General features: G+C 38.6%; 5 protein-coding genes, 1 long non-coding RNA gene and 1 pseudogene across 9 annotated transcripts; 4 read left to right on the top strand and 3 right to left on the bottom strand.

Moving 5' to 3' along the window:
- Nucleotides 1-20,154: 20,154 nt before the first annotated feature.
- Nucleotides 20,155-22,075, bottom strand: nkx2.2b (NK2 homeobox 2b). Its single transcript, XM_087852347.1, has 2 exons — nt 21,635-22,075; nt 20,155-21,124 (listed from the first exon to the last, which is right to left on the bottom strand). The coding sequence occupies exons 1-2, from the start codon at nt 21,849-21,851 to the stop codon at nt 20,577-20,579; spliced, it is 765 nt and encodes a 254-aa protein (XP_087708473.1). The 5' UTR covers nt 21,852-22,075; the 3' UTR covers nt 20,155-20,576.
- Nucleotides 22,076-31,752: 9,677 nt separating this feature from the next.
- pax1b (paired box 1b) lies at nt 31,753-42,344 on the top strand. Of its 2 annotated transcripts, none has more exons than XM_087852047.1 (5): nt 31,753-31,821; nt 33,450-34,029; nt 37,364-37,512; nt 38,654-38,921; nt 41,985-42,344. In XM_087852047.1, exons 2-5 carry the CDS (start codon nt 33,549-33,551, stop codon nt 42,047-42,049), a joined length of 963 nt encoding a protein of 320 aa, XP_087708173.1. In that variant the 5' UTR covers nt 31,753-31,821; nt 33,450-33,548; the 3' UTR covers nt 42,050-42,344. The 2 variants fall into 2 exon arrangements, with proteins under 2 accessions (XP_087708173.1, XP_087708172.1); XM_087852046.1 differs by lacking the exon at nt 31,753-31,821 and adding an exon at nt 32,337-32,454 and having other exon boundaries at nt 33,445-34,029.
- Nucleotides 42,345-70,011: 27,667 nt separating this feature from the next.
- Nucleotides 70,012-71,414, bottom strand: LOC102781376 (low affinity immunoglobulin gamma Fc region receptor II-b-like; annotated as a pseudogene).
- Nucleotides 71,415-73,905: 2,491 nt separating this feature from the next.
- On the top strand, nt 73,906-77,160 carry LOC102781663 (butyrophilin subfamily 1 member A1-like). The gene is made up of 5 exons (XM_006793494.3): nt 73,906-74,010; nt 74,939-75,063; nt 75,241-75,302; nt 75,725-76,063; nt 76,161-77,160. Exons 2-5 carry the CDS (start codon nt 75,005-75,007, stop codon nt 76,328-76,330), a joined length of 630 nt encoding a protein of 209 aa, XP_006793557.2. The 5' UTR covers nt 73,906-74,010; nt 74,939-75,004; the 3' UTR covers nt 76,331-77,160.
- Nucleotides 77,161-80,954: 3,794 nt separating this feature from the next.
- Nucleotides 80,955-88,746, bottom strand: LOC102781957 (low affinity immunoglobulin gamma Fc region receptor II-a-like). 2 transcript variants are annotated; one of them, XM_006793495.3, is made up of 6 exons: nt 87,558-88,746; nt 87,452-87,487; nt 83,803-84,066; nt 83,478-83,723; nt 81,750-82,034; nt 80,955-81,429 (listed from the first exon to the last, which is right to left on the bottom strand). In XM_006793495.3, exons 1-6 carry the CDS (start codon nt 87,586-87,588, stop codon nt 81,347-81,349), a joined length of 945 nt encoding a protein of 314 aa, XP_006793558.2. In that variant the 5' UTR covers nt 87,589-88,746; the 3' UTR covers nt 80,955-81,346. The 2 variants fall into 2 exon arrangements, with proteins under 2 accessions (XP_006793558.2, XP_006793559.2); XM_006793496.3 differs by having other exon boundaries at nt 81,750-81,890.
- A 17,075-nt stretch (nt 88,747-105,821) lies between these two features.
- Nucleotides 105,822-112,609, top strand: LOC102782443 (uncharacterized). Its single transcript, XM_087852427.1, has 4 exons — nt 105,822-105,980; nt 106,649-106,724; nt 110,158-110,580; nt 110,689-112,609. Exons 1-4 carry the CDS (start codon nt 105,870-105,872, stop codon nt 110,853-110,855), a joined length of 777 nt encoding a protein of 258 aa, XP_087708553.1. The 5' UTR covers nt 105,822-105,869; the 3' UTR covers nt 110,856-112,609.
- A 42-nt stretch (nt 112,610-112,651) lies between these two features.
- On the top strand, nt 112,652-115,658 carry LOC148098501 (uncharacterized). 2 transcript variants are annotated; one of them, XR_015720707.1, is made up of 3 exons: nt 112,652-113,086; nt 113,703-113,779; nt 114,916-115,658. It is a non-coding gene; the product is annotated as an uncharacterized LOC148098501 (long non-coding RNA). The 2 variants fall into 2 exon arrangements; XR_015720708.1 differs by lacking the exon at nt 114,916-115,658 and adding an exon at nt 114,385-114,904.
- The last annotated feature ends 20,555 nt before the right edge of the window (nt 115,659-136,213 follow it).

Here is a 136,213-nt window from a genome sequence, read left to right as displayed (position 1 = left end):
TATCAATGAGAGAAATGAGACTACAGAGAAGCTTTTGGCGCTTTTTGTAATTTATTTAGGAAAAACGCTAACATGAAATGGAGCTACATGCGTGTGAGCCGAAGAAGAAGAAATGACCCAAATAAAAAATATATATATTTTTACATCCAGATTAATGCTTTGGATGATTTTCAATTCTTTTTCCAGTAGAAGTAAGACTGAAGCTGAAGCTCTGACCTTCATTTTAATTCTACTTTTTCTCGTCAGAGCTGCGAGGATATCCAGACTTTTCTCCTGATCTTAAACCTCTTTAATGTTCTCACTGACCGAAAACAATCCACCTTTAAACGTGCACCTTCAGCCATCCTGTAAACAGTCCGAGGAGCCAATCACCTGCTGACCTGCAGCACCACGTCACGCCACGTCCTCTTTGGAGTTTTCACAGATCGAGTCTTCCCTGTTGCAGGAGGGATCGGGAAACAGCCGGGCCAGGACCGAGGCCGGGACCCGGAGCTTCCTCCGGGCTCAGAACTACTGCTGACGGTAAGTGAGGTAGCCCGGCGGGTGCAGAAGCACCGGAACCACCTGAAACAAGGTTCTACTTTGAGGAGTTGGGGCTCTGCAGTGGGCTGATGGTGTCTACAGATGTTTCCAGCCCCTGTAACGTTTTATAACGAGAGACGTTATCGCTATAACTATTATTAATGAGCGATAGTCCTCTAATATGACATCACTACAGTAAAGTTATGTGTTAATGTATTTATGCATTGATAGTGATCTAATGCTCCTTTAATGACTTTAGGGGAAAAAACTATCACACCATCTTAATAATAGTTAAAACTTGTCACATACAGACCTTGAGTGCTTTGGCTGGTCATATATAATTAATCTGTTTTAGGTTTTACTCACTTTATTATTTCCTAAAGCAGTTTTTTTTGTTTTTTATTTTTAATCTTTGGTTGTTTTTTTCATCGCTGAAACTCTGAATAAGTCTGAGACCTTTTATGATGCGTTTAAGGTCAACTTGGTACTATCAGATTCTTATGGTCAAGGCTCCTTTCCTGTCCGTTATAATCACTGCAGTACTGTAGTTTTAGTGACTCTGAGCCACTTTAATGATCTTCAAGTGAAAAAAGAGAAAAAATAAAAGGCTTTAAAATATTACACGCTGATATTTTAAAATGTTTATATCATTGCAAGTGTCTGACTCCTTTTGTCTCGCTATTTATTTAATTTTACATGACCTAACATGTATTTCCTGGGATTTCACCAAAGCATTCAGGCCTCTGAGCTCTACTTATTCCACTCATCCCGCCTGATTTTGTGGGCATTGACTTTATGGTCTCTTCAGAGACACTTTCATTACTCCCGCATGGACTTTAATTGTGTCTGTGGCTCTTTATGATGTGTTTAAGCACGTGATACATGTATGTCTGTTAGATATTTTAAAATCCTCCAATTACTTGTTGTTAGATATATAATCATTGCAGTATGTGCAGACTCTTGGTGAGTCTACTTTAATTACTTTATATGAAAACCTTTTCTTTTAAATACAAAATTAAATTAATAGTAATAGTTTACGCCCTATGAGTCTACATAGACCGTGATGTTGTAGTAAAGTTACAAGCCTCTGGTACTCAGGTTTCTCATGTGTCCAATTTGGTGTTTCTTGACTTTAATATTTCCTAAGAGGCTTTGTAAAAGTATATTCCCACAGGGACATTTAATGTGTCCAAGGATATTTGTGATATGTTTAAATTCCCAGAAAGGTCAGCCTCTAACATCGCCATACTTATGTTCTCTAATGTAGGATTTGCAATGAGTTTATTTTGTAATTCATTATGGCTCAAAAGTGTTTTTAGTCTTTAAACTGAATTCCTTTTATAGTGAGTTTTACAAGTAATTATACTGATGGGGTCAGTTACAAATAATTATTTACTTGTTTAGTGATTCTATGCTATCTCAATGACATAGCAAATTTTAAAAGCAGCGTTTCTTTAACTCTTTAGTATAAGACGGGAATTGTGATATAATTATTATACAACAGGCCTCTGGTGCTCTTTGTATGTACAGTGGATCTATTTTATTGTTTACTGATGTAATCTTCACCCAAAGAGGCCTTTTGAAAATGTTATATGATAATATTCCCACGGGGACTTTGAATGCATCAATATAAAGCATTTAAATGCACTGAGAGGTCATCTAGTGTCACAATACTCATGTTCTCTGCTCTATTATTTAGATTCCAGCTAATGTAGGTTTATTCCTTTAAATTTAATTCCTACAGGGACTTAAATGATGTATATATTACCAGTGATGCAGATCAGTTTATTACCAATAAATGGGTCTGCGTGTTGTACTCTAACATTGAAATCCCTGCAGTGCTGTGCAGAGATTTAGTGTATCTTTGCTGCTGTTAAGTGATTTTTATGGTGAGTTAATTAAGCTGAAAGGTGTTTGTTACACGTAACTAATTAATTGGGTGTTCACTTCTTCATTCTGCTAAATAATGTTTTAAACAACGATCCTATAATATTTCCTTTGGCTTTTAAAATAGCAGTTTATCCGTAATAATCCACATGATTTATTATCTGTGTAGTTAAAACTAAATGTTCATTATTTTCTCACATTTATGCTTGGAATAAAAAAAAAACAGACTTTGAAAACAGATGAAATCCTGCATTAAATAAATGTAAGTCTGTGAAGGTAAAATATAAAACGTAAGAAATAAGTTTGATTTATTATGCACAGCGTTTTGAAAGGTCACAGATGAATCTGAGTGGTCGTCAGATGGTTAATGCTGTAAAAAAAAGTGCTTCACAAATTTTGCTTCATTTTGTTGTGAAATGTGGGATAATTACAGTCATTTAATTAAAACCACAGTCGAGGTTTTCAGGGGGAAATCTCTCATCGGCGACGACAGGCCCCAGTCAGATGCCTTTTTCAGAACAATGTGTTGGGTTTTACTGTGTAAAAAATGTCACCTATTACCATAAAGTAATGTTTGAAATGTGAGATCCTGCTGAATATTAATGAACATTTTTTAATGTAAAGTAAAAATATCTTTGACAAAAAAAAGTAAAAAATGTAAAATGCAACAATTTCTTCCACACTGTGAATAAAATATTGATTATTTCATGTTTTCTTTTGTTTTGTTTTTAGAGAGGATTTCCATGAGGTTTGTGTTCTTTTAGAAGAAGTTTCCCTTTTCTTTCTTTAAACTCCTGCGATGTCGTCACAGAGAACCAAGCTCCTGGTTTATAATCACTCCACAGTTATGTCACGAATGTGGTTTAATCCTTTATTTTCTGTTGTTTTTAGAGTACAGGGAGGTTTGTGGTTCTCTGAAGGACGTTAACGAGCTTTTTTAAATAAGAGTTTGTTCAAGGTCAGAAAATGTTGAAAAGTAATGAAATTCCATTTTTAGCACGCTGAAAGTCAAATACAAAGATTTTGGTTTAGTGAATGAATTCCACAAAAGCGATTGCTTTTTTAGTGTCAGTCTACTAAGTGATTAATCCAGTAATCATTAATGCTTTAGCATCCTGCTTGTTTTATGGATGCATAATTAGATTATGAAGCTGGCAGGTGCAGTGTGTGTGTGGGGGGGGGGGGGGGGGGGGGGGGCGGGGGGGGCAGCTCCATTTAAAAAAAGTAACTGTCAGCTACTCGATGGTGTTTTTTCTCCTGTTTTGATTGATCTGCTCTTTTAATTACCATAATCTTCATAAAGAATTTCAGAACTATGCGACTATTTAAAGCATATATTCTCTTATCTCCTGTTTTTACTTTAGTTCAGGATTTTTAAAGCACAAAATGTTTCAAAGTCCTATAATATTTGAAATTAAAATGACTACAAATGTACATTATTTTTTAACATTCCTGTTTTTGTAAAATGTTAATCTTTTGCTGTGTACCAGGAGTTAAATCATTTTTTAACTGCTTAGCACAGAGATTGTCCTCAGACACTGCATTTAACTTTCTTTTTGTTTCTCAGGTAACTGTAGAATGTCTTTACTTACTTTATTTTAAACGAGTAAATAAGGTTTACCTACCTTAGCCATGCTTTTTGTCTGCATACTGAGGAGCTGCGTGTAGTAGTGCATACTTGTTTCATTTACTAATCTGTACTTTCCTCAAACATACACCACCTGCTATGGAAAATGCAAAGACTGGTGTGAATGTTTATTTTCCAACTTTGTGAAATGGATGAACTCAATAACACAATTATAGTTAACGAAATAAATTCATATTTCTCTTTTGCCATTTTGGAAAAACATAATTTAGTAACAGTTGACTTTCTTTTCAAATGTGTTTGCTAATCCAGTTTAATTAGATATAAATATCTAGGAAACACAGTGGGTTTAAACATACAAAGATATGTTAACAAACTTTTAATAAACTTTAATAAACTATGAGCAACTACTTTTATTTTTATAAAAATGTAAAATAACTGATGACCCTTTTATTGTTTTTTTCTTTGATGTTTTTAAGTGAACTGTATTCATACCGCGGTGGAAAGTGCTTTTAAGCCCAAATAAAACCATCATGACCTGAAATAAAGCATAATTACTGGTCCCACATTGTAACGCTTATAATTTTGCCCCTGCTGCGGGTGGTCAAATTTTGCTGTTAAATGAAAGTAACTATGCACTTTATCAGCCATCACTCTGATTGGCTGAATTCAGATTAATGCACAAAGCAGCCCGAGACACCGTCTGGTGAGCATGGCTGCAGGATTGTCTGTGTTTGAGGGTAACAGATCACTAATCACTTAAATATTTTTAATTTATTACATCTTCTATTAGATCTTCTAAATGTTTTCAAAACATCACAAATGATAACCAATGTTATGTCACTCTGGTTGCAAAAAGTAAGCAGTAAAAGTGAGAACCTGACCTCTGGTTGCAATACTTTTAAGAGGTGTGTTTATTCATATTTCTTTATATTTGTTGCACAAAAGAACAAGAATGCAAAAATAAAGTGCAAAGATGTGTTGGGCTTTTTTTTTTTTTTTTACCAGGAAAAGGTTGATATTCAAGCATCGCAACCTATCAGTCGCAAAAACTGCAGCTTCTCTAATCTCCACTTGAGGCAGACTCAAAAAGTGAGTCAATCCACATAGACTCCTATTTTAAAATGATATAATTTAATCCTAATTAAATTTTTCATGACATCAAAACAAAACAAAACCCCACCACATCCATTTGGATTTTGTTAAGGCTAAAAAGTTGTAGCTGCTTTAGTCTATTTGTGTGCAAATTTTTTATTGTAGGGTCTTTACCTTACAATTTAAAACACCTTGAGACAACTGTTGTTGTGATTTGGTTCTATATAAATAAAACTGAATACATTTGAATTGAACTGTAGTTGCTGGCACTTTCAGAGTCCTAATATCCAGTAACCGGAGCCTCTGAACTCAACTGCAACTCTGTTTGTGCTGCTGGAGAATTTTACTGGAACTGGGTGACAAAGAATATGCTTATGTGTGAAGTACAGACCTCTAGTATGCTTTTGTTAATGAATCCTAAATGTATTAGTCTGTTATTTAGCACTTATTAGCAGGTATCTGTCTGTGGATGCAGCTTGCCAACCTTAGCCTGCTAATACTAGCGGACTACTTATCACTCCACCCCTTTCGTCCAAATATGCACCTTCCAGATTCCAAAAAGCAAAACAAACAAACACACAACTGAAAAAATGTTTACAGACCCCACAAATGAATGATCTGTATGGCCACGTTTGGCCATCTTTAATATACAGTCTGATGTTGTTGAAAAATGTGAATGGTTACTTTTTAAAAAACTTTTAACTGTTTGATAAATTTGAACTTGTCCTACAGACACCGACCTCCTCTACAGCCACTTGTACAACAGTAATGAAGCAACAGATAAACAATTAAATAGCAGAAAAAAAGTTAGATAAATAAATACATTTAAAAAGGACATTTTATATGAATTAATCGAGACTTATAACTCACAGTATAATTACAGGAAGTCTGAGCAATTAAGTACCACAATCTTTCTGTAATTTTACACATTTATTTTAATAAATTATGATAAATAATGACAATAAAATATTTGATTCTTCTATTCTATAATTGTCCAAAGGGACTTGCTGACAGACTTCTTTCATTTACCACAGCAGTAACCGTCACCTTGGTAGAAGAGGTGGTGAGGGGGTCGGGAAATTCAAATCTTTTTACTCAAGGACTCTTAGTTATCCACCTTCAATATAGAATTAAAGAAAAATTATACTGGTTTGTAAAGCTGGGAGACTGTATATGTGTGTGTGTTTGTTTGAGAGAGGAAAATGGGGCTAAACAGATTAAATTTATTTGATTTTAAAACCACAATCTGGAACATTTAAATAAACCAAACACAAACTTGTGAAGACCTTTTTGTGTCACGGGGAAGTTTTTCTGAGGTTGGAGGTTATGCTGGGTTTCACAGACAGCTTTTGGTTTGCAGTTTAGATTTTATTCCTGCTGTGTTTAATCTGTGCTTCTCATTAGCCTTGATGGCACAGTGAATAGAATAAACAACTACAGGTCCATGTGGAACCAGTTCTGCCTGCAGTCTGATTTGATGTATGAAATAAAAAGGCAGAAAAACGATAAACAGACTGCACACAAAGAAGTCAGATCTGCTGGCAGAAACACATTTACTTCTTTCTTTCCTTTCAAAGACTCCATCTTCTGATTTACATCAGTCTGAAGCTGCTTAACTCGACTCTATAGAGATTAATAGCATCGGTCTCTGGGGGTCAGTGAACTCATGTCTGATCATTAAAAATAGATCTTCCTTCAAATCATGAATCTGTTTCTCTGTGAAGAAGTGCCCCTGACCTCAGTGAGATCTCTAAATAAGACGCAATAAATAAGAAAATGAGTTAATTTGCACCTAATTCAACAAGCTAATAAACAACCATCAATTTAATCAGTGCTAGATGTGAACTGCAAGCCTAAAACTTAACTGCAAAAGAAATTTCATGATTTTACTTGATTATTGCATCAAATTAAGCAACTTTTCATAACCAAAATATGACAAGCGTTTTAAAAATATGACACTGTTTTAAATTCAGGCACAAAAGACACCCCGGTGAGGTTTTTAGGTGGAGATCAGAGCCTTTATCGTCACAGCAGCAGTTATAGACACGTAGTTAAGACCGTTAAATGATAAAGATGTCCACTATGACTTCAAAATGACCAATCGATCCACCCCGACCTCCTCATTAGGTTGAATTTGCTCTTCCATCAGTACTTTAACCCTGACTTCTTTCTGTTCTTCATGGGCCAATGTGGGCACAAGCTGAGGAGGATCACACTTATCAGCAAACATCTGCAGAAACAACTTTCTCCAAACATTTCAGTGATGTTGTGCCGAAAAACGGGTTGTTCGTATTTGTATTAGAATCTTAGAATATTTGTACGTACGTATTTGTACGTATTCGTACGTATTCGTATTTGCAACTGTTAAAAATAGAACAAAACTGAAATCACATCACATGACCATTGTTGTAGACCGCGGCTCCTGAGCGAGTAGGCAGTAGTAGCATGCTAAACAGCAAAACAGCTGGAAAGAGCAACAATGTGGTTTCTTTTAACTGATTTGCTCCTCATCCTTCTGTCTCTTAAACTGATAAGTCTGGCTTTGTTAAAGGCAACCCTGACAGTGAAAAGGATAAAAACTGTAGTACCTCTAATGGCTACTTGGGAGCAGTTCTAAAAATGAGTCAGACCCATAAACTCTCATATTAAAATGCCCAACTTTACACGTTTACAGCCTGATGCAAAAACATTTTGGCTTCTATAGAACGTTTTCCCCCTTCATGACCCCTCTGAACAGGGTTATTACTTTTATTTTATTTTATTTTTTGGAACTGATCCACTTGGATACTTGAGTTAGGGTTGTGGACACACTGATTAAAATGTGTCCCAGCACAGGTTGGAGTCTGCTAGGCCTAATCCGCCTTTCATTTTGAGCACTTGCTGTGTGGTGCATACTATCCCAGAAGTTTGTGTCTCAGGTTTTGTATCTAGTGTGTTATTACTCTAGTATTTAGCTGGTATTTGTGTCTGTGCATTACAAATGAAGTTTGTTTCGGTCAATCTCTTATTCACATGGATCATCCCAGCCAACAGAGCTATGTGTTTGATTTGGCACATTTTACACCAGGTGCCCTTTTGTACCCAATATCCAACCCACTGTGGGATTTGTGTCTGCTTGAGGGATCTTTGTTGTGTTGGGTGACTGTGTTACCCACTACACCAGAGCCACTGGCTCTGAAGAAAGCAACATGGAGGCAGCCAAAATGCTAATGATGTACAGCAAGTTCTAGGTGCTGTTAGGCTTCATGCCAGTGCCTTTTGGTGTCTTTTTGTAATGATAGTATATGAAATAATTATCTAATTTCCTTTGGTTTGTAAGTTGGCTCACTTAAACAAAAATGATCAGTCTCTAATTTTTATCATAGTCTAATTCATATGCAGAGAAACAGAACATCAACTAAAAATCCAGAAACACGTTACATAAAAGTTATAAATGGATATGCATGTCATGGAAATAAATGTTTGATCCTCAAGAAAAAATATGACTTAGTACTTGGTAGAGAAACTCTTGTTGGCAAGCACAGTGATGGGACATTTCTGGTAGTTGGTCACCAGGTTTGCTCACATCTGAGGAGGGACTTTGGCCCACTCCTTACAGAAACTCTCTAAATCCTTCTGCTCGGCATATCAAAGCTTCAGCTCCCCCCAGAGATTTTCTGTAGGACTGAGGTCAGGTGGGGTGGCTGTAGCTCAGGTGGTAGAGCAGGTCATCTACTGATCGGAAGGTTGGTAGTTCGATTCCTGGTTTCCCCTAGTCTGCATGCTAAATACCCTAACCCCAAATTGCTCTCCGATGCATCCATCCATCCAGTGTGAATGATAGTTAGAAGGCACTAAGAAAAAAAATGAGTGAAAGCACAAGTTGTGTAAAGTGCTTTGAGTGCTCAGAGTAGAAAAGCGCTATAAAAGAACTGGTCCACTTACCATAGGTCTGGAGACTGGCCAGACCACTTCATGACCTTAATGTGATTTTTCTTTAGGCACTACTTTGTTGCCTTGGTGGTATGTTTTGGGTCATTGTAACACTGGAAGACCCATCCAAAACCCATCTTCACTGTTCTGGCTGAGGAAAGGAGGTGCTCACCAAAATTTTACTCTATATGGCCCCACAATGTGGTGAAGTCGTCCTGTACCCTTATCAGCAAAACATCCCCAAAGCATAATGTTTCCACCTTCATCCTTGACTATGGGGATGGTGTTCTTCGAGTCATACTCAGCATTTATCTTCCTGCAAACACAGCAGGTTGAATCGCACCCCAATGGTGTTCTTGGTAAGTGTGGTTCCAACTGCATTCAGATCATTTCATTTTGGGCTGATCCACTACCTTTCTCATTGGTCTTTTATATTTCTTCCATTTCCGAATAATCGCACCAACAGCTGTCACCTTCTCACAAAGCTTTTTGCTGATGGTCTTGAAGCCCAATCACAGCCTTGTGCAGGTCTACAATCTTGTCCCTGACACATCTTTGGTCTTGGACATGGTGGTGGAGAGGTTGGAATAGAAGAAAGTGAGCCTATGGACACATGTGATTCATATAATTGTTTGATTGATGGTAATCTGTGTGCCTGATTTGTACACTACTGTGGGAGCCAGAATTCTGGAGAGGTTGTTGGGTGTCAAATACTTATTTTCTTCTGTGAAATGCAAATCATAATTTATCTAATATGTTTTTGCTATATTCTTTCTTTCTACATGAAATTACTATAAAAGTTAGATACTATTCATTCTGTTCACAGTGAGCTGTATTATTACATTGATGATATGTCTTGCTGTGGGTGGTACAGATCTTAAAAGGGGTTTTTAGTTTTGTTCGGAGAATTCTCAAATGTAATTTGAGAATGTCTCAAATTTTATTTGAGGGATGCACAGACATCTTTTGGCTCCTGCCATGTTGGTTTATTGGTCTATATTTGAATGAGATGATGGAGTTATCAGCTGCATGATAAACCGTGTAGGTGCAGTCACAGAAGAAGAAAGCTACAAAGAAACAAAATACTAGAATTTTATTCATACAACCCACTGGTTCACATTTCTTTCCTCCTTGTTAAGCAAATATCATTTCTCCTTTATTTCTCTGTTTTTCTCCAGACCTGGTCCCCCAGAGCGGCTCTGAGCCAAACCACCTCATGTCTCTGACCGAGGCTAGAGGTGGGGGGAGGAGGTGGAGGAGACACTTAACTACAACCTCTATTTGTATGAATCCTTTTCCCCCTTCCCTCTTTACATTTCCTGCCTCATCGTGTCCTTTTATTTCCCCTCTGCAGACTCCAGGTTCTCTACCTTCCTCTCTGTCCCTCTCCCCACAGTTTAATCCTCGGCTCTCCGGAGGAGCATTAGGGCAAGCAGCTGGGGCCCCCTGAACGCCTCTTGAAAAGGCAGCCCACTCTAACCAGGAGGGCGAGGAGGGAGGTGGAGGTGGGGTGGAGGGGCTGTTTCAGACCACCTGGCTCCTGAGACAGAAAAATCCACCGGCCGATAACTCCACACTGAGAGGAGAAGGAGGAGGACTTGACGGCACAATGTCTGGACTCACGCTCTTTCTTTCTTTTCTGGAATTAAAGTTCAAAGCTGATGTTGCTCTGCGGTCGTGTTTGTTTGCAAACTTTATGAAAATATTAAACAAAAAAATGTGTTAGTTAGTCTCAGTGTTCAGTGTTCACTCCTTTATTTTGTGGGGGATATTATTTAAATAAAAATACTTTTTGATCCATATTTTGTTGCTTTATTGTGTCATGAAAACCTTACATATAATAAGCACTGAGAAAACACATAAAAACAGAGATGTAAACCTTCCCAACTCATGGATAGAAACGACTGGCGAACAGATATTAAACGTGTTTTTACGTCACGCATGTCGAGATGTTTCTTCTTTTATCACACTCACACATTTCAGGCTGTTACCGTGAGAGGAAAAAAAAACGCTTCATCTTGACCTGTGGTTACAGTGCACAGAGAAAGGTCAGAGGTCACGTGTTCAGAAGTGGTCTTCAGAAATCATGCAGTGTGCCTGTGTGCAGGGTGATGCAGGTCAAGGCGCCATCTCTGCACCACTTGGCAGTTAAAGACGCATTAAGAAACATGAGAAACATGGAAAACTCACATCTGTGTGTGTGTGTGCGTGTGTGTGTGTGTGTGTGTGTGTGTGTGTGTGTGTGTGTGTGTGTGTGTGTGTGTGTGTGTGTGTGTGTGTGTGTGTGTGTGTGTATGCGTCATCTTTGTAAGGACCTGAGTGAATTTTTGCATTTGGTTGTCACTGCGGTACAGAAGGGCTGATTGAGGCTTCAGGTCTAATCAGGTTTTGTTTTTTCTCCTTTTTTAATATTTATATATTCATATCACACATATCATTAATACTTATTAGCACTTATTACTCCCCTTATTGCTCCCTATTTCCCAAGAAGCCAACGGTACTTTTCTTTCACTTTGCACTTATTTTTAGTTATCGTGGTCACATCGACTGATAACCAAACTCTGGATCCTTACTTTGTGTTTGCTCCTTATTGCGCTTTATGATGCAGATCTCCCAATCCTGCAGGTCTGGTTTGATGTTACCCACACATGTTTCCAGTGTCGTAGGCTATATTCATTTGCTTTTATTTAAACCGGAGCGTTTCTGTGTGCAGTTTGCACTCCATGTGCCTTCGTAGTTTTCCTGCAGGCCCGCCAGCTTCCTCCAACCACCAGGTATGTTAGGTTAAGTGTGTGTAAAGTAAAGGCTGTATACATTTTTGGTTAAATATGGCTTGGAATTAGGGTTTAAGCCTTTATAGTTAAATACAGTAGAATTATCTGTCTTATTTCAGCAAGAGGAATCTACAGGAAAGGAGTTCACATGTTAAACTGGCCTGCCTCCAGTCCAGACCTGCCAACATTTGGAGCTTTATGACAAGATAAAGAAGACAGCTCTATCAAACAAGAATAAAGAAAGAATCAGCTTCCAAAAGTACAACAAAAGGCTGATTTAGAGAGGAGAGTCTGTTGATAAAGAAGGTGATATAAGACAGTAGTACGCATGCACACGTTCCTGCTTTGATTGTCCTTGTGCTTTTTTTAAATGTTTATTTATACGATTTTAAGTTCGAAGTTACATAAAATCACACCAGACAAAGGACATAAGATTCAAAAACAATAACATTCAAGCACAGAAAAAAAAAAGAAAACCAAAAACAAACAAACAACAAAACAACAACAACAAACGAACAGGAAAGAAAAGAAAAAATACACTGGTTAGCCAGTACAAATCAAAAGTTCAAATGAAACACCAGTGTCCAAAGAAGATGATCTTTTGTGTGAGGTTAGACAGGGCAACAGAGAGTTCACCAAGTCCAGAAGATGTGGGGAACGAGTCCAGGAAGGAATCAGGGTCCGGCAGAAGTGCAGTTTCACACAAACACAAAGTGCAGTCAAATGGGTTAAAGTTTATGTTGAATCCCCATTAATATGATTGAGAAAAGGGCCCCAGATTTTGACAAACTTAAAATGAGTGTCAGCCAGACCATAACGAACCTCTTCAACATACAAACATGCAATCATCTCACGTAGCCAAACCCTAAACCAAGGAGGAGATGGTGATTTCCAGGCTCCAAGAATAAGTCTTTTAGCTACAATCATGCCAAACATTAAGGCTTTCTGAAGAGGACGTCTGAGTGCCAGTGAGGTTAGGGAGCAGCCTAGCACTGCAAGTACACCATTTTGTGCTATTTGTTTTAATTAAATATTTGGTCTAAAGGATTTAATATGAGAATTTCTATTTCCAGTTTTCAGTTTGTTTTAAAAAGTTTTGAAATTTCCAAAGATCAGCATTTTCAGTGGCAGATGTTTGTTTATTTTTTGCTGGATTTGTGAAAAAATAAAACTTTGTTTTAATAATTTCTCAAATGCTACATATAAAAAACTGCAGAGGAAGTAAATCATTGAAAATTATCTTTCAAAAACAGTTAAAAATGTCCAGCTTCAACGTTTTGAAGGTTTCGAGAGTTTTCACATCACTGAATTCTGCTTTTATTTGCATTTTAAGTTTGTGCTTTGTACTGTATTTTTTTTTTAATGTCTGTAACTCAGGGCAGGACCCAAGGATGTGTCTGAGGTACTGCACCGTCCTGCTGGTAGTATGTTCATGGGAAAGTGGCTCAGGAATGGATTATGTCAGTGAGCGTCCTCACAAAGATAGAAGTACAAAAAGTGTGTGAGAGTGTGGAAGAGAGAAGAGGGCTCTGCTGAGACTCCAGAGCGCCATCAGGAGGTCTTTTAATGCAAATAAATCTGAACGTCTACTGAACAGATGACTTTAAACGGTCTCTGATGTACTTTAAACTTCACAATTATGTTTGGAAATCCAGGCAGATAGAATATCTTAAAAATGTATTTAATAGAAAAGTTCAGATTGCATCACCAGGAAGATGCCTCAGCGTGGACAAACTGTCACAGACCATCCTTCACTCCTGGCTTTGTTGAAAGTCAAGTTTTGAGCAAGTACTGCAGACCAGAAATAACTTCAGTGTGTCAGTGTGTAATACAGTCAGTGAGACGAAAGAATGTGCAGAGTCAGATGTCATTCATCTCAACACTTTGAATTTATGTCTCCTTGCATCTCCTTTTATATGCACGTGCATCTAATTATTTATTTTTTTATGTTTGGACTTTAACATGTTTTATGTGCTGTTAGAGTATAAAAATATTAATTAGTATGACAATGTCATTATTTTGGTGAATAAACAACCAGCACCACTTATTACTGGTATCCTGACTTTGACTCCCATCCGTGTGGACCTGACTTCACATAGCCAGCACACATGGACACAGCAGGCTGCTGGTAGGCACATCAACTCAAATTAAATATCAAAGTAAACAAAAGGAATAATGTGATGCTGTTGGGAGTTATAATTCAGGCTGGCAGCATTAGACTTCATTATTATCTGCTCGACTCACCGCTGTCTTGCTTTTTCTTTTCTTCTGTTTTCAATGACAGAAGCATAACTCCTCACTGTTTGTCATCAGGTTTGTTTAAAGAGGATCAAAAACGTCACTTTCAGTGAGAGTGGGTGGAGTCAGGTGAAGCTCCCCTGGTCTCAACTGTCCTTGCAAACCTTACACGCAGCTACTGCTGCAGTTTAACGTTTGTCAGCCCTCTGGCGCCCCCTACTGGTCTGTGACCCCCAGCAGTCACCTGCCTCGCCTGGTGGTTGCTCTGCGGAGAAAAGATTTGTTGGGTTCTGGGAATGTGCACCTCCAGGCCAGAGGGGGACGATAAACAGTTTTTATGGCATTGAAAGTTATCGTTAACCTGCTGTGCTGGCTTGGTGTGTTTAATGTGGTGAAGTCCAGAGCACTGAAAGTCCTCCAGAGTCACTCAGGTCAGTGTTTTCCCTCTAAAGTTACATGTTTGTTCTCAGATAATAGAGTCAAATCTCCCCTGTGAAGGATATTTATCCAAAAATGCACTGAAATTAGTCGCACCTGGAGATATATGCAAAGATATGTTCTCCAGATGTTTAGGAAAGGATTCTTTTATTACCTCCTTTAGGATAGGAGCCACAGTAGGAGGATCCTTTATGAAAGCAGAGGAGAAATTCATCCATCCAAGAATTAATGGAGAAGAGAACTTGTAAGAAAAAAAAATCCTGTTACAAATTACTCAAGCAGATTTAGAACCGAAGGGTTTTCTTTTCTTTCTTTTTTATTGTATTAGGTGCAAATTGCTGCTCACTCGTGTTTTTAAACCTGGTTTACCTAAAGTCTTATTAATACCTTAGAAGAAAACTTGTGCAGAGAGGGGGGGGGGGGGGGGGGGGGGGAACTTGCCCTCATGGAAAGACATATTTTGAGCAGGCTTCTGCTGCCACCTGCTGGCTGCGGGACGAGCAGCAACCCTGGTGTCTCCACCCTTAAAAAAAATCAGCTGTCAATAAAAACCGGATAAATTGACTTAAAAACTATAATGCAAAGAAAGAAGAGAAAAGAAACATTAACCAGAGATGTGAACACAAGATAAAACGGAGCAAAATTATTGCAGATCGTTTCACATAATAGTTTAAAGTAGTTTTTGTTTAACTTATCATGTAACCAGACTGGTTACAGAGGAAATTTAGTTAGAGGAGAGAACAGAAAAATAGAGAATATTACTGAAATCAGCCAAATATACAGGCGTTTGAAGTAGTTTGGTGATTCCTTCCTTATTTTTGAGTAATGCAGTGCAGCGTTTATTGCTCTGTAGTCTCATTATAACAGATCTTTACGCCAATTTTGAAAGTGACTTATAAAAATGGAAATATTTAAAGCGGAGTTTGAGGTTATTAAAAGCGTAGGTGAAAGGAAACTATTTAAAAAAATTTGGCTGGGTTATTATTATTTTCCTGTATATAATAAGGGGGGTCTTAATGGCTTTTAAATTATTATTTTTTTATTGATTGATTAATAAATATTGTGGTTGATGGGTGTCCACGTGGGTGTACACATTTCTTTCTTACTTTTCCACATATTAACCTTTCTTCATTAATCACAATTTTATTGCATTTTTATTATTGTAGCTTTTCTGAACATTTTACATGTAAAAACCTCTAATTCTTTGTCTTGTTTTTGTGATGTTTTAATAAGTTTTTTGATATTTCTCCTTTGTGCATGCGAAATACAAATGTAGTTTATCTTTGTGATAAATAGTTAAGAGGTTTTAGAAAAAAACAAAGTGTAGTTTGGACACTAATTAAAATCATGTTCAGGATGAGTTTGTCTGATCAGTTGTGCATCGCTGCTGTTTTTAAAAGTTCTGGGTGACGTTAGAGCTCAGTGCATCAGAGTGCTGATTTTGGTCTTTTTGCTGGACTTCTTGTAAGTCACACGAACGGTGCACAAACTAACAAGCACACGGTCGCTGTTTAATGGGCTAAAAAAACCTCCAGACTAGTCCTTTAAAGTCCGAGCGTGGGTTCCTCCCCCTCTTCTTCCTCTTCTTCTGCCCTTTTATAGCAGCAGGTGACACATTATAACTTTCTCAAAGCTTAACCAGCCAAACCCCCACCCCGTGACATCATCCCTGTGAGATGAGCTGACCTCTGACAGACACACACACGCACACACACACTCACAGGGGGGGTTGGGTCTTTCTCTTCTTTGTCACAACACAGTAAATAGCTGGTTTTCTTGCTCTGAATGAAGTCGTCTGTTGCAGTAATCCTGTCAAAACAAAAATTTTCTGCCTTAAGACTCTAAAACCAGGGGGAAAAAAATCTGTTTCTCCTAATATTCAAATATTTTGTGTTTAGCTCTGATTGTAAAGCAAAAACTGGAATCCAAAACCACTACAGCCCATTAAACCAGTGTTTTGATGGTCTGTGGTGTGTAGAATAAGTTATAACATCTATAAAAAAAACTGTGAATGAATAAAGAGGAGTGTATGATTGGATTAAAGTTATTAGAGAATAAACTCACCACCTTACAGCCATCCACATTAAGGCGAGAAACCAGGTGCAATAGATGTTATTCCTTCACTGGGAAACATGACAAACTCAAGCAAATGTTTATTTAAACATTTGACTTTTTGGAGATATGAAATACATTTCTTCACCACTTTACTCCAGATTCTATTTATCATTTGATCCAAACTTTGGTCAGAATCAGTAGTTCCCTCTCTTATAGGTTTTGTGGTAAACATGTTCCAAACTTTTTATGATTTGTTGTGTATGAATTAAAGATAACCTGTCGAAACAAATGTGCCTCAGCAGGTAAAGTGGGCTGTCTGCTGGCTGGAAGGTCAGCGGTTTCTCCCTGAGCTCATCCAGCCTGTAGGCTGATGTGTCTCTGTGTTTATCAGACAGAAACAAGTGCACATATGAATGTGTGAATGAAGCATGTTGTATAAAGTGCCTTGTGTACTTGGGCAGTAGAAAAGCTCTATGCAAGAACCAATCCTCTGAACAGTTTAACAGACTAGTAAAATAGAGTAAACTGAAGCACACACACACAATTATTTCTCCAGTAATCTATTTAAAATGTTCCAAAATTCACCAACTGCATAAATCAGCTTATTTCAGTGACTTTGATTAGTGGAAGTGGGTCTAGACCTTGATGAGCTGCAGCTGCCTGTGTTGCGATGCAGGTGCTCAAAGTTTGCAAAGTTTGCAAGGCCCTCATACCAATAAAATGGGTCAATTGGCAGTGAATCTTCACGAGTCAGGGGACAGGGTAGAGGGGGACTACCCAAAGATTCCCAAACTGTGGGTAGTGACAAGAAATGAGCTTCCTCCAAATGCTGGCTGGGCTCTCCCTTTGTGATAATACAAGGAGTTCAGTTATTCAGTGGGTACTCAGGGTAGAGCCACTACTCCAGGAGTAGGAACTAGCTGAGGTGCTTGATATTCATGGATGGATATCTTGAAAAAAGCAAACGTATTTGAGTCTTTCATTATTTGCAAGATTAGCAACGTCCACTTAAAGTGCACTTTCCTACTCAACCACAAGTCGGCGTCTTCATTTGAACTCCTGTAATCTGTAAGAAATATGTAGTGAGGCTTAAAATAAGCGGGGAAAAAATGCTTAAGATAAAAGAGTAAATGTTCTTACAGCTGCTCAGGATAGTGTGTTGCAAAAGCAGGGGAAAGATCTGCACAGCATTTGTTTCCAGGTAATGATTCAATTCAAAACTTAAAATGTTTATTATTACATATTCTAACTGTGGGTTCTTCTCATGAATCTGTTTAGTGATTCTAAAGATTGAAACACTGCTTTTATTAAAATGAATGTTTTAAGGAAATAAAAGAAGCCAAGATGCTGTTCAGACCTTTCCGCTTTCTTCGCATCTAAAGTTATTAAAATGGCATCTTATAAATAAACAATTAAATAAATAACGTGGCACATTTTCGCTGCTTCTGCAACCAGCTGCAGAGTCGTTGGTTTCTTTTAACGGACACAGCATTCCTTAAATGTGATGCATCTTAGCCAAAACATCACTGCCTGAGGATCGGGCTCTGACTGCTGGGCTGGGGATCAGCATACGCTCTGCTGTAGCATCACTCTGTGTTCTTGGCTAGCTCCGTGTTAGCTTGTGTGCAGATGCTCGTGTTAGCAGTAGTGCAGTTGTTTCTGTCCTGGACGCAGTTTTCACGTCAGCATGAAGCTGCTGTTCTTTCATGCAGTGAAAATAAAAGTGATGTTCATATCTGATAACTGAGGAGCCTGAGTGATGTGACTACTGACTTAAGCACAGTGTTACGTTACTGCGTTACTGAAAAATGTAATGTGATTACAGTAACATGCTACTTTGCAGTGCATTTCTTCCAGACAGCATCCATTCCATTTTAACCTCCTATTGTGTTGTAGTGCACCGGTATTTTTTCCTGGTCAGGACGAGGTGACCATAAGCAAATCACATCTGCTGGCATATGTCGCTCTTTGGTGTCATTTGAGCCGGGCGTGTGCCTCAGTTTTTATAACCTTGAGCAGGTTCTGGGTTGCAGGCACGAGTGTCAGATCGTGTTGGGGTTTTATAGTGCCATATGAATGAAGTATCAGTGCAGAAGCTCAGAGTTTCATAGGTTAGACAGGGAGTGATGTCACAACAGTTTGAAATTATGAGATTTTCTGGGAAGAATTTTGGAAAAAAAAAGAGTTTTTTTTCTTCTTCCAGTTTAGACTTCTTCTCTTCTTTTACCAGGGCTCACGTGGAGCTTTTATCAGAGTGGTGACGCCTATTGTTCAGAGAGACAGAGAGTATGCATGCCCTCATACTGAACACTTGCTTATTGAATTCTCTGCAAATCTCAGTGCCAACGCATTCCTTTAAATTGAATCAGATCACGTTGGAAAATGAGCTGCTGGGGATTTTATTAATAAAAGAATTCAGCTCCATATCAGCTAAAATTGTGATGTTATTAAGGCTGAATTGTGACCTACAGATCCCGACCTGCTTTAAAGCAGCTTTTAAGTCCCTCATATTCCCAAAGAAAGTGATTATTACTCATATTACCCGAGGCCAACCTCTGCAGGTCTTAAATGGCCCGCTGTGCAGAGATGGTCATGCAGCTTTAATTTCAAAGGACTAAACGAAGCCTCTGTGGGTCTCATGGTTTAGAGCTGAATGCTGTAATGATTGCAGCCTTTGCAGATTGTTTCACCGCGGGGATGAAAATGTTTATCTTTTTAAAAAATAAGATCATGCAAAGCTTAAGAAGAAAAAAAGGATAAGTCTTTTTCTTGCTTCCCTTTTGATCGTGTCGTGACCCATCACATTTATCTTGGGACCCCTTGGGGGGTCCTAATCCCCCAGTCTGGAAATCACTGCCTTAAATACTCCTTATGATCCTCGGGCTGCTCTGATGTTTAGGATTCACAAGTCCAAAAAATTGGGTCATTATAAAATCACCATCATCATTAAAACATGTAAAAGAGCAAAGTATATTAACCTGAATTATACCTTTTCCGATATGTACCAAGGATTTTTTTTTAGTTTTAAAATAATTGAGGATTAATTTGGATACTTCAGGGTAATTTATATTTTAGAAAATGTTCCAGAAGGGCTGAAATTAGAATTATTTTTTTAAACCCTACAACAAGATTTTTCCTGCAGATAAATCACTGAAATGATCATTTTAAAAAAGTTTAAAATAATAAAATAAAACTTTTTTTTTTTTAAATATGGGGGATTTTAGGACCAAATGGTCCAAAATGACTCATTTTGATTGATTCATTTGTTTGCAGGGACCCAGAAATTAGTCACCCAGGTTTCAGCCCATTCAGAAATAGGATTTTTTTTTAAGATAATTGAGGATTTGGATACTTCAGTGTAATTTGTATTTTAGAAAATGTTCCAGAAGGGCCGAAATAAGCATTTTTATAAAAAGAACACTTGTCCTGCAGATAAATCACAGAAATAAGAAAAAAAATGACTCATTTGTTTGCAGGGGGTCCGCAATTACTCATCTCGAATTCAGCAGCCCATGTAAAAAACAAACAAACAAAAAATCCTGTTCATCCTTTGAGATCTGAAGGATCCGCCCTGCGGGGCCAGTACAGGCTGAAATCACACGACTCACCTCTGTTCAGATTTTTATTTACCGCCATAAATAACCAGTTTATTACAAAACCAACTCACCGGGCAACATTATAAATAGATTTATGAAACACATACAAAAAACATCTCTCAGAAAAAAAGTGACTTTGTTGTTGTTGCAGCAAACACAACGTAAACGACATCAGAATAAATCGCACAAAAACTGCTAAAACATTTGCTGTGATCAGTTCTATCTTACAGGGGGCGGGGTAGTTTTAGACGGCTCGCGCGTCTGAGCGAGGTCACCAAAGACACCAAAGAAGATGAACATGTGTGAACTCGTTTCCTTGGTTACAAGAATTAAACGCTCTAAAATTTGTGCCAAACTCCTTTCAAAAAACACGGATTTCACTTCGAGGCCGAAGCGGTTTTTATGATATTCTGACAGGGCAGAAGGCCGGTTACGATCTCACGAAGAGGGCACGCACAAGTCTTGCGCCGGGCTTCACCAGCTCCAGTGGTACACGTGCGCCAGCTGCTGCACCCCCGGGTGCTGCTGCACCCCCGGGTGCTGCTCCGGGCCGTATACGGGGTGCAGCAGGGGGGAGTAGGCGCAGAGCGGCAGGCTCAGGCCGGACCTCAGGGTCGCCTCCAGCTCGCTGGCTGCAGCCCGGCCGCACGGCTTTCCGTCCCGCACCAGCACCGGGATGGCGACCCGGCGGGCCGACAGCAGCTGCAGCGCGTCCACGCTGTGCTCGGCGCGTGCGCGCTTCATCTTGTAGCGGTGGTTCTGGAACCAGATCTTCACCTGGTTCGGCGTGAGGCGGATCAGCCCGGCCAGATGTTCCCTCTCCGGGGCGGACAGGTAGCGTTGCTGTCGGAAGCGGCGCTCGAGCTCGAAGGTCTGCGCCTTGGAGAAGAGCACGCGCCGCTTCCTGCCGCGCGCCTTCTGCGCCCGAGCGCACCGCGCGTCCCGCTCTGCGTCCGGGGACTCATCCGTAGACAGCTCCGGGGATTTGGGATCGGCGCGAGGCTCCAAGGACAGCCCGTGCACTGCAGGGAGAGAGACAGTAAAGTAATCTGATTACTCTCTGAGACTCAGTGGCAAATTGATGGCGTGACTGGTTTGAGCTCAGGTGCGTTTTTACAAACAGAACCAGCAAAGCGACTTTAAGCTTTTTAAGTTCATTGGGAGAAAAAAAGTGAAGTGATTAAAAATGTCAGAAGCTGAATTACCGACACAGAAGCTGAACTCGAAGTTTAGCGGATCAGATTAGGAATAAGCTCATTATTTATAAGAAAGACGAACAAAATGAGGCAAAAAAACAAACAAACCGATCCAGTTACAAGTAACGTAAATAAATAATCAGTTAACGCAGTTTTTAGGAGGCTGTTTCGCGATTATTTGACGGAAATATCCACATTTAAGCATATTTTCACATATTTTCGAGATTTGGAGCAGCAAGTTTGTTTGTCAGTCAGAAACACCTGCAGCCAAACGCGAGGGCGGTCAGTGTGAACGCGTGAACTTTTATAGTCATTAAAATCAAAGAAGTCTCTCACGTGAAAAGTGCAGGTTACCGGATGCGCTGCTCCACGTGCCCAAACGCTCACCGGCGCGCTCACACAAGCCCCGGCCGCCTGACACCTCCGCGGAGGCCTCCTCGGTGTCGTCCTCCTCGGTCTCTTCGGTCCCGGACCCGCATCTCCCCGTCGAGTCGGGAAGGTCCAGGATGTCCCGCACGGAGAACCCCGTCTTTGCGTTGGCGCCAAACGGCATGACGCGGGAGGACGGGAGAGACGAGAAGAAGGGGAGAGTTCTCGGCTCGTATCCAGGAGGGTGAAGAGCTGCCGTTAAACAGGAGCAGGCAGCGGAGGGTTCAGGTCCATGAATGCCGTCAGAGGGGAGCCCGGAGCTGCACGCGCCGACCGGAGAGGGTTTAACAGCATGAAAAATACATGAGGGAAGACGTTCAGAGAGTGTGGCACCGTCCTTTTAACGTGTGTGTGTGACGGTAAAAAGGACGGAGGCGGGTCCCGAGAGTCAAGTGGATGAGGGTGTGTAGAAAAGAAAAACGGAGCAGTGCATTAACAGAGACGTCGGAGCGTCAGGGAGGAGATGAATGATTAATGATGGAGGATTAGAAGGAAAGAAGCGACGCATTTACACATGTTAGAGCCACTGATCCGCTTCCTGTTTACCGCAGAAAGAAAATCTCCAGTATTTCCATCAAAATGCGCTCATGGTGCCTGAACAGCGAACGGCGAGAAGAAAGACACAACAAAAATATTTGAGGATTATTTATTTATTTATTTATGCAAGACCCTAAGTATCAACTCGGTAAACTGAAAAAAATCCCCAAACCTTTGACATTAGAGCTATAAACAATCCATTATACCTAATAAAATTTCGATTTAAATTTAAATTTAGAATAAAATATAGTCAGAATGACTACATTAATAACTTCTCTGATTTACTGATATTCATAGATTTAACCCTTGGCCACAAAATTATTCTTTTTAATAAAAGATAAATCATCATTAAAAAAAAATCAAGAATCTGTAATTTAATGCAAAGTTATGGCATAAATGATATTCTGTGAATAAATGTTGAAACATTTTATTTATTTGACCTAAAAGTGTCCAAATCTGAGCAGATTGACTCAAAAACCTCAGAATGTGGTTTCTAAATTTTCTGGTCTTTAAAAGTTGAGCTGTGATCAGTCCACCACCTACCCACAATTTCTTTCAATAAATGAATAAAAATAAAATAAAAATCCACAACCACTTGTCTTCAAACTTGGTATTAATAATCCAAATAAAAAAGTAATTGCACTGAGAATAATTTTATGATGATTCCCTCACCAGTCTGCACTGATAAAGGTCGTGGAAGACGAGCATGTTTGTTGTTGGGATGAAGAGTCACAGTGTTGACTCACTCACTGATTGGCTCAGTGATTCAAACACACTTGGGCTCATTGCTCCAGCTTGTTACTGTCTTATTGTTTAATTCTTGTAATCCTTTATTTGCGCCGCTTTAATCCTCTCTGTGTTTTCTGCCTGAAGCCTGATCGATGCAATCGGTTTGAAGTTTCTATGATTTCTCTTTTTGGCAGTTATGACTTCATAACATGTCTGATATATTTTTCTGTTTATGACTTATTCTTCTGTGTTGCCCGGATCCAGACTTTAGCCTGTTTTTGTGTCTTTTGTCGGAAGCTGTCTTAATCTACATCTGTTCACTTTTAATGAGAAGTCCTATTATTTTAATTTCAAATATTGTTGACTTTTAAACATGTTCAAAACAAAACGAGTCACACATATCGGTATTCTGAGATGGAAAAAGAATGACTATCTCACTGAAATCTAGAAGATGAGACCATATTTGCTCAGGGTTAGTTCTCAAGCTTAGACCAACTCTTCTAAACGGGGACAAAGTGGCTTACAACCTACTCATTTTCAAACTTTCTGAAGAAAAAATGTGTTAATATGAAACATCCTCCTCCTTTCTTCTGGCTCCTCTGTGGTTATCACATTGTGTGCATGACGGAGGTCACAGCACTGTATGTGTGTGTGTGTGTGTGTCTGTAAAAATTAAGTTCCTAAAACACTCGAATGAGATCCAAACTTGTATTTTATATCAAATAATATTATTTTTACATTTTCTTCATTGTTGTATAGAAAAGACCCTCCTGTATCAGCAGCATTGTTACACACTGAGTTTAGCAGCTTTCTAAATAGTTTGTCATGTTGTCTAAATACAGAAATTCACGTCTCTCTTCAACTCTACACCTGCGCCTTAAGTAGGACAACTGCCAAATTGTCTCTTGTAAATGAGACGCTGAGTCTCAGTCAGATTATTTGTATCAATAAAGGCATAAAAAATAGCATCAACAGGGGGTATTTCGTTTCTTCTTTGTTGTGATGTTTCTGTGATCAGTCATAAAAAAAATGCAAAACTGGGACCAACTAAATGATTTTGAGTTTATTATGATTCATTAATGACCAGAAATGGAGTGTTACCGAAGACTCTGAATGGCTCACAGTTGAGGTCAAACCCGGTGAGGCGACAGTGTGAACATCTGCACCCACGGACTGCTGAAAATCTAAGACTAAAATTAATTTTTAACATAAGTTATCTTTATTTCTATTAGTCTCCTGATACCACATCATCTGCACTAAGAAAGCTGCTTATAATTATGATGAGGTGCAGCAATTAGACCGTTGGAGGTGCATTCTTGTGGATCATTTCTTTAGGGATAGAAATGTGCCAGTGTACGTGTTCATGTTGGATTTTGTTTGTATGAAATCATCTGTGTGCCGTCAGTGAAGTAAAGAAATTTACAGAGATCGGCTGAGAGTGAAGTCCAGTGCAGAGATGGAGAGAAGCTCCGAGCCACCTCCATCTGCACAAGCAGAAATGCATAAACTATCATATGAGGGTTTTTTCATACTGACACGTGCTTAATTTTTTATTCCATTCAAAAATACAGAATGAACTTTTTTTGGATGAGCAGAGCAAATTATTCTGAATAATTTAAAATATTTTCAGGGGTTCTTCAAGGAGATGTTTGGATTGAATTAGAAAAATAATAAACTGTTTGGTTCTATTTCTCTCAGATGAGTCAGTTTGGTGTGGTCGGGGGCGTCATGGTAACTGTCAGGGATGATAAATTATGATAATGACATTACTGCATAGATGATAAATATTTTTATAATAGTCCATTTCGTATGTTTCTGCACAGTTATAGCTGCATACTGTCATCACCATCATGGACCTTTAATTTTTAATTTGTGAAAAAAGCCAATAAATTAAGTTATACATGGATTTAAGGGACCTTTAAAAATATTCTCTTGAGTAGAATATCTTGAATGTGGCAAAAAAAAAAGGTATTTCTTGTCTTATTGAGAATATTTTTTTGACCAGACTAATCAGATATTGTGACAGCCATAGGTTCAAGCATAAGAAATAGGTGAGTGTGACATGATCTCCAGTGTTATTAACCTTTATCTTAAACAGGAAGTTAAACTCCTGTGATTAAGAATCTTCTTGTGGGCTGCATTAATTTAGCGTGCAGGCGTAACCGGAGTTCCAAGGTCAAACCTGCACAAGCACAGGAGAACGTGCAGACTCCACATAGAAGGGTTTTACTTTGAAGGGTTTGAACCTGGGAACCTCTTGTTGTGAGGTAGCAGTCGTGCTGCCATTTAAACAGCCGCGCCCACCATCTGATTCAACCCAAAAGAGCATGCTGGAGGAAGGATATGGAATTTAAAAAACTCCCTTGCTTCTTTCTTTAAAGGTTTGGTTTTCAAAAAACAAAAAAACAAACAAACAAAAAACCCTCATTGGGGTAAGTAATAAATTTGTTTTGGAAAAGGCTGTAGTTATAATTTTTTTTTTTAAATGAGCAGTTTTCACCAGGTTATTCCCAGATTACCAAATCCTATTATTATTAACTTATATTGAAATACAAGTAATTAAATAAATTAAAATAATTAAACTGTCTAAACTTGAGTTTTATTAAACAACCAAAAGATGTCTGGTAGTAGAAGTTAAATTAAAAATGGCTCTCGGCTGCTTGGATCCGTGACCTCACTAAAGACTTTCCTGAGTGTTTGAATTCTTTTTTGTTTAACCCCACCTGATGTTCACTATTTAAAATATCATTTTCATTATGGTTAAAAAGTCAATTTTAAGCCTTTTTTGGTCTTTTCATGCTTGAGTCTAGATTTTGAGGGACAAAAATCCAGATTCCTCTCCATGAAAAACAGTTTTTAGTGCCTAAACATAACAGCAAACAAACAAAAAGAAAACAGTAAAAGTTGATCATTTTCTCATTGCTGATATTCATGTGACGTGCATCACCACCACCACCTGCACAACAGACTTTGTAGCTCTGTGAATGATCATTTCTCATTTTTTTCTGAAACCCAAACCAAAAGTAAGACCAAAAATAAAAGGCCAGTGAAAAAAATAAAATTAAAGTTCAAGTGGTGTAAAAGAAAACGTTCCTGATGGTATTCTGGCTCATGAGCATGTCTAATGTGACCGCAGCCCTGCAGTGTCCCAATGTGCAGTTCATCATCTCCCAGTGAGCACCTGACCCATTCATCCACCCCAACCTCCTGCCTCTGTAGACTTTGTGGACCACGGCTCTAATAGAGGGCACTGTCACTTGAACATGAGACATCCACTATGTCATGTGATACACAACAGCCCACTAAACAAACCAATAAGGAGCCATCATCAGCTGGTGCATCAAGTGTGTAACCTCAGACTGTCTCAGTAATGGTGAGATGGGATCTCTGCGGGCACCGTGCCATCTTTAGAGGGGTCCATTGTTCTTATAGTGGCTGAAGATGTTTAATTCTGTGTTTCTCTGGCGGCTTTCCTTTAAGAATATCTGTTTGTATGAGTGAACCGAGGGAAGCCTGCGTAGCTTCTCGAAGCATCAGCTGAATCTTTGACCTGTCTGTTCGTGGTTGAGTTGCATAATGCAGCTAATTGTTAGGTTTGGTTTTAGTGGCGATTTGGATCATTTAAAGCTTCAAATAAAAAAACACTTCCTGTTAATTAGCTGAAGAGTGCTTGGAGATTTAGTTGATAATTTCAGGTCCTTTATCATTAAAGAGTTAGTGCTTCAGAGTCTGTTTGATTTATGGTTTATTAACATATCTGTGGATTCATTTCATTTAATGAGTGGGAGCAGGGCGGTGTGATCTCTTCACCACCGAGTCAGTCTATTTTTATTTGTCTATTCAGTTTTAAATTTAGTTTTTAGTTCACTTTACTTTCTGTTCCTTTTCAAAATGTGGGTGCCACGAGGTGAAGACGAGCATTTAGTCAATAAAATGTTAGAAGTAATTGATTAAAAAAATTCAGCTGAAGAGAATATTGAAAAGCAAAGTCATAGTCAGGATTTGTAACCACAGTAATGTCACAAAGCACTGTTTGCTTTTCATTTTTGAACTGATTTGTTTTTGTGTTTAAGGATGAAAATAATTTTTTTCCCCCTTTTTAATAGGCCCGGAAAACCTACAAGTGTTAGTGGGAATTAATCCAAATCCTGCAAATTCCTTATAAATCCTTGTATTTTAAAATGGCTAAAAACAAGTTGTAGCGGATAAATGAAGGATCAGATTGACGATTTAAAATGATGGAGGGTACCGTCCCAATCATTTCTGAAAGTTGTTAGTTTGATTGAGCGCTGGTCTTCAGTTTTTTTGAGTGTGAGATGTGTGACAAAGATATGAGCTGTGTGTGTGTGTGTGTGTGTGTGTGTGTGTGTGTGTAAATTCCTGCTGGGTGGTCGAATTCTGCAAACAAACACACGCCGAGCCCATGGCCACAAAGACCGCACAGCCTCCACATTTATCCCATTTATTCCCCCCGAACACTTTATAATGGACAGACAAACACACACACACACACACACACACACACACACACACACACACACACACACACACACACACACTCTTTTTCTGCTGGGAATACATGTGAGACTGCTGGGAGTTGTCATGGTATTCATCGTGCTCCCTTCAATAGACTCTCCTCTTTATTCATGACCACACACACACACCCGGCAGTTTAACCCATTCCCGTGGTCAATATCTACAATTAGCCTCTGTTTATTTAAACTAAAAAATAAAATATTTAAATAAAAAAAAGATTAAAGATAATTTGCAGTAACCAAACTCATCTTAATGTGATAATAAAAGGAATTAAAATAATAATAAATAGATTTAAAAAAAGGCAAAAAACTGGTAACAATCTGTTAAAATAAAAGAAATCAAAATGAAACATAAACAAAATCACAATAAAATACAAAACACACACATATGAATTAACATAAATAAATAAATACATAAAATACAATGAATTTGAATAAAATTACACTCACAGTAAAATTCAGTTTTAAGAAGAAAATAAATGGTAATAAAACATGAAGTGTTAAATCATAACAAAAATAGAAAATGAGAGTGTTCTCGAACAGTGAATTAAGAAGTCGATATATAACTAAATAAAAATATATTTTTTATGTTTCTCATATGTCAGCTGGTAACACAATGATTCAGGTTCGGGTTTTTCATTTTGTTTGTAAAATAATAAAACATAATTACCACATTTACAGCCTCCAAACAAACACATTGAATATTCTATTTTTTTCCTCTTTAACACCGAGAAATGTGACATAAAAGAGCAGCTGAGACACCAAACTGAAAGAATACATGGAAAGAGGGGGCTGAAAAGTTCTTTCTCAGTATGCTCACTAGATTCAGCTGCAGTGTAAAACTTTTCACACGCTGCACAGAGGAACTGGATGAACTGGTTCACTGAGGAGAAACCAGTAAAACACACATTGTGATATATTTTTTAAACTGTTATTTATTTCTTATATTTATACATAATATTTATTTATTTCTATTTTTAGATTTATCTGTTAATCAGCATCTGATTCAAAATTTTTTTTTTTAATAAATCCATAAGGGAGACGGTCACATTTAGCTTTTTTTGATACATTTTTTTTCTTCCTTTAGTTTCTTTCTTTTAAATTGTGGCCCCTGATGGGACACAGTGCACTAATAAAAGGGGTTAAAATATGGAGTGCAACACTCCTGAATGAGTGTGACTTTTTTGACTAAGGTTCACCCTGGATCCACTGTTCTTCATCCTATCATATTTTATGTCTTTGTTTTCCTTATAAAGGCAAAATTTCTTATGGATATCAGAGACTTTACACACCTGGAGAAAACATCAGATGCTCCCTAATACAAAAAGAACAAAAAGGTAAATTATAAATTGAGCTGCATTCATTTAAAAACCTGTAAAATGTAACATTTTAGAGAAGGAGAGAGTCCCAAAGTCCCTGCTGGAAGCTTTAAATGGATATCCAGTCCAATGCCGTACAATTATGAATTCAGACTGCCCCCTGCTGTCTAGGGAAGGACCTGCAGCTAGTACCACTGAGGCTGGATATTAAAAATCCAGGACAAACAACACCCTCCCAGAGACTCAGAGATTCATTTCCTTCATAATACGATTAAGTGAAGATCAGGGATCGATCTGAACCACAGAATATTTTCAATATGACAAATTCACGGTGTGGACCTCCTTACAGAGTTTAGTTTCTGTGTAACATAGGAAGTTTATATTGTGTTGATTTGTTGTGTGTTTTGCTTACAGTGAACTTACTAACACAAAAGGAACTCTTTAACTCCCCTAACTTCATTTGATACTTGATTAAATCTGGATTTGTGTAAGAGATCTGTTTGGCAGGATTATTATTATTACAGCAAACCATCAGTTTAAGAAATGTGTACAAATCCCAAATAGCAGACACACTTGGTTTGTAAAGGTTTGTAACGAGAAAAACTTGAATGCAAAATGAATGGACGAATCATTGTGAGCAGGGGCGTCTTGTAGTTTCTGATTTTTTTATTTTTTTATTTTTTTGTTAATTTTGTGGCAAAACAAAACTGGCCAGTGAAGCCCTGCTGGGTGTTTAAATGTTCAGACAGTAACAGTGGATCTCGTCTCCAGTGAGGTGGGAGCGGAGCTGTAATGCAGGCAATCTTCCAAAAGGAGGCGCCGCTACATTAGAAACCAGAGTCAGTCAGGCAGTATTTAGCGTTTCTTACTGAGTGTGGCGGTTAATAGTCACAGATATTCTTTTAAAACTGTGCAATTTAAAATCCCAAGTGAACATTCAGATGTTGCTTTTTGAGATTGTAACAGCTCAAAAGCAAGACGTATGATTTAAAACATGAATCATAAATAAAAGGGGAAAACAGATCAGTGGATGCTTTCAAATGAAGGGAATGAACTTGGTTTAGGGGCACCCTGGCTCCTAAACCAAAGAAACAAAAGTCCAGTGTGAGTGAAATGTGCGGTGTAAATGAGGAAGAAAGCGGTAATTAAATATATCTGCGTACAAGATGAAATAGAATATTTAAAATCTGCGAAACAATGATTTCAAGGCTCCTGTGCAGCCTGTGTACTGAAGCAGTGCCCGAAAAAGTTTTTTTTCATATTTTACATTTCATATGTTATCACTGTTACTTTGTAAAAGTTATAATCCTGCTTAAGTCAAAAAGCTAAAGTTTTCACATCAAACATACTTAAAGAACCCAAAGTAAAAGTACTGATCAGACAGAATATTATTGGATCAATATTACTGTATATCACTTTAATGCTAAGGCTGGAAATGATTTTAATCATTTGTATACTGCTCGGCAGTTTTAGCTATAATGAAACAGATTTGTTTATTAGTTTATTTATTCTGTAAAAAAATAAAATCTCTGGGTGCATGTGGAGTGACAGGTGCTGGTGTCATGGGTCGAATAAGATCAAGAGAAAAAATTACCAAATCACTGAAGGGGCTAAGCACATGGGGTTGGAATTCAAAGGTGCAGCACCGCGACTCAAATTATAGGACTACAGCTGCCTATGCTGGCACCATAGACTGTATATAATAGATGGACGTCGTGTCACCGGCTGGTTTTTGGCCCTGCATTTTGAAACCTCAAGATGGGTGTTTTAGCCACTGCTGTGCTGCATTCAATAAAACCAGAAGTTGGCTTGTATCAATAAGAAGGTGCTAATTTGCTTCACAAAGCTGTACAGGTGCTGCACACAGTCACAGATAGTCGCTAATTAGTGCGAAATAACAGTTTAATAAAACTCCACAGGTCATAATATTAATCAGACAGCTGCAATAAAAATGCACAGACATAGAGAGACTCCACTACAGTGGCTGCTTTGACATGCTCATTTACTGAGTGAAGGACAACCAGGCGACTGCAGCTACCTGCTGTGTCAGCTCACCTGCCAGTCAAAGCAACCACTGCAGTACCCACCAGGTTCAGATCAAATAAATAAAGAAAACTTTATACACTTTTTGTGAAGGGGGAACAATCTACAGAGGTCAGTTCTGTAAACACGTTTACTTCAGCTGTAAATTAGTGTTTTAATGAGGGAGTCTGTGAGGAATCACTCGTTTTTAGAGGCAACCTCAAGTGGGCATTAGGGGAACTGCAGGTTTTGTTAACGAGATGCTGGTTTCGTTATGCAGGAGGATGACGGTTGGTACCAAACAACCTGTTCTTTGTTTTGTATTTAATTAAATTAATGGACTGATTTTGTGGAACAGCAGTCTATAGCACTGCTGTGCACTTTGTGACTTGAGGGGAATTTGACCTGCTGTGTTCAGTCACCAGTTTGGACTGCGTACATTACAGGTGGGTTTAATTTTGCAGTTGAATCAATGATCATAAATAAAACTATAAAAACAATTACAAGTTGTAATGAGCCTGGTTTTGTTGTTGTTATTTATTTCTGGACTTTTTAAAAAATTCTTTGTGGTGCCTTATTATCTTATTATTTATTTGTCAGTTCTGTTTAACATGCACACACAGAGTGGCTTTGAACAAACTCTTTCCAGTGATGTAAGTTCGTTGTGTTGTCCTTTAAACAGATCCTTTGGCAGCTGCTGTCCTCTCTGGGGGAAAATAAACAGCTCAAGATGAGTTCAATGTCAACATGTGGACATGGGAGAAAAGAAATCCAGCTTTCAGAGCCCTTCAGGAACTCTCGTATTTCTGATGACAGCCTGCAAGCAGGAAATGAGGAGAAGGAAGAGGACGAGGAGGAGGTGGTGGTGGTTCAAATCTCTTCAGATTGCTGCAGGCTGCAGTCGGAGGGTTGGATGGTGGAGCGGTGAGACGTTGTGGACGGCAGCTGATGGGTGAGTTTGATACAGATTTAACCTGAAGGTGACTCTGAAGAAGAGAAAAGGGATTTATGTGAGATTTGGAGGAGATTTCATCTTTTCTGGAGTGTTTTATTGAAGAAAAGCTGCATTGTTGCTTGACTATCTTTTAAAATGTGACACAGTGTAGCTATACCAGCAGCAAGTAAAGTGAACACAAAATAGGACGCCGAGGTGCTTCTAAACTAAAATGAGCTGATCTGTGTGCTACAGCCTCTTTAAACTGTTGTTGTGCATTAATAACACTTTTAATAAATATTAAAAGTGTTTTCAGAGTTACAAAGTATGCATACACCTATAAAAGAATCCAGAGTAGACCGGAGATTATGCAGGGTAAAGGCAAGATTTATATTTGATTTAAAAAAAAAACAGACAGACAACATTTTTTAAAGTTTATGAATTTATCACTCAGTGTTTGCAGAAACGTGTCTGAGCTTTAGTCTGCTGCAGTCAGTCAAATTAAACTCCTTCCTTCCTCATTTATCTAACCAGGAAAGCTGCAGGTGAAATGAAGAGTGCGTGCTAATGATGGGCAACAAGAACAATAAATATAAGATTTTTAAAAATGCCTCTGACTGATGATAGATGTGCACAAACAGAGAGGACAAAGTGAGAGTCTAGACTCCAGTGAATGCATTTAAATGACTGTTACACGACTGCCAGAGGAACACACAGCTTCCCCAAAACATAAACGAAGTATTAAGAGAACAAACTGGTTCATTCAGCAGTGATTTAAATTCTCAAATAAATAATTTTTGCTACCAACTTGCGAAAAGCTTTTTTGTCCTATTAACACCCAGAAATCTCCTCAAATGGAGCCAGAAAGTTTTAAGGCTGAATTTTAAGCTATAAGAAGATTCTTTTAGTACAGCAGATGAGCAGAAATAATCAGAAAGTGCAGCGCTGCACTAACACCACAGATGAATCCTCAGCTGAGCTGCATGTAGAGTTAGCAAGAAAATCTGATCTATAATTGAAGAGTGGATTTAATCTGTGCACACAAACACACATCAGCCTCATCAGCCAGTAAGATCTCAGCCTCATTTAATGCGTTAAACATTCAGTCACTTAAATTAATTTAATCTACGTGTTTAGTATAAAAAAGCTGGAGATTGAGACAGAAAATCAGAAACAAATTACAAATTTGTCGTTTTTTCGGAGATAAACTTTAATAAAACGTGTATTGTTATGGATTTATTTTTCAAGTAGCTATCACATAAAGAAGCTTAAAAATGTTTGTTTTATTTGCATATTTTATAAGTGAATTAAACGAAAATACACTAAAAGTTTTAAATTAACGTTAATAACATGTATTAATGCCATGGATGACGTAATAAATGTAATCATTATTCTGGTTAAATAATCTTCAGTCATTTGTTTAATGTTTATCATTTAAATAACAGTTAAAATCTGATTTATGTTTAAACAGGAAAAACTAACACGGTCACACATTTAACGTCGTTTAACGGAGACGTTTATTTTGAGAACAGGGTTTATAACTTTCTTAAAATAATAATAAGATGTTTCCTGCGAAGCCTTTAAACCTGCTCCCGCTTTACACCCGAGCGGCTCGGTCACACCTCTCCCCCCGTGTTGCAGAGCAGAGCTACGGGGAGGTGAATCAGCTCGGCGGGGTGTTCGTGAACGGCCGCCCGCTGCCGAACCCGGTGCGTCTGCGGATCGTGGAGTTGGCGCAGCTCGGTATGCGGCCCTGCGACATCAGCCGCCAGCTGCGGGTCTCCCACGGCTGCGTTTCCAAGATCCTTGCTCGCTACAACGAGACCGGCTCCATTCTGCCGGGGGCCATCGGCGGCAGCAAGCCTCGGGTCACCACCCCCGCCGTGGTGAAGAGCATCCGGGACTACAAGCAGGGGGACCCGGGCATCTTCGCCTGGGAGATCCGGGACCGGCTGCTGTCCGACGGGGTGTGCGATAAGTACAACGTGCCCTCCGTCAGCTCCATCAGCCGCATCCTCAGGAATAAAATCGGGACTCTTTCTCAGCCGCGACCGTGCGACGGCATCAAGGCCCCGCTGCAGTACGGCCCTGTTTACCCGTACCCGTCCTACAGCGGGCCCGGGGCCCCCTCCGGGACCAGAACCGGCAGCGGCACCGCGGGACACATCGGCCTGCCCCGGAGCTGGCACAACTTCCTGGGCATCAGGGCCTTCATGGAGCCGGGAGGTTGGTGGAGACTCTTTATATTTCACACTTAACACTCAGAATAAACATTTTAAAAATCGGGTTTATGCATTAAAACATTTAAATTTTGTTTAAATGATCTGCTGGTTTATTCAAATAAATCAAACCAATTATTCTACTTTTATCTTTAATACAGTAAAATGAGTTATTTAAAAATTGATAAGGTTTGATTTTACATGATGAAAATTATTAACATTTACCTTTTTAAATAATCTTATAATAATAATAATACGTTTGATTAGTATAATAGTTATCCTTCTGTTAATTTAAACCTTAAAAGTTTGAATCTAAACCTTAAAGTTCTCCCGACTTTAAATGAAAACATAACTTTAGTCCACTGTAGATTAAAATGAGTTTTTCTGTAAAATTAGTTTAAATAAAAAAAACTATGGGGAAAATGAAATGAATTAACAAATAAAATGTCTTTAATGGGTGGGTGAGTGAATCAGCAGATTATTATTGTTATTACAAATAAGAAAAATGGGTTTATTTATTTCCTCACTGGATAATTCTTGTACATTTAAATTGTCAACATGAAACTGTGAAATATTCATTTCCAAAATCATCTTGTCTCTGAGAGTACATTTCAACAGATGAGAGGCACAGATTATAAGTTAGTCATACACTGTGACCTCAGTGACCTTTTGATAAACTAACAAAGTCTAAAGACCATCATTCACTGCAATCTAATCGTGCTGTCGTGTTGTTCCTGATTCACATGTTAAATATTAAACACTCGTATTTCTGGTTAAAAGTATCTGGGTTGGAATCAGCTGAATATAGATGAGGTGATATTTTTGTATTTTGTCAGCAGTTACTGTCGAAGTTTGAGATCAAATTTTCTCAGGTGACACGATGGTTCAGTGGTTGACGCTGTCGCCTCACAGCAAGCCCAGGTCTGGTGTTTGAATCCATTGGACTGGCCTTTCTGTGGCAAACTGTGATGTTTGTAGGCCGTGTGTTTGTTTTCTCTGGGCACTCGAGCTTTAGGGTTAACCGGTGATTCTACGTTGGCCGTAGGTGTGAACGTGAGCGTGAATGGTTGTTTGCCTACCTGTCCGAGGCATAATCAGCCTGAAGTGGATAAGCACTTAAGAAATTACTGAATATAAAGATTTATTAAATAAAAAATAAACTATAATAAGTCTGTGAGCAGCTCATCGTCCTCCACATCTGATCTAGATCATTAATCTTCTTCAGCTCTGCTTTATTTTTCCTGATAGATACGTCTTGATCCACAAAGCTCCTCTGTAACCCATTCTGATTTATCTGAAAGCGAATCAAAAATTACAGAATATTATTTACTGAGAGCTGTAAAAACTTTCGTTTAGCTTTCTGACAGCACTCAGCAGACACACGGACATTAAGCCAAGTAAATATTAGTTATATGAAGGCATATATGAAGATTTGAGTGCAACATATTGTGGATGAGTTTCAGGTTAACGTCACTTTTATCTGTCAGGTTAACTCCTCAGTATTACTATCTAAAGATGTGGCTTTAGATGCCAGTCTGTCAGCCCCAGGGCAGCTGTGGCTACAACTGTAGCTTGCTTCAACCAGTGTGTGTGAATGTGAGAGTGAATGAATAGTGCCTTGAAAAGCGCTTTATAAATCCGTACTGATTCAACACATGCGAGGCCCCGGAGATCATTTTGATATTTATTTATTCATTCAGTACTCACATATTATACAGACTAAAAAAAACCCCAAACAATTCATATAAGATCCATGCCTATTTTACAAATAATGACTGAACAGGCTCAGACTGAAGCCGTGCTTCTATTTATGCCTGGCCTGTATAGTTATCATTAACGGTTCCCTGCCAAACAAACTAGCAACAATATTCTCACATGTAACCCTCAAAAATACAGTTTTGATGTGTATTCAGTTACGTCTGTGGTCCTTCTGTCTTAACCTTTGGATCGTGAGGCTTCATGCTTTCACATTATTTCTCTGAATGATTTTAAATCGGTGCCATTTAAAAATAAAACCCAAACATTCGCAGTACGTTCATTCAGGGTGCGTCTAAACAATGTGATGCTCCTCAACAATCAAACTGTCGTGCTAAGTAAATCCATCCTGTCGAATTCTGCGCAGCGCAGATTTATCTTTAAAGCAACAAACTATTATACATTTAAATGTTTGCCTTACCACACCTAACACTGGACGAACAGAATGCAGTAAAAATCAAATTATTCCTTATTTTATTTTCTCCCTCCATCATGTGATTAGAGAAACACAAACTGACAATAAGCCAGCCACTCTACATCAGCAATGTCTGCATGCAAACCAGATCCAGGAGATATTATCAGAGAGCGGAGTCTGGAGTGCACGGAGGTTTCTGAGAGCGCTCGTCTGTTGGTTTAGTGTGCGTGTGATCCAGACAGTTTCCATGTTGCTGCTCAGGGCTCTGCAGGGTCAGACCATCTGCTGCAGCTCTTGTTGTTCTTCTGGAGGATGATGGTACTTCTTTATGACTCTGCCTGGATGTTTGGGCTTGTTGCTCTCCTGCAGAGTTTGAAGTTATTGTTTTTGGGTGAAAGGTGCCACAGAAAAATGTTTTTAGCTGCTGAAGTTCTGCAGCCACAGAGGAATGAACTGCCTCAAATCCATCACAGACGCTGTTAACCAAAGTGTCTGTACAGCACCTTTTTCTTTTAAATTTTATATTTTTTCCCCACAATTTCTTTTTATTTTGTTTCTGTTTCAGTAATATTTATCCTGTGCGTTCCTGATGTTGCTCCAAAATTAAACAATGTGGAAAAATATTAACTGAACCATTTTGTCGTGCATAAGAGTTTTAGTTAACAATTACAAAAAAGCCTTCGACTGCTGTCCTTCAACAAAACCTAATATGTGTTCTTATTGCTAATGTTAACCTGAAGCAGGCCAGAAGTGGCTCCACTTCTTGTCTTCTTATTCCACCTTAAACTTTTTAATTCTATTATGTTTTTATTTACTTTTTATATTTACTCTGAGTGGACTCATTTAATCTTATTTTTTGATATGAGCCAATTTGCTTTTTAAAAGTGCTTTCTCAAATATCCTTTGCTGGGCCAGTTACCTATCACGTGCCTTCAAAAACATTGACCTACATCAATATTTAATGTGTTGTTCCTCTAACAAGTTTATGAAATTTGATTTAATAGGTTTTGCACAAACGGCTTTACTCTAGTCTGACGAAACAACAGATAACTGGTAGAACATCGGTTCTCAACTTGCCCCACTGATCTCTGCTGAATCAGTTTGCAATGAAAAACATTAAGACTGTATAATTTTTTTATGAGCTATATCATTTTACATGTTTTTTTTAAAGGTGTGCCTGGATCTGATGGACATCCAGCCAAAATGGAGGAATGGACCAGCGTTCCCAGCATGACCAGTATGAGCAGCAGATCGTTTCCGTCTGGAATCAATGGAGTCGAGAAACCCAACAACGAACTGGACATCAAATATCCACAGCAGGTAAGTAACCTGAGCATTACCTGCAAACAAAGTGTTTTTGCACAAGGAACACTTTTAACTGCAGGAAGGTACAAATAAAATAGGACTTTTAGGTTTATTTTGGCAGTAAAACAGGAATAAATTCTGATTATGAAATTAAACTGGTCAACATGTCACAGGCTTTAGATGAACTGGAAAATAAAAGTGTGATTTACAGCACACAAATGAATTTATTAAAGTCAGAATCCTTCTATGTCTGAATTTTGCTTTACTTGCTGCTATTTTGCCATTTGCTTGTTCTGCTTTGATGATAGTTGTCAGTCCCGATTGTAAGGAGAGCCCTGATTGGCTACAATCCACCAGCCCCTCTCATGTTTTCCAGTTTTTCGGGGAAAGTAGAAACAGCTGTTAAACTGAGACTTAGAAATACTCCAGTGGAAGTTTTGAAGAAAGAGCCTAAACTCTTGGATTTTCTTAAAAGGTTGTTTCAAGTGTCTTTAGCTCATTAATTTCATCTTTGTGTAAACCTCTAACAGCTGCTGATGTGCACAGAGCTTATAGAACAGCTGTTGTAATGTGGACGAATCAAAAGGGAGTATTTTACTATTTACTTTGGAACAAAAAGGAAAACAAGGACATTTAGAGAAAGAGTTATTTCTCTAAAAAAATTTAAAATTGTTATTCATGTATTATTTTTTACTCTTTTTTGTAAATTAGGGAGATTTTCTGACTGTGCAATTTAAAAAAAATCAGAAACTGGAAGATCTTCAAAAGTCCTCCAGAAATCTCATTAGTTAAAAAAACTAAAGCTTTAAAGGCGTTTGTGATCAGGGAGATATGCAGGACTATTTTTTAAAAATAAACGTGCATTTCAGCCTAATGGCTTTTCAAAAAGCGAGTAGACCAGACTCACTTATGAGAAAACCTTTTAATATTTATTAAAGGGCAAAATGAATGTTAAAGCCATCATCGAGGTAATTTGAGAAAAAATGTCAGTGACAATATTTTTAAGTAAGACCAGATCCAAGCATCAATCGACAACAATAATTAGTTGATGGAAAGTGTCGGCATGTAAATCATCCTGAAAGATCATGGATTGATCGGAATGTTACTTCAAATCAAGTGGGATTAAAACCTTTCCTTTTTTCCTTGTTTTCCTCAGTCTTCATCCGGCCTGCCTGGTTACCTCTCAGCTTGTGCATATTCTCCGCCGAACCAGTACTGTGTGTATGGAGGCCCTGCAACCAACTACATGAACTCTGGACACCACTGGCAGCCCCAGTCCTCCAGTCTGACTCCCAGTTTGAATTCCAGAATGACCCCCAGTCTGAGCCCTGGAATGACTCAGAGTCTGAGTCATCCCAGCTCAGCTGCACTACAGGAAGCTGCAGATTTCCACTCCACATCTTTCAAACTTTCACAGAGAGAAGGTGAGAGTGACTCAGACGTTGCCTTCGAGCCAGTTCTGTGTAGCACCACATCTGGTCCAGATGTTTTTACTGTTACTGATAAACTAGCAGAGCCCCACTGCTGTGATGAAAAACAAGGGGATTTCTGAGACTAAATATTAATGACCTATTGGCTTTAATTTAAAGTGAAACCATTGTGCTTATTTCACTGTTTATGTTACACCGAGCCTTGTTTAAACCCCTCAGTTCATATGAAACAAGCTCTTATGTATCTTATGTATGATATCATACAGAGCTGAGAGTAGAAAAGAAAAGAGATGCATAAACAAATCATGTAGATAAGATAAAAGAAAACACATTAAAATCAAACAATATACCAATACAGTTTAAATGGGTACAGAGTCAAACAGTTTATAATCCCTAATTTAAATTGACCACCAGGTGAAAGGCAGGGTATGCTCTAGAGAGGTCACCAGTCTGCCGCAGGGCTGCCAACCTTTCACTCTCACATTCACACATACGGGCAATTTTTAAAATCAGCAGGTACCCAGGTACCCAGAGATAATCGATGCAACCATGGGAAAACCATGCAAACTTGCACTAATTCCAAAACAACAAAAACAGAAATCTTAACAAAATTGTTCAGTTGAATGGTCTCAGTGTCAGATCACTAGGCATTGGGGATATGTGGCAGTTATCCATCATTGTGTTTTGCTCTGAAAAACAGTTTATGTTCATTTAGTACAAGTTATAGATCATTAGCTAATCATTAGCTCTATTAGTAAATTGCAAAAGTAAGTGGACCTAGAACCAAACCTTGTGGGACGCCTTCCGTTATCGTTAACTGTTGCTGGTCAGACAAGTAATTCCTGAACAGTAACTGGCGCCATTTTAAAAGCTTGACACGCAAACCACAATCATCTGTGTGGCCCAAAAATCTAGCAACCTGGTGTTTTTCTTATCCAAGCCTTTATCCAGAACCTAAGTAACGGCAAAACAATGCAGTGCATACACGGCTTCATCTGGATCATCTGCCACAGAGCATGCGTTTTACGTATAAGAGACTCTATACTCTTAGACAAACCGGCTAATTTGGAAATTGGTCTTTAGTTATTTTAGGGCGATAATATGACTGGTTTCCAGAAGTGTGCTGTATTTCTTTGCCCCGCAGATTCCCGATTACTCTGCCAGCCCACTGTTGATATTCAGTAGTATTTCAGTCTTTTGTAGGATGGAAGCTAAAGAGAAAGTTGACTTTTGTGGCCTGGCTGAAAACTACAGATGTATAAAACTGTCTCTCTAAAAAGCCGCAGTGCTTCTATCCAGTGTTTTAAGCTATAAAAACACATCTGAGAGAATTTATTTTCTGCTAAAAGCTGCATTTTCCTCCTCAACAACCACTAATGTGTGTGCATTTTTAAGAAACACTACGGTTTTGTTAAGATTTAAAAAGCCCCAAATTGCACAGAAGAAATAGCTCCTGGTTTTCACAGAATAAATAACATTTCCTTTATAGTTAGTTGGCTGTCCTGTGCAAAAACTAACATAATTCACACATTTTCTGTGTAAACTGTTGTTAGCAGTACATTTCTAACAAAAACAGATTAAGTTTGATAAAAATGAATGAATTTCATAACTGTTTGCCTTTTTTCATCTTCAGGACTTGGCCTCAACAAATCTAGTGGTCAATAAAAAAAAAACCAATAAAAAAACACACAAAATATTAATGTACTGCAAAACCAAATGAAAATGAAACTCTGAAATTTTAAGGGCAGACATCTGAAATAATGAAGCCAAATCTGATTTCCCACCAGCAGCGTCAAACCTTATTAAAGCTGCTGAAAAACACGAAGCCCACAGAACCAGTTTCTGATAACCATCAACAAACAGATCATTCCTATTTATCCTTTGTTTAACCAAAAAATCCCTTTGAAGTTAGTTTTTTTTAAAAGGAGGATCAGGCTGGGCAGCAGGTTTCAGTACAACACACTCAAAATGAATTTAAAAACCCAGAGACGACCTTTAAAGGAAGGTTGAATAAAATACTGAAAAACACTGAAACAGAGAACTCAGTCTTTCTTTCTGTAGCATCTCTGACCATCAAAGGAGATATACTTTCTCCTGTCTGTACACTCGTACCTAGAGTAAAGGTGTGTTTGGATCTGAGGTCTTGATTTTATTTAAGCCATTGAGCTATCTGTGAAGTTTCTTTAAAATGGCTTTCAAAATAGCAAAGAATAGAGGCGTGCGTGCAAGTTCATGCACAAACTATAATTCATTTTTGCAGTTGGTGAAGTTCTTTGTCAATTAATGAGAGTTTTGTGGTATTTTAATGCTTTCAATGTCCTACTTATGACTTCTGATGCTGCCGAACTGATGCTAACACTTCGTCTTATCATCACCAGAGTATTTACTCTGCCCAGCTTGTACAATGAAAACTGACATTAAGAAAAAACGTGTTTTGTAGGGGGTAAATTTTAAGAAGAACTACACCAAAACAAACACAATGGCCGAATATTGAACACACAAGTGTTAGATATTTCGGTCAACTTTGCACAACTAATGGGCAATCTTATGAGTGTCCCAGTTCAGGTCAAATTATATGTGGGATAATCATTTCTATGTCTGCTACTGTGTGGACGCTAAAGGCTGTTGTGACCTGTGCTTTCAGTGGTAGAAGGAGTATATTTATCTTGCACGTGGACTTCAATGCTAGCTCTGTTGTCATGTCAGTAATACCAAGTTACCCATGTAAATTGGTACAAAACTAGATTACGTACATGAAATAGATCATCTTTATATCCATGCCAACAAATTCCTTTATGATTAGATTTCTAATTCCCTTAGGGAGAAGTCTCTGACCAACAAGTGTCTATTAAAAATCCTTCAAATAATTGGGTTTCAAAGGGCTTCCTAGACTGATGGGCCACAAATAAAGTCGGAATCCTTGTTAGGCTGATACGACTGTGTGCATAGTTGATTAGAGAAGAGCTGTTTAATCTCGATAAAATAAACTGGATGCCGGTAAAAGAGAAACATGGTCACGATGTTGCTAATGGGTTCTTTCTTGTGTTTCCTTTGCAGAGGAAGGGAAACTTCCCCTGAACAAACACCATCACTCTGCTCACAGATTATCTTCAGCCTCGTGACGACGTGGAGGAAACGCAGTGGGACTGGAGCGATGTTTAAATAGGGTCATGTTTTAGAAGATTAGTGGCAAACTGAGCTGTGACTGTGCTGGAACTACAAACCAATCTGTCCGAATCGGGACTTTTATTTAGTGATGAAAAGGTGAAGGAAGAAAACACGAAACAGACCAGAGAAAGTCCTAAAAAAAAATGTTTTTAGCTTGAATAAAACTAATTTGTCTTCCATATAATTTGATGTTGTTGCCACAAAAGAGAACGTTTAAGCTGCATTTGAATTCTTGTAAAGTATTTTGGCAAAGCTGTATATATATTTTTCTATACATTTGCTTAATAAATATTTAATAATGCAACAAATAATGCATCTGTGCTCATTTTAGCATTAGGAGGAAAATATTTTCAACATATTATATTAAAATGGATCAGATAAGAATCTTATCATTAGAAAACTGTAGTTATTAATTAGTGTTATTATCCAAATTGTTTTGTCTTTTTTTAAAATGCATTAAATGGGTTTGGCTCTCCTGTAATTGAAGTTTAATGACACTATTTATGGGTACATAACAGGTAGATTTTGTTGTTTACCTTAAGCACAGCATATATTTAAGAGCACTTGATAATAAGTCTGTTCTTTTCTTGGCTTTGTCTTAAATATGGAATGCAGCCTGAGGTTACTCCATGTCATTTAGTTCTGTATTTAACACCAATAATTTACGAAATCTTCGTCTGTCTGTTTTAACCAAACATACCTTCGTCTGACCCACCTGAGACATACCTAGCGTGTCTGAGAGCCTGAGTAAATTCCAGCCTTTTTATTTTTCAGTTAAATGTTGTCACCTGTGTAGAATTTTCTGGCTGTAGGACAATAACAATATATCTTGTCTTTTCATCTTATCCCACAGTAACTGCAGCCTGCAGCAAATGTTTAATCGCTGAACAACCGTTGGACGATCTTTTTTTCTTCCTCTTGGTTGGTTTAGAAAAATAGCTTCATGGTGAAAGTTGTCCCGATGCATTTTATAGTTAATGGAAGTCTCTACAATAATTATTTCGTATTATCCTTCTAACAAAAGTGAACATTCTCAGTTAAACTTTTCAATGACCACATTATGGATTTATATTTCTGACACTGGGAAGCAGAGAGCTGACGTCTGAGAGCTGAGACATGCAACACAATAACATAGAATCTAATAGACATGAAGATCATAAACCCTTTTGTTTATAATTTTAAAACGAGATTTTGGTAATACTAGTCTGTGCACAAGTGCAATATCCTTTTATCATTTTTAGCAGAACTGTATTTATGTGTATTTATAGTTTTATATTTGATATTTTTATTGTATTATGGCTATTAAACATGGCTGTCTCTTCACAAGTATTTACTGATCAAATGTTCTGTCATTCATATTTCATTTAAAAGATATATATTTAAATGAAATAAAAGATACAAAAACACATACATGTGATTTGACTGCAGTGTAAGGAAAGGTCTGACTGAACCACCATCGCACGTTGAAACGGCATCAGCAGTGCTGCGGTTCTTTCTACGTACTGTGACCAGTTCTGAGATAACATCAGTGTCTCGGCCATGCATGCATGCACAGGCATGTTTCTATGTCTGTGCTCAGTGACACTAACCGAGCGCCACAATAAAAGGTGCATAAACCAAATTTCAACTTTAAACATAAAAACAAATCTTAAAGTGGCCTTTGAAGAAGTGGAAATGTGTTTTTTTTAATTCTCAATTTGCAAAATTCTATCATTTATCATTGTATTTTTTTCAAAATTAGTTTTATACATTTTTGTCTTTGGTTTCTCGGGACTCACTCATATTGTTCCAATGAGCTGTTCTCCAGAAAAATGCAACAAACAAACGAGAATCAAACACGTCTCACACACGTCTCACACAGCCTCTTTTCAACTGCCGATAAGTCAGGATTCCCGAACTACAAACCAGAAGCTTAAATTTGTGTTTTCTGTCAGATGGACTCATCCTGCAGCTCACGGTGAACATTTTGGACATTTTACAGCCGTTTTCTAACAAGCTAGTAATGATTAGCCGATAACAGAGTAAAAGACAGGATGATAACCACAATCAGAATCAGAATACTTTATTAATCCCTGAGCAAATTCTGTGGTTACAGTTGCTTCAAGGCAGTAAGAACAGTAACAGACTGAACTAAATTAATTAATACAATAGTATTACAAAGTTACAAAATATAAGAAATAACTCTAATATATAAAAATTTGTATTATTTCTTATATTTTGTAACTTTGTAATATATTGTTTCATTTAACCATGAGGATTTTTTTTCAGAAACTCTCAAAAATCAAGCAGATTGAGAATCATTTACTGAAGTTTTCTATACTTTACTTTGTGAAGTGTTATTTGCTAAAATGATTAATCTGAGATTAAAAAGAGTTTTACTGTGGAAATAAACTATGGCACACACAAAGCACCATCGTCTAACTGGAAGTATTTATTGGGGAATTGAGACTTTCTCCTTTCCAATGCTTCTAAAAACCTTCTGAAAATATCTGTATTATATAAATTAAAATAAAATGATGAATCGCCGTCATGAATAGGTGCCACATGCACATTTAAAGAGGATGCCACCAAAACAAAAGAGGACAGAAATCGTGCCTCTGTGCATGTTGACTCAGCAGGGAGAACATGAAATGAGAAAAGTAAAGGAGAGTAAATATTTGAAAGCAATAAAGAATGCCTGGGAGTCTCAGTGTATTATATTTCATTCTATTTTGAATTCTCACCTGCTGCCTGAATTTTGTCGTTTTCCTCCATAAATTGATGCAAAAATGGAAATGATAGAGAAAGTTGGAATGTTTGATGCTCAGAATTAATGGAAATGTTTTTTCTTTATTCTTTTTTTAAACAGGTGTGTCAGAGGAAAGGTGCAATTGGTGGGAAGTAATGTCCTACTGTGAGATGCTGCTGTGCTTGTTGTGCGTCATGTTTAGGTGTGTGTGTGTAACTCTGACCAACATGTAAGGATCCAGCTGAACACTAAATTGTAATGAAATTACAATGGGTGATTTTTATGCACCTCAGCTATCAGTGAAACTCGATTTCTCATGTTTCATTTGCTTGACTCGCAAAAAACCCCAAAAAACAAAACATTACAGATCTTTAACTGGTTCTAAAATAATTTTTTGTTGAAAAAGCACAAACCTCCTAAATCAGGAAACAAGTCCAGTTTCATTCTCGTGAGTTGCTGCTGCAGTCAGGAGAAGCTTCCTGCAGGTAAACAACAAAAAAAAAGTAAGATGATCCATCAGCAAACAGCTCAAAGTAAACAGAGGCTGCCCATTAATACCTGAACAATCTGAGTCCCTCTGAGATCCAGGCTGACAGAGCAAACAGCGGCTCATTGTTTAAAACTCTTTAGGAAGCCTTTGAGTCATTTAGGAAGCAACTTGAGTCCCACTTGTCTTTTCCATTATCTGCTTTGAGCTGCTCATTGAGTCTGCAGCTTTCTGTCTGTGCAGGTGGGGCTGCTCACGATTTTTGTCTTCTCACACAGAAAACCAAAGCGTATAAAAAAATAGAGAAAAAAAAGTAATTATGAAATGAAAATTATGGCCATTTATGGCTGGATTCATTTGCATTAAAGTAGGCTATTGTTGTCTGTTAATCTGTCTTTTGTGCTTTAACTTAAACCCTCCCTTTCGTGTATTGTGCGACATGCTTTCACCTTTTTGTTTCATTGTATTTCATACCCTTTGGTTACCTTTAACATGCCAAACGTGTTGCACCGCAGTACATGTTGCCTCATCTCTCTCACACCTACAGAACGGAGGCGCCACGAAGAAAAGAGGCAGCTCAGCATGAAACCGCTCTAAGCTGCCAAAATCACAAATCCAGGGCAGTAATTATACCAGAGATAGTTTATACACCCACTGTTCTATTAAACACTTAATATCTTAAGCCCATTTCATGTTGCGAGCATTTCAGGTCACATTTGCACATGCAGCTTTGATGAACAGTACAGAAGTGTAAAAGACTCCCAGGAGTGTGTCCAGGTGAAACTTGAGTGTAAATAATGAGTTCAACTGAAGATAGCGATCAGTAGATTATCAGCAGTGTTACTAGAAATCTTCAAAACTTCAAAGAGTGAGGGTCAGTTTGGAGGCAGAGGAGGATGTCTAAAGTACAATGTGATGATAAAACATGTCTGTGTCATTTGGGCTGCAATTTTTAGAGTGTTTTAATTGTGTTAACATGTTTTTGTGACTTAGGTCATGGTATAGAATTTGTTTTTGAGCCCAGGTTATAAAAACATCTTCCAAGAGACACATCAGACAATCAGAAATTTAATGGGTTAGGTTAAGGGAGCAGGGGTGATGAGGAAGTGTTGGGTGGGTAAAGAAATGTACAAGGACACATACTGTGGACAAGAAAGGGGAGGAAAATAGGGTGACATATAAGAGTGAAGAAAGGTGCACAGTGGACTATTTCTTGTGCAGAAGATGCAAACTGAAAGAGACAGACTGCAAGAGGGTGGCAGGGGAGAATGTAGCTTGGCAGCACTGGATAGTAGTTTGTAAAATGAGTTTGGAAATTAAGAAGAGCCAAGGAGTGAAAGTCGAAGCCAGAATTAAATGGCTGAAGTTGAAGAAGGAAGAATGTTGAATGATGAGTTCAGGGAGGAGTTGAGACAAGCTGGGTGGTGGACAGGGTGGTAGGGAAGAGTTATCACATGACTGGTGTGGTGAGGTAGACTGCCAAGAAGGTGTTTGGTGTATCCTCTTGGTGGTGGAAAGCGCAAATACAGGAAAAAATTCGAAGGAAGAGTTTGGCAAAAGCAGGGGCGTAATTTCCATGGGAGTTAGGGGGTTTGTGACCCCCCCAATAATCAGACCCAGCTGATATAACCCCCAAATAAAATTATGCATTATCTTGCAAAAGTAGGATGTTGATTTTCTTTACTCATTTCAGTTATTACCAGCAAAATAGTTCCATGTTTGATCATCTGAGAATTTACCCAGATTTATTTATTTATTTAGACAGAGATCTTGAGATCCAGCTTGAAAGAATATGTATCATGGTCCGGGTGAGTGGCTGTGTGTTTTCCACTAGATTGGTCTCTGCATACAGGTGGAGCCTCAGCAACCCGTCCAAGTGTCCACACCTGTTGCTAATCTTCGTGGCTGTATTTATGTCCAGCGCTCTCAAAGAATCTTCGCTAGATTGTCTGCTAACCCTCATTGGTGCCAAACCTTTAAGTGCTGTTCATGTTAAGCCATCGTATTCTTGTTGTATTGACTGTTTGTCTCCTGTGATTTAATACTCATTAGATTATCCATCCACCCTTGCAATTTGTCACATTCACCTGGACGCTGGTTTCTCAGTCGGTTCGCAGCCATCATCGTCGTCATTCTGGTTCTCTGCTTCACCTGCCTCGCTCACTGCCTTTCCCTCTTGGACCCACTGGACTCTCTACACCCACAACCAATGAGCTCTCACCCGGACCTCACCATCTGCCTCCCCCCATGTGGTGACCTGCCTCCGGACAAGTAAGACAAGATAAACTCTAGTTCGCTTACTGTGTGTAGCCACATTCACTGTCTCTGTCTGAATTTTTGGTGCATGCCAGTGACACATTATCTGTTGTCTCACACAGTCAGATTTGCCTCCCCGAAACTTCATTCTCTTCCTCAAAATGAATATCAAGTTGAAGGAGCCACACTGGAGGAGATCCACCCCCCCTCACAGAAGCACAATTACAAGGGCAAAAACAAAACTACTGAAAGATGGAGGATGGTGCAGGGGTGCACAGGAAGATGACCTCAGAGATTGGCCAAATTGTTTAGTTTTACAGCCTGTTCTTAGAACGTTTTCATCACACGTCATACGGCAGTTATGTTTTAATGGTTTTCAAAAGCTGTAGATTAAAAAAATAATAATAGTGAACACAATTGAAGTGGGTGGAAACATTTCATGGGTGTTTTTTTCCCCCAATGAATCAAGTTAATCATAGCTTCAAGATCAAGATGTCATTAAGAAGATTGTGTAAAGTCTTCAGTAGATGTGCACGCGTGGCATGTCATCCATAAATGCTGACATCATCACTGCAGATAGCAACTGCAGGTGAATTTTGCTTTTTGAACTTTTCATACCTATTTGCGACTCCACACGCTTTGCTTCTGTCTGGCTGCAGTCTTTGTCAGTGTACCGTAGCCTTCACAAAGCCCATCGTGGGCTAATTATTGCAAAACAACAACAGTCTGCTTCATGTTGCAACACTTGGAATGTCAAGTCATCAATTATGATGGCTTAGCATGTCAGACGGAGAATCTCCTCTATTCTCTCAGGTGGCGGAGGATTTCTCCTTCACTGAACAGATTTTTATTTTAGTGTTAGATCTTTTGTTACGTGATTTTCTTTGAGTTTCTTCTGTCACCTTTCTGTGCATTAATATTCTTGTCATGTCTGTAATTCCAGACAGGTAAGCTTTCTTTTGTGAAGGGAATTAATTCATCTTTACTGTCGGACAGCCATTCATCCATTTTCTTAACCGGTTATGCAATTCAGCGTTAGGCCTCGTGCTGTAATAGCTTTGTTACTAAAATGAGGTCTAGGAAACTGCTGTGGTGATTTATCGATGCATACAACAACAACAAAAAAATTCCAATATGTGTGAGGATATTCCACACTCCCTGACCATGCCCATGAAAATTTTTGTAGCTGACCCGTGTATAGCAAACGCATTTTCTGTTAAAGCTGTACAGTCCCCCTTTGCTCTTGGGGCCTTGAGTCCTGCATCGATTCTAACTGGTCAGAACTAAACTAAATGAGGAACAAACTGTGGTTTACTGGTTGAAAGTTTCATGCAGACTTTGTCGTTGTTGCAGACAAGACCATGCCATACCCAAACACCTGTAGATTTTTGGCATCCTTGACAAAACACTAGCATATGATGCTCAAATGAAATGAGGTTGAAATTGGAGTTGTAGTAATGGGTAATAAGATCTTACTACAGCAGAAAACAACCTTTGATGACAGTTTCACCTTCACACCTTTCTCCTGCTTGGTGAGGGAAATTCTCTTACTAAATAAGAGGGGGTAGACACACTTTGGCAAGCTTTGGGACATGTTGAATTTCTCAGATGTAAACAGGAACATGAATCAACATCTTCTGATATTTATTTCACTGTCAGATGGATGCACTAGGATAGTGTCCATTATTCACTGGTAAATGGGCCTGTACAGTTTCTGTCATTTTTTTTTTTTTACTAAGATAGTCCTGAAATTAGTTAATTGGTAAGTGCATGTAGTGTCATCCATATAATACACAAAATTATGGTCAATAAACATATGCTAAAAAAAAATCTGCAATAAGTCAAATTCACTGTTAAAATTTTTGTTGTAATTTTCAATTTATTAAAAAAGATTAATTATTTATTTGTTATATATAAATTAATTTATTAATTTAGGCGCTGTATTTTTCAACCAGCCATTGATTTTAAATAAAGATTTTCTGTTAAAGGATGATGTGCTGGCAAAAAACCACCAGGCATTTTCCTTTTATTTATTTATTCATTTATTTATATATATAATTGGATGGTGTAGATTCAATTAAATTAGATTAAATTTTATTTATATAGCATCAAATCACAACAACAGTCGCCTCAAGGTGCTTTATATTGTAAGGTAGACCCTACAATAATACATACAGACAAAAACTCACCAATCATATGACCCCCTATGAACAAGCACTTTGGTGACTGTGGGAAGGAAAAACTCCCTTTTAACAGGAAGGAACCTCCAGCAGGAAGGCAGGGAGGGGCGGCTATCTGCCAGCGACTGGTTGGGGTGAAAGAAGTGTGTGGCTAAAAGTCAGTGCAGACTTGCTGCACTTCAGTTTTTCACTGGTTTTTAACAGCACTCATGAACATGTATAGAGAGGCTACAGGGGCCAGACTGGAACTGGTCCAAACCTGACGCTTTATTAAAGCCCACAGGAAATCACTTCATCTATATTAGAGTGGAAGTGACTCCCTTCAATTTCCCCTCTGGAATAATGTGTAGAACATCCCATCAAACAGATCATGTGATTGGTTCAAAAGATTTATATGAATGAAAATTTAATAATAACATTTTACCAACAGTGAAACTTGACCCAGTTAGAGTTCAATGCTGCATGTCAGGGCAGAAAACTTCACAAATACACATACAAATGAAAAACAACAACTGAGAGACATCTAGATCTTCTTCTGGATCCAGGAATTTTCAGCCATGGTAATATTTGAGATGTTTTCAAAAACGATTTGTTTGCGTCTCTTAATTCACGTGATGTAATCAATTTTCCCCTCATAAAGTCAACAAGACCTTTGCAAAGTAGGCAATGTTTAAAACTCTTTCGCGCTTTATTTAATTTTAGAAAAATATGTAAAAAGTTGGATATTTTCTAATATTTAGCTATCCAAATTCTTTCAATTGGCCAAACATATCCATAAAACCATAGATGTCACAACTATGGACAGCAACGGAATATTAGTCTATTAGTTGCAATAATAGTCTTTCCAATATATTAAAAACAAATTTAATTACACAAATTAAACATGTAATCCAAGTGGTATATTTCTACTTACCGAGATCCAGTCATCAATGAACTTACCTAGTTCAGGGAGCCTATCACAGCAGTCACTGGGGTAAGAGGCGGGGCTACACAGGTCACCAGTCTATCACAGCGCTATTTATTTAGATTAAACTTATATTGGTTCTCTTATCTGACTATGGGTATGTTGGCTGACAAACATCATTGTGTGTAAGTGTTTGTTTAATGCATCTTTGACTTTGAATGACGTTTGGTAGTTGATTGCTTGCACATTTTGCAGAAAAGCGTGTTATAAGGGCCTGCCCAACCCATTAAAACCATTACTTTACAAATAACTTACCATATTTCTGTTCTCTAAACAAAGCCACATGGCACTACATTTAAACAAATCAAAAGAGAAAGCATTCCCTTTGCAGACAAAGCATTGCATGATAATGCAATGATTGACGTCTGAAAATCGCAAACATAACTGGCACACAGAGTCAACTTTGAGATGGTTCCCACAGATCTCACCTGGACATCTTCCTTCTTGAAAAAAAAAAAAACCCTTTTGTTTTTTCCAGTCTGATAGCATCTCTAATGAATAGCTGCTTGTACAGCAGGGTGCTGACAGACAGACAGACATAACAAATCTGTGAGCGATGAGGAAATGCGTCAGATGGGCAATCTCAGATCCATCTTAGCTATCTGACTGTCATCTGTTTTTCCTCACACCCAGCTGCCGTGCCATCTTTCACCTTGAACCCTCCCACAGCGTGGTTCTCTGCTGCCACCCAGGTTTTTCTGGCCAGCACTTTTCTCCTGTCTTTGTGTTACTGTGAACGTTTTGATTTGTTGCTGATGGCAGCTGGTGATAGATAATGCCATGTGGGTATCTTTGTGCTTGTTTTCCAAGCACCAAGGTTGAACGATTAGTTGATATTTTGCTGAGATTGAATTTTGGGTTGGGACCAGCCTCACTACCTTCAAAAATGCAGCAAAATATAGAAATATTTCCATATGATTGAACTGTTTTCCTGAGTACATATGAATACTGTGAAGTCTGTTGCCCTGGAATAAAAAAAAACATCAGGATGCTGCACATTTCCATTGTATAACACAGAATATTTTCCTTGGTGACTGCAAAGATTTATGGGAATATCAGTACTGGAGCATGTTTGTGTCAGTTATTTTGTATTTTGTACCTTGTGTTGAGGTTTAGCTAAGGCAGCAAAAGGCCACACGGTGACTGAGAGGTCAGTGTTCGTGTTCATGATAGTTAAATTTTGACTACAGCACATTTTTTTTATCCATGCAATGCCAAAAGCAGGCAAGAACCTGTCAAGACAAGAAAACTGGGTGAGGACATGTATTTATTTTCAAGCAATATATGAAGATTACAGTAGGAATGCTAAAACAACAATATAATTGCAATTATTATAGCCCTGCAATTCCCTACTGGCGACTTGTCCAGGGTCTACCTGCCCTGTAACGCTGCATTGGTGAAGCACAGATGGATAATTTCAACCAAACACCTGAAGCTTTTATACAGTCTGTACAGTATAGAGCCATCACCCGGTTGGCACGCCATAAAGTAATGGTTCAGTGCTCGCAAAATCAATTCTTTACTGTAATATAACATGTTTGTTTTTTCTTGGTTGTGAAAACAGACCAGTGGCTCAATTCCAGCTATCATCCACAGACAAACCAAATTAACCACCTCACTCACCAAGTATATAATCCTCTGGGACATTTCTGTGGAAGTCCTGTCTGTGGCCTCACCTGGACTTTGTTTTTGTCTTTAGTGCCAATTTGGGATCAGACAGAGTCATAAAGGAGGAGGAAATCTCACTCAGTTTCACTTCAAAAATGCCAACACGGTGACAATAAAAACACTTCACTCAAATCTTTATAATGAGACCTCACTAACAAATGCGTGACATCACAGTTTTGTATGGAGCCTATGGCGCTGACCCTGTAAAGGACTGGCGACCTGTCCAGGGTGTACCTTGCCCAATCAAATGGAGTATTATTGTCTCCAACAAGAAGGCAGAGATGAATATTAAACCAAGCCATCCTTAGAAGGTTTTGGTATCTGTATATTGTTGACACTTTGTTGCTCTTTCTTTAGCGCAAACAATACGGCTTACACTTGTTCTCATGCATTTTTGACTTTTTTCCCTCACAAATTTGTGAGATTAAAAAAATGTGTTATTTCTATTAGAACTGATGTTACTATTTATGCTGCTTGATTTTTCCAGATTTATGAGATTTTTTTCTGAATATGTGTCGATTTTTTCTAAAAAAAACCCCAATTTTTGATAAATTCATACATTTTTTTCTTCTAATAAATTTATTATGTTAACTTTTTTGTCATAAATTAATCGCACTTTTAACACCTTTAACAGCTTCTCAAAGTTCACAGTTATATGGTAAATAAATGGGGAGAAGAATATTCACATACCTTACAGGAATTTTATCCTAAACTATGAACAAACAAGCACCTTTTCTTTCTTTAGGTAAAGTTGGTATAAAGTCAGTGTTAGAATACCTGGGCTGTGGGTTGCTGGGCGTCTCTGCCTATCAGCACATCTTTTACCTGTGCTGCTGATCTGTTAATCCCCCCTTTAGATCTAATGGGAGGATCTGGGCTTAGAAACATCAACAGAAACTCTCACAATATTTGACCTTTAGGTTAACATCGAAAGGCTTTTAAAATAGTTGAGGAGAGAGTAGGAGGTGGAGGAGGAGGTGGAGGGGGAGATGAAGCGGTTTTTCAGGCTAAATGAAAATCTCGGGTTTCACGGTAAAATGGAGGTGACGGGCCTTTCCCCTGTTGGTTAAAGATGCCATGCTGCTGACATATCATAAACTGTGACCTGTGGCTGTAAAAACTTTATTTCACCAGTTTAACTAGTAACTAGCATAAGTACAGTTTGAGAGACTGTGCATTGTTGTGTCTTGTTCCTGACATTTTCAACTGTTCCAACGAGAGTTAAGACTTTTTTTCACCTGCACAGATTTCCTCTTTAAAGGTCCAGTGAAGCGTGCCGAGCTGCTGCTGTGCGCCGATGCTCGCCAGGCATGTTGCAGCTGGTTTGGACGCCATGGAAAAGAAAGTGAAATATGCTCATTTATGTTCCATAACTGAGCAGTTTTGTGGTGACTTTGTGTTGCTTGCAGGCTTGCTTTTATGTGTCTTGTGTTTTTCTTTTTCTTTTTTAAAAGAAAAACACACATTTCAAAGCACAAGACAGCATCTATCAATCTCATCTAATCTATAATCTCCAAAAGAATCAGATGGAAAGGTAAAAATCTGTTTAGAGTTGTTCCTTGTAGGTTGGGCGACACCTGGTGGTAACAGCAGATGTTTTTCAAGGTAGAAGTGCTCACACAGAGTCCTTGGATTGTTGAATTGTTTCGCTGGATTAATAATAATAATAATGATAATAATAATAATAATAATAATAATAATAATAATAATAATAATAATAATAATAATAATAATAATAATAATAATAATAATAATAATAATAATAATAATAATGGATTGCATTTATATAGCGCTTTTCGGGGCCCTCAAAGCACTGTATGATTCCACTATTCATTCACTCTCACATTCACACACTGGTGGAGGCAAGTTACAGTTGTAGCCACAGCTGCCCTGGGGCAGACTGACTGAAGCGAGGCTGCCATATCGCACCATCGGTCCTTGTGGGGTCTTTACTTTATGTGAGTGGTAAGTGTCAAATTAAGAGCCACATGAAACCAGGGACTAAGACTCTGAGCGTTGTCGCTGATCAGCATATAGTCTTTCTAGTGAAGCATTCAAAGCTAGTCAGGTCTAACAGTGTTTGGCCGGCCCAGTTTAACCTGTACGAGCTTTTGAAGATGTCAGGTTAATTGTTGACTGTGATTTACAGAAGTGACTGTAAGTGAAGCTCTGTGATAAACTGGTGACTACAGACTTTGTATAAAAGTTGGATGAACTCAGAATGAGGTTTTAAAGCATCTTGGCTATTATGATGTTGGTTTGCTTGTGCATATTTGGACAAAAAGAGGACTATTAGACTTGCTAGCTTAGATGGCAAGGTTTAATACACAAGCACAGATACATTACATGGACAAAAGCACCAGGTCACATCTCTTAATCTTTGAATTCACGTGTTTTCAACACCTATGCCGTCTGCCTTTAGAAACATTTGTAAAGAACGGGTTGTTTGAATGAGCTCACTGAATTTGAGCCTGGTACTCTGGATGCAATGAGGGAGGTTTTTCTCTCTCCTAGCTTCCATGATCAACTGTAAGTGGGATTATTGCAAAGGGGAAGTGTTAGGAACCACAGCAACTAGTTGACTTTTTTGTTGTTGTTTTTGTTCCAAAGTTCAACATTAAATGAATTGTGTTGAAAACATGTTTTATGAAATCTGTTTATGGATTAGAACAAAATTAAATTAAATACTGCAAACATTCTGACAACACTCTGCATCTAATCATTAATTATAATGAATCTCTTGCTCTTGACAATGATTTCTCTGCATCATTGTAAGTTTAATACCTTACAATGTAAAGCTAAAGCTAAAGTTGTTGTGATTTGATGCTGTATGAATCAAACTGAAGTGAATTGACTGAGATCAGAATTAGAAAATCCTGAAAACTCAATGGATGACTCAAGTGCTGCTCATCATTCCTTTAACAGCTCCTGTGATACAAGCGTGTGTAGAGGATGTTGAGTGTCTGTGTTAATAAAAAAACAGATTTAAATTCTTTATTGCAATAATTTGATTGATATCTCCTACTTCGTAAGGAATGATTTGACTGGATTGTGAATTGAAACTAATCAAAATCAATGACCTGGGACATAAATGCCAGTGTTTCCTGGGACTTTATTGAAAATGTCTCTTTAATTAACCTTTTTCTTTATTTATTCTCATATTTCTTTATTTAAACTCATTTTAGGCCATGGGTCATAAACTGATCTCAAGTGTAAATAACTAAATATTTAAAGAAATCGCCCAGAGTAAAAAAGCATCCTGTACGCCACAGTTTCTTCTTTTTAAAAAAGTCTTCTTTTCCCTTTTCTTGTAAATAATCATCAATATCTTCCATCTTTATGATTTAAACAACTTGTCTAGCTCTAAAAATAAATGTGCTGTGAGGCTAGCATCACCAGTAAAAATGAAGAATATATTTCAATGAAAAGTTGGAGTAGTTTGTGACCTCACTGGACCCTTTGGTGGCCAGGGTTTGACCCCCATGCCAGGTGTTTGACACCACTTCTATATAGCTCTATGTCAAGGATCCAGTTAGCACCTTTATTTTTGTAAGTGTATCTGTAAATGTGCCTTGCAGGTTGCATGAAACGATCTTGTCAGGGAGTTTAGAAAGCCGTGAGTTGGGCCCTGACAGATCTGCGGTCACGTCGTGGCAGATTACATTACGTGGCCCTTCCGCCCGCCTCAGCAGCCCTGAAAGGACTGAATGGAAAACCCACAAGATGAAACAACCCGTATCTGAATGTGGGTCCATTGAAATATACAAGGATTAAACACCTGGGTGGTGCAGAGAGAAAACGCCGGAGCGATGGAAGTAAAAGCAGTCGAGTGACAAATGGGGAGCTTAAAGGAATAGTTCAGATTTTTAAATAAAGACATAACATCATGGTAAAGTTAGCTGTGAAAGTTGTAGTAAACAGAAAAATGAAGCTGTTCACCACTGGGAGAACCCCAACCTTTCACCCACATCTTCTCAGTTCTGGACCACACAGGGCTTCGTGTCAGTGTGTCCGGTGTTTAAATGCTCCCAGCAGAGGAAGACGCGGTCAGGAAGCAGCGCATCGCTAAAAATGGCCTCAAGAAACCAAACACACTCCTGTTATCTACAGTAAGAGCTTAGTTTAACCAGTGAGCCTTATTTTAATTATGAAAAGAAACATGCCTGTAAGAGACGATTGAAAATAAGATGTTAGGTTTATTCAGAATCAGGAGGCAGCTGCATGGAAGATTTTTGGTTTTACTCAAGGTTACATCAAGGTTAAATCAGCTTGACACAGACACTTTCAGTATCCAAACCTGCCATGCCAGCTTCCTTCCTCTCAGTGTTCATGGTCTTTTGGATCTTTTCAACCCCCAAACAGGTTTTTTCTCTGAGTTCTGGAGGTCCAGAGAGCCATAAGTGTGTTTTAACTTTGCTCCAAATGAGTGAGGTTTTTGCAGAGAAAGCTCTGCAAAAATAATGCTATTCAACTTGTACTGTTAATAATATGGCAAGCTTTCAGTTTTACATGTCAGGGTTGGAGCAGTATTGCAGTAGGAACATAAAGCAAGCCTGATTTTTATTGATTCATTTGTTTGCATTTTTATTTCCAGTCTTTTAGCTTAAAATGTGTTAAATAAATTTTGTGGAAATATTGAGTGTGAAGTTGGGCAGCATAGATGATGATAGGAACACCTGTTTAAAACATTAGTAAAGCTTTTAGAAAATGTTTTGTTACATTTATGAGACTGCTGATGAACCACAACACCTGCCAGATGTTCTTTTAGGCATCATGCTGCCCCAAAATAGCTCTAATCTGTCGTGCAGGGACAAGGGATCGGATCCTGAAGGCCCTGTGGGGTGGATCCTGTGTAGCTCAGCCTTGTTCTGGAACATCCTGGTTGATGTTTAATCAGACTGGGAGTAACAAACGTATCGAATGACATATCTAAGAAATTGACTTCTGCCTGTACTCAATGACAAACCAATCTCTGAAAATTTTAAAAAAAAAAGGCCTCACATAGAAAACCATTTAGATTAACACTTAAACCTGGTTTTCTCATCAACCTGCAGCCTTGTGATGGGTGGTCTAGACTTTTGGTGGGGTTTCCCCAATGTGTGACCCCTACTGGTGCTCATGACCCCCCTGTGACCTTCTAGAAGTCACTGTGGGGAATGAAACAGATGTCAGAGAGTTTCTTTATGAGTTTCTAATGTGGAGAGTCCCTCAGCTCCTGTTTAACATCAGCCGTTTGTTTTCAGAGTCATTTGTTTCTGTGCCGCTAACCTGAGAAAAAGACTCATGCTTAGAGATGAATGCAGAGGCTGAAGGTGCTGAAACATTTGTGATACTGGAAAACATCTGATCATTTCCTCCACCACTTGTCTCTTTGTACAAAAGACAAAACCTTTTCTTCTTCTTCTTTTTCTGACCTGTGCAACTTTTAAGAGACACCACTCCTAAAGTCTGCATGCTAAAGTCCACTTGGACAAGAATCGAACCCAGAAACTATCCCTGATGTGTCGTTGACATGTGGTTATCCATCAATCCATTTTCTGACGCTTATCTGGATGTGGGTGTTGGAGCAGCCAACTCCAGGCCTCAAGAGCCAGGGTCCTGCAGGTTTTAGATATCACCCTGGGTCAACACACCTGAATTAAATGATTAGTTCATTACCAGGCCTTTGGAGAACTTCAAGACATGTTGAGGAGGCAATTTAGCCATTTAAATCAGTTGCGTTGGATCAAGGACACATCTAAAACCTGCAGTACACCGGCCCTTCAGGCCTGGAGTTGGACACCCCTGGTCTAAGCAGAGATGCCCAGGCCTTCCTCTCCCAGCCACCTCCTACTCCTCCAACTCTTCTGAGAGGGGTCAGCTCATTTTCAAGAAACAACAAAGACCTCTTCCCGGGTCTACCCCAGTGTCTCCTCCCAGTTGAATGTACCCAAAACACCTCAATGGGCTCCTTTCTGTGTATCCATGTAACTATGTAACTATGTAACCACTTAAGAAGAGAAATCTCTTTTTGGACTCACTCAAAACAAAAACTTTTCCTGTGCCACGAATTGCTTCTGACTACTTGCACAAGTGAGATTCAGGGTTATGCCATTTAATTTAAAAAAAATAATCAATTTTCTATTTAATGTTTCCATGATTTCACCCACTGATTTCTGGACTCCATTGTCCAACAGACTAATAAAATAGAATTTTACTCACCAAAACAGAAAGCAGCTCCCTAACGAAGCTCAATAAGCTTCTGTTTCAGCTTTTAAGCTGACATTTTAACACGGGACCAGTGAAAGGCAAAGAAACACATTCTCATCCAGCTTCAGTGCAGATTTGTTACATATGTGTAGAGCATCACGAGTAAAATAACTGCCGTTCAGAACTTAAAAATATAAAAAATAAATAATTAATAAATAATTAAAATATATGAAAGTCTGTAATATCTGTGAGAACAGAGCAAATCTCCGTCTCAGGTAACGACATCAAAATGCATCCTGTTCTCTTTGGCATGAAAATATTGTCACCTTGATCTAAAGTCTGGAAAAACAGTAAAAATTCCTCACCTGCACTAAAGCGGTGCAGTGGCTTTGCTGCAGGTTATAATAGCACGCATCAGAGCGAGTGAAACACGCTTTATAACAGGAGGCCAGACTCCTGTCCCGCCCTGCTCTCTGGGTTACTGAAGAGTGCAATAAATCAGTCGCAATTCATCCAGAATTATGCTGCATGGATGCTGACTTACATCAATAGAGGAGCACAAATTGCACCTACACTGGGCCTTTAAAGGGGCTACCTGTTAGATTCTGGATTGGCTTTAAAAGCCACTGTACTGCTTCAGACTAGCTCTCACTCAGGTCCCTCAGATCTGCTCAAACTGCCGGAGCAGCTTTCTATAGAGGGGGTCAGAAGAACATGTCGAGATGAGCTTTACTGTTTTCAGTATTTACCTTGTATTTCAACTGTTTATTTATTATAACATTGAAAAATGAAGGACAATAATCTTACATTTTTCTTCCTTTTTATATCTTTTCTATATTTCTCACTCCCTGCCCAATTAATTGTTCGGATGTTTAGGTTAAAAAAATTATAAAAATCTTTTTGTTAGTGGTTAATGTTAAGAAAAATGTAACTGGCCTGTAAATATATTAACAATGATTTTTTATAAGTTTAATAATGTTATGCTATAATTTATTAATGCAATGTTTACAGACAGTTTTGAAGTAATCTTATTGTTTGCTTGTTTGATAGTTATAAAACACTTCAGTAATTTCTTTTTATGTTATTTATTCTGTTTTTCAGTTATTGATGATTAATTTGTAACTCTTAATTTTATTTTTTTTTCTTAACTTGCTTTTGAATAAATGTATTTGTTTAATATACTTTATTTTGTGCAAACATTTCAAACAATTTGTGTTCATTTGATTCTTTTTTTGCTTTTTTCTAACCACCATGCTCCGACATGTTTTCAGTATACCTTTCTTATTTCTTGTCTTTATTCTGTTTTGTTTTATCAACACTTGACATTTTCACTATTCAGTTTTTCGTGTCATATTTATTGTTTGCCAATTTTGTCTTTTATTTGTGCAGCCCTTAATTTTCTCATTTAAGTGTGTGTGTTCATGCGTAATTTTTTTATTTACTTTTTGAATTGCATTTGGTTAGTTTGACAGGTGCTGTATAAATAAAGGTTGACTGATTGATTAGCTGCAGAAATGCTGATGTGTGTGGGACTCGCGGCAGCTTTTTCAACACTCATGTTTCCATCATGTCTGGTGACAGAAAACGAACTTTAATCAACTCTTAACAGGTGGAAAGGTGTATTCATGACTTCACAGGGTTTGGCACTCATGGCAAAACAGAGCCTACACACAAAATAACTTATTTTAAATTCTTTGTATTAATAATTTACTCCTCAAAATTATGGCTGACTTATCAACATACATAACCAATATAAAAGTAGCTATAATACATGATAGGAGTCTTCCTGTAAAACACAAAACATTTACACATTTAGTTGTTGCAAAGGTCAAACACCATCATTTAATCTCAGTATAATACTAAACACTCTCAGAAATGTACCCACTGATACGACTGAAGCGAATGATACAAGTCAGATTTCATAATGACAAGCAGTTTGTGTAGGACATATTTCAAGTCTTTGCTTTTGTTACTCTTGCAGTGAGGTTCAGCTTTTATAGCCGGGCCTTGTTAACCCTTCTGCACTTTTATATCTTCATATATACGCTCTCTACCTGGTTACAGGCAGCGTCCTGTTGAACATGACTCCTTGAGGCTCTGCAGGGTGGAGGCCTGCAATAAAATCTGTAGTCCAACATTAAAGGAGACGACTGATCAACAGCAGATGAGGTCGCTGACGCTCTGATCTGACGTCGCATGTAGCCGGTTTTACAAAGGCGAGTGAAGCCCGGAAACACGGCGCCATTTATCTCATAAATCAGCAGGACAGTAACCAAACACTGGACCTGTGGGTGGATGTAATGTCTCCGAGTGTATGCACTGCAACTGGGAATAAAAACGGCAGCTGGTATGTCAAAACAAAACAGAAATGAAGGTGCAGCACATCCGAGGGTTTTCTGATAATCTTGTATTCCAGATGAATTTAATATAAAGTCTTGATTGCTATTGGTTGAAACACCTGAATGCGCGAGTTAAATATCGGATTGCCAATCAGATCAAGCATTGTACCAGTATCATTGTGACTGAATGTTTCCAGTGCAACAACAAGTAAGTTGTCTCATTAATGAACCAATACTGTAGGTGCAAGACCAAAGCAGCTCCTACACACGTGGAGGCGTGGCTTCACTGATGCTGTACAAGAAATGCACTGAAACCTTAAATTGTACCAGGTAGAAACATCAAAGTGCTTGATTTCAACGGGCCACAAAAATTAAACCTAAAAATACAGATTTTATCATTAGAATGACAACATATAGACTTGGAAAACTAATCGACATAATATAAGAGCCAGCAGAGGACTGTCACTTGCTTTATAAGTCTCTGTAGGGAGTTGTGAGTGAAAGTCAGAGTACATCAGCAGTTTCTGGAATACTGAGACCAGCTCATCTGGCACTGACAATGATGTCATGTTAAAAGTCACTTAAAACATATTTCTTCCATATTTCTGATGCTCAGTTTGAACTTCAGGCAGACACGGTGAAGAAGACTCTGTGTGAGTCACTGTCATGACTGTTTGTGTACGTGACCAATAAAGCTCCTTTCGCTTCTAGTATGTTTATTCAAATGTTTAGTAATAAATATGAAGTGAAAAAAAAGTGTTTGATCACAAGTTTATTTTGTTTAAAAGAATAGCTCTATATAGCTTTATTATCAGTTTGACCTTCAGATCAATCTTTACCTCAAAGGAGAGGTCAGAGGTCAAATGTGACATATTCTAAATATTTTCTATATGTTAATAATGCACACCACAGTTAGGTATAAGGCTTTTTGTCAATTTATGACCAACAAATTATAAAGCTGACATTGAAATCTCGGTGAATGTCAGCCAAATTTAAATGGATTGTTAACATGACCCCGCTCTACACCCCTAGAGCGGAATACATTCAAAACTTTTCCAGCTATCATGCTCATACAGAGAGGAACAGCAGCCTCACAACAGAACTTGTTGTATCCTGAGCTTAACCTGAGCGGTTGCTATGCTGGGTAAAAAACAACAAAAAAACAAAAATTTATAACAGAAAGTGCCACATCAGAATTCTTCTTCTGCGTTGAAGTTCAGCACTTTTGAACACCCATCCATCCACCCCGCCCTCCTCGCAAAGCTGACTTCGTGGCTTTAACATGTACAGTCATTCAACACAATTATTAAAATGTAAAAGACGTAGGTGACACCACAAAACCCACATAAAACTGCCCTCACACTAACTCTCACTCTCCCCTCAGTGCCGGACTCCTCTGCAGATATCTTTCTGCAAGCGTTGTAGAGCGATGTGTAATGGAGAAATGCGGACGGACCACCCACCCTGCCGAACCTGAAACTGGGTCCACAGAGGCCAGTTACTCTGTTTCCACAGGTCACTCATGTCCGACTTGTTAAATTTGTGAACCAGGAAGAAGACGGCGTGTTCAAGCTACAGCTGAACAAAGACATCTGCTGTGCAGAAAGGAAAACGGAGTTAAAACGTAAAGCTCCGATCAGAAAAGCATCTTTTCCTGACTCTTCATAAACAATTTCAGCTTCCAAAGCAGAGCGTAGGCCCGACAGCACAGTCTCATAAATCTCCTCTGAGATGAGTTACAGCAGCTTGGGGACGCTTTGGTGTGTCAGACGAGGGGCAGGCATGTGAAAATAGCCAAGATCATCACGCCATCGCTCATGGAGAATGTCCAACCACGCAAAGAAATAGTCCCACTGAGGATTTTCTGACATTTGCAGCCATGTATCATCAGTCTGAATTCATGAGAGAAGCTCTCCTGCAGAAGTCTAAAGAATTGGATTTTATTCTTTTATCCATGTGCTGGAAGAGGCAGGCTTATGTAGAGTGTGAACATTCAAAATCTGCCACATTCCCATTAATTAGACACCAAAACACTTAAAAAGGAGCCTTGTTTAAACATAAAGATAGCTCTCTCTAAAACTGCAAAATGTGGAAAATTTAACATAGCCAACATAAGAAAACATTTGACTTAAAAACAAATAAATAAAATAAAGGATTTAAGTGAGATCTGCGCTTTATTCTCTGCAGTTTGTTTCATTGTTTTTATTTTTTATTAACATGAATTTTCTTTGTGCTTCTGTCATTTCATACATCTAACCTTCATAACAATGACCATGTCAAAATATATTATTTAACGAGAGTAGTGGAAACTTTACAGACACACTGAATGATTTATTTTAAACTTTTAAAATAAACTCCATTGTTTTTAAATAGGTGCGGCTCGCACGCCACAGTTTGTTGCTGTCATGTGAATCATTTGCTTGAAGATTTAAGTTTGCGTCTCTACAGACTGTAATTTTCTCTCGCCTCTGTTTCTAGAATAATATACTGCTGTTTGTTTGTATAACACTTATCAGAACTAGTTTTACAAGGGCTCCGTGAAAGCACAAAGAATACAAATCATATACATAAGAGTGCACCAAAACCAAAACTACAAACTCTAATGATAAGTTATAATATAAGCCATTAGTTTGATGGAGGATGTCTTGGAATGTTAATAAAATAAACAAAAAAAAAATTAAAACTCACACTTTAAGAAAGCTAACAGATATAGATAAGTCTATAAAAGTGATTTAAAAGAGGGAAGGTCTTTAAAGCACTCAGAAGAATCTCAAATAAATGGTAAGTTAAAAATGCAGTAATATGTTGGCTTTTCTTGGTCCTTGTAAGAAGTCTTGCTGCTGCATTTTCAACAATGTGAAATCTACAATGCACATTTACAACACCGGTTTAATATCTAGCTCCTTCGGTCTGTACTTTGAAGTGTTTCTATGCATTCATAAGCGTGTATGAGTGTGTCATGTATAAAAAAGTGATTAAAGGTAAGGAGGTGTGTGAGTTGGTTTGTTGTGTTAAAAGCTCAGTTAGACTAGATGTAATTCCAAAATTCTGAGTGATGCGTCCTGAAAGACCAATTAAAGTATCTAATCACTGTGTGATTGAGAAAAGTTGTTGTAGGTTTGATTTATTAGACAAAACCTTTTTTTTTACACCTGGAAAAACATGCACAGTGTTTACTAGACACTGAATCCTGTGACTGATTTATGACCCGCCAGTGCTGCAGTGACAAGTTAAGAGTAGGTGGATTGTAATGAACAGTGATGGGATGATACTTGTTCTATTGTGCATGGAAAAGCTCAAATATGGGAAACAGACGAGTCTACAGGTGACACCAAGAGGACTGTGTTATCTTTCTCCTCCTGTTGCTCGTCATCACCAACATGCAGGTGACGTTTTCACACGAGGTGAGCAAAGTTCTCGGGGGCCAGTATTTTGTTGGGATGTTGCCTAAGTTGTCGTCAGCTATAACCCCACGGTGCCCATTTTTGGTCCTGGTTTTATCGTTTTGAGTGGAGCTATAAGCTGAGGTCATGTGGTTTGAACTCCAGTAGATGGAGAGGCTGCAAAAACAAGATGGCTGCCAAGCCCGCCTTGAGCTCAATGCATCGGCGGCTGTGCTCCCCTGGGAGACCTGTGTCCAGACTCAGAGGTGGAGGAGGACAGATGGTGAAAGACATCGAGGTCTGGGACTTCTTTCGCCTCTGTTTTGTCTGCGGTCCCCTCCGCGTTCGGTCACGGTGGACCAACCGGTCGGGGTTTGACGTCAGAGGGGCGAGGATGCGGTTACGGGCCTCCAGGACCGGCATAACGGAGATCAGAGGCGGCAGGCTGTTGGCTGGGCTGCTTCACTGTACACAACAGGCAGAAGTAATAACACACATGGGTGGATCTGACTCCGTGACTTCATGTGGATCGGTCTCCGTTTTTTTCTGCTCTGCTGTGAAAACAATGGAGAAGCTCATAAAGACAAGAGAGAAGGTTTAATATCTCAGACAGAAGTGCTGTAGCCTTATTTTGTTGGATTTTATTTTGATGGATGGGCTAATTTAAGTTTACGAGTGAAAAACCAATCCTCTAAGAACAACACAAACCTAGAAGAGCCTCAGAGAGCGCGTACCTCCGCCAAGCCATATCCCACAATGTCATTGTTCAAGAAACTGAATAAAATTCCAGGAACCGTGCCTTGATCCTGATCTCCAGCTACAGTTTAGCTAGCTCTTCCTTCACAACTAGATTATTTTTTTTAGCTTCAAAATAGTTCTGAGAAAGTTTTCAGCTAAGTTTTCAGCTAAGTTTTCAGACGCTCAGTCCACTTTAGGTGAGAGGTGAGGTACACCCTGCCCATCACAGGACTGACACATAGAAACAGACAATAATTCACACTTAAGTTCATTTAGAAATGAAAATTAACCTAATAGAGTGCCCAGAACCACAAACACAGTGATTCATTTAGAAAAAAAAGATTAAAATATAGCAACTACAAAACAACTGGATTTCTGTGGGATGTGGGTCTGGCCTCAGGTGCAAGAGGACAGGTGGGACAGAGTGACAGGTCAGGTGACTGGCATACCTGTTGTGCATTTCCCAATTAAACACTCTTCCTCTTCATGCTAAAGGTGCAGAGCCGACAATGCAAACACACACATCAGATACGGAGGGCTGCTGCTGGGCTGTGAACTGTTCTGGGAAGAGGTTTCGAGTCACTGTGGAGAATGTGCTTCGCCCACAGGGTTATGTTTGTGTACCAACAGTTTCTGTGTGTGCGTGTGCGTGTGTGTGTGTGTGTGTGTGTGTGTGTGTGTGTGTGTGTGTGTGTTGTGTATGTGTGCGCGCGCTCAGCAGTGCAGTTAAACTGCTGGTGGGCTGTTGTCTATACAGAGTTGAATCCATGGGCGCTACAGATTCCTGTTACAGTTGCTTCATGCAGCAGCGACTGACCTGAAATTCAAGTTAAAGATATTTGAGACGAGGCCAGGCTTAATCATCCTAACATAAGATAGGACTGCACAGTTCTTAAATGTTTAGTTTTGTTCATTATTTATCTCTGTTACACAGTTACTCGCAGCACACCAAATTAAAAAAAAGCCAAACAGGACAAAAAAATTCTCAGGTTTTAAATAAACCTACAGGTTAGAGCACCGAAAGAGAAAATAACTAAGCTATGATCTGCATCTACAAACTCTGTAGTGTCGCTATTTGTATTCTTGTATCTATGAACAAAGTCAAATTACATTCCCAATCTTGTCTGAAGCGAATGCTGTTTGAAATGAAACAAGAATTAACAAGAAGGAAGGTTTTAAAAGCTGGAGCCACAGAGGTCACATAAAAAGAAGTGTAAAAAAAACATATATTATATTAATAGATTTACTTAAAGTTATAAGGTCACACACACACACACTCACACACACAAGTGGTGTGAACCTGTGAGGTTGCCCATAGGCCTATGTAAGCATCGTGAAGAATACCTGCTTTAATGTCACAGTATGGATGGCGATTGTCTGCAGAGTGCTGCCATCTAGCGCCAAATGTCATAATTACATGCTAGGCATTACAAAGCATTCACAACAACCATGGCTTATTGTGACAGTTATTAGTACTGGTTGTCATAATATTCTCATTTGACCTTGAATAGTTTCACATTTATTCTTAGTCAAAGTTATTTGCAGCTGAAAAATGCTGTAAGAGTCTTGGTGCACATTAAACACTTTATGACCACAACATAATTAATATGAACTCCCATTTTTTCCTCATCAAAACTGGGCTCAGTTTGTTTCAGTGAAGTTTTTAATCATTTTTTAAAAAAAAAAGATTTTAAACCCAGTGAGCTGGGTTTTTAAATCTTTGATGTCAAACACTGATCTGACCTGATTTCAAGGACAGGTGGAGTTTAGTCTTGTTAGTTTTTAAAGGTGGGTTAACTTAATTTATAGATAATTTATTTATATTTATAATGTATAAATTTAAATAGATTATGGATTCAAACATTTTCTTTCAATTTGGGTCTCAGGAAACAAACTTTGGTTTGGCTCAATTTTTTTAAAACTAGTTTTTCTTTTCTTTTTTAATTCTTGGGAATTTGGGAAGCTGTTTCTCTTTGAACATAAAGTGTTTTCCTGGTTTTTCCCTCTGACTGTTTTCTGTATTTCTTAAAGGAAACTGTCTGTAACTTATTTAAAGCATTTTTGTAGAATAACAGATTGTCAGAAGCGTGTCTGCGTTTAGGTTTTGGAGGGGAGTTGCACAGCTTTTTAACTCTGGTCGTCATATTCAGACCATGACGGCGCTGTTTCAATCTGTAGATGCATCCCTGCTGAAGTACAAAGATACTGGACAGTACAGGAGCTGAAAAAAATGAGAAAAAGTGAGAATATAAGATCAGGCTGTAAAGATTTCACTAGTGTTGCCAAACACAAAGCCTGAATACTTAGTGTGTGTTTAACTTTAAGGTGGATGCATTCAAGGTGCAGACCACCTCCAGGCATCAGCCATGTCCTTTACTATCATGCTGTTTTCTTCACCCTACACTCTACCCTACAGTACAGTGCCACTGGGCCATTTCTCTACACCTAAAAGTGAAAAATCAGGGACTTCACCAGGTTGAACACATAAAAGAGCACATTTTTTGTGTCACGTTGAAGCTCTTGTGGAAAGCTGCATATGTTCAGACATGTCTCGGAAAGTGTGAACTCTGTTTCTGTGAAAAAGCTCGCTCCTCAGTGAGTTCTAAAATAGATCTCTGAGTACGACGGTGTTTATTTTTTCTTGGCTTCTGGTCAGGATAACGCTGCGGTTTCAGAGGTAAATATCTCTGAGCAATGCTTGCCAGGTTTCCACCAACATGACTGCAGATATTCTCGCAAGAGTCAAAGCCGCAGCGTTGGCATTGTCAGTGCTTTGCTTGAACTTCAGGGCTCCTTTGGGAGATATAACATTTTATTTATGTTATTTTCATCATTCTCAGAAAAATAAAAATGACTTGAGGAGAAAGAAATATTATTTTGACACATCATGTTTTTTATTCCTTTTAGTGTTTTTTAATAATAAACAAAATGTTTGCTTTTGTTTGCACATATTACTCAAATATTACAGTGTGTGTATATATGTATGAGCTATGTAATAGGAAAGGTAGCTGCAGTATAAAATGTGATGTATTGATGTTTATTGTACACATGAATCAGAGCAGAAAACCCACACTGCACTTTTCTTTTTGCTGTATGTTAAAGAGCTCTGTCCAGTAAACCACAGTGATTTTGACTGGTTTCAGTTACTCTGTGATATTTTTACAAAACACATGCTGCTGTTGTCATGGTTCTGGGTCATTTTGAGCCAATGTTTTTGCGTTCCTGTGTTTTGGTGTTAGTTTGTATTATGGTTTATTATTTAAGGTTACTTTTGTAACCCATGTTTGCTTCTTGTACGTTTAGGCTCCCTCTTTGTCTCTTTCTCTTTGTGTGTCTGTGCTCATATGTTTGTGTGAGTCCTCATGTCTTGGTTCCCTCTTCTGTGCCCATGTTCACTTCCCTGTGTGACATTCTATGTTCCCCCCATCCATCATGTTTATCCATGTTTCCCCAGCCTGTCATGTCTCTCTTGTCCCCTCTCTCTCCCCTGGTCCCTCACTACCTCTTCCGTCTGCCTTTCCTCCACTCCTCTGCCAAGCCCATGTGTCAGTCCTGCATTCTTTTGTTTCCTGTTTTATTGTGAAAGTCTTGCTTTCCTTGTTCAGTGTGTTTAGTTTTGCTTCCCTGGTCTCGTTGTGTCTAATTCATCTCAGCTGTGTTCCTCATGTGTTTTCTGTTCCCTCATCTTTGTATTGTGCATTTAAGCCCTCTGTTTCCCTCTGTCCAGTGTCACGTTCTCCCTCATACCAGCTGTGTTCTATTCTTTGAGCAATAAACCTGAGTTTTTGTGTTAAAGTCCTGTCTAAGAGTCTGCACTTGGGTCCAATCCTGCCTGCCGCACACAGTCCATTACAGCTATGACATAAAATCAGTTGCAAACCCAGAAACCAATTTTTTACAAACATTCACATAAAAAGAATAAGAATTTAAGAAAGAAAAAAAAGAAATAAGATCTTCAGAATGAATAAATAATGAAGGACTAAAATTAGTGGGAGAGTGGATTCAAGACATACAACAGCGAACAAGGGTTTTAACACAGTTGGGGTTTTTCTGTAATGATACATATCACAAATTCACACACAAACATATATTAAACACACATATTAAAGGTTATTACTCATTGTTTTCTAATTAACAGAACTCTAATTGAGAAAAGCAGCAATCCTACAAAACTCTGTCCTAATGTGGTGCATTTTCTTTTAAAACATGCTTAAGCTGAAATGACTACCTAGTATTCTCTATTGTTAGCTGGCTGCCCACCTACAGTGGAGGCCAGTCAAACTGTATTAGAAAGAAAATATGAACAGGAAGCTATTAGCAAGTCAGAATCATAATGTGCAGTGTTTGCTGTATTTTTATTTATTTTTTTACTGTGTGAAAAAGAAAAAAAAATGTATATATATTTTAGCTTCTCTTCCTCTTTATTTAAGGCAGCTTTCTTCTGATTGGATGCCCCTCATAAACAGAAGATTTGAACAGTTGGCTGGTGGAGCTTATAGAAAGGGTTGATCCTGAGATCATCATATTAGTTTATGTTTTAGTATGGAGGACCAAAACTGCCAAAATGAATAAGGAAATAAATGACAAAAAAAATCAATTTAAAGTACTAAAAATAAACATATGAGGAAGGCACATGTGCAGTTGCATGCTGAAGCAGAAATGAAATGTGTCATGGTTCAAGTTTCTTTAGCTCTTTCCTTGTGTATCACCTCTTCCTTATTTTTTTTGCGTCTTGTCTGCCTTCACCTGGTTTGTTCATCATGCTGACTGCTTACCTGTACATGACCCCTGGCTATTTCAATAAAAAATTCTACTCTCTTGTGATTTTTTTGACCCTCCATATATTTTAGAAATGAACAGTATCTATAAGACAGAAAAACAGAAAAGCGCAACAGATACAATGATCAGCTGAGTATTTGACAGTGAATGTTATCTGAGGGACTTGTTGATGTAATGACAACACGAGGATGGTGGAGATAAAATATCAACAGAACACCATCAGGTGGAAGGCCAGGGTCGCTACAAGTGGCAGGTGAGTTGAGACAGAGGGCGGAGCTGAATCAGTAGGCAGAGCAGTGGATGGGATCGGCGTAGTCAGTGGGGCTAAGATAGAAAGCAGAGCTAAGGTAAGAAACATGGTTGATATAGTGAGGGGGGTTAGGGAGAGAGAAAGGCACCGTTTGAGTGAATCATGGATGAAATCATAGATGGTATAAAAGACACAGGACAAAGCTTTCTGGTCTCGTCTGAAAAGTGAAGCAGATGCAGAAGTGCCTTTAATCTGCAGTCTTTCCAGTGGCCACCAGGGGGCAACTCCTGTGGTTGCAAAAAACACCTCTGGATGGTGTAGTAGAAATCTATGGGAAACTCAAAACCTTCCTGAATACTTTCTTGGGTAGTTTCATATTAAACTGAATAAATCAGAAGTCTTTAGCCAATTAGTGTACAGTCTGTGGTTTCACCTTCCGTGTGTAACACCTGGTTTGAAAAAACAAAACTGGACTTTGGGTGAAAAAATGTGAAATAAATGTTGATCATACTGAAAATTACCTGTGACAGTGATCCAGCTGGGTGGAGACTCTCAATGATGACTGATGTGACATTTGTAGAGGCCTTCATCAGACAGGGAAACATGAGGAATGGTCATGTGACCCGTAGACTCAGTCCTGATGAAGGAGCCATCTTTATAGAAAGCAGTTGGGAGGTTTGAATGTGTGGACTTTGATTTACAGAGCAGCGTGATGCTGTCTCCCTCCATCACAGGAAGCACAGGACTCTGCAGGATCACTGGGCCACCTCAACACAGACACAAACTACTGCATTTCATCCACTGACACACAGCTTCACCAACACAACTATACACAATCTTCTTACCTGTCACAGTGATGTTGACGGTGTTACTGGTTATTCCCTCTCCGCACTCACACCAGTAAACACCACTGTCCCTTCTGAAGCTGTAGGTGATGGTACAAGACGAACCGACTTGTTTTCCCCACCCATCTCCACACCGACTCCTCTGTCGTTTGGGCGTGTTCCTCCTCACAGTCCATCCAGCATGGCTGTCCTCAGCCCCACAGCTCAGAGACAAAGAGTCACCTTCAAACAGCTGAGAGCTGCTGGGGCTCACAGTCAGACGAGCTGTGGGGAAGAGGGAAGAGTGAGAGACAGCATCTGCTTTCTTTCTAACGTCTAGCAGAGGGCGACTCTGACTTATTAATATAGAAGTCTGGGGGACATTGGCCCTATGACCTCACTAAACAGCATTGTAAATCATAATAATATAATATTTTAATTCTTTTGAACACAAGTATTGTATAACAGAAATATAATAGGCCAGATTGATGATCAGCTAAAGTTCTGATTTTATAATTGCCTTTCACTTTCCATATCTATATGTAAAATGGTGACTCTGTTGTGGAATTTTATTTTTATTATCATGTTTATGCAATCATTTTTATATTTGCTGTAAAACGCACAGCACAAAGGGTGCATGGTTAGCTCAGGATGTTTGGTACGATGAGAGCTTCACATGAACAAACTCGCTATTACAGGAAATGTCACCTGTGACCTGAAAGGTGCTCGAACAGAATATTGTTACATGAGCAAAAACTCTTTCAGCACATATCCAGTGATGATCACTGTGAGTGACATTTAGCCTTATAATATTGGATCTTTCGTGTTTTTGAAGTTTGACTAAATCATCAAACGGTTGAGCTTTCCACCGGTCATAAATTATGATTATTGTTCTGAAGCCAGTTTCAGTTAGTAATAATAACTATAATTAAAAATATTGTGGAACACATTGGTGCTTAAAAAGGAAATGACTGCGACTTTTGAGTTAGCAGTGAGTGTGATTGTGATGTGGCTCTCAAACTGAAGAAGCATGATTTAGAGCTCTGAAGAATGGTTAGCGCGGTGTTACCCTCTCTGACACATATTTAAATGCCTCTATGCTTTTGTAGATGCTTAGAAAAAAATCAAACTGTAAATACTTCATATTTTGATAGACATGTGCCTCTGTAGCTACAACAAAAAATGTACTAACCTTAATTTTTGTGTGGCACAGCAATGAGGTCAGATCTAAAGAGACAGGACACTCAGGTTCATTTAAAGTTTCACACACAATAAGACAGATGAAGTACTTTATATATGAGAAGTGCACTCACAGAAGAACCACAGTAGAATTGTTTCTGCCATTCTGCTGCGCGTTCACTTCAGAGTGACACAAACAAAGCTGCCACAAATGTGGTCATTTTAACATGGGGTCTATGGAGATTGACTCATGGGCAATAAGAGAAACTGCAGTTTTTGGCTCCTGCCAAATGATTAATATTTAAGGCCATCATTGTCAGCATTTGTCAACTGCTGAGATCTCTGTGACAACTCCTGCACCATCAGAGTGGCATACTATGAGTGGCTATCAATATAGCCAGATTTCTTTGCATTAGCTGGCTTAACAAAACCTAAAACCCCGCCAGAGATGACTAGTATCATGAAGGTGGTTATCAGCTTTCTCTGTTACCCCTTTCTGATAAATCAGAGACATTATCAGAGGAATGGAGAGAGCTCTATAAAGAATATAAAGACAAGAGTGTAATGCTGCATGCAATCATTAATCATGGGAAATAAAGATCATCAAAGCACAAAAGAATATTATCCTGAGTTGTATTTATTTCACAGCTGCTCGTTCGAGCTCTGAAGCCTTTTGAACATTAAATGTTAGTCAAGGTTCAGGTCTGATTCTGTCCCGTAGCTTCATAAAGTAGACAAAGGAAATCACTGCAGTTTGTCAACAGATCAAAGTGAACTTTTATTTTTATTGAGTGATATTGTTGCTGATAATTAGCCTACAGACTGATCTGCTTTCTAGTGGCTGCAGCTCCAATAGAGTAAATGAATGTGAATGCATGCAAATTCCATTCATTGCTGGGTGTTGTGTTTCATATATAAAGAGTGAACATCTAGGCTTACATAATACACAGTGTTGTCTGACAGTCCCTTCTTTGGGTGTTTGCCATGCATTATCTGGACACATACAAAAAGCAGCAGAAGTCATCGGATAGTTTATAAACACTGATGGGTTAGATTTGGTAAATCACATAGATTAGATATTATATAGGAAATATATCAAATTTGCAAAGATTATGAAATGGGGAGGTAATGTTGGATTTTGGGGTTCCTGTATATGTGGAATCTCTCGTCTCGGGCTACGACACACAGGTGTTAATATCGCACTCCAGCTGATAGGTAAGCACCCAACTAGACCGTGTGTGCACTGCAGTAAATCTGAATTTGTTCATGTAGTGACTGCTCGCCAGAAAATGATCGCCAGTCTTTAAACTGTTGATATCCTGAATGATATCAAGTAATTTAAAGACCGAAAGAACATTCCGGTTAATAAGGTAGAAACTGCAACACGTGTTCTCATTTATCCAGGTAAAGAAAGAGTTTCCCCAGGGGGCAATTCCAACAAATATAACATCACAGTTTCTAAAAAATTTTAAGTGACTAAAAGTGACTTGACTTATTATTTGGATGTAGAACACAGTGTCGGTACAATAATGATGAGTTATAAATATACTCGCAAAACAGGTGATTTCTGCCAACATAAGGGAAGGTGTTGGAATTTAAGAAAAAAGGCAAAAAAAAAACAAAAACAAAAACAGAGAAACATCGAGAAACACCGCGAACGTTCCAGCAGGTGGGTTGACACCTCTCAGCTGCTTTGCTAATCACCAATGACTGTAGAAAACGTCACCAACACGGTTGAGTACGAGCCAATGACGTACGAGCCCAAAGAGCGCGCCTACTCAACTGACCAATCATCACGCCCCTATGGTCGCAATCTGAAGGGGGGGAAGCCAACTCGGCGACGTAACCTGAGCCCGGAGTTTCTTTACTCGGTTGGAGGTGGTCTGTGTGGCCGGTTTTTCTCCTGTATTTATTGAAGGACTCCGGGATCTTGGATCTGCACTGAAGAGTAGTAAGTTCTAGCAGCCAGTTGCTTAGTCTGCTAGTTTTAGCTTAAACAGAGCCCGTATGAGAGCAGGAATCCTGCCTTTGGGTAGTATTTTTCTAACACCGGTAACAGCTGACCGTGCCAGCGTTAGCTCGCCTCACCTGACCGGCTGAAGCGAGCCAAGATGCTAACTTATATTAAGCGGTGTCGATTTCCGCTACTGTACAAAGAAAACGTGCACCCATCGTGTGCTGTGTAAATCAAAGAGTACACGCCGCGTATTAATGTGGGGTGAGAGTGGCTCTGTCCTCTCTGTGAGACGCAGTTGGTAGCCTAGTTTAAAGTCAGACTGTGACAGGTTTGCAACTGACTGCACCGAGCAGTGTTTGTGTTGACGAGCCGGAGAGTTTGTAGCACAGATCGCTTATCAAAGACTGGCAGTAATCACTGCTAAATCACTACGAGTGATTTGATTCTACTGTGACTCACCAGTGTCATTATATTAGGAACTGTGTACAGATGCTGAGCGTTTTCTTGAATGTCATTTTGTGATGTGTTGCCTACTGATTTTGGCATTATGGATATTCACTCGGCATCACAGCAGCCTGTACTTGCCAAATCTATCAAATTTAATGAGTTTGGGAGTTTGAGCTGGCATAAAGCACAGAGTAATGTGAGCTCCATCATTTAAGCTTCCTACTTCCCTCCCTTCAGTGTTAATGAGTATAGAGGACAGGTCTGAGTCTTTAATTACAAACCAAACAAGTAGCCAAGAAGAAAGAGCTTAACATTTTACTACTGCAAAAAAAATATATATATATAGAAAACGGACAAATCAGCTGTTTTAGCCATTTAGAAGACAACATCCTGATTTTTCATTGTTTCATCTCCTGAAAACACAGGTATTTGTATTATTTTACATGAAACTTTTTCCCCCTCTTGTTTCCTGCAGTCTGACACTTGTGCCCATGCTCCATTTCCACACCTCAGCTGCCAATAACCACTCAAGAGGAAGAAGATGATTTTCACAGGTGGTTCAATCCTGTCACCACAAAGATCGTGCAAAAACCCCTCGAAGTAAGTTATTTATTGTGATAGACTTAGTATTAGAGTTGTCATATGTCTGAAATTTTTCCAAAGTGTTTCCAAGTTTTTTTTGTGAGAGAATAAACCAGCTTTTCTAGCGAATAACTTTACCCAGGAAACACTTTGTGGTTTAAATGAATTATCCCGTTGTCTATATTGTTTCTTCAGGATGTGTCTTCAAATCTGCTTATGGCTTTTTTTGGCGCTCACTTCGATAGTTGACACTCTGGGTAAGTAGCTGTTGTTTAAAAAGCTTTTAAAGTACTGTTAAATGTTTGGTTACATTAGACTGCTGTAACTGAGCACAAGATCAGTTATTACTGACTTTATTAATAAGTTATAAAGTCATTTCTTCCTTCACCCTCGTATTCCTCACACCTCTCTTCTCTCGCTCATTCCCTGCTATGGCTGTGTGATATTATATGTATCGATTTATAAAATCAACTTTTACTGCACTGCAAACAACTGCACTCAGAAAACAACTTAAATATATGAAAAAAATATGATACTATTCCCTTAAAAGTAAATACTGGCTAGACAGTGAGCTCCCTTGGTGGAGGTTTGCACTCTTGGAGTGCTTCTTGTTTAGTACATGCATTTCTGATGTATATTTTTATTCTTAAACCTTTGTCTTGTTTCCTTTGTCCTTCAGACTACAAAAACATCATATATCCCCTTGGCCAGCAGGTCATTCTGCCATGTAATGCTCCTGGAAATATGGTAGTCCCCGCCATGCAGTGGTCCAGACGTGACCTGAAAGGATACGTGCTGCACTATCGTGATGACCAACTTGATCCAGACGAACAGGATCCGTCTTATACGGGCCGGGTAAACCTGACCAATACCCACATGCAGAATGGGGATCTCTCAATGATACTGATGAACATGACGACTGCTGACATTGGAACATACGAGTGTATAGCCTTCCAGAAAAGACCAGAGATGGGCTATGAAGTCCTCAGCATCATAAACTTGAATGTCAGTCAGTCAGGTGAGTTTGTGCTCATGTCAAATGATGACACTTTAAAAGAGTTTTCACCTCCCTGACTGCTGACAATTCACACCAATGCATTTTCTTTTCTCGACAGATGAAGGAAGCAGAAATGGAGTCAGCAGTGGCGCAGCTACAGGAAGAAACCATCTTGGTCTCATTGTGTCACTGTCAGTTATTGCAGGGATCATTCTGGTGGCTGGTATTCACTATATCTATATTAGGTGCCAAACAAACATTGGATCCTCACCTTCCCCCCCAATATGAAATGATATCAACATCTCAGCATGTCTAAATTAGAAAGACCCTCAAATTTATTCCAAACATCTAAAACCTAAAATGACAGTTAAAAGCTGGAGTCGGGCTTGTAGTAAAAGCACAGAGAAGTTACTTAGAGTAGAATAATAGAAGCTCGGATCCATTTACCTTTTAACCTACATTAAGCAAATTCAGATTGTGGTTCGATTCTGAACTGAATGTTTCCTAATGCTGGCCGTATATATATCACGTGATCGATTGGCTGGGATTTTTTTAGAGATTTCTATGCACTGTTTACCACTAAGAGCGCTGTGGAGCCCATCGAGAATGAAACTTTAACTTTGGTTAAAAAAAATTACTGAAAGAATTTATATTTCATAACGAGGTCAACAGAGCAAACATTATGGCGCACAATAAGTTCATGCACCAAATTTGGAACGAGTCCAAATTAAGTTTCTTTCAAAGCTTTACTTCACAATATGAACCTTAACAAGTCCTACACTAAATGTGTAAACCTTATGCAAATGTATTTATTATAATGCACTGAAACTTTTTCTTATTTATTTATTTGGTTTTTAGTATAAAGGTGCTTTTAAAACTCCTAAATGAAAAAAGGTCCTACATTTTCCTGACAGAATTTTGTGTGTTTTACATCCAAGCACAACTTTCCTGAAAAGAGAAACATGTTTTTATTGAAGTTACTTTCTGCCAGTATAATGTTTTCATGTTTGCAGATCCGTTTTGTCTTTAGGTTGTTCTAGCTGCCAAAAACAACAGTGTTGTGGTGCTAAGAGGGAAAAGTCCCGTAAATTGTTCAGTAAAATTTAAATTATGAGTGATTTTTACTGACACCGTCTTGGTGTTTTCGAACTGGACATGACAATGAGGGATGGATCTCTCTGAAAAACCGAGTTTACTTACAGGGTACCCACATGCTTAAGGTATTACCCTGCTTCATCTCCCTTATGACTCTCTTGGGGATCATGTTTATCTCATAAGACTAGAAAAAGGTGACTGACAGCATGAACTCGTCTGGGAGATGTTTACAGAGTTCACAAAGTAAATCGCCAGTCGACCCCAAGCCGTTCAAGTATTTAAGCATTATTATATTTTCACTAAAGCACTGCATTATACTGAAAAATAGAAGCCTTTAACTTTGAGTAGCATTCCAGATGTGGTTAAGTATTATGTGATAGATACTGTATGGTAGACAGTGTGCCCATTAAGCATTAGGGCACTTTATTAGATACTTTATCAAATGTTGAAAGTTGAATGTGAAGGATCATAGTCAGAGGGCTGTGGGACATTGGCTACCAGCTGCTTATCACTAAAGGAAAGAAAGGTGATTCATGCCTTACATTTTTATCTTCTGTTGTTTTCTACTTCATGGCCTGATTACAGTGAATTTATGGGACCATATTGTATGTTTTTTGTGACTCCCCAAGAAATGCATTAGGCACATACAGAGTATACATTTTTGCAGCAATAATAACTGTTCTTTAACTGTTGAAATGGATGTTTTCAGGTACATGATCACATTTTTACCAGGTTAATGAAATTTTCTTGGTATCTCTAACAAAAGGGTAATGATAAGTGGCCCTATCATTATATTTATAGCGACAGTTTCATGTCTTTCAGTGTGGTTTCCTATGTTACACTATTTAACATTGTTTTGTTTTTGTTTTTATTTTCTTGGTCCAAAAAAGTTTGGGTTTAGTATTTTACAAAGGACAAAGCATCCATACTTTTTACTGTGATGATGACATGACGACCACTAAAGCCTTGAAACAAACTTTGAATATTTGTTCTTACTTTGTGAGTCTGTATATTGCTATGAACTGTGCTTTTTTTTTCTTTTCTTTTTTTTTACAAAGGAACATTCCAAGTGCCATCGTTTCTTTTGTATGTTCTGCACATGCTCTGTACAATCATGACCCTGAGACCAATAAAGATCTATTTATTCTTTCACTTGAGTGTGCCGCTCTTGTTGACTCTTTATGGTTCACGTAACGATAATGTAGAGCAGAATTTGTGTTTTTTATTCGTTTACATTTTTGTTTCCTCTTTAAATGTTTAGCTTTTGTTAGTTTCACTGTCTATCCATCCATCCATCCATTCGCTTCCGCTTGTCCTTTTCAGGGTCGCGGGGGGTGCTGGAGCCTATCCCAGCTGTCATAGGGCGAGAGGCGGGGTACACCCTGGACAGGTCGCCAGTCTGTCGCAGGGCCAACACACAGGGACAGACAACCATTCGCACTCACATTCACTCGCACATTCACACCTAGCGTCTGTTTCAGTGTCTGTTTTAGTTTTTAATTGAGTATATGAGGACTGTCAAATGGAAGATCTAATTTCCGGATAGGTGTGACGATACACATATATACCAACCTCCTAATGATAAAATGGATCAAGTTGATTTAAAAAATGTTAAGGACATTTTGTCTATATTTAGCTTTGCTAGCACGTAATTATAGGTTTGGTTAAAGTCCCCCCGCCCCCTTTCATTAGATCTTTTTAAGACATGGTTTAATTTGGCATTTGGCTTTAGTTCATATTTAAGAATTATCTTGATCTGTTGACTTCCTGAGACATGGACAAGAATAACTGGTGAACTACAGACAATACAGCTGATGTGCAGAAGTTTATATCTACAATATCCTCAAAATATCTGTTAACAGCAGATTTTTTTAAAAAAAAATTTTTTTTGAATTTTTTGAATATTTTTCATTAGTTTCTGTTTTTATTTAGTTTCTGATTTAAGTTTAGTTTCAGGTAGTTTCCAGAATGGCTTTACTTGGCTATTTTGTAACCCATCAATTCTTTATATTTTGCTTGGAAAAAAGGGAAATTCAGCAGGTGCAGCAATGCTTGAAAGTAAATAGTTGATATGAAAACCTTTATTCTTCAGCACAGTCTGAACTCTCTGAGATAGCTTTCTGTCGTTTCTTTAAGTATCTTCAGGAATAGTTCTCCAGGTTCTTGAAGGACATTCCAAGCTCCTCTTTGGATTTTTCTGTTCAGTCCTCCGTCAGGATGATCCCACACTGCTTCAGTAATGCTGAGGTCCAGGCTCTGGGGAGGACAATCCACTGCACTGGCTGTGCGCCTGGGATCATTGTGAAGCTGCTGCCATTAAGATATTTTCCAGATGATATTTCATGGTGAATGAAAAACTAATGAGACTTTTCTAGGTTTATAATTCCATCAGTTCTGACAAGACCTCCAACAGCAGCATGTTTAACAAATGGCTGTATACCCTTAGTGTTGTACCTGTCCTGACCTCCCCTGTACATATTGACAACAATGCAAACTAAAAGTTTCAAGTTTTGATTTGTGTTACCATTTATTTGAAGTCCAGTTCTTGTGTAATTTGTCATACCTCAGCCAGGGCATCTATCGGAAAATCTAAACCACGCGCACAATTATTATGCAAGTTATATTCTTGAGGATTAACTTTAATATGGAACAAAACCTGTGCTCAATGCAAAATGTTAATATACCGGAATGTTTGGCAAAGGAAATGTTAGTCTGGACATTCTCAGGGCGAAGGACATGTGTGCACGATTATTGGGAAATTAAAGTGAATAGCTTAGCTATTTCAAGAGTGCTTAAAAGTCCTTTTGAAGGACTTTTTGCAATTTTTTTTTATCAGTGTCTGTTACGTGGGGCCAAGAGTGATGAACACCTCATATAGAGGCTGAGAATAGAGAGGCTGCCATATTGCGCCATCGGCCCCTCTGGCCAACACCAGTAGGCGGCAGGGTAAAGTGTCTTGCCCAAGGACACAACGACCAGGACAGAGAGCCCGGGAATCAAACCAGCAACCTTCCGGTTACATATACGCTTCCCAACCCCCTGAGCCACAATCGTCCCCATCGTTTATGTAGCTTGGAATTGGAAAATATGCATAGAAATACTGATGAGGTCAAAATACTCACTTGCCTAATAATGGTAAATGGCCTGTATTTGTATAGCGCTGATAATGGGGCACATAGTGTTTTTCCCCAAGTTCACCAATGATTTTGAGCTCAAGGTACTGACCAAAGGAATGAGATTATTTCTGTTTGCTGGCCTGGAAACGCCTTGGTGTTTCCCTGAATAAGCTAGAGGAGGTGGCTCGGGAGACGGAAGTCTGGGCTTCTCTGCTGTTGCTCCCGTGATAGATAATTAAGAACATAGGCAGTTGGCAAGGAAAAAAGATGATCACTTTCTGATGAATTATTGTATTTAAAATGGTCAATTTTTTTTTTTTTTACCTGCCGTAAGGAAGCACAGGAGTGTGCTTTTAACAAGTTTTCTTCATGACAGGTTCAACTCAGCCAGTTTCAGAATTTGTTTTTGGTCATCGAAGGGCACAAAGCCACAAAAAAAAGTTTAATTCAACTGAAAAAAGATGACTTATTGTAATATATAAATTTGGAGCAGTTTGTAACGGAAGAAAAGTGCTTCATACATGTGAAATATTTTTCCCTGCAGCTTAATTCAGCCATTTTTTCATTAGGAAATCAAAACACAGCACAGAAGTTGGAAATGTTCAACAGGAGCAGCTGTTTAAATACTCATTGAGCGGCACGACCCTGATCTATGTGACTGGCAACAACAATAAGAGCTGTTCAGAGTGTCCACAGATTGAGGAAAGGTGCTTCAGTGGTTCCTTTAGTGCTTCATGGCACTCATGGCATTTCCTGACATAGCCATGATCTTTCAATCTGTTCAGAAATGTTTTTCTTAAACCTGCATTCTTTTTAAAGGCCACTAGGGGGAGACTACATTGGCTGCGAAATGACTTTTGCTCCTATAGAAGTCTGTCACCTCTGACACAGGTTCTAAGTCTCTGATCATTTGTTTTATTATGTGTTTAGGTTTTTGTTCAACAGGAAAGAGCAAACGACAGGTGCATGCTCTTCATACACTGATGGAGAAAAACGAGGATTTATTTATGCCCTGAGCCATAAAATATCAGATCTATTTAATTTTATATTTATTACTTTTACATGACAAAAATATTTCTCTGTTCTGTGCAGTTTAGAAATGATGCTCGATGGTGACCTCCATGACATCAAAGTCCTCTGTTAGTTTCTGCTCAGGGTGGGGGTGTGGCGCTGTTGCTATGGAAACAAAGAGTTCAGGTCCAGTCATAATGAGGTAATTATAAGTGATAAAAAACAATCAGAATTTAAGGGGACCTATTTCCACATCTGCATTTTTCTTCTAAGGCCCTTCTAAAGTTGCTTTGCATGATTTACACTTCAAAATAATCAACACAGCTTCACCTGTGCTCAATTTGTCTTACTTACACCTGAGAATTGATTGATAGATCAGATTGTCTTTGTTCTTACAGTATCTCGGAGTTACAGTTATGACAGAAAATAAACAAAAACACAACAGATCCCTTTTATAAGATTGATCATATGACAGTGAAAGTTACCTGAGGGTCTTTGTAGATATAAAGACACCATTAGGACAGTTGTGATGACATATGGACAGAACACCACCAGGTGGCAGATCACTCTCAAGACAAGTGGTTGGTGAATGGAGACAGCTGGTGGAGCTGAATCAGTAGGCAGTGCTGTGGTAGAAGGAGATGCCATGGCAGTGGATTGGATCCGTGTGGTCATTGGGGTTGAGACAGAAAGCAAAGTTGAGGCAGAAGACAGGGTTGATGTAGAGGGCGGGGCTAATGTGGAAGGCGGGGCTGTAGTTGTAGGTTTACCTGTAAAGAGAATGGCACTGTTCAGGTGATTCATGGATGAAATCTTAGATGGTAATCTTAGATGGACGCAACTTTCAGATCTCATCTGAAAAGTGACGCACAGAGAAGTGCCTTTAATCTGCATTCTTTCCAGTGGCCACCAGGGGGCAGCTCCTGTGGTAGCAAAAAAAAAAAACCTTTGGATGGTGTAGAGGTCTATGGGAAACTCAGCTTCCTCACTCTGCGACCTCACTAAGCACCTTTCTGATTACTTTATTGGGTAGTTCCAGGTTAAACAGAACACATAAGAAGTCTTTAGCCAATTAAAGTCTTTGGTTGGATCCGACCTGCAGGTTTGAAAACACCTCAGGTCATGTGCCAGCTCACTCCCGGTGGCTACTTGGCGGGGCCTGGCGCCTGCTGCTCAGTCAGGCCTCTTCCGGGGCGCGGAGGGCCCTCGGGCCTCCGGCCTCTGTGCCTGCGGCTCGGTTCACTCTGGCACAGCTGGCTGCCGGCGGAGCCGGCGGGCACGCCGGTGCAGCCCCCTCTAGTTTCTGCCCGGTGGCTACTGGGTGACCCCTCGTCTGGGGATCCTCAGCCCTTCCCATGAATGTGGCACGGATGCCCCTCCGGTGGTCCTCCTTGGGCTCTTGCACTCTGGGGCCTCTGGATGTCTGGGGCCTGGATCTCCTCCATGCCTGCTTCATGCCCTGGGGGACAGGGCTATGGCTCTCTACATCCTCTTGCAGACCATTACATGGGGAAACCATTTGAATACAAGCGCGCCGATCCACACAGGTGTGCACACAGGTGTTCACTGTTTGTAGACTTAAATCACACCTTTCTTGGCTGCTACTTCAAAGCACATTGTGCGCTGTCTGTCCTGCGTGCTGCACAACAACATTCAATATTTAGTATTTACTGCTGTTTACACTTAGCTAGATTAATGCGATGGTGTTGTGTATAGTATGTTGCTTTGTTTTGTTTTTTTTTTTGCTTGTTTTCTATTCTTTTTCTCTCAACAGGTGATCCCGGAGATATTTTTTTTTCCCCCCTTTCTCACTGTCCCTCTCCCCTTCTGTTTTTCTTTTCCTTCCTCTTTCTTTCTCCCTTTCCTGTCCCTCACTCATGTCTGTCCCGTCTGTAACAACTGAAAATAAAATAAAATAAATAATAAAAACAAAGGTCGATCAAATGGACCAATACGGCAATGCCATGATGATCCATTTGGCAAAATAAATCCATTGGGTATCCTTGTTGGTCTTCAGACAACAATTCTGACGGCTAAAGAACCAAATGGGACAGGCAAAAAAAAAAAAAAAAAAAAAAAAGTTTGAAAACACCTAAGTGGTGATAGCTAAAAAGCTTGAGGTCTCATATTGGGACTTCACTGACTAATGGGTGACCTCATGCTATCTATGTCCATCTATGGATGAAATAAATATTGATCATACTGAAAATTACCTGTGACAGTGATCCAGCTGGGTGGAGACTCCCCATGATGACTGATGTGACATTTGTAGAGGCCTTCATCAGACAGGGAAACATGAGGAATGGTCATGTGACCTGTCGACTCAGTCCTGATGACGGAGCCTTCTTTATAGAAAACAGCTGGGAGGTTTGAATGTGTGGACTTTGATTTACAGAGCAGCGTGATGCTGTCTCCCTCCATCACAGGAAGCACAGGACTCTGCAGGATCACTGGGCCACCTCAACACAGACACAAACTACTGCATTTCATCCACTGACACACAGCTTCACCAACACTAACTACACACAATCTTCTTACCTGTCACAGTGATGTTGACGGTGTTACTGGTTATTCCCTCTCCGCACTCACACCAGTAAACACCACTGTCCCTTTTGAAGATGTAGTTGATGGTACAAGAAGAAACCACTTGTTTTCCCCACCCATCTCCACACCGACTCCTCTGTCGTTTGGGCGTGTTCCTCCTCACAGTCCATCCAGCAGGGCTGTCCTTAGCCCCACAGATCAGAGACAAAGAGTCACCTTCAAACAGCTGAGAGCTGCTGGGGCTCACAGTCAGACGAGCTGTGGGGAAGATATGGATGATGCACATTTACAAAACCCTGAGGCAGCCATCAGATTGTTTCTGAGAATTACAGTGAAACAATTAATGCACACAGAACCATCCGCAAACACCAACATTTAAGTATGGAAGGTGTTTTTTAAGGGCAGTAGTTGTTTGGGATCACTCCCATTTATCCAGGTTTATCTAGGGTATGGTTAAACTCCACCACAGTTATTCAGGATTAGATTACATTAGGTTAGACTGGAATTTCTTATCTCCCCTGGGAAAAGTCTTGGAATCTCATCATATGAGATAACACACATACAAACGCTCATTCACAATTTCATCTGTCAGTCATTTAATTGATAAAAGCACTTAAGATATTTTGTGCCTATTTAACTAATAATTTGGTAACATGTAGCTTTTCCTGAGGACATCAGTTTATAATCTTCATTAAGGATACCCGTCAGTCTCTTCAAATATCTCCTGGAGGAAGTATGCCAATTATCTTTGAATTTAAGATCTGAACTTGTCAGAATGATTAACAAAACATGTAGTAAAGCTATAATGAATAATAGGTTTGTCATAGAGCAGTGCAGCCCTTAGTTTCACATTTGAAACCTGAGGACATTGTGGGGCATTTTATAGTCTTTGTAACTTGGGTGACTGCAGTTAATTGCAGAAGATTTATAGTGCAGAGTGATTGTTGCTAAAGGTAAAAAAAAATCCACACCAAATGGAATGTCAATGAAGTGGAATCCTTCAGAACGGAGAAATGAAACCGCCAAATCCTGCAGTTCCTTTAATGTCCACCTCAGACTGGCTCCAAACGTGGGTCAGTCACATGTTAAAATGTCCAACTTTAAAGCAGAAATAAACACGTTAACAGCCTGCTACAAAATTGTCTGTTTTTTTGGGTATTCCTTGTTTTCATAACTCTGTGGTTTATAAATTCTTTTATTTAACTAATCCTCTTGGATTTTGTTGAGGATTGGCCAGGTGTGGCACGTTAGACTGATAGTTGGATGGTGATATCGGCTGCTATAGATGCCAACGTCTGTACGGCTTTGCCTCAGTTAATCAGCCACTCAACTGAACCTCTGAAGCATGATTGAGCTGCTGGCTCTCTTTGAAGCATTTAAATTATGTTATCGAGCCTCCTGTGTGGTGCAGACCGTTGTTTTTCAGTTTTAATAACTGAAGTTGTAGAATTTGTATTGGCATGTTACTTAGTATTGTCAAGTCTAAATATGTTCACTTTTTATTTGGAATGGAAAATTTGATACATTTGAGGTTTCCAGAGTCAAGAAACCAACCAGAGATGTTACACTTTCTATATAGTTTGTGGTGATGGTGAGCAGCAGGTTAGGTCAAGATTCAAGGCGCAGAGCACACCATCTACACAGGATGTTTTCTGAGATGAGAGATGCTCACTTTACTTATCTAAATGCTTCAAAATCAGGAAACAGTGTCTGTCATCAAGCTGAACAGGATGTTGTGGGTAAGTGAGCAACAGCTTTTGCAGAAGGTGCAATAGTGGTCACCTTTCTTTCTGCAGGTCGAAAAAGGTTACGTGAATTCTCTTTTCTTGTTGTTATGGAGTCAGTCTGCCAGTCTGTTTATGCAGACATTGTTAAGAAGGCTCTGAAATGCTGGAAAAAAATAAAATGAGGCAGAATTTCAGAGCCCTCTTAACTAGAAAATATTCATAGTATAAAAGGTAAAATGTTGCAGAGCTTTAGTTATTTTACTACTGAATGATGCACGTTCACATCTAATGTGACCTTTTTTGTCAAGACTAATCACTGCTGGTGAAAGCTGGGTCTCCAACCACAACCCACCGACCAAACAGTAGCTATAAGGGATTCCCATATGCTTGTTTGCCATTCACCTAGGGACCATTTTTGATCTGAGGACACCACAAGGGTTACGTTTGCAGTCGAAGTCCGAAGCTGACGAGTGTGACTCTTTTTTTTTTTTTCAACATTCACGAGGTTGTGTATTATAAACTCGTATCCCAGGGTCATATCATCAGTGAGGAGCTAACCAACCTGAAATGTGGTGACTGTGATCTTGTGCATGCATTTAAGAAGGTTTCTTGGCCACAGCAAAGCATTCAATGCACACCACTGCCCCCCCCCCCCCCCCCCCCCCCCCCCCCACACACACACACCTCAAATGAACGTGGAGACAGTACTTTTATGTGTAAATACAAAACTTCAGTATCAAAACCACTGGATTTCACAGGAAACAATCATGAAGGGGCCAATTTTCCATCAGGTATTTTTTATTATTACGTTGGGCAAAATTGCTGAAGCTTTTTAAATGCCTCCTTTTAGCTGGATATAATCTAATGACTTGAGAAATCTGTCTCTAATTACATCTTTTCTTTGCTCAGCTCAACAACCCTTCATCAGATTCACTACAAAACTGTCGGGGTATTTTGTGGACGTGAGCAAGTTCCATTTTGAGTTTGAGGTTATTTGGATGAAAGGTGTTACCACTGCTTCCTCCACGACAGCTGCTGCCTGCTGTGCATACATGAAGTGTTATACAAACACACACACAGGCATGTATGTTTGGCTATATTTGTGAGGACATTTACTCTTATTAATGCTTTGCCAAACCTGTTACTCCTAAAACCAAGTCTTAACCCCTTAAATAGGCCTTTGAAAGGGTGTGAGGGGAAAAAATCCTTCGTCACTTTGAATTCCCAAAATGTAAACTAGTTTGTACAAAGACAACTGGACATGACTGCATTTAGGCTTCTTTGTCTTTGGTTTCCTGTGCATCAGTCACTTCACCATATAGTATATAGCAGTAAACCGCGATTTAAAAAAAGACATAATCATGCATGCACATTCAGCGAGCATATATCCTTCTAGCTTTACGCTTTTTAACCATTAATTAATGATTGGTTGTATCTGTGAATTGTAGTTATCAATCTGTGAGTCATACTCACAGAGAGCATATAAACCAAGAGTACCTTGTGGAAGCAACTTTTATGCATTTGATTACATCTTTGTTACGAAGCCTTCATTTTAAAGAATTCAGATTTAGATGCATATCTATATTTATGTCTCTAAATCACTTTCCACTGAAACTGCCACCAGAAATTACGTTTTATTTTATTTTTATTGTATTAACCTTGATACTTAAACCTTTAGCTTATCTCTGTACCTTTTTCTGTCTCAGCTCAGTTAGTTACGAGCTACATGGAAATAATTCATGGGAAAACTACGGAGGCCTGTGAAATTATATGTTCTGGTAAGTGAAAGCACATCTTGAAACATTAAGAGGAATGCCATTGTTTGTTTTTTGTACACCATGTTGTATTTAAACATGTGTTAAATGCAAAGTGTATAAAGTGTGGTTTCCTGGTAGAATAAAACAAAATGAACTAACCTTGGTTTGTTGAGCCACACAGCAGGGAGATCAACCCTAAATAGAATAATACTCGGTTAGTTTAAGTTTCACATTAATCTGACAAAAGAATATGTGGTGTACTTACACAGCAGCCACAGGACAGATGTACCCTTCATTCTTTCACTTGGTCATATTTGACTGAGACTTAATAACAACACTTCACTCAGTTTACAGTAAAATGAAACTCGCGTCCCCTCCCTTTGTGGTTTTCTTTTGTCTGAATACAACGAAAGACCCTTTCCCATTCCATAGAAGCAGAGAAATTACATATTAAGAGATTTGATTGGACCACAACCTTAAGTTAACCATCAGCTCTCTCATGGTTTGTGTGTTTTGCTGTTTTCAGTCATTGATTTATATTTTTCAGTATTGGCCTCTGTTTGGGGTTTCTTGAATGGCAATCAGCAGGGTTTTAATAGTTTTGCAATTTTCATTAGTTTTTATTTTTATTTAGTTTTGACTTCAGATTTTCAATTTTATATCAGTTTTAATTCGTTTTTACCAATTGTTTGCTAGTTTAGTTTAGTTTTTATTTTTTTTTGAAAATCCTTAGTTTCAGTTTAGTTTTGATTGGTTTCAGTTATAGTTTTAGTTGTGTTTGCAATAATTAAGTGTAACAAAATCCCAGTTTCATCATATCAGTCATTCTCTTCTGCTTATCCTTGGGTATGTTGCTATTCCAGCTACCATACCCTGCACCCTGGACAGGTCGCCTGTCTGTCGCAGGGCTAACACGCAGAGACAGACAACTCACATTCCCACCTATGGGTTCTTTAAATAAATAAATAAATAAATAAATAAAGGCAGATGAACAACCATTGATACCAGGCAATTATAAAATGTATATCTTGGCCCCAATGAGACTATTAACTCTTGCAGCACCGGGTGTTCGTAATTTTGGTTCAAGTGAATTGATAAACTTTTTGAAGGTAACTGACTCACACAGTTGTGTAGATATCCCAGTCCTGTTGTCTCGGGATGCATCACGCTGCCTTGCCTGGGGTTAGCTTCTGTTTTCTGGGGATGAGGGTTGAGTGTGCTCCCTTACCTTCTCAAGGTAAGCTAGGTTAGCCTTCTTGTGTGAGCTTTTCAAGTGCACTTTAAGGTTTGTGGGATTTTTTTCCCTTTAGAAATGTCCCTCATAATTTGTCTGTTTCCACTACAAGACACTTGCTTTATCCAAAACACAGTCATATTCAAAGTAATCCCAAATTGGACTCTGGCGGTTTCTTCCGACTTTTCCTGACATGATTTTGCGTGTGGATGGAGCAGCAACACAGACGACTCGACTAACGTACTGCCACCTGCTGGCATAATGAGACACAGCAAGAAAAAAATCTGGAAACTAAACTTCATTTTCACCCTTGACTACTGTATGACACGCACACATCAATGAAAACTAAACACATTTTTTCTATAAATTCAGTTAATTTTAGTTAGTTTTGTGAACACTCATTCCAGTTTTAGTTAGTTTTCCTTTTTTTTGTTTTTATTTTTATTTCCGTTAACGAAAATGTTTCTTCACTTCTAGTTTTCGTTATTTCGTTAGTTTTCGTTAACGATAATAACCTTGGCAATCAGTAATAAAGACAAGGTGGGAGTTTTGGCTCAGACAATAGTAAAGATCCAAAGCGCACAAAGTATGACTGCTATAGCTGTAAAACAGTGTCTCATGGGCCCCGGCTGGTTAAGGATGTTGTCTGTTTTTGTGTTCTCTTCGCCTGCTGTTTCTGAAAGTGTTGGGCAGGTCCTGTCCAGACCCACCCACTGGGTGGAGTCCTCAGGTTCCCACTTCACCTGTCACACCTGTTACTCATCAGACATCCAGTATTTAAGGACCAGCTCGAGCTAGTGACAGCTAAATGAAGCTTCATGAAGTCTTTCAGACAATTTGATTGCAAAAGAGTTTAATCCTCAGGCTTCATGTGCACACAGACCTCCCTCGCCACCTGCTGGTCAAAAACTGCCAAACACACAGACTTATCACTCTTCATTTTAAGTGCAGTCTTACATGTTGTGTTGTTTTTTTGTTTTGTTTTGGGGGTGTTGTTGTTTTTTCACTATGGACGCAAAGTTTGTCAATAAAGATTGACTCATTTACTGATCAGTAAAATTACAGATATTTGATTTTCAGATATCATTAAATAAAGCTGTGGTAAAACGAATCATAAATGATCAGACACAAAAAAATAGGGCAGAAGCACTGGGACATCAATGACACAAAAAGTAGTGTATACTATATTCAAAAGGAAAGCAAGACAACCAATGGAACACCAACTGAAAATGTTAACAGAGAATAGAACAAAAGGCAGCCAACATCCAAAGAGGATCAAAAGCACTGGCAGCAATATCTAGGAACCTTTAGTCCCTAAAGCACCCACACCCATAGCTATATAATAATAATAATAATAATAATAATAATAAGTGTTTTCAGTAATAGGATCAAATTTGGAGACTGTATTCTAAAGACTCCAGTCCTTTGTTTTTATTGTTGTGTAAAATGTAATTTAGTCCATAGTGCTTTTATTATTATTTTATTATGATCATATTGACATTATCCCAAAAATCAGCGAACACGAGAAAAGTATAACAACACATTGTTGAAAAACATGACACTCAAAATCACATTTTTTATTAGTATTCGTGTGAGCCTTTTAGTGATATCAGCAGTGATGCTGGCACGTTTGGGGAGAACTGTCTTTATCTGAATCTGGACACAGGCACACACAGCAGGGAAAAGCAGAGAGAGGATAGTAGACCTTTGACCTTTTAACTTGTCAAATGATTTAAATACTGAGCTTCAGCAAACACTGAATGTGCAATTATTTCTATTTCATATCACTTTATATCTTTTTTATCTCAAAAACAAATGTCTCTTACACTGTATATAATGATGCATTATCTATCAAATAGATAAATATTGTTTATCTAAATATTGTCTGAAAATGAAAGCTTACTTATACGGTATGGGTAAAAAGAAAATCCCAAGATGTAAAAAATGTAATAAAATAAGTAGAGTAATATATTAAATATTATTTTATTGGGGGAGAAAATCAGGCCTGTCAGTCATAACTGTCTTAATTCATATAGAATAGATGTCAGAGCAAAAAACAGGCTGACGTTTGCTAAATGGGTCAAACTGGGCAGAAATGATACAAACACATAAAATCCTTATAAAATATGATGTAACACTATAGACCAGGGGTGGGCAACTCCAGGCCTCGAGGGCCGGTTATAGACCCCTGCTATAGACCAATTAACCTCAGAATATATAAATCATGATGCAACAAACACAGCAGTATTATTAATCCAAAATGATGGCATTTATTTTCAGGTGCATTCTGCTGCTGATACTTACATACTTTAAGTTTCTGAATATATAACTTTTTACTACCTTATATCGTTTTTACTCGAAGAACTTGAGTAGTTTCTCCCACACTGAAAACACTTTAATTCTATTCTATTTTAACATTAGCTAAAAAGATTCCTTTTCTTCGCACACTGCTGAGTTTGTCCTGTCTGATCATCACAGGTGGAAGGCCTTTGTCTCATCAGCTCTCCCTCAGAGATTATCACAGATGATCTGCAGCAGTGAGTTTCTCAGTCTGTCCTGACTCTGGACACTTGCATTTTTCAAGCATGGAAATCAAATGTGTGATAAACTGCAGAATTAAAACACAAGTTATTTTATAAATACATGTTATACTTTTATTTTACAATCACAAAGAAAACAAGAGAAGGGAAATGTGCAGGACAGACAGAAAGGTGGCAGGCTCAGAGAGCATACACTACTACAAAAAGAGCGCACTGAGTATTTCCTGTTCGTGTAAGTATTTGTGTTATTAGGGGTACTAAATAAAATGAGGGCTAAGTTTAAAGTGGTTAAGATACTACACTGTAGTGATGGGTCGGTCGCGAACGAAATGGCTCTTACAGGCGGTTCCTTGACATGAACGACGCGAGCCGGCTCCTTATCGCGGGGTTTTTTTTCTTTCTCTCACCCTCTCTCTCGCACTTTTTTTCCACTTCACTCTGCACGCAAGCCTTGTGCTTTATGCTGGTAAGAGGGGGGAGGGGCGGTAGTTACACTCAGTAGCACAGGAATGGAGCAGGAGGGAAAGAGAGAGAAAGAGAGCCAGGGACAACAACATCACATTAGAAAGGTATAGTAATCATCCACAACTATTTTCAGTTGCAGATGATAAAGGATTCAGAAAGTTTATTCATGCAGGTTCATATGACAGAGAATATGCATCTTCTTTTTGTTTTCATATTTTAATTTATATTTAATTCTGCTGTGGTTTGCAGTGTTTTGTGTTGTTTCACTTTAAATTTGTAAAAGGAAAAAGCTGAACATTTAAATAGTTAAAAGTTGAAATATGAATAATTGATTTTTGTATTATATGATTTATTTATTACATTTTATGTGGAGTGAATAAATAAAAGTATATTTACGGTGCTACTCTGAAGCACGTACAAACCCTGAAGCACGTACAAACTCCAAAACACGTAAAAACACGTACAAACTCCGAAGCACGTACAAACTCCAAAACACGTAAAAACTCAGAAGCACATAAAAACTCAAAACACGTACAAAAGACAACAGAAGTGCTCCAGGATAGTGATGGGTCGTTCGTGAACGAAATGGCTCTTAGAGCCGGATCCTTGACGTGTATGACGTGAGCCGGCTCCTTATTGGGAGCCATGAGGGTTTTTTTTTTTCTTTCTCTCACCCTCTCTCTCGCCTTTTTTTCCGCTAAACTCCGCATGCGTGGCCTGTACTTTGCGCTGGGCAGAGGGGGGAGGGGCGTTAGTTACACTCGCAGTAGCACAGGAACAGAGCCAGAGAGAAAGAGAGCAAGGGACAACAACGTCACATTAGAAAGGTATAGTAATCATCCACTATTTTCAGTTGCAGATGATAAAGGATTCAGAAATCATGCAGGCCCATATGACAGAGAATGTGCGTCTTCTTTTTGTTTTAATATTTTAATTTATATTTAATTGTGTTGTGGTTTGCAGTGTTTTGTGTTTCATGTCAAATTTGTTTAAAAGGAAAAAGCTGAAAATTTAAATAGTTAAAAGTTTAAAATGTAAATAGTTGTGTTTTGTATTATATGATTTATTTATTACATTTTATGTGGAGTGAATAAATAAAGTATATTTATGGTGGGCCTTAGAAACAAAGCACGTACAAACTCCAAAACACGTACAAACTCCTAAGCATGTACAAACTCCAAAACGTGTAAAAACTCCAAAACACGTAAAAACTCAGAATCACGTACAAAAGACAACAGAAGTGCTCCAGGATGCTAGGGCGCAGTGTTGAGCTTTTGTTACCTAGTGGCTACACAAGCCAGGAAGTATCAACAACCGGATTTGGTGTGTGGTAGTAACAGGTAAATGAACTTTTTTTAATTATTTGTATAAATATGAGTGCTTGTCTATAAATACACAAACAATACACACATGCTTTCAATTGTGTAATTTAAGTGATCTGGGTAGCTCTGTTTTGGAAGTTCAGTAAACACTAGAAATGTGTTTTGGAGTTTGTACGTGCTTTTTGGAGTTTGTATATGCTTTAGAGTTTGTACGTGCTTTGTCTCTAGGGGCCATATATAAACATATATAAATAAAACCACTTTTTTTACATTAGTAATTCCTTTTCTGCATAATTTTATATTATTGTTAATGATTAAATAATTAAAGCAACAAAACAACCTGAAGAGCCGGTTCGGAGCCGAAAGAGCCGGCTCTTTTTAGTGAGCCGAGCCGAAAGAGCCGGATCTCTAAAAAGAGCCGGAAATCCCATCACTACTCCAGGATGCTAGGGGCAGTGTTGAGCTTTTGTTACCTCGTGGCTACACAAGCCAGCAAGTACCAACGACCGGATTTGGTGTGTGGTAATAACAGGTAAAGGAACTTTTTTTTTTTTAATTATTTGATTATATATGAATGCTTGTGTATAAATACACAAACAATACACATATGCTTTCATGCTTTCAATTGTGTAATTTAAGTGATCTAGCTCTGTTTTGGAAGTTCAGTTCATGCTAGAAATGTGTTTTGGAGTTTGTACGTGTTTTTGTCTCTAGGGGCCACCGCATATATTTATATAAAAACATATATAAATAAAACCACTTTTTTTTACATTAGTAATTCCTTTTGTGCATAATTTTATATTATTGTTAATAATAAATTAATTAAAGCAACAAAACAACCTGAAGAGCCGGTTCGGAGCCGAAAGAGCCGGCTCTTTTTAGTGAGTCGAACCGAAAGAGCCGGTTCTCTAAAAAGAGCCGGAAATCCCATCACTACTACACTGGCCAAACACCCCTGTGAATAAATTACCATTCTTTTAACTTAACGAGTGAACTGTCTGCTCGTTCTCCTTAAAACAAACATACGTTTGACTTGACACCACCAAACAAAACCTGCTTAGGCACCACAATAAACAAACTCACATTAACATTGGTGTAATCGATCCTGATGTTTGTATGGGACTGTAAAAGTGATATTCAGTTGAGTGTCATGGTCCTCCTGTCCTCCACGGCTTTCTGTCAAGGTTTAGGCAGCATTCACAACCTGTCTACATTTTTCAGATTGAAGCAAAGGACCTTGCATGAAAAGCGGTTCATTACTAGAAGCTTTTTAACACAGTCATCTTTGGTGACATCTGGCAAAAAATATGAAGAGCAGCTTGAATCTACAACTTGTAATATATTGCTACATTATGACTGTACAGAAGAGGATTGGGAGCACTGGAAAAAAAAAACGTGGGCAAGTCTTTTTTTTCCTTTTCCAGAATTGTGAGCTTTTTCTCACTGACTTTAATCTCAGAGTTGTGAAAAAAAGAAAAAACATAAGACGTGCCCACTTTTTTCTTTCTTTCCAGTGGCACTTCCAGTGGCTCCTCCGTAGTACTTGCGTCGCATATTTCCTGTTAGCTGTCCCGGTGCTTATTTCAGCTTCAAACGGGCACATACAGCCAAGGTAATTTGGAAGGCTGGATGATTTTATGCATTTACATACAACTTGAAAGATACAAAAACTTGTCTTTACCCCAAAACAAGTTTTCAAGTTTAAGGCGTTAGATAAACTTTTAAGTTAACCTTTTCATTGCGGAGTGGTCGCTGAATGACTCGGCACTTTTTAGTTTAATGCCACATTTTCACATTTAAACAGCATAAAACACATAATGTCGGGCATTGTCTGTCCCGCAGAATATTTTTTGCTAATAAGTGTCTGTTTGCCTTTCTTATCGAACTGTCAGTTTTGGGTTTTAACCAAACCGCTAGCTAGTACCAGTGTTCTGACAAAACACCCTACCTATCAAGCTGTCCTACTTGTTGTTACTGCGCATGCGCATAACTCAAAACGGCCATGTTTCCGGTGTTAATAGTACATGCCTATTATTTGATCTTCCTCCGATCTCGTGACGATCTTGTGTGTGCGAAAAAAAAAATTGTATTAAAAGTTTTACTTCTTTATTACAGTTGTTGTTAGTGAACAACGTTCTCTACAGCAACACAACTCATAACTTTTATTCACACCCTGTCCTGATACTTCTATTTAATTTGCTATAAACAATAACCATACACTGTTATTGCAATCTATACTACAGCTTAAAAGTTCGTAGAGAATTAGAAATGTCTTATTTTCTGACAACAGTGAAAATCTTTTTGATGTTTTACTAAATTTTCAGAAGCGTAAAGAAATATAAATAATTAATAGTAACATTTATCATAAATCGCAAATGAGATTTAGTGGAATATCGACATAAGTGTTGTTGAGACAACGACGGTCTCTCCGATTCTTTTTGTCTTGGTAGAGATCACGCAGAGATGTTTCCAAATTTCACACATTTTATTACCCATTTTCATTACAGATGCATCTGGAGATCAGCACACTGCATCCTGTGCAGTCCTACTCTAAAGCTGATCTGAAGAGTTTCACACAACAGTTACAGTTATAGTCTCTGGATTCTGATTCCTACAGTAAACCCCCAACAATGGAAAAACACTGGTAAAGTGGCCAGGGGTGCTGACACACTGACGCCCCTCTCCTTTTAAGGGAGATGCCCCTCACCCTCACTACATCTTGCTACTGTCCTGACGGTGGGGGTTAATTGCCCCACTTCCCTGTACCCCAGTTCTTTGTTCCCATCCCCTATTTTTTAATCTTACATCCTAAAAACAACAAAATCATACTACGACACACACTAATAAATTACATTCATTATTACCTCAATACCTAATACACAGTCCATTATTTCTACAGTGTACTGTTATGAAAACGACAGAATGATCATAAGACACTGTGGTAAAGTTTTACAGGTAGTTATGAATACAGGATAAACACTGTGGGCTCCAGGAGACGGGGCAGAGGTTGTGAAGGTTGTCTGGAGGCACACTCAGACACTGTCACAGAGGTTGTGGAGATCCGTAACGCTGAAATGTCTGCACGGAAACAGAGAGTGAGCAAAGGCAAGAAATGATGGAAAATGTGACATGACTGTGGCATGATATGCTACCTTGGTAATGCAATGATCTGGTTGTTTAGAAGCCAGCATGAAGACCTCCTGAGGAACAGGCGAGTAATCAGCTGATTGTTGACAAGTGACTGAAGGACAGGAAGGTGGAGGAGCATCCCCTGAAAAAGACAAGCACACAGACAACAACACAGGCATACACCGAAAGAGGAGAGAGAGAAAGAAGCAGGCCAGCAAAAGAGGGCAAGGGAACCATGACATCTACAGAGGCCCATTTTCATTTGGTACATTGTGGTACGAGATGTCAGTTTGTGAAGTTAGATCCCAACTTGTCAGTCAAGAAACCTTTTTCCAAAGATATCAGCACAAACCAAAATCATTGTGCAGATTAAAAACAGTGAATTATCAAAGTTTGTGATGGATCATCCCATTTTCAGTTTTTAATCTGATGTGTAGACATTTCCTAATGCATCATGGGTGATTTAACATAAATGATTCATTAAACACACATCTGTGAAAACATTACTGGTAAACATTGGTTAATATTACCTTAAAGCAAATGTACATTTACAATTAAGATAAGAATGTTTGAATCTGACCACAAACTTTTGAGCAGTAGTGTGTGTTGTATGCATGTGTCTGTCTGTATCTGATCAGCATTTTGTCATCAGTGTCAACAAAACGCTCATTTTTTCAGCTGTGTCTATCATCAAAATTGAGTTGGAGTGTTTTAACTCTGACGGCAATCTCTCCCTAACAAGTCCACTTTATTGTGTGCTCATTTTCTCCTATTAGTGGCTCACAGGAGTCTAACTTATGCACTTTATGCATGTTTCCTAATCTGTCACACTTATCAGTGGCTCATGGTTGCTTAAGGCCTATGTCTGTACTTGACCACAGAGGCAGAGCATCATTCAGCCCTGCCAGCTGCCTATGTTGGGAGCTTTCAAGGTTGACAGACTCCACTTTCTCTGCAGCAAGACAGCTCATAACGTTTTAACAGTGTCTCCCTGTCCAGATACTTCTATATATTCTGCTATAATAGATAACTATGCACTATCATTGCAATCAATCTACACTACATCTCAAAAGTTTGAAGTCAATTTTCACCTGGTTTATAACCATGTGATCTGTCCACACAGGAGCTATTGTTACTGAAAATGGGCCCATGTATAACTGTAGACATTTCCTAATGCATCATGGGTGATTTAACATAAATAATTCATTAAACACACATCGATGAAAACATTACTGGTAAACATTGTTTAATATTACCTTAAAGCAAATGTACATTTACAATTAAGATAAGAATGTTTGAATCTGACCACAAACTTTTGAGCAGTAGTGTGTTTTATATGCATGTGTCTGTCTATATCTGATCAGGATTTTGTCATCAGTGTCAACAAAACGCTCATTTTTTCAGCTGTGTCTATCATCAAAATTGAGTTGGAGTGTTTTAACTCTGACGGCAATCTCTCCCTAACAAGTCCACTTTATTGCGTGCTCATTTTCTCCTATTAGTGGCTCAAAGAAGTCTAACTTATGCATGTTTCCTAATCTGTCACGCTTATCAGTGGCTCATGGTTGCTTAAGGCCTATGTCTGTACTTGACCACAGAGGCAGAGCATCATTCAGCCCTGCCAGCTGCCTATCTTGGGAGCTTTCAAGGTTGACAGACTCCACTTTCTCTGCAGCAAGAAAGCTCATAACGTTTTAACAGTGTCTCCCTGTCCTGATACTTCTATATATTCTGCTGTAATAGATAACTATGCACTATCATTGCAATCAATCTACACTACAGCTCAAAAGTTTGAAGTCAATTTTCACCTGGTTTATAACCATGTGATCTGTCCACACATGAGCTATTGTTACTAAAGTGGGCCCATGTATAACTGTGTAGACATTTCCTAATGCATCATGGGTGATTTAACATAAATGATTCATTAAACACACATCTGTGAAAACATTACTGGTAAACATTGTTTAATATTACCTTAAAGCAAATGTACATTTACAATTAAGATAAGAATGTTTGAATCTGACCACAAACTTTTGAGCAGTAGTGTGTTTTATATGCATGTGTCTGTCTGTATCTGATCAGGATTTTGTCATCAGTGTCAACAAAACGCTCATTTTTTCATCTGTGTCTATCATCAAAATTGAGTTGGAGTGTTTTAACTCTGACGGCAATCTCTCCCTAACAAGTCCACTTTATTGCGTGCTCCTTTTCTCCTATTAGTGGTTTAAAGGAGTCTAACTTATGCACTTTATGCATGTTTCCTAATCTGTCACACTTATCAGTGGCTCATGGTTGCTTAAGGCCTATGTCTGTACTTGACCACAGAGGCAGAGCATCATTCAGCCCTGCCAGCTGCCTATGTTGGGAGCTTTTCAAGGTTGACAGACTCCACTTTCTCTGCAGCAAGACAGCTCATAACGTTTTAACAGTGTCTCCCAGTCCTGATACTTCTATATATTCTGCTGTAATAGATAACTATGCACTATCATAGCAATCAATCTACACTACAGCTCAAAAGTTTGAAGTCAATTTTCACCTGGTTTATAACCATGTGATCTGTCCACACCGGAGTGATTGTTACTGAAAATGGGCCCATGTATAACTGTAGACATTTCCTAATGCATCATGGGTGATTTAACATAAATAATTCATTAAACACACATCTGTGAAAACATTACTGGTAAACATTGTTTAATATTACCTTAAAGCAAATGTACATTTACAATTAAGATAAGAATGTTTGAATCTGACCACAAACTTTTGAGCAGTAGTGTGTGTTGTATGCATGTGTCTGTCTGTATCTGATCAGGATTTTGTCATCAGTGTCAACAAAACGCTCATTTTTTCATCTGTGTCTATCATCAAAATTGAGTTGGAGTGTTTTAACTCTGACGGCAATCTCTCCCTAACAAGTCCACTTTATTGCGTGCTCATTTTCTCCTATTAGTGGCTCAAAGGAGTCTAACTTATGCATGTTTCCTAATCTGTCACACTTATCAGTGGCTCATGGTTGCTTAAGGCCTATGTCTGTACTTGACCACAGAGGCAGAGCATCATTCAGTCCTGCCAGCTGCCTATGTTGGGAGCTTTTCAGGGTTGACAGACTCCACTTTCTCTGCAGCAAGACAGCTCATAACGTTTTAACAGTGTCTCCCTGTCCAGATACTTCTATATATTCTGCTGTAATAGATAACTATGCACTATCATTGCAATCAATCTACACTACAGCTCAAAAGTTTGAAGTCAATTTTCACCTGGTTTATAACCATGTGATCTGTCCACACATGAGCTATTGTTACTAAAGTGGGCCCATGTATAACTGTGTAGACATTTCCTAATGCATCATGGGTGATTTAACATAAATGATTCATTAAACACACATCTGTGAAAACATTACTGGTAAACATTGTTTAATATTACCTTAAAGCAAATGTACATTTACAATTAAGATAAGAATGTTTGAATCTGACCACAAACTTTTGAGCAGTAGTGTGTGTTGTATGCATGTGTCTGTCTGTATCTGATCAGGATTTTGTCATCAGTGTCAACAAAACGCTCATTTTTTCATCTGTGTCTATCATCAAAATTGAGTTGGAGTGTTTTAACTCTGATGGCAATCTCTCCCTAACAAGTCCACTTTATTGCGTGCTCCTTTTCTCCTATTAGTGGTTTAAAGGAGTCTAACTTATGCACTTTATGCATGTTTCCTAATCTGTCACACTTATCAGTGGCTCATGGTTGCTTAAGGCCTATGTCTGTACTTGACCACAGAGGCAGAGCATCATTCAGTCCTGCCAGCTGCCTATGTTGGGAGCTTTCAAGGTTGACAGACTCCACTTTCTCTGCAGCAAGACAGCTCATAACGTTTAACAGTGTCTCCCAGTCCTGATACTTCTATATATTCTGCTGTAATAGATAACTATGCACTATCATAGCAATCTACACTACAGCTCAAAAGTTTGAAGTCAATTTTCACCTGGTTTATAACCATGTGATCTGTCCACACCGGAGTGATTGTTACTGAAAATGGGCCCATGTATAACTGTAGACATTTCCTAATGCATCATGGGTGATTTAACATAAATGATTCATTAAACACACATCTGTGAAAACATTACTGGTAAACTTTGTGTAATATTACCTTAAAGCAAATGTAAATTTACAATTAAGATAAGAATGTTTGAATCTGACCACAAACTTTTGAGCAATAGTGTGTGTTGTATGCATGTGTCTGTCTGTATCTGATCAGGATTTTGTCATCAGTGTCAACAAAACGCTCATTTTTTTAGCTGTATCTATCATCAAAATTGAGTTGGAGTGTTTTAACTCTGACGGCAATCTCTCCCTAACACGTCCACTTTATTGCGTGCTCATTTTCTCCTATTAGTGGCTCACAGGAGTCTAACTTATGCATGTTTCCTAATCTGTCACACTTATCAGTGGCTCATGGTTGCTTAAGGCCTATGTCTGTACTTGACCACAGAGGCAGAGCATCATTCAGTCCTGCCAGCTGCCTATGTTGGGAGCTTTTCAGGGTTGACAGACTCCACTTTCTCTGCAGCAAGACAGCTCATAACGTTTTAACAGTGTCTCCCTGTCCTGATACTTCTATATATTCTGCTGTAATAGATAACTATGCACTATCATAGCAATCTACACTACAGCTCAAAAGTTTGAAGTCAATTTTCACCTGGTTTATAACCATGTGATCTGTCCACACAGGAGTGATTCTTACTGAAAATGGGCCCATGTATAACTGTGTAGACATTTCCTAATGCATCATGGGTGATTTAACATAAATAATTCATTAAACACACATCTGTGAAAACATTACTGGTAAACTTTGTGTAATATTACCTTAAAGCAAATGTAAATTTACAATTAAGATAAGAATGTTTGAATCTGACAAACAATAATAGTGAGTGTGCAGAATATATTACCTATCCTCAGTTTGTCATATTTAATGTCAGCTTACTAGCCTAATAGTTTTCCAAATACAGCAGCGCTAACCAGCATAATTTTTTCAAGTAATATAAACATCTATTTTATATATTACCTTTTTAAACATCCTATTTTTTCTTTCTAATGTCATTAAAAGTTTGCGCATTTGTATAACAACAGGACCTCCAGATCTTTTCAGCTTTTAGGTTTTTTCTCAGCGTCACACATAGTTTAGTTTTGATCTCTTTCAATAAGAAAGTCAAATCTTCAGACCTTAAAACAATTTCTTTCAATCATTCCAATATTTTTAATCTCCTGTAATATAATTGCAGTTAACCAGGGCTTAGCTACTCTGGTCTACAGTGATTTTGGGGGTGTGGGTTTTTTTTTTTTCCACAGGTGCAGAGCTTTTTTCTACAAAATGAACAGTAATGTAGACTGATAAGTAACTAAACATTCAACACAGTGATCAGTAGAGAAGAAATAAAATAATCTATTTCAAAATTTCTAGTTCAGATCAAAATTATTGTTGTGATTAAGGAAACAGTAAATTTGGCCACATTATTGTCCTGATTCTCCAATTTCCCTGTCCAATGTGACTAAACCAAATTCAACTTTTCTTTCTTTCCTTTTTAAATAAAAGCAGATGCACCCCCAGATATTTCTTACAGTAAGAGTCCTCGACCAAGCTTTCAAAAGAAACATTTTTTTCTTTCCTCAATTTTGAGACCAACTGAACCCACAAACCTGAAGCTCCAGACCCCAAACTAACCAAATGTAATGTTTCCTTAATCAGCACAGTAATTTTTAACTCTGTGTGTTATGTTTACTCACAGTTTTGGTGCTTGCTTCTTCGACTTGATCCACGATTAGCTCTGCACCATCGCTCTGCTGTTTTCTCTCTCCTCATGTTTCTCCTTCATGCGTCCTGTCCTCAGATATAATCCAAACAGCTGCCTCCTTGTTTTCTCCTTGACTTGTATTCGTAAAAATTTCAGTTAAATGAAGAGAAATCCAGAAAAGTTATCCTGCTTCAAACACTCTTCCAGTTGCTTGTCTTCTTGTCCTCCTTTAAATGTGCATTTTTGTATATTTGTATTTATTTGACTTCATATTGCCATGACAACACAGCACCGAGCATCAGGGTAGATTAAAGCAGGAAGTTCTGTCCTCTGCAGAAATGCTGGTGTTCCATAGTGATGTAAAAGTATGGTAATAATATTTAAACAGACACTCACTGATCCTGTAAGAGCAGGAATTTAACTACAAACCCTCATAGTTCCCATCAGTATCATTCATTCTGCTCTGCTGCAATGGTCACAGTGGCTGGTTTAAGTACGTTTGCCCCATAGAAATCCACTGATGTTCAGTGAGTCCCTTTGATACATATTTAGACCTTCATAATTTTCAGGGTGCATGAGTGTTATATCTCCATCTTAAGTTTCACATTAATCTGACAAAGAAATATGTGGTGTACTTACACAGCAGCCACAGGACAGATGTACCCTTCATTCTTTCACTTGGTCATATTTGACTGAGACTTAATAACAACACTTCACTCAGTTTACAGTAAAATGAAACTCGCGTCCCCTCCCTTTGTGTTTTTTTTTTTTGTTTGAATACAACAAAAGACCCTTTTCCATTCCATAGAAGCAGAGAAATTACGTATTAAGAGATTTGATTGGACCACAACCTTAAGTTAACCATCAGCTCTCAGGGTATGTGTGTTTTGCTGTTTTCAGTCATTGATTTATATTTTTCAGTATTGGCCTCTGTTTGGGGTTTCTTGAATGGCAATCAGTAATAAAGACAAGGTGGGAGTTTTGGCTCAGACAATAGTAAAGATCCAAAGCGCACAAAGTATGACTGCTATAGCTGTAAAACAGTGTCTCATGGGCCCCGGCTGGTTAAGGATGTTGTCTGTTTTTGTGTTCTCTTCACCTGCTGTTTCTGAAAGTGTTGGGCAGGTCCTGTCCAGACCCACCCACTGGGTGGAGTCCTCAGGTTCCCACTTCACCTGTCACACCTGTTACTCATCCAGCATCCAGCATTTAAGGAACAGCTTGAGCTAGTGACAGCTAAATGAAGCTTCATGAAGTCTTTCAGCCAATTTGATTGCAAAAGAGTTTAATCCTCAGACCTCCCTCGCCACCTGCTGGTCAAAAACTGCCAAACACACAGACTTATCACTCTTCATTTTAAGTGCAGTCTTACATGTTGTGTTGTTTTTTTGTTTTGTTTTGTTTTGTTTGTTTGTTTTGTGTTTTTTTACTATGGACGTAAAGTTTGTCAATAAAGATTGACTCATTTACTGATCAGTTAAATTACAGATATTTGATTTTCAGATATCATTAAATAAAGCTGTTGTAAAACGAATCATAAATGATCAGACAAAAAAAAATAGGGCAGAAGCACTGGGACATCAATGACACAAAAAGTAGTGTGTACTATATTCAAAAGGAAAGCAAGACAACCAATGGAACAAAATGTTAACAGAGAATAGAACAAAAGGCAGCCAACATCCAAAGAGGATCAAAAGCACTGGCAGCAATAGGGACCTGTAGCCCCTAAAGCACCCACACCCATAGCTATATAATAATGATGATAATATTAATAATAATAATAATAATAATAATAATAATAATAATAATAATAATAATAATAATAATAATAATAATCATGATGATAAAGGGTTTTCAGTAATAGGATCAAATTTGGAGACTGTATTCTAAAGACTCCAGTCATTTGTTTTTATTGTTGTGCTTTTTGTTAAGGACAGTTAAAGACACTAAAATGTCATTTAGTGCTTTTATTATTATTTAATTATGATCATATTAGTTGACTTTATCCCAAAAACCAGCTAACATGAGAAAAGTATAACAACACATTGTTGACAAACATGACACTCAAAATCACATTTTTTATTAGTATTCGTGTGAGCCTTTTAGTGATATCAGCAGTGATGCTGGCACATTTGGGGAGAACTGTCTTTATCTGAATCTGGACATAGGCACACACAGCAGGGAAAAGCAGAGAGAGGGTGAGGTAGACCTTTGACCTTTTAACTTGTCAAATGTTTTAAATACTGAGCTTCAGCAAACACTGAATGTGAAATTATTTCATATCACTTTATATCTTTTTTTTTTTTATCTCAAAGGCAAATGTCTCTTACACTGTATGTAATGATGCATTATCTATCAAATAGATAAATATTGTTTATCTAAATATTGTCTGAAAATGAAAGCTTACTTATACGATATGGGTAAAAAGAAAATCCCAAGATGTAAAAATTGTAATAAAATAAGAAGAGTAATACATTAAATACTATTTTATTGGGGGAGAAAACAGGCAAAAAACAGGCTGACGTTTGCTAAATGGGTAAAACTGGGCAGAAATGATACAAACACATAAAATCCTTTTATAGTAACACTATAGACCAACTTACCTCGGTATATATAATGCATGATGCAACAAACACAGCAGTATTATTAATCCAAAATACTGACATTTCTTTTCAGGTGCATTCTGCTGCTGATACTTATATACTTTAAGTATCAGCTTTACTTTATATAGTTTTTACTTGAAGAACTTGAGTAGTTTCTCCCACACTGAAAACACTTTAATGATAACATTATTTTAACATTAGCTAAAAAGATTGATTCAGGACAGATAATTAGTTATTTTAAACATTAGCAGTCCTTCACAAAGACAGAATAGCCTGTCTATTTTCTCCTGCTCTCTCTATGTCTCACTCCTCTTCCTCCTCCTTTTCCTCGCACACTGCTGAGTTTGTCCTGTCTGATCATCACAGGTGGAAGGCCTCTGTCTGATCAGCACTCACCTCAGAAATTTCTCAGTCTGTCCTGACTCTGGACACTTGCATTTTTCAAGCATGTAAATCAAATGTGTGATACGCTGCAGGATTAAAACACAAGTATAATTTATAAATACATGTTATACTTTTATTTTACAAAGAAAACAAGAGAAGGGAAATGTGCAGGACAGACAGAAAGGTGGCAGGCTCAGAGAGCATACAGTACTACAAAAAGAGCACAAGGAGTATTTCCTGTTCGTGTAAGTATTTGTGTTATTAGGGGTACTAAATAAAATTAGGGCTAAGTTTAAAGTGGTTAAGATACTACACTGGCCAAACGCCCCTGTGAATAAACTACCATTCTTTTAACTTAACGAGTGAACTGTCTGCACGTTTCTCCTTAAAACAAACGTACGTTTGACTTGACACCACCAAACAAAACCTGCACAATAAACAAACTCACATTAACATTGGTGTAATCGATCCTGATGTTTGTATGGGACTGTAAAAGTGATATTCAGTTGAGTGTCATGGTCCTCCTGTCCTCCACGGCTTTCTGTCAAGGTTTAGGCAGCATTCACAACCTGTCTACATTTTTCAGATTGAAGCAAAGGACCTTGTATGAAAAGCGGTTCATTACTAGAAACTTTTTAACACAGTCATCTTTGGTGACATCTGGCAAAAAATATGAAGAGCAGCTTGAATCTACAACTTGTAATATTTTGCTACATTATGACTGTACAGAAGAGGATTGGGAGCACTGGAAAAAAAAACGTGGGCAAGTCTTTTTTTTTTTCCTTTTCCAGAATTGTGAGCTTTTTCTCACTGACTTTAATCTCAGAGTTGTGAAAAAAAGAAAAAACATAAGACGTGCCCACTTTTTTCTTTCTTTCCAGTGGCACTTCCAGTGGCTCTTCCGTCGTATATTTCCTGTTGGCTGTCCCGTATCTTATTTCAGCTTCAAACGGGCACATACAGCCAAGGTAATTTGGAAAGCTGGATGATTTTATGCATTTACATACAACTTGAACGCTACGAAAACAGGTATTTACCCCAAAACAAGTTTTCAAGTCTAAGACGTTAGATAAACTTTTAAGTTAACCTTTTCATTGATTCGCAGTGTGCTCGCTGAATGACTCGGCACTTTTTGTGTTTCATGCTACATTTTCACGATTTAAACAGCATAAAACACATAAATAGACCTATGTCGGGCATTGTCTGGCCCGCGGAATATTTTTTGCTAGTAAGTGTCTGTTTGCCTTTTTTATCGAACTGTCAATTTTGAGTTTTAACCAAACCGCTAGCTAGTAACTCCGAACGGCTATGTTTCCGGTGTTAATAGTACATGCCTATTATTTGGTCCTACCCCAATCTCGTGCTTTCGAAAAAAGGATTGTATTAAAAGTTTTACTTCTTTATTACAGTTGATAATTGTTTTCCTCAAGCTGTTATCAATTTGTTATAAAGCTGCGTTCAGCTGCGCCATTTTCACAAGTCACTGCCAAAAACTGATTGCAGCTTCTACCTTGTTATCGGAATGTTGTTTGTGGCTTAAAATGACTTGATATCATTCATGAGGGATACATTTGACATGTGCGTCACATATTATAGACCAACAAGTTATCTTTTTTTTAAGCTTAGTAACTTAATTACTTCTGCTTGCAATACATATTGTTTTTGTGATATTTACGTTTAAGCACTTGGTAAAATATTGCAAACCCTTTCACGCGTGGAACATTATTCTTTTATATCTTTATTTGCAGCTTTCTGACATGAAAAAGCATGGTGGAATATCTTGCTGAACTGAACTTTTTTTCTCATAGAGAATTATATTTTATACAGTGATGCAAAAAACAAAAATGCCCAGTGGCTGAAAAACGGGAGTGTTAATCTTTGTTCTTGTCATTTCAGTTTGTGAAAATGGCTGTTAAGCACTATCTGATAATCCTGATTCTGGCGGTGTCTGTGTTGGCAGGTGAGCATCATGGTGAGTTTGTTCTGTAAATCATTGTAAAACCGCTCACACCCTGTCAGATCTGGACACAGTTATTTAATCAATACTACAGACACATACAGTGGGATGCAAAAGTTTGGGCAACCTTGTTAATAGTCATCATTTTCCTGTATAAGTCGTTGGTTGTTACAATAAAAATGTCAGTTAAATATATCATATAGGAGACACACACAGTGATATTTGAGAAGTGAAATGAAGTTTATTGGATTTACAGAAAGTGTGCAATAATTGTTTAAACCAAATCAGGCAGGTGCATAAATTTGGGCACCACAAAAAAAGAAATGAAATCAATATTTAGTAGATCCGCCTTTTGCAGAAATTACAGCCTCTAAACCACATGTGTCAAAGTCAAGGCCCGCGGGCCACATCCGGACCGGCGTGCATTTATATCCGCCCCGCGAGATCATTTTATATAGATTTATTATTATTGTTATGCATGACCCGGCGATATGAGGCGCTAATAACACACAAACTACAGATCCCATAATGCAGCGCTGCAGCCTCCTTGCAGAACGCTAGGCTACCTTGGAACATTCCCCCGTCATTCAGGTCAAACTTCTGTTAGCTAGCCCCTCACAATGGCGAAGAGAAAAGTTGATTCTGAAAACTGAGCCTTTCACAACCGGCTGCAGGAGACTGAACATATGTTTACAAACATTGCTGGTAAACCTGTATCTTATTTGTGGAGCTAATGTGGCTGTAATTAAGGGGTTTAATTTAAGACGGCACTACGAGTCAAAACATAAGCTGAAAACTGAGCCCGTGGCCTTCCATTTTCTCAATATGTTTCTAACTGTGGAAACAGACAGCTTAAATCTCTGAGACAGCTTTCTGTATCCTTCCCCTAAACCAGTGGTTCCCAAACTTTTTTTGCTAGGCCCCCCTTTGTTTTACAAGAAAAATGTTTGCGCCCTCCCCCCACGCGTGCGCACAAACACATCCTCCAACAACACGCACCCATATTTTGCTCCATTGCGGTTTATTTCACACCTCAAACATTTAGTAAACAATTAAGCAAATACAAGTAACCTGCAAGAAATGACAGGTATAATAAAATAAACTACTAACTCTTTTACGCTACCTCCACACCTACACGGGTATTTTTGAAAACGCAGCTGTTTCGTCCACACGGTAACAGCGTTTCGAATCACAGAAAACTGAGATTATTTAAAACTCCTTTTTTGCATTTACATGTGGACGAGGAATACAGAGTTTGTCACGCAACGTCAAAGGTATGTGCCTTTTTTCACGTCATGCTGTGCGCCACGTTATTGTTTACATGAGATGAATTGCAGAATGGCAGATAGGCAGATTAACAGTTTTATTTTATCTCTATCTGCAGGTTTTACACGCTTACATATACACACGCAATTACTGTCCCTCTGTTTAGAAGGGCAGAGGCGTCACGGTGTAATTATTTCACGTGTAGTTGTTTTTTTTCCTGTGTAATAATTTTCAACATTGCTGTCAATACATTTTTCAAAAAATGCCTCTCTGTGCAAAATGGGTTTAAAAATATAAACAACTGTGGGATGCTGTTTGTCCGTGATTTGAACTGGGGGAACAAATCGTGGCAGGATCAGCCTGATATTATTTGTATTCCACTGTAACTTTACTGTATAAAGAGCAAACATCTCCAAAATGTCAGGAGTAGTTAGTCATTACAACAAGTGTTTGTGAACTAAAAATCAAGAATGTGGGATACTGTTTGTCCGTGATTTGAACAGCCCAGCGCTGCTCCCGACGCAGGGAAAACCAATTCTGTGGGGGAGACCTACTTCGGCACTTGTGCAGGTGAAGCCAAAGGGAAGATATGCTTCACCATATTTTCTAGTCTTTGGCTTAGAATGAAGTTGGTTTGGAAACATATTCAGCGATGCTTCATCTCCTGCTTTGTGTTTGTGTGGGAGCCCCGTGCTAGCAGTGTCCAAGCGTTTTTTGTTTTGAGACCCCCATTGCTACTCTTCAGAGAAAATTAAAAGAGGGAAACTTACAATTGGTCCCCTTAAATACTCTTTTTAATTATTGGATTCACCTGTGTATGTAGGTCAGGGGTCACTGAGCTTACTAAGCCAATTTGAGTTCCAGTAATTAGTTCTAAAGGTTTTGGAATCAATAAAATGGCAACAGTGCCCAAATTTATGCACCTGCCTGATTTTTAAACAAATATTGCACACTTTCTGTAAATCCAATAAACTTCATTTCACTTCTCAAATATCACTGTGTCTCCTATGATATATTTAACTGACATTTATTATTGTAACAACCAATGATTTATACAGGAAAATAATTACAACAACAGTAATGGTAATGATGTAATTTCTTGAAGCAGTTAAGTTGTTAATTTTCAACCAAAAAAATAAGATTTGACAGATCAAGAATTTAAGAGTAATTTAATTGAGATTATTTGTGAAGGGTTTTATTATTTTAAATAATAATTTAGGTAATGTCAGCACAGATTATGAAGTTAAAATACACATTAGAATAACAGACAAGAACTGCCACATTAGAATTACACATTTGTATTAGTTTCCCTAAAAAAATGAGGCACTGTGAAGAAGATTGCCTACAATTTAAAATTGACCTCACAGCCGGCTACAAAAATGTAAGAATATTTGAAATCATTATTATGAAATTAGAACATTCAAAGTTTTTCATCTTTCCCCAGTCACAAAATCTGTTGCCTGTCATCCAACATCAACACTGCTCTGCCTCTGCAACATCACCTCCTAAACTGTCTTGCTCAGGCCTGAAACATGTTTTGCTGTTCAGTTGTGGATTTCACCCTTTATTTTCTCAGATTAGTTCTCCCCACTCTACTCCCTGCTCAGTTCAGATACATTTCCCCATTCACATTGCTTCTCCACGCACTTGGTAATGTAATCCCCCGATTTGCTCAGGCTCAAAATCCTATCATCAGCCTGGCAGTAGTCACTAATTTTTTATCTACCTATAGTCCCATTTATTTTATTTTTGCAATCATATTTAGCTAGCTTTTGCTCATGTTATAGCAGCCTGCATGTAAAATGTGTGTAAACAATCATGTTGCTGGACTATCGAGTGTCACACAATAGTAGTTTTACATTAATTTCTATAGGGTCAAAATGACGTCCTCGCTGGTTCTAGGTAAAAGTGGTCATAATATTTTTTTTTCCTTTCGATCCTACACACCCCAAAATTCAGTATTTGATGAATGACCCCATTTTAGGAAAAATTGTGCAATATAAGATCATGGGGTTTTAATTTAAAAAGTTACAGGATTTTTAAAAAGCCAATGGGTCAAAGTGACCCAGTTGGCATTTCTAGTGTTAAAAGGATATGCTTTTATCTCTCTTTGCTATTTATCAAGTGCGTTTGTTGTACGTTTGGCATTATTCAAAGTATTGAAACCGTTGTCCTTTGAAAGCTGTGACAGGTTCCAGCACAACCAATGACCCTGAAATGGATCAGCTGAAGGTGGGGGATGATTCTGCTCCTTCAGTACAGGAAAATGTCGCAGCTGAACCTGGAGAGACTGTCATTCTCCCTTGCAGAAATCCTAAAAATATTCCAGTCAAGGTTTTGGAGTGGCACAGAGCCAACAGTAGTCAGTATGTGCTCAGCTATCGCGATGAACAACTTGATTCAGAAGACCAAGATCCATCTTTTATCAACCGAGTGGATGTGAAGGACAGAAATATGACGCATGGAGATTGGTCTTTGATTATGAAGAATGTAACAACTAATGACACAGGGATATACGAGTGCAGAGCCTTTCAGAGTGGACCAAGCCGCATGAAGAGAGAAGTTCTTGTCGTCAGCATTGTCAACCTGAAAGTCGCTCACTCTGGTGAGTTTATAAAGATAAATAAGAAATTTTGTTATAAAGATGTTGCAGAGGGCACTTTTCTATAAGATGATGTCTAACAAAAGTCCAATCATACACCTATGTCTGCAGGCCAAAAACCTGGCGAGAAGATTGATGGACTGAAAGTGGCCCTGTATGTTGGAGACGGGGTGATTATAACTATTGCTATTGCTATTGCAGTTGCAGTTTCAGTTACAGTAACGGCTGGAATTTGTATCTATAAAAGACATTCTCGTAATTCTCAAGGGGTAATATAGAAAAGTACACAATTTTTTAACAAAGGAAATGAATTCTGCTCTTCAGTCATGACCTATCTGAACCTGGGATGGGAGGAAACGAGGATGGATGTGTTGGACTGAAGACCGAATACTGGCGCCGTGTGTCTGTTTGCATTGCTCTCAGCCTTCACAGAAAGGATAACTTGATCAAAATCTACCAGTGCTGAGGTTACAGGACACGCTTGTGTGCAGCTTCAAAAGATTAGAATTTCTAACACACAACTAAATTCAAATTTAAGAAACAAAAGTGACAGTGCCCGTTTTTTAACTAATTTTCCCCAGAGGTCTGGTGGTCCCTCTCTGAAGCCAGACTATTTATAACAGTTCCCAGAAAACTGAGTAATGAGTTAAACTCAGTCATCCAGATTTATTTGGATTTGGATTTATTTGGGAATTGTGCTCACTATCTTGATCTTTTAGAGCACAGGTAACAGACTCCAGTCCTCGAGGGTCGGTGTCCAGAAACTTTTCCATGTGCAGCACACCTGAATACAATTATTCAGGTGGCTCAAGAGTTGGCAGTTCGTCTTGTAATCGGAAGGTTGCCGGTTCGAGCCCCGGCTCTGACAGTCTCGATCGTTGTGTCCTTGGGCAAGACACTTCACCCGTTGCCTAATGGTGGTGGTCGCTCACTCTGGTGAGTCAGTGCGTCCCAGGGCAGCTGTGGCTACAATGTAGCTTGCCATCTCCAGTGTGTGAAGGTGTGTGTGTGTGAATGGGTGGATGACTGAATGTAGTGTAAAGCGCTTTGGGGTCCATAGGGACTAAGTAAAGCGCTATACATTAGCAAGACTCTATAGAACCTGACTGCATGCTGAGGTGCATTTCAGCCATTTGATACATGTTACAGGAGCTCAAGAGTGAACGAACATGGTGCTGTAAATGTAAAAATAAATGCAGTCAAGTCGTGCTAATGACCTACAAAATTTATTCAGGTGTTTTGCAGCAGGGACACATGGAAAAATTTCAGGGCACCGACCCTTGAGGACTGGAGTGTGGCACCCCTGTTTTAGAAGCAGTTTGTGTCTGAGAAGGTCTCAAACAAAAAGATGGAGGAGACAAGACAACATTCTGAAGTGATGAGAAAAGAAACTGTGGATGAGATGCAGTGACAAAGACAGCAGTGAGTGGTTCCACTTCACTAAGAATAATTTCTTCCAACTTTCCTTTGATAATCAAAATATAATTAAAATGTTGTCACTGTTTTACTTTGTACTGTGCATAATGACAATTGGTCCCTTTCCCACCTATGTCTTCAACCAATCAGCACACAAGCTTGTTCCTTCTGAGTCGGTTAAATTGTGACGGTGCTCAGCTGAGAGTTATGTAAACAGACACCAAAGCCAGAGCAAAAATTCAAGAAAAGGAAGTAAAATGAAATGTTTTTTGTGACTTTATCTTTCAAAAGTCAGCTTTTAAACTGTCCCTTCCACGAACGCTAATTGATATCAAGTTGAATTACCTGTTTTTCCATGTTGACATTTTTCTTTCTTTCGTGGAGCTTTTTCACTTTTTGCTCTTCTGAAGTTTTTCAAGAAATTGCTTTCTAATGAAGAAAGTCATTTGTGTTTGAACCTTCCATAAGGTACCCTGTGGAATTCAATACGCCAATGGCAGAGTCCTACTGGAGGATATTGCAAACATTTTTACTCTTTTTTTTTTATTATTTTTATTTTTATTTTTTAATGAAAATGAAGTTGTTAATTTTGTCATTTTGTTCATTGTCACACATATGGGCAGCAATGGAAAACATTTTACTCAGAAGAGATGGCTGTTGAAAACGGCACGTGCTTTTTATTTTTCTTTTTTTGTAAACCTGGCTGTAATATGACCAACACTAGCAGGAAAAAGTACAAGATCAACAAAAGCAAGAAAATGATTCATTAAGAGAGAAGAAGGCTTTGCTGGCTGATGACACTCCAGAAGAAATTTAGCTGGGTTGCAGACAAAAAAATCATCAAATAGATGTAAAAATGCCACGTCGACTCAACTTCATGGTCATTTTGGAGAAAAGTTTGGAGATGCAACAGGACTACACATGTTTGAAGCTCCTCATCAAAAATTACCTGACGTCCTGAAGTGTGACTGAATGGATCTTGTCCTTGACTACATACCAGCGTACTCAATCAGCGTGAGGCTAAAAGTGTCCCTACCAGCCTCACAACTGAAGACACCGTCAGAAATAGCAGTCTGGAGTGATCTACTGAAAGGTAAATACTGTTTAACTGAAAAGTCCCACTGGCATGCTAATCTGAAGACAGTTAAGCAGTTAACATTAGTTTCTCTTAAAGCAGAGGTTTCAAATTTAAACTCCTTAAGAAGAAAACCACCTCAAGACACGTGTGTAGTTCATTGACAGGCTTTAATCTAACAGTTTTCTCTTGTACATGTACAGATCACAAACTGTCAACAAAAAGGTGCTTATTCAGCAAACAGCTTAATCAGTAATGCTTCCCGATTACACAAAGGCAGCCATATAGCCAACCCACAACAATATGTTTCACAAGCCTGAAAATGAGTCTTTTAGTTCTTGCACAGATTCCCACGCAACTCAAAGTGAAAGCTTCACAGGCCTGAAGCAAGCAATTCAATGACTTAATTCGTTTAGCTGTACCACACATTCCTCCTGCTGCTAAAACCATCTGGAAAACATACAACTTCAAACAAACTTTGCTATGATAAAAACTGACTTCACAGCCATATTTTGCTGTAGTTCCATTCATCTTTTTGCTTCAGTGATGTTCTTTATATCTCCATCACTCACTGCTGCAGGTAGCCAGGCCAAACTGTTTCTCAAAGTTTTCTGTTTGTGATTTTGTGTTTTAGATCGTCACGTGGAGTTCTGGCATGAGCCATCAATATGGAGCTTCCCTGTCTTTCCCAGCCTTATAGATACATCCAAGGTGAGTGACCTGTTGGCCGCATGCTGCTTAGTTTGTTTGCCTTGAGGGGTTTTTGGTTTTTTTTTGGGAACTAGACAACCAGACAACCAGCCCAGAAACACTACTTACTTGAACAAATTATTACTATTTTATTAATGTACGAGGCCAGTAAATTGTTGTTTCTCAGATTTATGATGGCACCCGTCACTAGTTGGGGCTTTGACAGTTTTGGACAAACGTAACACCGATGACAGCCGTGACAACCAGTGACATTTTGAAGGACTGTGACAATAACAAATAATTAGAAAATAAGTGGTTGTAAACTCACGTTAAACCACCTGATATCTCACAGGTGTGAAATGTGAGGGGGGGAAATAAGAAAGCAAACCAACTATACATTTCAGGAATATTTAAAATAAAATTTTACCATTGAAGAAATTCACTACACCTTTTGGATGCAGACTACTTTAAGAATAGTATTTAACCTCCTCCGTTACACAGACTGATTATATTTTAATGTTTTCAGAGTGTTTTTGTACTTTTTCCCCTCCTGCTTAAACAGCTAGAAAATTATTCACCAGCAATATTCCTTACACGAGTACATTAATTGTCTCTCTTTGTTAAAGACGTTGATGAAAAATCCTGTCACCAGGGGGTGACTGCCCTGACCGCAAAAAAAGATTTTTGGCCTTCTAGAAGTCTATGACCTCCGACCTTTGAGTATTTTCTGACGAGTTCATGAGCTCAGTCACTCGCTTTGTGTTATACTTAATACTAAAAGGAGGATTATCCAGGAAATACCTGCATAAGCATTATGTGAGGGGTCAGATCCACCTGCTTTTTAAAGACTGACCATTGAGGACTGAGATCTGAAAAGTTTTCTGTTCATGGCTTCAAAATGTTAATCTGAGCCATTTAATCATCACTTTTACCTTATGTAATGATCCTGTGTGATGTTGGAAAATACAGATTTGGTCAGTTTGGTCAGTCACTTAAAAAGCTAAAAGTCACAAACTGATATCATCTAGGAGCTCTAATGAGGCAGGAATGGATCTCCATGAATCAGGATTTGACCCAGACACTGATGTCCATCATGCCACATAATTGATAATAATCAGTTTTATCATGTATTTGTTTGTTTGTTTTTTTCCCCACAGGAAAGAGGAAATGAGGGGTGCATGTCCTTCGTGCACTGATGGAGATGTTTACGAGGCTAAGGAGAAACCTGAACACTTTTCCCAGATGTTCAGGACATGAAGAAAGGGCGGCTGCTGCACAGAACCAGAATCAGGCAATCCACGTTTGTTTTCTAAAGAGGATTTCTACCCAAAGTTGGGCAGATTTTCTCAAAGAAAATGCTCCTGTGTCTCCACCAATGGATAAAAATATTGTATTTTAAGTCTGTAAAATATTCTGTTTACTATTATAATGATGTGTATGTGTAGTCTTAAATCTTCTTTGATAATAGGCTTTTTAACAAAACTGGCTGATTTTAATGCTGTTAACTGTGCAGTTAAGTGATCATGCTCATTTAATCAAATTAAAACCTACTGATGTTCTGACCTTCATAGTCAATCTAGTATCTAACTGTAGTAGTATGTTACAAGCAAAATGTATTTTAAGTATCACAATTACTCTTATAATCTCATACAATGTTGTGAATCAATGTTTGTTTCATTTGTACAGTCATTAGCAGCAGTCTTTAAGCAATTAGTTAGCAACTTGCAGTTATCTATAGAAAGAGATATTATGTAAAAATGCAAAAAAAAATCTGAGCTAATAGACTCAACATTTAATATAGCATCATGCACGCACTCATACATTACTTTTATTTCTATAGAAATCTGTATTAGGACCTGTGTTTAACTGTATTTTAAATAAATTAACCTTAAAAAAAGAATTCTTTGTTTACCTCAAACATTCAGGCGATCATACTTTATGATCGCTGAGATTTTGATGAAGTGATAAATGGATAAAATTCTGATGTTCTGAACCGAGACCAACAAGGTCCAATCCAGCCCACTAGACTGCTTTTCAAATTTTGAAGACTGCAGAGAATTGATTGTTCTCTATAAATTGTGAACCCATGTGACCACAAACTTACTCGTTTCAGTTTTTCTGTAATTTAGCCTTTTTTTCTTGAGACCTCACAGGTTTTTTAAGGCATGCTTATTAAATATAAATCAACAGTAATTAATTATTATGGAATAATTTAATGTCCTGGCTCACTTGAGATCAAACTGAATTCTATATGGTTCATGGACTTGAACACCTCTGGAGTGCAATAGTACCTATGCAAACCACAGCTTATGATACAAATTCAGGTCAGTTTATTTATGTAGTGAACTTTTATGGTAATAATAATAATAATAATAATAATACATTTTATTTATGAGCGCCTTTCAAGTCACCCAAGGACACTTTACAATAGGATAAAACACTTAGTAAAACAATGACAGAATAAGAACAATAAAACAAAAGCACAAGATAAAATTAACAAACAGTGGATTCACAGTGAATATGCAGATTTGAACAGATGAGTTTTGAGTTGGGATTTAAACTGGGGGAGAGGACCAGTGTTTCTTATTTCTGGAAGCAGAGCAGCTGAAAGCTCTGCTTCCCATGGTGGTGAGGCGGAAGGAAGGTACAGCAAGCTGGATAGAAGAAGAACGAAGTGAACAGGCAGAACAGGTAGTGGTTAACAGGTCAGAAAGGTAAGGAGGAGCAAGGTTATGAATGGCCTTGAAGGTGAGCAGAAGAATTTTGAATATTATCCGGAATTTCACAGGGAGCCAGTGAAGTTCCTGAAGAACAGGGGTGATGTGCTGGTAGGAGGGGGTTCTGGTGATAATACGAGCAGCAGAGTTCTGAACCAGTTGAAGCTTACGGAGGGATTTTTGGGGGAGACCATGCAAAAGAGAATTGCAGTAGTCAATACGGGAGGTAACAAGACTGTGGACAAGAATGGACGTAGACTGGGTGGAAAGAGAAGGAAGCAATCTGTTAATGTTACGTAGATGGAAGTAGGCAGAACGGGTGAGATTATTGATGTGAGATTTATAGGAAAGTGAACTGTCTAGGATGACACCGAAGCTCTTAACCTGAGTAGAAGGGAAAACTGTGGAGTTATCGATGGTGGTAATTAAATGGGGGGGGAAATGATAGGTGAACAGATTCCTTAATAACAAACTACAAAAGAGAAAAGACAAACGTTGATGGGATGCTGTCATGCTTTATCAGAATAAGTCCATCTATTTTCCTCCAACTTTTTAAATTCAGGGTTGCAGCAGGGGTGGGGGGTGTTGGAGCCTATCCTACATGTTACAGAGTCCACCCTGGACTTTCACACCTACACCCAGATCAGCTAACAAGCATGTCTGGATTGTTTGGGGAAGCTGGAGAGAACCCACTCATACACAGGGAGTACAAGCTCCACACGGAAAGACCTCAGCCAACCGGCAGGTTCAAGCTCAAGAGCTTCTTCCTATGAAAAGATAAAAAAAAGATGCTAGCAATATCCCGTTAGCACTGCCTGAGTTTTTAATTCAAGTAACCACTGTACCACTGGGCTCACCATGGTGGTGGGTCCCAGATTTCAATCTCCCTGCTGGCTGGTGTCTTTCTAGAAACTTATGTTCTCCATGTGCTTGTATGTACTTCAGCTTTTTCCCACAGTCCAAAGACATGCATAGGTTAGGTTAACTGGCAATTCTAAATCTAAATTGGCTGTACATGTGAATGGTTTTCTGTCTACAGACTGGTGATCTGTCCAGACTGTACCCTGCCACTTTCTCTATGACAGCTGGGATACAGTGTTTTCCTGTTTTGTTTTGTTTTTTTGGCAGGGCCACTGTGTTATACTGAAGTCTTTAAAACATAATGAGACCTGATGTGAGTAGAGACACGTTCATTCACATCCTTTTATCCGAACTGAGCAACAAAGTCACCACAGTTAAAATGAGCCACACCAATAGTGACTTGTTTAAACTGACTAGAAATATGCTTTAATTAAAGACATCTGATGTCTTTAATTACTGCCTATAATGTAACTGTGTCCAAGAAAATATTGGCATTAGCACACAAGTGTCCAGAGACAGAGGCAAAGTTTTAATTGTAAGTAGTTTAAAAAGGCAGCAAGCCTGGTTAAGAAAAAAGGAGTAAAATAATGAATCAACAAACACATCCATAAAACATTGGGTTAGCTACAGTGGTAACCATTGCACAGTCCTACTGTAGCATTTTCTTAGGTGGAACATTGTATTTGTTCAAAAGTAAATGTTAAGCTTTGTAAACCTTTGACGACTTCACATGCTCCTGATCAAAGGCAAACCATCACAGCTTGTTGGCGTGTTCATCATCATCTTTGACTTCTTGCTTGAATGTCGCTTCCAAAAGAACAAATGTTTTCCAGACACGTATAAGACTGATAATTATACAAAATTGTCTTTCTAATGATCTTTGTGAAGTTATCTTCTCTTAGCGATAGCTTTGATAGTTTGTTCTTCCTGTCTGAAGAACCTAATCTAAACTTTACAGGTGACTCAGGTAAAAAAAAACGCGCCAGTGCTGCTGATGTCAGCCTCCATCTTTCCATCTTTAGTATGTTGGCGCTGCACATATGGTCATGGCAGCTTATTGTGGCAAGCAGAGCCGAGGCTGATGGCTTTACAGAAGCTTTGCGCTCCCTGGCAGAAAATGACTCTCAGGCTTTTGAACATTAAGACTCGATTTGGAAGTCTGACACAGCAGCTGGTCGCCGTAACGAGCCATCTCACCCACGATCACTTCTCAGGGTTTCTGACTTAAAGGGATTTCTCCCCCAGATTCCCATTTGGAAGGCAGACAGCTGCATCGTGCTGCTGAATGCAGAATGAGACGACAGGAAACCTCAGAATGATGACAAGATCTTTTTTTCCCTTTCAAATGAGAAAAGATTCATTATAAAACTGCAAGAGGGGAACTAAAGGGCAGTCGTGGTGTGTTTGGGCCGCTTTTCTATTGACTTTGAGCATTCAAAGTCCTTTTTTACTGCTAGCCTCATTTACTCATACATGTACTTTTAACTAAACACGCTTGCTATGTTGGATCGATGCACTGATGGATGCATCACGGGCAACTTGGGATTCAGTATCTTGCCCAAGGATACTTCAACCTGCAGAATGGAGGAGCTGGGGATCAAATCACCAACCTTCCAATCAGTAGACAACTCAATCTGCTTCTTAAGCCACATGTCATCCCTTGGAGCCCTCCAAGTTTCCTTGAAGTTTTCCCACCAAGGCCAGTGTCCTAGCATATAATTCCCTAGTGACCTGATTTTGCACTACAACTTCAGATTATCTTCCATTTCTCTGAAATTTAACCTGGAAGTTTTTGCAAAATCTCAACAACACACCAAACAAACGGCACCAAAAACATTCTCCCAACTTTGCTTGACTTCAGTGGAGCAATAAATTTGGTAAACTCTACAAGCAGCTTTACTGGCTGGGATAATTCTGCATTGTTCACTTTTATTGTACACATTTAGTGAAATCAGGACCTGAGCAAAACTGCATACCTCCATCAGGACAGCAATCACATACTAAGCCTAATACTTTCTACCACCAGAGTCCTTGTGTGCTTCCTAACATGGATTATTTTCACTGTTTTAAAGTGAAAACCCTAAAATGTGTCATCTCATTAAAGCTTACAGAGGTTCCTTCATTAAGCTGAAGGAGTCCAGCATGTGTGGATGAATTTGTACCATCAGAAGCTTAAACAGCGAGCTGGGCTGAATGTAAAGCCTGAAGCTCGTCCACATATGGACCTCTTGTCACACATCTCTTTGTATCTCATGATTGGTAGCTAGAGGATGCTCCAACCCCCAACAAATGCTCCATTTCTGTCCATTCATTCTTTCTGTCACATCCATCCTCTTTATCCAAAGATGTCAAAACACGAAACAGTTTCTGCTCAGCAGTTCTTATTAATGTCTAATTTAAAAAACATCGAGCAGTATGTCTCCTGTAATGTCAGGGTAAAAACAAAAACAACTAAACAGAACTTCAGTGTTGATTTCTGCAGAAACACAGCTGTCCACTGGTGTTTCTGCACTTTGGCCAGCAGATGGTGCCCCTGCGCTGCTCCTCATTCCACTGCGCTCCAAAAATAAATAAATAAATACAATGAAAAATTTCAAGAAGTGAAAAAAAAACATTCTGAGTCTTAAACATTCATAAAAGAAGCTGACAGCATAACCGGAAACTATAATAAAGAGAATAAATAATTAATGCACCTGAACATGTCTCAATTTAGAAATAGAGAGGAGAAAATAAAACAAGTACTTCTTTATTTCCACCAGTCATCCTGTCCTTTTTAAATTACATGTATATTGTATAATATTTAATGTAATTCAAGCAATTTGATGACATTGACCATAAAAACAAGAATTCTTGTAAACGCTACAGAAATATAAGTTAAGACTCCTTTGTCCCCACAATTTAAATAAAACTATAACCAGCTGAGGCTCCCTGATGACTGGTTTTTAATATGCTCAACAACACCAGCTAAATCTAAGTTATTAATATGTTACGATGTCAGTTCAGCAGCAACAACAAAAACTCTTTTTTTCCAGATCGTCATGTGGCTGCTCATGAACTCAGGGTTATTTAGTAAAACCATGTGCATGCTGATGTAAAATTCAAGTAAAGAATTAGTTCTGCTCCTTAATCACGTGTGTCTATGTCAGTCTTGCTCAACCTGTTTTTACAGGCCTCAGCATAATAAATCAGATAAATCAGCGTTTGTGTAGACAGTTTACTTCTAACACACAATCTGACCTTTTGCAGTCAAACTGGCTCTACATAAAAATAAAAGCTGCCTTTGCAGCTGCGTCATGTTGAGATTTGTATTACAGAAACATATTTTACTGCAGTTACATGCCTCTTTATAGTGTACTCTGTTCATGTAAATGCGTCTGTGTGAGAATGCAAACGTGATCATCATTATGACACAGAATATGTTATTTAAAAGCTGAAATCACACATGGACCACTCATTCCGTCACCCGAGATGCCTTCAGCATCAGCTTACACCTGTCTGTTCAGTATGGCTTTACATGCCGTGCACTGCTTTACAGACCGCAGCTTAAACTGAGCTGTCCATATTTTATTATCAGACCAACCAAGCTGGATTTGGCCTGCCTTACTTCGGATAAATGGGGTTTGCACCGTCACGAAAACAAATCTCTATAATTTAAATCATTAAACCTTTGGGCAAAGACTTGGTCTAAGATTCAGGGAGCTTTAGACTGGAAAGGTTAGGCGGCAGTGTTTCTCAAACTTTACCCAACATGCTCCACACCACACTATGAACATCGCAATTTCTATCAATCACAACCGAAAGGATCCAAGTTGATATAACAGAAACTCCAAATATCCCTGAAATGAAATAAAGTGAACGTATCTGAGTCACATTTGAGCTCTGTTAGCTCTGAATGAGTTCCAGCAGCAGCAGATAAACAGACTGTTTGTTGTGGCTCAACGAGCCACCGCTCATCTGGACATTCACTCCTCTTCCTCTTCTTCTCTCAAATTGAACTTGAACTAACTGAGGAGAGTTTGATATATTTATTTTGTTTGCTGCATTGCAAGACAACCAAAACAGGCTGATAATATTAGCCCGTGCTCTCCCACAACCAACCTTATAGTTATCAAAGCATCATCTGGAGTCTTATAGATGTGTAATCTGCTTGATTTATTGACATCTTTTGGGATATTCTGCAGCCACAGCTGGCTTCCTGTCATTTAAAGCCACAGCTGGAAGGAATCTTCCCTCCATGATCCTCAGAAGATTTTAAGATTTTCCAGGTTAAACCTGAGGAGATGCAGAACAAGCTTTTTATTTCCATGATCATCCTATGAGCTGAAACGCAAAGACGTCTTTTTTCTCTTTAGGTTTTGCCTTGAAGAACCCACATACAAAATCGCCACCAGAGTCCATTTAAAAGACGGTCGTTTTTGGTTTATGGTAGCAAAAGTAGCTCATTTATAGAAACAGTGCAACAGAGTCCGTCAGATTTATCAGCTACACAAAACTTATATTCTTGAATGTCAATCAAATATTATTTTTCCTGTTCTTTAAGGACACAAACAAATGGGTTTCTTTAATATTTAACCCCAGAGGACGCAGCTTTATCCTCTGTGCTCTGGCATTCTTTGTTCAAGGCTTTTCATAGCTTGCTCAGCGTTTGCGGCCTCCTTAACAAAGAGCCACTAATGTGCTGATAGCACAGAGCACCAGATGTGTTTATCACTCCACTGTGTACTTTACTTTGAATGACCTGCTCGTGGGTTTTAAGTGGAGGTCAGGAACAAGGCAGCAGGGAGTTTAGAGCAAGATAGATCTTTGTATGCAAAACGAGCTCTTTATTTGTGGCTGTTGGAAACTTTTGACGAGTCCCATTTAGGGGGAAAAAATCCACTTTATTAGTTTTGTTCTCCAAATTAAAATGCATTGAAGCATTTTTTTGATCTGAGAGCTCTGTGTAGATAAATCTACAGCGGTAACCTAAAACTTTGTGGTTCTTGACCTTTAGAGGACTTTCGTCTTCACTGGAAGAACGAGCTGTCTAATGTCAAAGCTTCAATCACCTTAAAGAAAAAGCTGCATAAAATATATAAATGTGTGGTCTCTGTCTGGTCTCTGACAGGCAACCTAGTCTCCACGAAAATACAACAAACCTGCCTGATTTACTTTTTATTTGATATGCGAGATTTAACCTATGTATTTTTCATCAGTCTGATATAAAATAATGATCATCTCCTGACTGATAGCCATGTACACAAAGTGAAGGGAGTGTAGTCCCAATTTAGAGGTGGGATGTGTCCACCATTCACACCTGAGATTCATTTCATTTTTACTTTCTTGTTTGTTTTGAAAAACATGATGTTGTAGGGTGAAATCATAGACTGTAATTAAAAGATGGACATAGCCACCGTGCCATGCTCCTTTTGGTTAGTGAAGTTAGCATAGCCTCAAACTGAGCACCTTTACAACCATATTGGTGTTTGAAGTAAGACATGATGAATGGCGAGGTGTGGACTGTGACCACACGGATCACTTTACTCCAGGTAATCCATCTTTCTGGTTTTTGTCATGATCATAATCTACAAAATTAACTTTTATCCAATAAGGCCCAAAAGTAGAGGCCACAGAGCAAAGTAGCAAAGGCCTTTTTTCCTATAGGCTTGTCTATAGGAAACTCACCCCCTGCTGTTCAATGCAAAGAATGCAGGTATAAGACATGTTAATATGGATTTTACTATATACTGAAATAAAATGGTGATTTGAGGACCTAAACAATATACTTTCTGTGTAACCGTGAATTATTAGATAAATTAAAGTAATACAAATAGGCTAAGTATGATTTAAATTGGTGGCTGTGGTGTTAAAATGTGTTTGTGGGAGCAAGAGCTGTGGAGAAAAGATCTGCCAGAAAAATAGATACTGGTTAGTAGTACAGGTCTTTGTTTGTATGGATTACCTTTGACTCCACCCTGTGTGTAATTCTTTTACCAAGTTATTAAACTTTTCATTTAGTGATTTTCTGTAAAATCAGGTTCCTGAAAAAGAGATTTTCAAACTTTAGAAGTTGTCTATGTGGTTAAATAAAAGCTATCTAGTAAAAGTTCTGAAATGCTGTGAAACTTTAATCTGGGAGCCTTCGCCACTGATTTGTTGCTCCTCCATGCTCAGACTTCGGTATGATCCTTTGCCAGCTATGTTCAGCTCCTCGTGTACCTGGCGGTCTCTGGAGGAAAAGGCACAGCTAAAATAATCTTTAGACATAATCCTTAAAAACTGTTGACTGTGAGCGAGCAAAGCATTCACATTTTTACTTTGAAATTATTCAAAACTAGAAACAAAGGGCTGAAAACAGAGTTGGACTCTCCCTGCTGCCCAATATTTGTGCACCTTGTGTATCGAGAAAGCTTTAATAATCTCCAATAAAACATTTCAAGGAGCGTTTGGTGATGGGTGGCCCGCCCCTTTGGCTTAAAGCAATTAATTCAGCTTTCTGACATCAAACTCCGGGCTCAGCGTGACAGCTTGGAGCTCAAATAAAAAAATAAAAAAGCCAAGTTCTCCTGGGAACAGAGTAAAGATGGCAGGCTCTTTTCTCCACTGTTTGCTCAGTGGCTCTGAGAGCAATCTTCCCCCCAGCCTGAATGAAATGCGAGGGCACAAACAATGTGCCGGAGTAGAGAAAGGGCCGGCGGGGAATGAACAGTTTGGAGTATTTGCTTAGTGGAGCAGCCGCCACAAAGGCAGAGCCACAGCGTTCCCATGAATCAAGGCGCCGTCTCAGGCGCCTTTTTGTTGCGGCGGGTCTCCGTCGCCAGCTATTAAACAGCACTACATATAACTGGTTTCATGTCACTTAAAGCCTTTTCTCAGTGAAACTGTACCATCAGGTGACCTGCTCTTGCTTACTTTATCAGGCTGGTCGGCATCCAGGCGGTTGGCTGAGCTCTGCTCTGCACGTGGCACCGCAGTTCAGCTCTAAATATTCGTCTCTCATCGAGTGTTTTCGCACTTCAAAGTTGTGAGAATGAAGATGACGTTTAGACCAATAACTCTGACGTTTAGCCATAGTTGACCGTTGCCCTGCCAATTTCCATCCCCAACCCAAACGCCCAGACTCGGAGCTCTCTGGGTGGCCGTGCTGGAGGTCTGAAAGGCACCCAGATTGACGCTTAAGCTCTTTTTCGCCTTAAGAAAGCGTCATTGTAGATCTCCATGAATGGCAAACTGCTGTTTATCTAAGATGGACCCTTTTTTTCAAAGACGTTCCACCAATGCAAGACCACAAATTCACAGTTCTCATCTGAGCAGGCGACTATTTTCATACTGAGATCAAAGATGAGAAATGGCCCTTTAAAGCAGCACTTGGCAAAACTTTACGGACAGCATCCAGCAGTCTGACCTGAGTGTCTGGCTTCAGGAGAGCTTGGGCAGCTGAAACTAACTCAAGGCCAGTTCATATGTGAACATATTCCCCGAGTTTATTTAAATCTGAACAATTAATCTGATTTCTCCTTCCCCTTTGAGTCATTCTGCAGAGCTGAAACAAACAAAATGTAATAAAGACAAATTTTTGATAAATCTGATTTCAATTGTTCCTAACATTGGAAACAAGCTTAACAAATTGATGCAAATAAACTACAGTCCATCTCTGTAACTCTGCCATATTACAACATTTGGATGGTGGCGGGTGGACTCCTAAGTTTGCAGCCACAGACACAGATTCCTGCTAATTAGTCCAAAGTAACAGTCTAATAAAACATCAAAGCTGAACCAAAAACTTTTTGATATTCATTACTGCACCACACGCACATTATCTGTCAGATAATTATGTTAAAATGTTCCAATAGGCACTCGAAGAAATATACTCCAGTGTTGATGTCTATCAATCCAAGCAGCCATGATCCCAAAATTTTAAGCCCTAACAAAATCCTGTTGGGCTGAAAAAGAAGCTGCCCACGGAGACCCAGAAATATGCTACATTTTGTTTTTGTTTCGTTTTTATAGCAGGCTGTAAACATGTTTATTTGACATTTTGACACAGGCGTCTGTGGGGAATGACTCGCAAGTCACTGTTGAAGCCAGCCTAAAGTGGACATTGGAGGAACTGCACCACCCCTGATTCTAGTACTGAACTGAAGTCATTTGCACATTTAGAAACAGATGTTTCAGAGGCTGAAACAATAGATGATAGTTCAAAATAAAACACATAAAATAAATAAGCCAAGTAAAAAAATATCCAAAAATAAAATAACAAAGTCTGTTTTAAACTGCAAAGAAGAAAAGTGGGTTTTCTGTTGTTGAAGCTTGTGCAGGAAGCATAAATCGGCCTGCAGCTCTCTGTGTTTTCACGCAGCATTTGGAGCATTTCCTGTAACGTCTTTCACTCTTGTATGTGCTTTGTCCTGGAAGGCCACCGCATACATCGCATCAGATCACAGTCAACATGACAGCTTTGGGCTTTTGACCCCTGAAGCCAACATGAGACCCTGCAGATCCTCGCCGCCTATGTTGAGCCGCTGAGCAAAGCAGAGCAAAGATCACGATTAAACGTCTTAAAAACCTGCTGCCTTTTGTAGACGGACGCAGCCTCGGGTGATCCGGCTGTTGCCGTGCTCTCTGCTGAGGCGAGAGGAACCCGCTGAGCAAATACAGGTGGCTGGAAGTCAGGGACAGTGGACAAAATTGAGATCTGTCTTTTCTTGTTGAAAAATGTCCTTTGTTTCTTCAAGTCCTTTATTTGACACTTCACTCCTGCACTCCTGGTTTTATTCGCACATTTGGTGTGTGGCACCCATTTAAAGTATGTTTTTCAAAAACTCAGCTTCCACGCTGTGCTCCCTTTTCAAACCTGAAAGCTTGGTCCACCTTTTATATACAGTCTTTTTGCGCTCTTGTTCACTTTTGGTCCGACAAGTAATGTGATATCACCATCTTAGTGTTGTTCCATCAGAGCAACTAACTGTGATGTGATGTCACAGACTCATGCTTTGCAGCAGGACTTTCTGTTTAGTTTTACACCTTTAGCTTTCGTTGTTTTTCTTTCCATTTGCCAGTTAAATCTCATATTTCTTTCGCGCTTTAGTCCACCCCTGCATACTTCTGGTCTGCACCACCACTTGTGACAGGTTGTCAGAAAAGTTTGGCTTTTAGACTTTCTGGCAGAAGCATTTTCAATCAGAAAAGCTTTCAGAAGTCAGGTGTGCTGAAATAATCAATAAAAGGAGCAGATTATGGTGGATAAATAGCTCCATTTCACATGGAAGACTGAGGTTTGTGTCCTGTGTAAAGCCAGAAGTCAGTGCTTATTATTTCTAGACTCTGTTTACTTATATAATTATTTTAATATGTAATATTTTCAGTTGCAGTTTGGTTTCATTTGTTATGGATGTTACACAAAAATATTGTAAAGGTTAAAGTCTCAAATGCTTGGGGAAGATTATGCCAAACACAGTACATCTGCTGCATTGCCTATTTTGCCTCAATCTCCACATTTTACTGGTTTTCAAAGTTTCATACACAGAGATATCAGATTGTGCATTAAGTCAGGCATTTTCACTGTTTTACACCACACAACCTCACACTGACCGCCAGCAGCACAGCATCATGTCCCTCCACCTCACATGCTCAGACACCCTTAATAAACCAAATAAATCTGTCCCCGAACTTTTAGAAGAGACGTGTCTGCTGGTCTTCACCCCGTCTGTAGTGTTTTTCTCCTGAGTGTGTTTTGGAAGCCGGTCGCAGGCCCGATAAAGCTGAGCGCAAATATGAGGAAGATGTGGAGGTTTGCTCAGTGTACACATGCTCAGACAACAGCAGAAGAGGCTCGGCCGAGAAGCAGCGGTCCGAGGAGGCAAAGGAGACAAAGAGATGAAACCAGGCTCTGAATTTGGGCAAATGAACCCAAACTCAGAAACAAAGAAGCAGCACACGAGTCTTTAAATTTCCCTCCAGATCGCCATCAACGCTGAAAACTGTCAGGATGTAGAGGAATGACTTCTGCAGGAGTGCTTTGTAGGACTGTAAAAAGAAGATAAATGGATTTAAAGTGACCAAAAAAAACCAAATATTAAACAATTTTGTTCTGAAACAAGGTGTTCTTAAATGAAGTTAAGGGGTTGTTCACAAGAGCTAATCCCTTTTAGTGGATTAACAGCCTTAAAGTGCTGCAAACAGACTCCACACACTCTAAGAAATCAGATACTGTATATAAAAGATGCACATAGCCACTGTGACCACTGATTTGTGGATGTTTTGGTCATTACCCTTTTTTTTTTCTTTTTTCTGAGCCAGAGGTGGCGTGCTAAATACTTAAAAGTACTGTACCTCACAGAAAGCCATAAATTAATACAGTACTGTGCAAAGGTGCTGAGCCACCCTTCACATCTTTACATTTTAGAGGAAAAATGGGAAATATGGGCAGCGATTCATTGAAACATTGTGTTTTTCTATCCAGGTATGCTTTTACTGCGTTGGCAGTGTGTTTGGGATGGTTGTCATGCTGAAAAATAAAACTGTTGCCAATCACACATTTTCCAGATAGTATTGCACATAACTGCACATTTCTGTGTTCATAATTCCAGACTAGATCTTCCACACTGCCGACTGAAATACAGCTCAAATCGTCGCAGAGCCTCTACTGTTTTTTTCCAGATGACTGCAGACTATCACTGTTGGACCTCTTTCCTGACCTCCTCCTTTTCCTGTGGGTACAAAAAAATTTTTTTTATTCTGTCAAACTGAGTCAGCTTTGAGATTTCTCATTATGTTATCTCAGTTATGTGTCTAAAGATGCATTTTAAATTATTTAATATTCTTTGTTACGTTTTCTGCTATGTGTTGACACAAGACTGGTTGGTCCAGTGAGTTTGGTGCCTTTGTTACGCTTGAATGATTCACAGGTCAGTGTTAAGTGGCTTAACAAACAAAAGCATTGATCTGAAAGGTACGAGGACTAGAATGAAAATGAGTGAAGAAGCAGCCTGACAGAGAAAATCTTTCACTGACCTTCAGAAAACCTGAAGAACTCTTCCTCCAAACTGCTTTTCCTAAACTAAACTACCGAAACTAAATATAAAGAAATAGGGGCTGGCTCAAGACATTGCTGTTATTTCATTAATTCATGGAGGTAAGGTCTAACAGATACTGACAGGTGACAGGCAGCTGTCACCTGTCCGTCAATGTGAACATAATCCCTCCCAGCAAATACTGTCCCATAGATTTGTTTTTCAAAAGCAGAAGCTTAAAATATTTGAAAATAAAGGTCAAATGAGCTAAGTAGTGCAATGCTACTAAACTTTCATCTTTTATTCATTAAATATTTGCTATTTATTGTAAATTAGTGTAATATTTGGTACCAAAAAAGCCCCGGCGTTTATGTCTTTGAGCGTTTGCTCAGGACTGTAGGAATAATTGTGCATACAGAGCTTACGTTAGGACATCCCTTATATGTATGCATGTGTGTGTATGGGTGGTAAACGCTCCTTGTCCAAACACAGCATCGCTGGCTAAGCTCTGACCTCGAGGCGCTCGGCATGCAGCCTTCCCATTATTCCTGGTCAGAAAGAGGTCATTATTATTCATAACGTGCTGATTGCTTTTCTTAAGCAAACAGAGATGCTCAGCAAGGCAGCGAGTCTGATGAAGCCCCTCATCACATCCCATAACACCTCATCACACCTCAGCAGAAGCCTTTGTTTATGAGAAGTGACCATCGTTTTCCCTTTAAATTTCCAGTGACGCTGAATTTCCATTTGGATCTGCATGTTTTTCCTTTACCTTTTCTGCCATCAGGGAAAAAACAACCTTTGACATCTGCAGATTAAATCTGACCCTGAGCTTTCGATACAACTTTCATTGTGGAATTATTGTGATTAGATCTCAAGAAAAGACCAGTCAACAGTTTATTCAGCATCCAGTTGTTTTCTGGATTGTTATTTGGTGAGTTTAAGAATAAGATTGTGGTTTTGGTTTCAAGCACATCAAAGTGGACATATTCTGCTCATTTCCACCTTTAAAACCTGGACTCTGAATCATGCAAAGCTGCCCCTGTAAAGCTCAAAATAATCCTTCTTATCTTATACTTGGCCTTGGTGCTGCCCCTTAGTTGATCCTGTCTCTTCTAGCCCCTCCCCTTTTGAACTAATTTTGATCTGATTGGCTGCCCCTCACTAACAGCGCTGTTAAAAATCAGGTGGGCGGGTCTTTTGTGCTCACAGTTGTGTCTGAGCTGATAGGCTGATATCGTTCAAGCCAAGAATACTTAACAGATATTGATTACTGCAGTTATTTATAGATTATTGATTAATTTATGGATTAATAAAGAGAATCCCAGTCTGGATGCATGTTTACATGTTTACTGGATTAATTCATCTCCCTCATCCATAGTCTTAATTAAAGAGTTTGTGTTCTTCATGTCATTTTATTGGGGGGTTTTGGGGAGGGTATTTTTTATGGCGTAGCTTTGCACACACCTTAAAAATGTTACACCTAAACACTGTTTTTCTCTCCTTTGTGCTTCACTGATGGTGCTTTAAAGATTGATATTAAAGTTTTACAACCAGATACTGAAGCTGAAACTGTGTCACCAGAAATGTAAAGAGCTTTGTCTTAAAAATGAAACTTCACGCAGGATCAGCAGGCACCAATCCTGTGTGAAGTTAATAAGCAACCTGCAGTGTCTGTAGACGGCTTTTCCCCTAAACCTTCGCAGACAGCTCATAAAAACCTCGCCGGTGTCGTTTCACTCTTTTCTTCTGACACCTCCACCATCAGAGACAGCCTGTTGTGTCCGTCTTCCAGCACACAACCTGTGTTTTACAATCAGAGTCGATATGATTGGCCCAGAGGTGCGGCAAGCTATTTTTTTAAAGACTAACCTATATTGCTCAGGTCAGCTTTGTTTGATTTCGCAACAACTAAACTCTTACAGCAGGTAGAGGCAGGCACCAGTCACACCGGCGCACAATTAAACAAACACACTGATTTCCGTGTCAAATATTCAATGCACACGGATGGAGTCTTGACCTTGTTTGAAGCTGTAAGTCATGCAAAATGGCCCGCTTTAGTCTTTGAAGATATTGTTTACTCATGGCTTTGTGCACAGAGTGAAGCTGCAGGATTTTAAACTGTAAATGAACCACATTCATACGGAGCTTTTAAAGAGCTTTCAGTCACAGATTCAATCCGTTCTTTAAAAATACTTGGAGCTGTTTTCAGACTTCTTTTTTTGCCACAGCCCATTTCTAATAATTGCCAATAAGAAAAGGATGCAAATTATTTTTTTTAATAAAATAAAAAAAATGCATTACACAAAAAGCAAAGTTTGTTATATTTCTGTTCATTAATTACATTTATTAGCCCCAGCTTCACTCCACATGTTTCCCCTGGATGCCTGCAGTGGCTCGATGCCCACCAGAGAGGCAGGAAACAGCCTACAATTTGAAAAGACTATAGGTGACTACAAAAGGAAGCTTTGGTACAGAAGGACAAGTGGTACAAATGTGCTTTGGGGGTTTTGTCCAAAATGAAAACCACAATAGTTCTAGTAAATCTATTAGCCAGAAGACTGAGTTCCTCTTGTGTACATTCTTATTTTTGAAGTATTCGGTTGGTAAAATAAACCTTGGAGGACACCGCCATGGGCTCTTTATCCAAACTATCTATAGAAACAATTTAAAAGACCACTAAAACTGATGAACTGAGTCATCCTGATGCTTGTAGTAACTCATAAATGATATAAAGCATACATCACATCCCGCACACCACAGCGTCTTTATTTGGAGATGGCGAAGCATCGTTCTGCATATATTTTCATATTAATGAGGGAAAACTGATCTCCTTCCCTTTGCAAGCTAAGTTCAAATTGATATGAGTATAAAGTACACAGAGACAAAATGCTGACATTAAAAAAATAAAAAGGATAATTAATGTGCTGACTGGAAGAAAATTGATTATTTTTTTTCTAAAAGGAACTCGATAGCTAAAGAAGAAAATGTACACAGTCTACAGGGTTGGGTTTGTTTGTTTGTTTTGTTGTTTGTTTGTGGAGATGATCCATTTACACTGTGGAGCGTCCTTCTGCATCAGCTGAAATATTACTGAAGCTCTGTTACTGTCAGCAAACTCGTCCTTTTGTGGCTTTTGGAGTGTTTGGACAGTAAAATCAGACCATCGAGACATTGGGGAATATTTTCCATATTTTTATAACATTTAATAAACTGATTAAAATGATTGATCAAGAAAATAATCAGCACTTTTTTCTTGTGTGAGTTCTATTTTTTGGCAGGAGTTCTGGAACCTGGCAGCTTTAAATTTCATAAACTCGGGTGATTTATTAATGACCAAAACAGCTGCAGCCTGGTTTCCAGTGAGTCTGTACAATATATGTGACCAATGACACCGCAATAATATTCATTTTTAATGGATTTTATTATGTTGTTTGTGCTATGTACAGAAGATAAACAATTAAAAACGAAAAGAAAATGTCAAAGAGAAGATTTACATCTCAGTGTAGATGCAGGGAACACCTAGAAAATTGGAAAAAAAAGAAGAAGCTGAGTTTTTATAAGCACAACAACAGTAAACAATAACAACAACAACGTCTCCAATATGTGAAGGTCTTTTTTTCCTTACACAATGTTTTTCCCCCAAAAAAAAACTCAAACCAGGTTTATTATTAGTACATTTTTGAAGTAAGTAAAAATTATTTATTTTTCTAATCTTGTTAGTTTGCTTACTAATTTTAGGAAGAAGTCACCTGACCTTTTTTGTTGTCAGTCGGCCTCAATTTGCATTGCACCCCCAAACCCTAATCCTAAACCTCGGGGTTATTGTATAGTTTTTTTTATTAGAGTCAGTTAGATCTATTTTTCCTTGATTGCCAAAACCTTGTGGAATAATTTTAAACATTAAACACTCTGGTGTGTAATTTAGGGTTAGGATAATTGAGACATCACAGGGTTAAATTCCAGGAGTTTATACATGAAAACAAATGACTTCATCATCAGGGTGAGCGGGTGTGATGTGCACATTAAAACAGATTATTACCCAAACAAAAGACAAAACATCATCCTGATATTAAACAGAGCTGAACTGGCTCTTTACATTCTGCCTCTCACATCAGGAGCGAAGCAAACATGACAGAGGACCGCAGAGTGAAGCGTGAATATGTGTGTTGGCTCAGCAGGAACAATAGGAAACAAGATTATTTAAAGACAGTAGAGGAGCCTCCCTCCCTACGCACACCATACAAACAAGCTGAAAATGTGCAAAGTGATGCATAAAAAATCACCAGAATGCAGAAAATGAAAAACCCTCATTGAATGTCGTCACTCCTACTCTGCCATTTGTTTTTCACATCAGTGCTTAACTTGTTGTAGTTTTTTTAATTTCACGTATAAATATGTGCGTTCAATTTATTTAAAATCATTCGGCTTATTTGAGCCAGAATGTCTTTGTGCTGAATAACTGTTTTCTTGACTGTGACCATGTGACCCGTGAAGCCTGTTATCTGCAGTTCAACATCACTTCTGTGTGACATTAATGTGCTTTAAGAGGAGAGCTTGTCACCTTTTCATGGGCTATTGTTCCAGTTGTTATCTGCTTTTATGTTATCTGTGACCCTGCGGGTGTCAATCAAGCCATTTAGTGCTAATGCTGCCACAGAGTTTACTCACAGTCTTTATCTCTGTAACACGTTTTGCACCTTTAAGGATACTGCAGCTCAGCTCCCCCTCTGTGGTATTCCTGTTAGGCAGAAGATATTTGTATCCTTTATAATTTAGTATCTTAATATACAAAAACTGACATAAAAAAGTTGCATTAATTTAATAAACACCTCAAAAGTATTTATTGATTTACTTCTAAAAGCAGACTTTAATAGACTTACTTTGATCACTTTAACTTTTTAAAAATTATTTATGCATCAGTGTTTAAATCTACTGTATTTTCTTTTGCATTAAATTAAACATTTTATCTTATTCTGTTTCATTTTTAGGCTAATGTGTAGTTTTCTGTTTGAGTTTAATATTCTGCTTGTGCTTGTCTGTAAAGCGTGTTTAATTATATAGGTTATTTGGAGATGGGCTGGCATTTGTGCAGATTTTTTTCTAGTGTTATTGACTCCTTAATGCTTTATATGCCTCACATCTGAACCTGAAGCTTCCTTAGAGAAACCAAACATAACCTCAGACGCATGTGTTTGTATTGTAGGAAGAAGCCGAAGAACACAGAGAAGAAGAAGAAAGGGAGAACAAAGACCCGAAGAAGATTTGACGGTGTAGAATTTATATTTCACCTAATTTGGTTTTGTATTTGGCCAAACACGGGCTACATCCTGACATTCCACCTTAAAAATTAAGAAAAAATGTACAAATATGCATATTTTACTGCTTGGGAAAGTGTGTGCACCATTTTAGCCGTCAAAAAGGTGCACATAATAACCTTGAGGTCCAATAATCTAACCGAAAACAATTATTAAAATCATTTCGGTCGCACTCCAGTTTTATATCAGTAAATACATAATAATTGTCCATCCATTCACTTCCGCTTATCCTTTTTCAGGGTCGCGGGGGGCGCTGGAGCCTATCCCAGCTGTCATAGGGCGAGAGGCGGGGTACACCCTGGACAGGTCGCCAGTCTGTCGCAGGGCCAACACACAGGGACAGACAACCATTCGCACTCACTTTCACTCGCAAATTCACACCTAGTGGCAATTTGGATTATCCAATTAACCTGTCCCCACAAGTTGCATGTCTTTGGACGGTGGGAGGAAGCCGGAGTACCCGGAGGGAACCCACGCAAACACGGGGAGAACATGCAAACTCCACACAGAAAGACCCCGGCCTGATGGTGGAATTGAACTCAGGACCTTCTTGCTGTGCGGCAACAGTGCTAACTATCGTGCCACCGTGCTGCCTACATACATACATACATACATAATAATTGTATTTTACCAAAAAGCACAACAACCTAAAATCTTTCTCTTCTTTAACTCTGGAGCTACAAAAGGACAAATCATTCCCACTCATACTTTTAAATTAAAAGAATTAAATTAAAAGAAGCTCCACTGTGAATCTTTACTTTTAATTTTCACACCTGTGTAGCCATGCTGGCGTCACCACTCCTGAAACAGCAGCACATTTTAGAGAAAACCTAAGATGTTACACACCCCTGAGGAGTACATTTGTGTATGTTATATTTGTTGGTATGCTGGGATCATCTGTTACAGACTTCTGAGCACAAATGTTTGATGAGCCAGAGCCAACATCTTCAGGAAGACACTCATGTGAAACAAGAATCTTGAGAATCTTTTTTTACCTTTCAAAACGACTTTGTCTGCCAAAGCAGGAAGACTGAGATCCTGCTTTGTCTTCCAGAACCTGTAGAACATTTATTTATTCTCAATTTTATGTAAAAACTGAGATTTTTAAATAATATTTTGGACTAATGATGAAGAATTATGCAATTGTAAGTCATAAATGGAGAATTGTGGGAAAAAAACACATTAAAAAAATATGCAACCTCATTGCAGGAAAATATAAATGCATGTGTGCAGGCCTCCACTAGCATTTACAAAGGATCTTCCCGGATGTCGTGAGCTCCTAATCTTCTCCACATAAATTGGTCTTTAAATGTTCCTTAAAGAGCCCTCAAAGTGAGAAAGATGGATTCACTGAGTTCTTGAACCTTTACGGAGAGGTTTTCCAAAAGTCATCCTCAGAATAGCTTGAAAGTAGGGGACACCGGGGATAGTTGTAACGTGGGTCAGTTGTAACACTTCCAATTTCTCCAATCAGGGCTAAGTTTCAAATGATGTGACTCATCCTGTGCATGCCCAATTCAGAACTGCTATCACATGTGAAAAATCAGCACATTTTTTCAAACACAGACAATTTTACACGAAAAAAAGTAATTTGTATGCCAAAAAGTAAGTTTTTCTACTTTATTTCAATTTCTAATAGCATTATCTGCTTTGCAGTTAAACTCATCAAACCTAAATTATGTTATTTGTATGTCTATGGGGATATATTCTGTGTAGGTCTTTAGTGCTAATGTTTTAGCTGTTGGCTGTAATGTTAGCTAGTTCATGGCTATAGGAGTCTGGGTCAGTTGTAACAGCAACAGTCTGGGTTAGTTGTAACAATAATGCAGATGTTACAACTTACCAAACTATTACTTTAACTCATATTAAACAAGTTGGGGCAACGACATCAGCAGAGAGAGGTTCACTGGTCGCTTTTGTATATGCGGTTAATGCCATTGGCAACACAATTCCTCCACTGTTTGTGTTCCCACACATATATTATGCAGACCACTGTGTCAGAGATGGACCAGTAGGAAGTATTGGTAATGGAAATAAATCAGGATGGGTGCAAGAAACAGATTTCCTCATCTTTCTGAAGCACTTTGCAAACCACACCAAGGAAAGCCATGATAAAAAGTAATGGAATTGCGATGCTGGTGAACAACTACATTTTTTCAGCTTCATTGTTATGTTCAAAATTGGTGCAAGAGTTGTAGGTTATAATGCCCACTGAGCCAATGAGGCCAAACTCAAGGAAGACCAACCAAAATTAATGAAATATTCAGTTGCAGAAAATTCCATAATTTGTCTTTTTTGGGGGGTTGGAATATGTTCAAAAGCTAGATTTCTGCATTCTGTCACACACACGCATAGCTACATAAATGGCTCTAAGTGCATTCATGTGTTGAATAAACAAAGATTACATGTTAATGTTTTGTTAGTACCCTTATTTCATTGTGTTACATTTCACCCCAGGATATGTTACAACTAACCCAGACTATGGGGTTAATTGTAACATTTCACTCTTTGTGTTTGAGACCATACCATGCAATGGGTAATTGTGCTGCAGAGAAAATAGCTGCACTA

This window comes from Neolamprologus brichardi, chromosome 15 (genome assembly GCF_056152115.1).
Source record: "Neolamprologus brichardi isolate AB-2024 chromosome 15, ASM5615211v1, whole genome shotgun sequence".
In the NCBI taxonomy this organism is placed as follows: Eukaryota; Metazoa; Chordata; class Actinopteri; order Cichliformes; family Cichlidae; genus Neolamprologus; species Neolamprologus brichardi.
This window is presented reverse-complemented; position numbering and strand designations above follow the sequence as displayed.

Bases quoted from the DNA above. Each gene is read 5' to 3' on its own strand.
- LOC102781957 (XM_006793495.3), bottom strand. From the start codon at position 87,588: ATGAAGGGTACATCTGTCCTGTGGCTGCTGT. The intron at 87,488-87,557 runs GTAAGTACACCA...TATTCTATTTAG, and splicing joins ATCTGTCCTGTGGCTGCTGT to GGTTGATCTCCCTGCTGTGT. The intron at 84,067-87,451 runs GTTAGTTCATTT...TCTTCCCCACAG, and splicing joins GTGTGGCTCAACAAACCAAG to CTCGTCTGACTGTGAGCCCC.
- pax1b (XM_087852046.1), top strand. From the start codon at position 32,424: ATGATAGATGTGCACAAACAGAGAGGACAAA. The intron at 34,030-37,363 runs GTTGGTGGAGAC...TTTTTTTTAAAG, and splicing joins GGCCTTCATGGAGCCGGGAG to GTGTGCCTGGATCTGATGGA. The intron at 38,922-41,984 runs GTGAGAGTGACT...TTTCCTTTGCAG, and splicing joins CAAACTTTCACAGAGAGAAG to AGGAAGGGAAACTTCCCCTG.
- LOC102782443 (XM_087852427.1), top strand. From the start codon at position 105,870: ATGACTCGGCACTTTTTGTGTTTCATGCTACATTTTCACGATTTAAAC. The intron at 105,981-106,648 runs GTAAGTGTCTGT...TTGTCATTTCAG, and splicing joins CCGCGGAATATTTTTTGCTA to TTTGTGAAAATGGCTGTTAA. The intron at 106,725-110,157 runs GTGAGTTTGTTC...GTCCTTTGAAAG, and splicing joins GTTGGCAGGTGAGCATCATG to CTGTGACAGGTTCCAGCACA.
- LOC102781663 (XM_006793494.3), top strand. From the start codon at position 75,005: ATGATTTTCACAGGTGGTTCAATCCTGTCACCACAAAGATCGTGCAAA. The intron at 75,064-75,240 runs GTAAGTTATTTA...TTGTTTCTTCAG, and splicing joins TCGTGCAAAAACCCCTCGAA to GATGTGTCTTCAAATCTGCT. The intron at 75,303-75,724 runs GTAAGTAGCTGT...TTTGTCCTTCAG, and splicing joins TTCGATAGTTGACACTCTGG to ACTACAAAAACATCATATAT.
- nkx2.2b (XM_087852347.1), bottom strand. From the start codon at position 21,851: ATGCCGTTTGGCGCCAACGCAAAGACGGGGTTCTCCGTGCGGGACATC. The intron at 21,125-21,634 runs GTGAGAGACTTC...CTCTCCCTGCAG, and splicing joins CGGTAACCTGCACTTTTCAC to TGCACGGGCTGTCCTTGGAG.